Source organism: Canis lupus, chromosome 9, assembly GCF_048164855.1.
Source record: "Canis lupus baileyi chromosome 9, mCanLup2.hap1, whole genome shotgun sequence".
Classification (NCBI taxonomy): domain Eukaryota; kingdom Metazoa; phylum Chordata; class Mammalia; order Carnivora; family Canidae; genus Canis; species Canis lupus.
The window spans coordinates 7,187,596-7,331,774 of NC_132846.1; the positions used below are offsets into that span (position 1 = coordinate 7,187,596).

At 37.0% G+C, this 144,179-nt stretch overlaps 1 long non-coding RNA gene and 3 pseudogenes across 1 annotated transcript; 2 read left to right on the forward strand and 2 right to left on the reverse strand.

The window, feature by feature from the left end:
* The first annotated feature begins 21,525 nt into the window (after nucleotides 1–21,525).
* LOC140640647 (small ribosomal subunit protein eS21 pseudogene) lies at nucleotides 21,526–21,782 on the forward strand (annotated as a pseudogene).
* A 25,897-nt stretch (nucleotides 21,783–47,679) lies between these two features.
* LOC140639742 (uncharacterized) lies at nucleotides 47,680–99,473 on the forward strand. The gene is made up of 3 exons (XR_012036354.1): nucleotides 47,680–47,803; nucleotides 97,532–97,566; nucleotides 99,302–99,473. It is a non-coding gene; the product is annotated as an uncharacterized lncRNA (long non-coding RNA).
* Nucleotides 50,739–52,300, reverse strand: LOC140639349 (methylsterol monooxygenase 1 pseudogene; annotated as a pseudogene).
* Nucleotides 99,474–121,189: 21,716 nt separating the features above from the next.
* LOC140640704 (U6 spliceosomal RNA) lies at nucleotides 121,190–121,289 on the reverse strand (annotated as a pseudogene).
* Nucleotides 121,290–144,179: the final 22,890 nt, after the last annotated feature.

The window sequence follows — 144,179 nt, forward strand, 5'->3', positions numbered from 1 at the left end:
TTTCTTGTTTCTTAAGATCAGTCTTCGATAATTCTTTCTGTGAAATCTCACAGTCTTCAATACTTTTATTTCACCTTTTATTATGTACTTTATTCCTATGTGTGTAACCCCATTATTTTTTGTTAGCACTTTGAAGACAAAATTTCCATCATTTTTTTTACCCTCTATTGTACAAGAGACTCTTGTCAGTTTCATTCTGGTCCCTTTGTAAGAGATCTGCCTTTTCTCTCTAGTTGCTTTAAATGTTTTCCTCTCTGGCTTTAGTGTTCTGCAATTTCACCACCGTGGCCTGGGTATCGATTTATCTTTATTAATTCTGCCTATTTTTTTAAATACCAATTCTGGGAAATGTATAGCATTGTTCTCATGGAATATCACCTTTAAATGCTTCTGTATATTCTCTTATGATGAAATTCCTCTAAATATATGTTTAGATTCATTTTATCCTCCATGTTTGCTTAGTTTCTCTTCTGACTTTCTTCCTCTTTTGCTGGGTAATTTAATCAATCATCAAGTTTACATATTCAGTTTTTACTTGTGACTGTCTAATATATTAATTTGGTTTTTAATCTCATTATTAAAATTTTCATTTTCTAAATCTGCTCTTTGTTTCATTATTCTCATTGGATTTTAATTCTTAACCTAATTTCTTAATCATCATTAATATAACAATTTTATTTTTAAAAAATATTTCTTTTTGAGAGAGAGAGTGCATGAGCAGGAGAGGCAGAAGGAGAGTGAGAAAGAAACCCAAGCAGACTCCACGCTGAGCAGAGCCTAACTTGGGGCTGAATCTCACAACCCTGAGATCATGACCTGAGCCTAAGCTGAGTGTCATATGCTTAACCAACTGTACCACCCAGGTGCCCCCCAAATTTTATTCTTATTATGATTTATGTCAATTCCTCTGGGCTATAATCATTGTACTACCTATTCACTAGCATAAAATTTGTCACTGAAAAAATATTTTGTAGTTTGTATTATTATATTATCTTTTCACAATTTCAATTTTTTATTGGAAATCCATGTAGCCTGGGTTGGTGGGGGTGTCCATTGAGAATAGTTATATTTGCTTCTACCAAGTATCTCAGTAGTATTACCAGCCAGGGACCAGGTTTTATATTAATATTTTTGTTTCTTATTCGTGGTCTATGTGGGTAAAATAAATTCAGGCCTCAAACTCATGTTTGATTTCTGAACTCTTAGTGGAATTTGCAAAACCCCTGTGACCCGTGTCGGTCTTTTCCCTGTCCCACTGGCTAGATGTTATCTAATCTAAGGATGAAGCCATTCATGGCACTCAACTTTATGAAGGTATCTTTCACTATCCAATATCTAGTTAAAAAAAAAAAACAAAAAAAAACTAATGCTTTACCTCGATCCCTCAAGTGAGGTCAAGCTGAAGCTACTTTTTCTTTGATGACAATCCATTCAAAGGCCCCAATTCCATGCAGGGATTTCACTTCCAAACACCTAGCTTGAAAGGGGCTAAGGCTTTAGCTCTGTCCCTCTAGTGAAATGAAAGCTTAACTGACTAGCCTGCAGCTGACAACTCCCACTTGACCTCTTGCTCCAGCACAGCCAAAGATTCAACATGTGCATACAATTCTGCTTTTCAGTTTCACCTATGTTCTTAAGCACCTGGAGATTTCTCTTTCTTTTTGAAAGTTCAGCTATGCATTCAAGAAATGTTGTTTTTACATTTTATCCAACAATTCTAGTTGCCAGGTTATCTTGGCATGCCATTTTAGCAGAATCCTAAAGGCTCTTTGAAACCCTTCCCTACCTCAGTGTTCATGAGGCTGAAACACACTCCTATCCATAATAGTTACAGATTTTGCATTGAATTGTGTTAATATAGGGAACATATATTTGCAAAGACTCCTAGGATAGTACTTCTCAATCTTTAATTGGCTCATACTTCATCTATGGAGTCTCATTAAAATGCAAACTCTTATTCAGTAGGTAAATCATGTGATGCCCACGCTGCTGAAGGCTCTACTTCGGGGAGCAAGGCCCAAGGAGATTCTGATATACTCTCTCTAAAGAGGTATCTTCCCACCAACTGCCTGCCTCTTCCAAGTCATTATTTACGGCAAACTACTTGTGGGTACATTTACTGTGGACGACCTGATCAGACCACCACAATATTATATGTCTCTTTAATAACATAGTTTGAGTCTTCAAGTTTTTGATGTTGTTTTCTCATTATTTTATATTTTAAAATTCTCACTTCTAACTTAGCAACATTAGCTACTTTACTTATCTGCTGTGTGCCTCAGTTTCTCAAAATTTGGAGGTTTGAATAAATTATTTAATTTTAGAGATAATATCTACAATTTCTATATCCCCAATATTGCCTACATAGAGGCACTCAATACATGATTGTCAATTACCAAAAATGAGATAATGTACATTATCCCAGTACAGTAATGTACATTACCCAGATATAGACTCACTGCCCCTGGCTTTATTCTACAGTTTTATGAAACGAGGATTGCTTACCAGCAGAAGACTGTTGCCTGTCCATTACCTATGCTGAGCACTTTAAAAATGAGGCACAGTCTGGAAAGGAGAGACTGTGGGGAGTGAGTCTACTGTCCTCAAGGATTGTCTGTCTTAAATTCCTCAAGGTGAGCATCATTGCCTAGAGGGGAACATAATAAATTGCTTTCCCAGCTGTGATGTTGCTTAAGGACACCGTTTCTGATTCTACTGGCTTCATTACTCTCTAACCTGGGGTGAAAAGAGACCTCAAAAGGGATTTGAATGGAACTTTTTGCCCTCTTCTATACCCCCGTGTATATTACTGCCTATCCCTACCAGAAGATAAAAAGAAAGAAATAGGCTTGGTACACACAGCTGAATGTGAGTACCCAAGAATCATGTTGGTGTTTATCCCCAAGATAGTATTTGAATAGTTTCTCGTTTCTCTTACCCTTTTGTCATTTCATCACTGAACTCATCTTATAGTGATGGGATATTTTTTAAAGTATGTGTGTGTGTACTCTTTATATAGAAAGAAACACACACATGCATATACAGAGGGCTTTAAAGAGATTAAGATGCTTGGCCCTCATCCCCTTCCCTCATTCATTTTAATTCTAGCTGAATTTTTACATATGCTAAAGTGCCTTAGATCACACACACTCACACACACACACACACACACACACACACACACACTAAATCCCCATAAGACTCCCTAGAAAAGCCCAATCCATTTAGTGCCACATGCTACAGAAAGAACCTGGGGTACAGTATAACTAACCAAGTAAGCAGCTGTCAGAAAAGCTGAAACTGGAGTCTTAGATTCTCAGTGGGTCATAGTCGGAGCTCAGTCATCCAGGAGTACTCTAAGCAGCATACTTTACACCAGTGTTTCCCAATATTGTGCTTCTCCAGTTCATGTGTAACTCAACGATATCTTAAAGCAACTGCAACAAGAATAGGCCAGTTTACCTTTACAGGCCTTACTTTCCAGGGAAGCAGTCTAAGAGGATTTCACTCACCACAGAGGTGCTCTGATCTATACCAAATATGCATTTCAGAATACTCTCAGAGATGTCCACTCTAACCCACCCAGGAGTGTGCAGTAATATATAGTTATTGTCTTTTACTCCAGGCAGCATTGCAACTCTTTTTCTTCCCAGTTCCCCACCACTGATGATCTCTAACTGACTTCTCAAAAAAAGAGACAGAAAAGCAAGAGAACTTTCAATCAGTACATCATTTTTTTCAAATAGAAGAGCCCTGGCTAAAATTAACCAAAAATACTGGTTGTTTTAACCTAAGAATTAATTTGTTGACCTTTATGGCTTTATTTTTACAGACAGCCAATTCCATGTACCTGGAGACAAGATGAAAATGTAGTATTGGCATAGAGACAATTCCCAAATCTGACCTTAGTCAAAAATTCCTACCAAAACCTTTAACAGAAGAAAGCCAAAGCAACTGGGGGAATGTAATGTCTTCTCTTGTCCAACCATATGGTGGAAAATCTTAGGAGAGTGGAACATCCAAGAGGTAGGCAAACCCAAAACTAAGAGATCTGGATCCACAGAAACAATAAATGACTGCCATATTTATTCAGAACAGAATGAACTTTGTGTGCTGTAAAGTTTGAAGTCCTTGGAGGATTCAGCCTATAAAAGATCACACTTAGCAGAAAACACCATAGGGAAAATCCCTTGGGACCATGCATGCAGAGGGCAGGGATGTGCCTGTTTTTATTTTACCCTGGCTTCTTACCACATTGTCTGACATATGACAGGTACTCAAAATACACTCAACATAGTTTTACAGAAGAAAGGGGAGGAAGAGAGAAAAAGAAATGAGACATATTTATCTGGTTTTATATTAGACTTTGTTGCTTCTTATTGATGGAGCAGCATGGTGACCTCTATTTTTAATTTCACAAAGCTGCTGGCATTTATTGAGCATTACTGTGCACTCTTGACTGATCCTTTATCACCATATGCCCCAGTCACCCATTGAGGTCTGAATTGGCAGTTTCTTAGTGTGCCCCACGTATAACTTTGTGACCACAGGAGCCAGTGTTTTCTGTAATTATGCTCCTGGGCTGTGAAATCTGTTCCCTGTTGAGATTAAGAGAGGAACGTCTATTGTAGAAATTAGGTTAAAGTAAAGGAGGTACATGTATTTGATGATCTCTTTAATCTTTACTATTGTTTTAATTTGATTTTCATTTGATTTTCTGTATTCTCTGCATCACCACTTGATATAGTGATAGTAATCATAATGACAACCAACACTCATAATTTTACCAAGTATCAGATGTTATTTAATCCTCAAATAAGCTTTATTGGAAGTACCAAAACTGGCTTTATTTTACAGATAAGAAAAAAACCCCTGAAGGACAGAGAGGTTAAACAGTGTAAGCAGCAGAGCCAGAGTTTAATCCAGTTTGTCTCCAACAGTATGATAAATATATTTTAACTATGCATACATATGTGTTGTACATATATATACGTGCATGTGAATGTATAATGCATGTATTTCAGAATAGAAAGCACTGTAAGTTTGAACAACGGATAGTCTTGGAAATTGAATATTTTAGCAATATATATTATACACTATCTCCATGTTCTGCCACTATGCTATCTGCTTTATACATTGTATCTTACTACACACAAGTGAGATCCTAGTTAGCAGGGTAGATTATTGCTTTGTATGATACCCTCCTTTCAAGGTATTTTTCAGTAAACAGCATTATTATATACTAAACCCAGGCTGAATCCAAAACAATACTCTTATAAACAATGATGTATAACAGACTTTGGTCATATAATAGGTAAAACTTAAGACCAATTCATTAGGCATATGAATTGAATGTCTACAATTGGGATATATTTTGGCAAGCATATTATAAACTTGGGGTCCAGTTTCAGATCACTTTGCCTCCTTCTCCATCTTTATAACCAGAGTCTATGATTATCCCCATATATGTAGTTAAACTATTGCACATATTACACACATACATACCCACAAACACACACAGAATCAAGAAAAATGAACCTGAGAACCTTATAGGATTAAAGCTCCTAAAAGGAACGGGTGATGAGAGGCTTCAGAGAGCATTAGGAGGGTCATCTCAACCGCGGAAGCCTATTGGCTACCACCATTTATCTTTTCTTTTTTCAAAAATATATCTTGTCTAAAGAAGGAGTCCTTGATGGTATGAAGAAAGGGGTTCCAGAGTGCCATACACCTGGCTAGGTATTGTTCGGGAGCCCCAAGGCTTTGTTGATATTGAATTTGGTTCCACAAGGAAAGCCCATCACTTATAAATATTCTTTTAAATATAGATCCAGGCGTTGTTAATTCAAGTTCTCCTACAATGATGATATAGAACTATATACAAAGTATAGTGGTCAGAGATAACTGAACTCTGAATATCAGGCCTGAAAGAGAGTACACTGGTTTTACTAGCAATGGGGTGTCCTCGGTAAAAGCTCTAGAAAGCAAAATAAGGTATGATGAGATATATAGCACCTATATCTGCTCCAGGTCCCTTTCACTGCCAACTTCATATCCTTAAATTAAATTCTGGAATTACTAATTCTGTAATAAGAATTACTAGAATTCTGGAATAAGTCAAAATTCCAGAGGAAGTGTGTGTGTGTGTGTGTGTGTGTGTGTGTGTGTGTGTGTATTTCCATCAAACTAACAAAACAAAAAGTTTAAGGACTCTGAGAAGTAGAAATATTTGGTTAGTTTGAGAAATATGAAGTTTTATGACTTGGATAGGGGAAGCAACTAAGAGGATGAGATTGATGAGATTAGACAGGTTAAAACGAAACAAGAAGGCCCCAAAGACATGCCAGCACTACTTGCTTGTAGAGGCTAATCTAACTTTTCTACCTTTCTGAGAGAATGGAAATTAGCTTCATGATGCCCGTTTCCCAAAAAGAGAAATCCCAGGTAGCCAGCCCTCACCATGAATGAGGAGCTGTATAAAGGAATACTGGTCTTATTAATGTATTTCCTCCCTGCTTCTAGTAGGAAAAACATCAAAAAAGAACACTAGTTGGCTTTTTCACCTGTGCTCTCAGAAAGACCAGGAAACATGTTAGTGGAGATGAGGAAACAGCAGTTGAAAGGAATCCTGAAGGAAAACCAGGATAAGTCTAAGGTGGTTCTTGCTTTCCAGGAGATCCCAGTACAGAAGAGAGACTGCCAGAGGCCCAGAGGCCCTATATATATATATATATATAATCTCACATCTTCTTTATCCATTCATTTGTCGATGGACATCAAGGATCCTTCCACAGTTTGGCTATTGTGAACATTGCTGCTATAAACATTGGGATGCAGATGTCCCGGTGTTTCACTGCAACTGTATCTTTGGGGTAAATCTCTAGTAGTGCAATTGCTGGGTCGTAGGGTAGTTCTATTTTTAACTCTTTGAGGACCCTCCACACAGTTTTCCAGAGTGGCTGTACCAGTTCACATTCCCACCAACAGTACAAGAGGGTTCCCCTTTCTCCACATCCTCTCCAACACTTGTTGTTTCCTATCTTGTTAATTTTCCCCATTCTCACTGGTGTGAGGTGGTATCTCATTGTGGTTTTGATTTGTATTTCCCTGATGGCAAGTGATGCGGAGCATTTTCTCATGTGCTTGTTGGCCATGAGTATGTCTTTTTTGGTGAAATTTTTGTTCATGTCTTTTGCCCATTTCATGATTAGATTCTTTGTTTCTTGGGTGTTGAGTTTGATAAGTTCTTTATAGATCTTGGATATTAGCCTTTTATCTGATATGTCACTTGCAAATATCTTCTCCCATTCTGTAGGTTGCTTTTTAGTTTTGTTGACTGTTTCTTTTGCTGTGCAGCTTTTTATCTTGATTAAGTCCCAATAGTTCATTTTTGCTTTTGTTTCCCTTGCCTTTGTAGTTGTATCTTGAAGAAGTTGCTGTGGCCAAGTTCAAAACAGGTGTTGTGTGTGTTCTCCTCTAGGAAGAAACAAGGGCCTTAAATGATACAATGGACCAAATAGATTTCACAGATATATACAGAACTTTCCATCCAAACACAACCAAATACACATTCTTCTCAAGTGCACATGAAACTTTCTCCAGGATAGACCACCTACTGGGTCACAAATCAGGTCTCAACCAGTACCAAAAGATTGGGATTGTCTCCTGCATATTTTCAGACCACAATGTTTTGAAACTAGAACTCAATCACAAGAAGAAATTTGGAAGAAACTCAAACACATGGAGGTTAAAGAGCATCCTAATAAAAGATGGATGGGTCAACCAGGAAATTAGAGAAAAATTAGAAAGACTCATGGAAACTAATGAAAATGAAGATGGAACCATTCAAAATCTTTGGGATACAGCAAAAGTAGTCCTAAGAGAGAAACACATCGCAATGCAAGCCCCCCTCAAAAAACTGAGAAAAAACTCAAATACACAAGCTAACCTCACACCTAAAGGAACTGGAGAAAGAACAGCAAGTAAAACCTACACCAAGCAGAAGAAGAGAGATAATAAAGATTCGAGCAGAACTCAATGAAATAGAGACCAGAAGAACTGTAGAACATATCAACAAAATCAGGAGTTGGTTCTTTGAAAAAATTAATAAGATAGATAAACCATTAGCCAGCCTTATTAAAAAGAAAAAAACCTCAAATTAATAAAATCATGAATTAAAGAGGAGAGATCACAACCAATACCAAGGAAATACAACTATTTTAAAAACGTATTATGAGAGGTTATACGCCAATAAATTAGGCAATATAGAAGAAATGGATGCATTTCTGGAGAACCACAAATTACCAAAACTGGAACAGGAAGAAATAGAAAACCTGAACAGGCCAATAACCAGGGAGGAAATCGAAGCAGTCATCAAAAACTTCCCAAGACACAAAAGTCCAGGGCCACATGGCTTCCCAGGGGAATTCTATCAAACGTTTAAAGAAGAAACAATATCTATTCTACTAAAGCTGTTCCGAAGGATAGAAAGGGATGGAGTACTTCCAAACTCGTTTTATGAGGCCAGCATCACCTTAATTCCAAAACCAAAGACCCCACCAAAAAGGAGAATTATAGACCAAAATCCCTGATGAACAACAGATGCAAAAATTCTCAACAAGATACTAGCCAATAGGATCCAACAGTACATTAAGAAGATTATTCACCATGACAAGTGGGATTTATCCCCAGGATGCAAGGCTGGTTCAACACCCACAAAGCAATCAATGTGATCACATCAACAAGAGAAAAAACAAGAACCATATGATCCTCTCAAAAGATGCAGAGAAAGCATTTGACAAAATACAACATCCATTCCTGATTAAAACTCTTCAGACTGTAGGGATAGAGGGAATATTCCTCAGCATTTTAAACGCCATCTATGAAAAGCCCACAGCAAATATCATTCTCAATGGGGAATTAGGAGCCTTTCTCCTAAGATCAGGAACACGACAAGGGGGAATTAGGAGCCTTTCTCCTAAGATCAGGAACACGACAAGGATGTCCACTCTCACCACAGCTATTCAACATAGTACTAGAAGTCCTAGCCTCAGCAATCAAGCAACAAAAAGAAATAAAAGGCATTCAAATTGGCAAAGAAGAAGCCAAACTCTCCCTCTTTGCAGATGGCATGATGCTGCACATAGAAAACCCAAAAGACTCCACCCCAAAATTGCTAGAACTCATACAGCAATTCGACAGTGTAGCAGGATACAAAATAAATGCCCAGAAATCACTGGCTTTGTGTGTGTGTGTGTGTGTGTGTGTGTATGTTTTAATCTGTGTAACATCTGCTATAATCAGAGCATGGTGACTTGGATCAGAAAGGAATGGTCTAGACCTAAAGCTTATAAAATTTAGAGGGATTGGGTTTGTATTGTTTAATTTCTTTATTGAGGTTTAAGTGACATAGGATAAACAGACCTTGTTTAAAGTATATGCTTCAATATATTTGACATGTGTACACTGATAAAACATCAACACAAATGAGATGACAGACATATTTGATCGCCTACAGAAATCTCATGTGCTCTTTGGTAATCCCTCTCTCTCTTCCTCTCTCTCACCTTCCCCTCCTCCCATCCCTTTCACTAGTAAACTGCTAATCAGTTTTTTTTATCACTACAGATTAGCCTGTATTTTCTATAAATATTGCACGTAAGGTAAACTCCAGTGATGTAACATGCCATGGAAATAATCTGGTTCCCATCTCCATCCATAATGTCATTTCCATTGAGTCTCCCAACTGCCCCTAAATTCCATACACATTTTAAATCACTGAGTTCTCTGTTCCTTACAATTCTTGAGATATTTTCTGCATGCTGAACCCTTTACCAGAAGAAGTCCTCCCTCCAATCATCAATTTTGTGAGGTCTTAATGACTCTTCAAGACCCAGCTCAAATGTATGAAACCCTCAAGCAGTTTAGATGACTCTGTGCATTGTGTTACAGATTTATCTGGTATACATGTTTATTAGTGACTTATATTCTTCATATTCATTTGTCTACTTCCTATATTCAACCATGAGTTCTGTGAAGGCAGCTCTGACAGCTTATTAATCAGTGGTTCCCCCTAGCACATGGCATTTATTTGGTACTCATGAATGTTTGTTGAATAAATGAATGAATCAGTGAGTGAACCAGTGAGCCAATGTGACTTTCTTCCTCTGCCTTTACCTAAATGTACTCTATGTACCGTGAAATCTTTATGTAGATAGAAGAAGTTTCATAAGGAGTCAAATACAGTGTCCTTCCAAATATCTTTCTACAGGTTTGCTCCTATCCAATGATAACTTAACCTTTTCTACTTCTTCATTTGTTTTTCCTTCCAGCTCTTACTGGCCTTTACAATACAGATATAAGTTAATAGACCAAAGAAATAGTTAACAGGCAAATTAGTAAGAATGAGGTCAGGAAGAGAAAAACTCTTCTTACTAATGCCAGCTACAACACTGCAAATCTTAAATACCACCACACTTGTAAAATCAGTAAAGCAGACAAAAATGCATTTTCCAAATGCATTTCATCATCCAAGGATAACCACAATTTTCCCCTTCATACAGTTTCTTCTGGTCTATACATGTATGCACATTGATTTATTTTTACAAACTGTGGATCATACTATGAATAAAGTTCTATATCCTGCAATTTTATTTACCATTTTATTGTGACCATTTCCTCCCATCTTTCCAAACATGAATTTTAATGAATACATAATTTTCCTTTGTGGAGTTGATATAATCAACTTTTGATTTTTCTAAGCTAATGGAGGCAAATTATACTGGAAATGAGATGGCTATCTAATACCTACTAGGATAACCAGAGTTTGTCAAATTCTTCCTGCAGTACAGAGAAGTTAAAGGGAAAGAGAAATGCTGAGTCTAAACAGATAGTTGTTGAGCTTTTTTCCCTCCATAGAAAAAAATTTATTGGTTAGCATTTCTTTGATATTAAATAGTGAAGAAGATTTTAGCAAGTTACCCAAAGGTCTTAAATTAAGGATTGATTGATTAATATTCTATATAACTTTTCCCATTTCATTTCATCAATATGGCACTTTAGGCCTTTTCTCTCTTGCATCATTATGCACTGACCTTTCCATTGTTAATGCTTCTATTCTATGCCTGAGTAGAGAGAATTTTTTCCCTCTTTTCAGAGATTAGCTGCAAAGAAAATTTATGTGACATTCAAAAGAATTATTTCCAACCTACCCTTTCAAATGCCTTTCTGACATCTAATGATGTAATTGAGCTACATTAATTTTAGGGAGCATCTATATTTGCATAATAAAAAATTTGATTTTAATGTACTTCAAAATATGCATTGCTTCAAAATTAATGTAGTATTTTTTGCAAAAGATACAAGCCACATTTAGTTTTGTTACTCTATTAAGGCATACTTTGCATTTCATGGTTGTTATAAAATGAGTCAATTTCAATATTGTAAGGTTTATTCACTCTATCCTGTTACCAATATGCAAATTTTCTCACTAAGAACCATTTGTTGATGTCCAGGGCACCCCACAATATCAGCAATATTTTTGATGCAGATTATATACACAATAACGCTGTCTAAATCCAACCCTCTCTGCATCTGTTCTATGTAACTCTACTTTTCTAGGATAATAAAGGGACTCACGCAAAACAGTGCTATTTGACTATATAACTTAAGATAAAGCTAGATTCAACAAATTACGTGTCTCTTTACTAAGAGTACTTCTTAGAGCCATTAAAGAATAGTAGAATAAGAATAAAGAAGAATAAAATAGGACTTACACTAAATCTCAAAAGGACACAATATTCCCTCTTCTGCAGCCAATTATCAGGGAACTCTTATCCTTGCATCAAAGGACTGATCATTCTGGAGTATACTGATCTAAGTACGCCTTCACTATTTCAAGGGACATTTCCATTTTCCAGTCTTCTGTTTGAGTTTGGGGCTTCCAACAGATATGGTAAGAATATCATGAGTCAGAGGAGACAGAAATGGACTGAGGACCACTCAGAGGGGTAGTCCAGATGTATACCAGGGAGGAGCTCTTGGACAAGAGTACACAATGACCCTATCTCCATGCTTCTGTCCCACAGCTCATTCGTCAGGTTTTAACTAGTTTCAGACATTTCCCAGTCTAAAACATCTTAAGACTTGTTTTTCTCTTCTTTAAAGGGTTTACCTTCAAAATATATCCTGAATCTGATCATTTCTTGCTACCTTCATCACTGTAGTTCTAAGTCAAGCTACCACCATTTCTCTAAGCACTGTAACGATGGTCTTGTCATAGGTTTACGGATTTCCATTCTTGCTCCCTATCATCTATTCTTGACGCAGTAGCCAGAGTTATTCCTTTAAGGTGTGAGTCATGATAATGACTCTGAGTTGAAACCAAGATAGCTTTGTACCTTGGCCAAAACATCTATGATGGCCTATAAATATATATAGGACCCAGCATTTGCCCTCACTGCCCCCCCACCCCGCCCCAACTGGTCTCTATAAATGTGTCTCAGGCTTGCCCCTTACATTTCTGCAGATACACCAAGCATGCTTCCATTTCTGTCTTTGCGCTTGCAGACCTCTGCCAGTGATGCTCCCTCCCCAGACATCTATACCGTTTGTTAGCTTACTTCTTCCTGAGAGTAAATGAATGAATGAAGAAGTAGCACCAGCTTTCTTAGCCTTAATTCTGTATGATTGTATACATTTAAAAGTTTTTTTTAAAGATGTTAATGTGAATATGAAAATATTTAGGGAAACAAAATTAGAAAAAAAAATCTGAATTTCCTGTTCTATGTCTTCTATATAACCCATTTAGGATATATAGTTCACAATAGACTGAGAAACAAATGCAGATGTCCTTCTGTTTTTTCTTTCTAGAATCAACTGTGACAGACCTGGAAATGATTCTGGAGTTCTTCTATAATAACTTCCCCATTTTCAAAGTAAAATGAGACAGACAATGAAGTGAGTTCCCTCAAATCCCATAGCTACTTCTGGAAGAATAGTGAGTAGGAAATACATTTTCTACCTCCCAAGCCACTGTGCTTCTGCTGCCCCAGATGGTTTACACTCTGTGCTGTATAGTAAGTTATCCAGAGGCACATGCATTGGCCATGGGGCCATAATTATGTCTTCAGGGTAGAAATGAAAGAAGAATTTGGCTGCATTTCTTTGTTTAGGGCTGAGAAGAAAAATCTGCTAAGCTGGGTATTTTCCCTTTTTACAACTTAAGGAACATCTTCCAAAATGGCTTCCAGCTTTGCCTCACTTTCTGCAAAAAATATTAAGCTCAAGTAGAAATGCATATGAAACTGCTGAAGAGGCTTATGGTTGTACCCTTTCCCATATCAATATTCTTCATGAAAGTTAAACAGTTTTAGTGAAAAGTCTATACATCCCTCTGGCAGAGAATACCCAAACCTTGAAGCCACCTTTTATGAATTACTTCTGAACATAAAGCAGAATATTTTCATGTGTGACATACTCCTTAAAAAAAAAAACAGACCGTTTTAAAGATCAGAAAGAAAAACAGTTTGTTTCCAAGCAAATACGTGATAATTTTTGTGCTCCTCCTCCCTACTTCCATCAACTTTTGGTGATTCGATGCTGTAGCTTTTAAGAACACATTCTGACACATATTTATAAATGCTCTTGATTTTTTAGAGAAGGCAGACTGTACCCAATCATACAGTATATAAACCAACTGTGAGTTCCCTTTCCTCTCTCCAAATGCTTTTAAGTACCATTGTCAAGTACACGGGTCACCTCACACTCTCCCACCAATGAAGGACAGAACTATATCAGAAATGTGGACTTGAATAACTCTTGTAGAGGGATTTATAAATAAAAATGAACTGAGGGCATAATATATTCTTATGAAAGAAATGTTGATGAATTTTAAGAATAGCCTAAGAATAATTCTGTTTCATTCGTGGGGGAATATTATTGGGTTTCCTTTCCATGGTGTCACTCACTTTCCACTCTCTCTCTTTCGATCTACTTTGCAGGATTACAATAAGAAGGAATACATTTTAAAGTAATTTCATAAGAGGTGATATGGCATATACATACCTCTCTGTACTGATCAACTTGCACATAAGCAAGCTAATTTCAAATTTCAGAGACCTTTATTAATATTGGTTTTTCTATAAAACTTTTACGAGTGTGGGAAGTCATTTGGCATTATCAGCATTTCTATCCACACACCAAGTAAGCTAAAGTAGCTGCTTATATGGAAAATCAGTTGCAGTTTGAACATGGGTATATACCCATGTCCCTCACTGCCAGGTTGAGCTATTTCCTCCCTTACTATTTCTATACTTCTGATACCTGCTGGTCATCTTGCAATTTCTTTTGCTCCCTTAGGCAGATCTGTTATACTACTATTCTTTGCTGTCATGATTGTAAAACCCACTTAGCTCCATGATATCACTATTGCTTTTTAAAATATTTGTAGTAAATGTAAATGGAATAACTGCTTTGCACCTAATAAACACCCAAAATGATTACCAGGGGAGCTAAATAAATCGGGATGATTTATTTAGCTAGTTCTACTTAATCCTACCACACACACACACATGCACTCCCCTCCCCCCACAAATGTGTGTATGTATTATGACCTGGTCAAACCCATGGGAAGTTTCAAAGATAGTAGGGGTGATAACATCCTTCCTAGAAGCCAGAAACCTGGAACGAGGCACGTATCACCCACTTGGAGTGATTTTGTTTGTGGTTAACTGCAAATTCTATAGATTTCAATATTCACAATGTCGGCAGAGAAGCTAGCACTAAAATGGGAGACTGAGACAGAGGCCAAATCCTTTAATTTTCTTTCCCAATAATAATTTTGACAAAAGATAACACTAGGTATTAAAAATTTAAAGAAAAGAAAGGAATCAGCATCTGGGAAAGAGTCCTAGAAGGCAGAGTGAAATCTTTGGGGGTGTTCCAGAAAGTGCACAAAATAAAAATTTGAGTATAAAGTGGTCTTTGGGATACCTGTTCCCATTTTTTTTTTTTTTTTGTCTCTGTTCTTTCCCTCTTCTCCATTTTCCTGGTCTGCTAATGAGAGTTTTCTACTTCTCTTGAATAAGAAAAAGTGTTCTTGTGTCTTATTTTTCATTTCCAATTTAACGAGAAAGGTCACAGAGATATTTTAAAATAATATTTCTTGGCAATATTTTAAGGCTGTTAAAATCTCTTAATTCTCAGAGGTTCCACCAGAATCACCACACTTTTTACTTGATTACTATCCCCAAGAAGAAACACCAAATACCATTTTCTTCTTTTCCTCCACTATGCATGCAAGGCCAAAAAAAAAAAAAAAATCAGAGAGAAGAAATGGGTTCTAAATGGTCTAGGTCTCTGCTAGGCCAAGACTACACACACAGTGACACATGATAACACGTAATAATCCATTTCCATCCAGATCAAATTCAGAAAAGGGTCACACAGTTCAAAATAGCCCTTGAAATTAAATAGGAAGGTTGTCTCCATTTCAACCCTTTCTGAGAAGAATTACATTGTATCCCAGACACACTTTGATCTGTCCTGTTAAAGCTGCTTACTTTTCTCTCTGGAGGCTCCTTCCTTCTGGGGAAATGGCCACAGAGGCCACGTGTTTCTCTCTCACCTTTGAAATCTATTCTGATCTGTGGATGGGCACACTTAATAGGATAAGGTTAATTGGAATGAGGCTTTCAACATCTTCCCTAAAGATCTTTAAGTCCTCAAACTGTAGTACAAATAGGTGATTAATTTTTGTTTTTTGCAAGCTCACCACCTGGATGGCTTACAACTTTGCACTCCACTGTGAGTGTAAAAAAGAAAGTATCCAGGTGTCATCTTTGTTTTTCTTTGGCTTTGGTTTTGCCTGTTTCCTCATTAAGAATTTGTAATTGCCTTCACTTCATGAAGGCAATTGTCCTCCACCCTATCTCTCTTTAGGGACAAAAATGCTAAAAAGTCTTGACAGTATGATGTAAGCAGGATCACCGCGGCACCACTTCCTGCATCTCTAGACTGACACTAGAGAAGGTCATCATACATAGTCAGCTATGTACAGCCACTCTGGGGGCAGAGGGAATGGAGGCAAAGGGAAAGGGGAGGTACTGCCTGTTAAGTTACTGCTGTGCTCATCATTTGGATCCTTGTTTTGTATCTGGTATAATACTGGGTCATTTTACAACAATGTTTTAAATTGGATTCTCCTCATATTATAGGTGATGGAATTAAAGATCAGACAGGTCTGTGTGATACCTATAGCATGAACCAATTATTTCGGGCTTAGAAAGAGGATTTTATGGACTGGATATTTGTGTTTCCCACTCCCCAAACTTATTGGTTGAAGACTTAACGCCCAGAGTGATGGTATTTAAAGATGATGAGTAGGGTAAGGGTTAAGGTATAGGCAGGGAGAGATAGGAGGCTTCTGAGTAGGCTCTGGAACTATTCCCCATGGGTGGAAATGCTGAGGTAGAGCAGAACAAGAGATAAAGGGAAAAGCCATACCACCCTGCCCTAGTCTGGGTTTTTTTTTTTTTTTTTCTTTTTTTTTATGGCAGTTACATTGTAGCTGCAGACAATTACCAGACCTCAAAGAAGTATGCCATGAAGGATATTATCAATGGTCCTTGTTGGAACCAAGATGGCACAAGAACCTCAAGGCCACAAGCTTCTTAGTCAGTTCTCAATAAGACTGCCAATGAAAACCCACAGTGGAAACCCATTTGGGACCCCTCTCACTTCAGAGTACTTTTATTCTTCTTTCTGCTCTCACCTTCACTTAATAAACCATCATCTCCCTACTCCGTGTCCTTGAAATTCATTCTTTGACTCTGTGAGACCAGAACCCTGTAACAATGGGGCCTTTGGGAGGCAATTAGGGTTAGATGAAACCATGAGGCTGGGGCCTTCATGATGGAATTAGTGCCCTTATAGAAGAGACACCAGAAGTTTGTGTGCTCTTCACTCTCTTTCTCTCACACACACTCCTCTCCACTGCTTGCCTCTCATATTTCCACAAAGACATCATGTGAGCACATAGTGAGAAGGCACCATATGCAAATCAAGGGAAGAGATCTCTTCAAAAGCCAACCATGTTGGTATTTGATCTCAGACTTCCAGCCTCCAGATCTGTGAAAAAATCATTTTCTGTTATTTAACCATCCAGCCTATGGTATTTTGTTATGGCAGCCTGAATGGACTGAAACAGAAGATTTCCTTGGCATTACATTTAGAAAGAATTGGAAATAATCTTTGAGACTGGAATTCTATCCCCAAAAATACGGAAGATGGTAGAGTAGCTAAAAAATGTGGAAGAAAAAATTTCTTTATATATAAAATGTTTTGAAATGCATTGATTTGATGCCAGAAAGTTAAGAGAAATGCTTAGATACCAGAACTCTAGGAGGGAGAGTCCACAGAGGAGTGAAAACACTGAATCAGGCTTTTGCCCTCAGGCATCTGCCGATTCTTGATAGCCTAGAGAATTTTAACTGACTAAAAAAAAAGTGAGGTGTAGACCAAGGTCCATCCAGAAGGAAGGTCAGATCTGAGACTAAAACTAAAGCCAAGGCCCTAGAAAGGAAATATCTACAGAAGCTAAACTTAATACACACACATACACATGCATACACACACACAAATGGAGACTTTCCCTTGGCTCTAGGCAAAATGGGAGAAAAAAACAAACCAAAATTTGTCTTCTCTGAGATTTTCTAACCACTGTTGTACAGGTGGAAGCCAGACATCACATGACTTGTGTATTCTTCACCTCCTTCCACTCAGCAAAACACATAATAGAAATTGGCCTTATAGGGAGTCTGACTCAAGCTTTAGTTAACTTGTTTAGCTACCAATGGTGCAGCATTTCAGCCCTTGGCAAGCTGACATAAGGGCAAAGAAACATGCTGGGCACCTGAGAGAACGAAAGGGAAGAAAAGGTGGAATGGAAGTAAAAATTAATGGTCTCAATCATGTGCCAGATGCTCTATGCTCACTATTCAACTCTCTCAGCCTTGAGATAGGCATTGCTTTCCATTTAAAGATTAGGTCATGGGCATTCAGAGAGGAAGGATAACTTGTTAAGGTATACACAGCAAGGGCATGGTGAAACCACAGTAGTAAGCCGATTCTGTGGTCACCAAAGTCCTTTGTTTATTTACAGTAAAAGCCATGCCCCATGATAACAGCTTTAACTACAAACTAATGCTTGATGAATGAAGAGTGTATAGTTCACATGGAGAGCATTAAGATCTAAGTGGGCTGACGTTTGTTTGTTTTACTGCCATATTGTCCTCAGGCCATACTGGAAAAATGTTTTAAAATTCCAGGTCCTCAGGAGGTCATTTTAGTGGTCCTGGAATTGTAAAACAAATTTGTTGTGAACAGGCTTTTTAAATCGTTTCTTGGCAAGAATAGAATAATCAAGTGCAATGATTTTAATTGATTACAGAAGAATGTTCCTTTGAGCTGATGCAGCAATTCTTTTTGGTCTGTGGCTTAAAATGTGAATTGATGCAATGACTACCCATGTTAGATTTTGCTATTAGAAAAGTCTCTAGTGGGAAAATTAGAAATGCTTCAAGTAATGCGACTTTTTTCTTGAAGGATACCTTCCAAGCATCCTTTAAGAAGCAAAAGTGATTGCTTCTCTGTAGCCTCCCCACTTTAATCTTACTTTGATTCTTTTTTCTCAATCTCAGAATTTGAGTCTCTGAGTAGACATGGTGAAGACCATACAGGTGTATAATTCTCAGTTTTGCCACTAATGAGCCAAGTGGGATTGGCCAAATCATCAAACGCTCTGGTCTCTGTGTTCTCCTTTCCAAAATGAAGCAAATGATGATAGTTACTACTTCATGCTTGTGATGTTATAATGGTTAAAGAAGCTAATATCTTAATATGTTACCTGAAACAAGACAGGCAATCAATGAATGCTAGCCAAGAGTGGTAGTAGTAAAGTACTAGTAGAAACAATAACTTTCACCATCTCTGGATATGATAATAACATCTTATATTACTGAAAGTTTGTGGGTATGATCATTGGACTGGCACTTGGTAATTCTTTGATATTCATGGAGAAGAGAGAAATTATAAAAACTGACGATAACAGAAAAGAGGGACACAGAAAACTATATTCTAGCAAGCTGGATGTGTATATGTAGAAAATGTCTATAGCAGTGACTAGGTCTTATTGGCCCTTTGTCTGTTCCATGATCCAGTCCAGCCATGTTGAGACCTGGCTGCCTATATTAATTTGTATGTGACTGTAATAATGTACCACAAATTGTGTGGCTTAAACAACAGAAATTTCTTGCCTCATAGTTCCAAAGGCTTCAAGTGCAAGATCAAGGTGTTTGGTAGGGTTGGTTCCTTCTGAGCCCTATGATGGAAGGATCCATTCTAGGCCTCTCTCCTTTGCTTGTAGATAGCTGTTCCTCATGTTCATTTCCTGTTCTCTCTGTGCCTTCACATTGTCTGCCCCCGGACATGTCTCTGTGCCCAAATTTTCCCTTTATATAAGGACGTTGCCATATTGGAGTAAGGCTAACCCTAACGACTTTATTTTAGTTTGATTACTTCTGTAAAGACTCTATCTCCAAATAAGATCATATTCAGAAGTCCAGGAAGTTAGGGCTTTAAGACATTGATTTGAGGTGGACACAGTCAACTCCTAACACTCTGCCCTTGGCTCTCCATGTCCTTCTTACATGCAAACTATTAATCACCCCACCGCAACATCCCTTAAAATCTTAATCTATTCCAGCATTAACTCTAAGGCCCAAATCTCACTCTCATCTAAATCAGGTACAGGTGAGATCTGAGATATTCATTCAGAGGCAAAATTCCTCTCCAGCTGTGAACCAAGTTCTATGGCCAGGGGTCAGAGAGTAATGTACAGAGGTTCATAGGTGCTAGCATTAGCACATAAAGAAGTCATGTGGTCTGATTTCTAGCTTGAGTTTGGCGGAAGAACATGAATATCTTACTTTTGGTCCTTTAAGACATTTATTAGAAAAATTGAAGATAGGAGGAAAGCAGAGAGCTAAGGGGGACTATATACACACTGAAAAGCCTGATGTATATATCTAGAAAAATCTTCCTGCTGTGAAATATGGAAACTTAAAGAGAAGTGACTTTCCAATCAAAGGCTGGGTGACAAAATTATGCAGGGTTGCAGAAGCAGGGTATACTTTTGCCTTGAATAGAGGTAGTGATCATGTAATTGTAAAGTACCTAAAGCCTCAAAACCTAACTCACAGCCCTTCTTTCTAAACAACACAATTTCTTATAAAAAGCACCAAAACTACCTAATATACAATTTTGCCCACATAATCACCCTGAAAGCATTTATATAATCAAAAGCAACCTCTGGGAATGGAAACTGGAATCTGGAAGTGAAACTCAAGAAAGATTTCATCATTGCACAAACAATTTCAAATTAAGCACTAATCAGAGGGGAAAATTAGGTTTATTCACAGGGGCCACTCAAAATAACCCTCTTAATAATGTAGAAATTGGCTGTAGCTAAAGTCCCACAAGTCTAGACACAAATACATTTAAAATACAGCAAAGCCAGTCAATATAAAACGTAGCAAATACAAGAAGTCAATGTAAAATAGATTTCCCAGATATGAGGAACATGGTTCCAGGATTGTAAGCAAACTGCTAAAGAAAAAAATGTGTGATTTAGCAGAATTTTAGACTTACAAGAAATGTCTTTGCTTTTATTAGTGTCTTGGTCTTGAAATGTCATTTCCTATTTCCCTTTTGCTAATCAGGACAGATACCAACCCAGACCAGAAGGGTCACTAGGCACTGAGGTCATATTTGTTAAGCTAAAAAAGAAAAAAAGAAGTGATCTGAAATAAAGGGGAAAAGAGAAGAAAAAGAGGGACAGATGATAGTAGCCAGTCTATATCGGGTACTATTTTAAACCCGTTTGGAGTTGAATTTAGGGAGACTCTGAGAGTGTACAGAGAACTAACTGACTACCCTCCTAGCCTTCCCAGCTGTCCCCAAGCATCTGTGGCCAATTAAGCACAGGTTTTCTGGTATGAGGGCCTGGCTTCCTGGGAGGGGATGACCAAAGGCAGATTTGGAACTAAGATCACTGTGAGTTAACAGTCCCACTACTCTTTACACATGTCCTTTCCCTTGCTGTCTTCCTTCCTCTTCCATGCTACCTCTTTTTTTTTTTTTTTTTCTAACTCCTTCACCTTCTCTTATGCCTTCCTGGCTCACGACCCTTGTACCAACATTGTTAATTCCTGCAAGTGGCCAAAGACGTTGCCGACCTCTGCCTTCACTTGTGAGATTTTCAAACACACCTGCTCCCAAGCCTTGCAAATGAGCCCCATCTGAACTTGCAATCACATACGGGTCCCCCCCCCCCCCCTGGAGAATATTTGGTCTCCAGGCAATCAGGGAGGAGCATTCTGTCTTCCAAGGAGATACTAAGTGGGGGGGGACACAGTGCTTCCTGTCTGCGCTCATGCCTGAGGCAGTGGCGGCAGGCATGACCTTGACATGCAGAATGACACTGGCAAGTTCTGGTTGTGGACCTGTATGTGCCCCAGAAATGTTCTGTCAGCAACCACATCACTGGTGCCGAGGATCACGTGTCCATACAGATGAATGTGGCCGAGGTTGACAAGGTGACAGGCAGTTTCAATAGCCATTTAAAACCTTATGCTATCTGTGGGGCCGTTTGCGGAATGGGTGAGCCCGATGACTCCATCCTCTTCCTAGACAAGGCCAATGGCATAGTTTCAAAGAACTCCTGACTGGAGAGGACCATGGAGATGGGATACTTGTCATAAATAAATAGTAAACTCACCACTGCTCCTGCTATCCACCCCAAAAGATACCAAGGGCTCTCTTGCCCTGAAAGCCCTCTGAAGTTGAGGGGAAGAGTTTAGAAGAGATTGGAACCAAATCTTACAAGCTAGACCAACTTTCCCACTGATGAGTGATTTTACAAAAAGAGAATAGCCAAAGAGGTTTTCAACTCTTGTTATCAACATATGAATGATATAGATAATGTCAGAGGTAAACAGTTGGTCTAAAGTTGCACTACCCAATTTGATGACCATTAACCACAAATGGCTATTCAAACTTAAATTAGTTTAAAGTTTCATTCCTCAGTTACAATAGGTAAATTCCAATTTCTCAGTAGCCACAGACAGCAGGTGGCTACTGAGCTAGACCATGTAAGTATGGAATATTTCTAACACCACAGAAAGCTCTTTTGGACAGCACTGGAAAGGTCTGAAGTGGCAGAGAAAGCAAGACAGAGAAAGAGAGAGAAAGAGGGGAAAAAAGAAAAGAAACAAGGGACAAAAAAAGACAAAGAGGAAAGAAAACAAATAATGACAAGAGAGCAAAACTGCAGATCTGAGATTGAGACTTTTCCTACAGGCTCCTCACAGAATGTCATGTGAGTAATATGTTAAGAGGAGCACACTTTCCTCAGCACTTGATTTGAAGAGGCTGTCTTGAGTCTAAGCAACATGAGCATAGAGACTCACCCATATGAGAGGTTCAAGTTCTTGAAGCCAATTAGTTGCTCTGACCTGAATCTACTCATTTTCATTTAGATTTTTTTTTCAGCCTGCCAGTGAGCATCCTGCATCACTCCCCCACCTGCTCCTTCCTCTAAGTCTGGGAATGACTATGGCAATGAGACTGGAACAGCACATGTATTAGAAGTGAAGAGCATCACTGAGAATTTAAAGACTGTGTCTAGTTTGGAAGAACCCAAGGGAACTTCAAGAAAAGTAATCAGAGTGAGTAGGAAAGGATACATAATGTGAAGTGTTCCCTCCAGGAACTTGACTTCAACTAGAACAAGAACATTTCCCTGAAGGACATGAGTAATGTCAAATGTAACTGTTCACCGTGCTTCTCAAGGCACCAAATGGGCTTTTAAGCTCCACATTCCTGCAGGTTTAACAATGGATTCAAAATAGGAACTGTAAATTCGTTCTCTGCCTTTCTAAATTTGCACCTAGCAGCAGACTGTATTGGGGTTGCTGTGTGATCTGCTTGGGATATCTGCTAGAAAAAATGGACCGGGGTCACCTCAGATGTTCCGTGTTTTTTCCTTTCTGTTTTATGTGGTAAACCACAGGACTGACCTAGAGCAAAGCTGTGGCAGCCTCTGAAAGAATTTGCAAAAGATATTTGCAGAATGTAGGCTTAACTTATGAATAAGCAACAACACAGATAAAATTTTTACTTATAACCTCATAGAATTAATGAGCCAATCTTAGCCATTTCCTTGGAGGGGAGAACAGGCCAAAGAATGAACACTCTATGAAGACAGAGAAAACAACCCCTATCATCCCCAGACACTGCTGTAAGGAGACTAACGTGAAAACTCTTCGACCCTTCACCTCTGTACCTACACTTCCAAAACACCATTTTTGCATCAATCTGTCCCTTCCTTGTGACTTTCTAAGGAGGAGTCCTATGACCCCCAATTGCCAGCAGAAACATCTTGCTACAGACATTCCTATTATTTCTAATTAAAAGGATTTGTCCTCTTCACCACTCTTTCCAATCCTAATCACTTAACATCTTAAGGGAAGATTGCCCCAATGCTGAATGTCCAGGCCAGGAGGGTGAGATTCGTTAAAAGTAGGGACTTGGCAGCCACACTTTCGGTGAGAATTCTTTGCTCTGCCTTTTCAAGTGTAAATTACTTAATCTCTCTGAACTTCAGTTTCCTTCTCACATATGTACATATATATATATATACATAGAGATAGACAGGTAGATAATTGGGGAATGTAATCAAAGTCTGGCATTTATCCTTCATTCATCTATCATCTACATGAAAGGCTCTAAGGATATGGAGATTGCTAAAACTTAATCCATGCACTTAGGCAACTCAAATGTTCAATGGGAGATGGGCACTTATAACACATTGTAATGGCTGTGATAGAGTCAGATACTAATTGCTTTAGGAAGACACAGGAAAAAGTAATTAATTCCCCCTGAGGGCTTAGGGAGAGATTCATGGGCGAACCTGAATTGCTGCCCTGCAATTTCAATACATATCCAGAAACCACTGAGAGTGAAGTCAAGGGCAAATGAATGAGGATCAGTTCCTACAAGCCTGTGGATGATCCTTCTCCTAGTATAGCCCGCCTCCCCTATGGATAAGGTTATCTATACACACATCTTCTCAGCTGCGCCAACCCTTTGTCCTGATGTTGCTTGCCATCATCACTTGAAGAGTTACAGCTCCTCTCCAGGACTATTCTTTCAAAGCAGCCTCCATTTCTCTGTTGAGCACTGAGCAGTCAGTCATTAGAGCCACAAGGAGCCAACCACTGAGGTATAGACACACATATGCATAAATGTATATGCATGTATGTATGCATACATAGATATGTATTAAGTAAATAATATACATACATATATTAAGTAATTATACATCTGTATATATTAAGCAAGTGAATTGGTAGCTCTTTGATAGGGCTCAAGAAATAAAAATAAGTCTGAGATCCTTGTTCATAAAGAGTTTTTAATATAGTAGAAGATATGGCATGCCATACCATAGGCATTGCTATCATAGAGGGGAAAAGTATAAGTATTTGGAATACTGCCTTTAAATCACACTATAACCAAGAAAGCTGGGAAATATACTATAAGGTACCTCAGTATTCTCTACTTGCAAGCATTGTTTCCACCAAGCAGCAAATAAAAAGGCAAGTAGAAAAAGGAACAACTATTAGATATTGTATATGCATTATGTACATCCTATGTATGGATGGAGATATAATATGGAAGCCATATTCTCTCAGCAATGTCTCACCAAAGATCATCCTGTCTCCCCCAGCTACATCATATTCTAAGAGAGAATAGTTTCCCCTTTAGGGTCCATCAAAGTGGAAGGGGAGTACTGGAGTACTAGTTTAGAGATGAACACTCTATGAGGATCTCTCACTTTAGAGATCAGAAAATCCACATACTAAATCAGATACAGCTTTATAAAACTAGTTAAGCTAGTAAACTAGTAAAACCAGTTAATGGCCTTTGACCATTTCATATTTTATTTATTTCCCCATCTAAAAAATGAAGACATTGTCCTAAATGATCAGTAAAATGATTTCCAATTCTGACATTAGCCTAAAGACAGAAGCAACCATTCCTGAGAATGGCACCTAAATTACACTCTGTTTCTTTCCTACTTTTTGCTCATCTTTTTTCCCCAGCCAAAGTACCCTCATTTTATGGCGTAGCCAAATAATTCAAACCACAGATCCCTTTGGGAATGCAGGGTATCATCTTGGGCTTCCAAATGTTGGCCAGTTCAAAATCTCTTCATTTCTTTATTTTCAAATGTATTTTCCTGTGAGAAGGACATGAATTTGGGGGGTTCCAGAGTACTGAGCATTATGGACTGAATGATGTCCCTCCCAAATTTATACGTTGAAGTCCCATACCCAGTACTTCAGAAAGTAACCGTATTTAAAGATAAGGCCTTTAAAGGGGTGATTAAGTCAAAATGAAGGACACTAATCCAATATGACTGGTTGTCTCCATAAGAGGGAAAGATGCCATAAAAGGCACAAGCACAGAGAAAAGGCCATGTGTGGAAACAGTGAGAAAGTGCCCACCTGCAAGCGAAAGGGAGGTGTCTCAGGAAAAACCAAAACTGCAGACACTTTGATCTTGGACTTCTACCCTCTGGAATGTCAAAAAAAAAAAAAAAAAATCTATCTTTTAAGCCACCTACTCTGTGGTACTCTGTAATAGCAGCACTAGCAAACTGAAATAGTAAGTACTCAAAGAATAAAAATGAATTAATACCTTTTGAATCACAGATTCTTTAAACATCATGCTTCTGTATATCTACAAATTTCACAAATTACCAAGAAGCCCAAGAGACAGGAAACCGCAAATAAAGGATTTCAGAATATAGAGTGGTCCATCCACCTACCATTTGTAATTGAAATTAGTTTCTTGTCTCTATGGAAGCAGATAACACACCATAAATTCTAACAATCACTTTTGGGGGCGGGGGGCAAAATATCTGAATAAGTAGGCCTACATAGACATCTCCCAGATGTATGAATTCTTCTAGAGGTATGAACTAGTGACTTTGTAAGCTACTCTGAACTAAAGAAAAATACTGTATCAGAAGATGATCTGATTCAAAGTAGTCTGAAATATCCCAAGAAAAGCTGTCCTTCACAAGTACAGTTTTCTTCCCCTCTTCTGGCAAACTTTGTCTTACCAAGTTTTACTCAGACCATCTGAGTTAAAGCACAGTTATGACTTGATTGATACTTACTTCTATGTGGAAAACACTGCAAAGTTTCTTTTGCATTGATTAGTGTCTTGCAGCTGCCTAAAAACCCACAATGAATTCACAATGCATTAGAGATCACATCAGGGGGTTATTTATGGGTGAGAAGCATGCTTATCTCCACCTCTATTGTGCTATCCTTTGCCAAAAAGATCAGAGACTTATTACAGGGAACTTCTTGGACATTATTCCCTCCTAGAGTGATTGGCAGTTTCTGATTAGTCTTAAATTAGCCCAATTGCAATTTATTTTTTTACATAGGAAGCAATCATTTGCTTTCTCATAACTAAGAGTCTATACTTCTCCATCACCATGTCTTGCCATAAATCTGAACAGAACTGCCTGTGGGCCTGAGCTATAGTTTCATCACCAGCATTAATGGGTCACCCAATATGCTTATCACTGAGGTGTGAACTCAATCAGACTCTTATCTGGTTCCACCACTAAAATAAGTAAAAAAGAAAATTGCTAAAAATAAATGGAGCCATATCTTATTCAAAACGTTATCTGTATCTGCTGAAAAAGAATCCAAGGGAATCAGGTCTTAGATAGTTGTTCTGTGGTGTTAAAAATTGTAGAGCACAACCCCTGAGGACACAATGCAGCACAGAACCAAGACCCCCAGTATCTGATTAGAATTTCCACAACGTGAAGTAAATGGTGAGCTTCTGATTCTTAGCTAGGCAACAGCATAGGTTTTATCATAAGCATGGTGATTTTTAATGAAGGGAAATGGATAGCAAATCGAAAGACAGGGAAAAACATGAAGCCGAGTTAAACTATCTCTTCTCTGAAAGAAGCTATTCTGTTTCCCCCAATCCAAGAAATGCAGCTTGGTCTAGGAGTGCTACTGAGTAATCAATAATCAAAGGCAGAAACTCTTTCAATGCCCAAAACTTCTGAAATAACTGTGAGAAAAGAGGATGATAGGAGAAAATAAATGGATAAACAGAGAGGCTGATTCCGTTTTGAAATGGTTCTTAAATGCAGCCTTACCTAATGGGGCCTGACTGCTACGCCAAAAGAAAAATAAATGGAAGAAAAGTAACAAGAGCAACAAAACATACCCCCAATATTTGCTTTTGATTACATTTTCTAAAACATACAGTTTTACTGGCTACCCTCTCGTTGAAATAGCTTTGGTAGAGTGTGTTTGAGTGTACACGGACAATGTAGTTATTCTGTGTCTTTTATTTCTGTTGGACTTGGGGCTGCACAGATATCCCTCTAGGTTAATATCTCATTGTCAAGGATTGTGCCCCATAGGGAAGTTCGGTCGCCTTCAGAAGTTCTTTCAGATCCTACCCCTCACTGTCAAAAATTCTGGCATCTTCTATAGGTTTTTCATTCCCTTTTATGTATCTTCTTTTTATTATTTTTCCCCCTTGCTCTCTATGTTTTCCCTCTATCTCCTCCTGCTGTTCTTATTATCTCTAGTCCCACAGGTTCTCAGCTGCGGGCTTTCTTTGTTTTCTGTGTTTGACTGGTAGCTTCTTTGACTCCATCTCACTAACTCTAGGATTCTCTTTCAGCATTTGCTTTCCCTCTAATCAATGCCTTTCTTGTTTAAAACCACCGTGGTCTTTGGTTTGTCCCGTGGGCTATTTGCCTTATTGTGACAAGAAGGATGAATTGTCTTCTCTTTTCCAGCGGACCTAAAGTGCTGTCATCCATCAACCTAGAGATGATTTCATATATTGAGGAAGTCAGGGGCCAGAATGATACTAAATGAACAGTACTTGATTGAAAATTATTCTCTGTGGAGCCCCAGTCCCTAGCTAGCAGGATCTGCCAGCAGAGAAATCAGGTATTGATCAGTTGTATCATCATAAATGTAAACTCTTAAGTAGTCATGGAGAATGTGGATCTGTCAATGTGTTTCAAAGTATCAACAGGAAAAAAATGCATGTATTTCTGTTTTTCTAAACTAGTTGAACTAGAATTTATGTATGTTTGTAATTGGTGGGAATTCTCTACACAGACACAAATGACATGAACTAACTTATTCTCAAAACTATACAATGACAGTTATGACCCTTAACATCCAAATTGCTAACATGAGATATTTTATTCATTTGGTCAATTCCCAAGTAAATATTCATCTAGGTTGTTACAAAACAAGTTCTGAATAAAAACTGAATAAATTTGAAGGCCTAATTGCCTTTATTTAATGATTTGTGAATTGGGCAGCATCCCATGCAGCAAGTGAAAAAGGAGCTCCAAGGAGCTATACAAAGTAGGCAAAAACAGGGCAGGACAAGGGCATTATTAGCAAAAGAAAGGATTGTTTCAGGAAAGGTCACCTTCTTTTAGGGGAAAGGTGAGGAGGCCTATCATGCAGATTACCTTACTGGTGATGATCAGGAAATTCCAGACCCACTGGTTTAAAATTCTACTCCTGGAATTAGGTTATATAGTCAGGCCTGGTTTTCTGTCATGAGGCTTAGCACAGGTCACTACATTTTGGGCCTCTTGGGTTTTTTTTGAATAACGTTAAACTTCTGTTTTTCTTCCATTAGTCTGTCTTTTGTTATGGGGGTTTCAGTCAAGAACTGAGAAAGGTAGGGATGCCTGGGTGGGTCAGTGGTTGAACATCTGCCTTTGGCTCAGGGCATGATCCCGGGGTCCTGGGACCGAGCCCCACATCAGGCTTCCTGCAGGAGGCCTACTTCTCCCTCTGCCTGTGTTTCTGCCTCTCTCTGTGTGTCTCTCATGAATAAGTAGATAAAATCTTAAAAAAAGAAAAAAAAAAAAGAGAGAGAGAGAGAACTGAGAATGGTAGGGGGAAACATTTTTTCTCTCCTGTAGTTGCCATCCACTATTGATATCTAAGGATAATAAACTCTTGTCCTTTTTGGCTCGGCCAAGGTCTAATGACCCTGCCATGCTGATTTAGCCTTTCCTGTTGTCTTGTGGCCTCCACAAACCCCTTGGAGTCTCCTTTGTGTCATCTATCTGGCACAAGGCCTAGCCTGTCTACCTCACAGATTCTGCCACAGAATCACTTCCCTTTAGGCCACTCACTCATCATGTTGGCCCAAAATATGTCTCTTGGTTCTTGTCTTAAAGTCCATACCACCTGGAAGCCATGTCACACATGTAAACATGTATGTACAAGTTTACAAGTATGTAAAATAGTACCCCACTCTTCTTACTATACTGGGACATGTGGGGTTGCCATACACAGCAGTCATGTGTCCAAGTCCCAAACAAGGAGTAGAGCAAGAGGCTCTCTTTCTTCTTCCCAGACCTGGAAAAGGAAAAATCAGCATATACATATGACTGTGTCCTTTCTTCTATATCTATTTTTGTCCCCTAATATTTGGACTAGAAAAGGTGGTCTGCCTCTTTTCTTTTTCCTTTTGCTATATGATTGGGATATTCCCCTGATCTCTTACTACTTACTGAGATGGCATCTGCTTCTCCCTCACCCCCGAGACTACAATGGTAGCCAGGGAGTGTGGAGAGAATCTGGCTTACCAAATAACAACAAACCACCAGGCATTTCAAATATATTTAGGATAAAGACTGTGCAGGTTTAAAATCAAATTTCATTTATTGGCATCATCCAAGTTCAAAGAAAATCAGTCCATGATTTGAGATTCTCAGATGAACTTCAAGTTCAAGTTCAGGAGAGGATGAACTAGTTTTTACTGAGGAGATATAATAAAAGTGCTAGAAGACAGTAGGTGCGATGCTGTTCTTAGAGCAACTATTGGTAAAGCTCTTAGTGGGGTCCTGGCAGGATGGGTATAATCAGGGTGCTCCCTGTACGGTCACACAAAGCCCAACACTCAGAGAAGGTTTGGTTTAATACTCTGTGGTAGCTGCCCTAAAGTTCTTAATAATTTTTTTTTTAAATAAGATGCCCTGCATTTGCATTTCACACTGACCTTCTAGGTACTAGCTGTATATTCTTGGAGTCTGAAGACTCACTCATATATTTCAAGGAGTGGAACATGAGGAAGCTCTGAAGTTCTGTGCCTTCCAAAAAAGAATGGAGAGAAATGCCTACTCCAGTTACCTCTTGGCTCTCAGAATTTATAAAAGAGGTCAGTAAAGAACAAAAGTCACATGTCTAACTTACTGGAGTTTTCAATTAAGATATACACACAATGGGGCACCTAGGTTGCTCAGTCGGTTAGACATATGATTCTTGATAGGCTCAGGTCAGGATCTCAGGGTCATGAGATTAAGCCCTGAGTCAGCCTTCATGCAGGGGGGAGTTTGCTTCTCTCCCTCTGCCCCTCCCCCCATTCGTGCTCTCTCTCTCTCTCTCTCTCTCTCTTTCTCTCAAATACATACATAAATCTTTAAAAAATAAAGGAAAGATGTACACACAATGATGGGAATAAGCCATGTTCACCCTTGAGAGGTAATAGTCATGAAATGAAACTAGACCAAAACTGAGATGCCTCCCTACCACCAATTAGCTGCTAGGCATGCAAGTAGACTATCTCCTCCCTCTTTCCCTTTCTTCTGAGAGGGAGGTGGGGGAATAGGATCAAGTAAGATCACTTGAGGGTTTTAGTGTCAGATAGCAACAAGAGAAGAAATTTAGAAAGAGATAGTGCCATAGACTGTTATCATTGACTGATAAGTTATTATAATTTAATTTGACTGAATACTCAATTGAGAAAAACAGATATTCAGAACTAAACTGTATTACAGAAATCATTGACCATATTAAAAAAAGAAAGAACAGGCCCCAAATGAAGTCACTTGTGCTAAGCCCCATGAAAGCAAACCAGTACTTAATAATACCTAACCTAATTATAGTTTCAGGCTTTCCCAGGAGTGGAATTTTAAATCAATCAATCTGTAATTTCTTGCTCAACATTAGTGAGATAATCTGCATGATAGATCCCTGTCTTTCCCTCAAAGGAAGGTGATCTTGCCTGAAACAATCCTTCCTTTTCCTTTGGTGATAACTTTCTTGTCTCACCCTGTTTTTGCCTATAAAAGTCTTCCATTTTGTACAGCTCCTTGGATCTCCTTTCTACTTCCCTTCCCCACTCACTAAATGGGATACTGTCTACTTGCTAAATGGGATACTGTCTGATACTGTCTGATTCATGAAGTATTGAATAAAAAGCTAATTAGATTTTCAAATTTACGGAGTTGAATTTTGTTTTTTAGCAACCTGTATACCTCATACGTACATGAAAGAAACCAAGGAAAAAGCAAACAACTTCCTGAGGTGGCTTCAACCACTAGTTTAAATATCATCTTCACCTAAAGACAGAAAGCTAAAACAAAGAAAGTATAGGGAGGGCAGTTGTGGGGAAGTGCCCAGGACAGGTACCATAAAGAAGAGTAAGGTTTGCTATGCATTTTTAAGTCTGTTCTTTCTCCATTGATAAAATTCTCTTGTGATTCACTCATCTTTTTCTTCCTGGTATTGAAAGGGACATACCCTTACAGATGGAGTTTTCCATTTAAATGTAAGAATCCTTTACAGGGGGCAGCTTGTATTCTCAGAGCTTCTTCAGTGTCTGCTATTTCTAAAAATAACCAGCTCAAAATAATCTCTCTGCCAAAGAGTCATATTTTGGGGTGGCATATTCTGCTATCCATCACAACAGTGCCCATATACTAGATAAGGTCACTCTCTTCAGTGGGCTCAGACAACACTATATCTGAGGACTAGTATCAGGTCAGAGGATCAACTTCTGCTACTTCTATAAAGCCATTTAGTCTTCTTCCTCATGAACTCAGATGCTGTTTTTGCAAACAGAAGGAAGTCAATATTTGAGCCCCTCACTGTGCATTTTGCCTAATGAAACTGAGTTATACATAAGACATATGCTGGAGTAGCTCTGATTGGCAGTTAAGCTTTAAATAGGTTAAATACTAAAGTGAACAGACACTTATTTAGGAGATGCTGCTAATTAGCCTCAGTGACAAGGTACATTTTGAGCAGAGAACTAAGCAAGTTGAGGGAATGACATGAGAATATATATGGGAGGGTTATTCCAAGGAGAGAAAGGAGCACAAATAAGGACCTGAGGTAGGGGAAGTGACTGCCATAGTCAAGAAAGAGCAAGGATGAGGTCAGGGTGAGTGAAGTGGGCTGACGGGCGGGACGTGAATAATAAGAGATAAGGTCATAGAAATAATGGAGGAATCAGACGTCGAAAAAAATCTCTGGGGCCATAATAAGGCCATTGGCTTTTATTCTCAGTGCAAACAAAGAATATTAAATGGTTGGTCCACAGGAGTGATATGATCTAACTTCTATCTTAAGAGGATCACTTTAGACTTTGAGTTAAGTATGAGAAGACACGAAGAAATTTCTTAAGAAGATACTATGACAATCCAAATGAGAGATAGTGGTAGCTTAAACCAGGATAGTTATGATGGAAGGATGAGAACTTTAATTTGGGGCATTTTGAGCTGAGGCACTGATCATGAATTCATGTAGTGATAGAAATCTGGGGAAATCTGTATCAAGGAATCAGATTTGGAAACCTTCAGCTTCTAGATGGTGTTTGAAGTGTTACAATTAGATGAGATTATCAAGGGATGGGATGAAAAGAGAGAATTTAAGATTAATCAAAATATTAAGCTCTAAAGCAATTCTCTATTTAGAGTTCAGGCAAATGAAGAGGAATACAGCAAAGTGGAAGAAAGCCAGGTAAGTTTTAGGATCTTGGAAGCCAAGTAAAGAAACACTTTTGAGGAGGAGAAAGATAATCTGAAGTCGTATGATACTGATAGGTCTAACAAAGATGAGGAATTGACTAGACTTGGCTAAATAGAAGCCTTTTGCGAGCTTACCAAGATCAATTTTTGAAATGGTGTTGGGGTGCCTAATCGGAAGGAATTCAAGAGGAAATGGAGTAGAAGAATCGGAAGTGGCAAGTATATATCACTCAAAGTATGTTTTTTACGTAAAGCGTAGAGAAATAAAGCAATAGCTAGTTAGATATGTGGTATCAAGAAGTGATTTTATCTTCAAGATCATATTGTATGTTGATGAGAATGATCTAGTAGAGAGGAGAGATTTTATGATGCAGAAGAGAGGGAGAAGGATTGCTGGACAGCCTAAGAAGACATGGAATGTGTTGTACAGGCAGAGGACTTAGCCATACAAAAATGCCCAGTTTGTCTGTGTAACAGAGAGAAGGCAAGTCCTGACATGCTCATGATTTCCATTATCTCATGAGGTATAACACAGATTACAAATACTGTCATTTTAGTTATAAAGGTGAAGGAACTTACACATAGTGATTTTCAAAGGCCAAGAAAGCAATGTAGCATAGGAGCTTAGGGCACAGACTCAGTCAAAGGGATGAGTCCAGCTCTGCCATTCTAAACTCAACTTTCTAACTCTTCAAAAACTGATTGTAAGAATTAAGTGAGGTATTGAGGGAGCTAATCACAGTGCAGTAGAGCTGAGCTGCAGCTGCTCAATGCTGTCCATGTCCTCTTGTCCTTGCCATAGTGCTTTCCCATACTTCCCAGCTGTGGTTACACATAAGTGGGTCTCTGTGACTCAGTTCTGTCCATATAAATGTGAACAGGGTGGCGACCATCAGTTTCAGGCCCAGCCCACTCTTAACTTCTACCACATTCTTCCTCTCTTCTCTTTACCTCACCATTCTGCCAGCAAGGGATGGACTGGAGAATAATGAGGCCATAGTAGGTAGCAGAGGCACTACTTGGAATGTGATAGGCCCCTTCTGATTTGTCTTGGCCAAGAAATAAACCTTTATTACATCAAACCACCAAGATTCTTGGCCTGTTTATTAGAGATGCAGGAATTAATGAATACAGTGAGTCGTTAATAAATGTTAAATACTGATATCACCATGGTCAGCCTTAGATCACAACATTAATTGATGATGGAGGTCTAGCAAACATGCGGGTTTCTTCATTCTTTGTCTAATGCCCTTCTACACTACATACTAGGTGATCTATTTTTTGTTCACTGTGCAGAGGAAGCTGTTATCCCTTTCAGAGCACCAACCCTACTTGCTAGAAAAGAAGAGCAGAGTTAGATTTTGTCAGAAAGTCAATCTATAAACCATCTTATAATTCCTTAAGCAGCAAAATTCTGTTGCTTTGGATCTCTCTTTTTAAGTTGAGATGTAACCAAAAATAAATAATTGAGGTTATGTATAACTGTATAAATCAGATTGTGAGCATCTGATCTACTAATGCAGAATATTCAGTACTCTAAGGTTTATATCACAATTGAGTCACAAGAGAAAATATTTCCAGCTAATATCTCTAAACTTTATGTGGACAGACAGAGGTTGACATTTTTCAATTAGCTAGATGATAATTGCTATCCTAGAATTTGCTTAATTTCTCCAATTCAGAAAGAATCCAGTTTTCTTTCTTATACCTTCTCGTTTGTTTAATTGGAACATAACATTAGGAAAAACTATTTAATATTCAAGAAGTATATCTCAAATAGCATCATGTCATGAATATTCCCCACTGTAAAGTCATACTTCTGCTTTGACCTTGTTGTCATTGTTTTGTTACATAATTTATTCAGCCTGGTATGTCTTACAGATTAAATACTCTAGAAACAAATTAAAAAGCATCCCAGTGGCTTAGAAATGTCAAGTAAGTCTTCTTTTCTCCGAATACCTCTTGTAAAATGGGATAGTGAAAAATAACCCCACAAAACTGGCCAGATGATTTGTTTAGAGATCACATTTCCAAGTGAAATACTCATCTCTTAAAAAAAAAAAAAAAAAGAATCTTGTAACTCACTTCTCATTGTTGACTTCAGACAAGCACATACAACTTGCCTATTGACATGTGAAGGAGAGAAAGCAATCCTCGTTCTCCTGCCTGATACCACAGGCTTTTTATAACCAAAACATACAGGTTTTAAAGAAGATCCATTTTCCCCAGAAGGCAGCCTGCTCACCCTTCCTTTGCCCATTGAAGAGAGTTGCCAGGAAGACAAAAGAGTTTTTGAGCAGAGCTTTCTGGTAATAGAATGGCCTTCTATGCTATGAACCCTGGCCCCTAGAAGGTTGCACCCAGAAACTAGATGACCAATCAGGGCAGAAAGTGTAAAAGGGTTCCTTAGTTGAATGGGAAACTCAATTTTCACTAAAAAAACAAAACAACCCCTCTATTGAGAATAGGTACTGAGAGTAAAAGTTATGAAAATCCCTTGAGAAGCTATTAATGTTCCCTCTGTGCCAGGAGCCATTCTAAGCAAGTCTTAACCTACAAGTACGAATCCATCTAATTCCCACAACAGCCCTATGGAGTTGGTCTTATTACCATACTTATATTATAGAAAACAAACTGAAGCTCAGGAAGGTCAAGAAACTTGTCCAAGTCATGTAGACAGCAAATGAGAAAGGATTCGAACCTCCGTCTTCCTGACTTCAGAGTTCATGCTCCATCTCTGCCTCCCTTCCTTTGGCTATGAGGCCTAGGAGTCTATGGGGTGATCAACTGAGAAATAACAATTATACTTTGATAAGGACAAGAGTGAAGGCACGTATGAAGTACAGAGATATACCATATATGTCAAGCAGGAATTTCCAGGTTAGTTTTAAATCTTGATGTCTATATTTAAGGTCAAACCAACTACAATAGGGAGAGCACAAATAGAGTGGATTTTTGACTTAGGCAATTTGTCCCAAACTTACAAGACAATATTAGAGTAGGGCCTTACACATATTAAAAAGGGTATCTAGCCTTCCTGCGTCAAAACATCACTCCCATTCTTTGCAAAAGCACAAAAGCATGCTATGTTGCCAACATCTGCTATGAACAGTGTTTCTATGTAAAGCCAGGTCTCTTTTCCCCCAAGATCAGGGGAAACAGATTCTTTAGGCCATAGCCTTAGGATCAAGAAAAAAAAAAAAAGTAAAAAATAGTTAATTTAAGTTCTGAGAGTCATTTCTGCATAAAAATGAATTGACCTGAAGACCATTATGATCAGCCATATAGAAAATGACCTATTCGATGCTCTAAGAAACTGATTCCCCTAAAATACAATTGGTTATGGATTATTTATAACTTTGGTTCTACATCAAAGGCAGAAATTATAAACCCATCCAATAAATGCATCTTCCATAAATATTCCTAATATATTCACGTTCCACCTTTGTCTTTTGCAAGCTCATTACAGGCCCTAATAAAGACTGACCTGCATTACTCAATTCTTCCAAAAGTTCACTCCTCCTTAAAGATGGCTATGTGTAGTACTGATCTAGAGACACAGGCAACAAGTTTGTTGGTCTTTTTGCTTCACAAATAAACCTCTCCATTTAAGAATAATAATTACCATGGTAACCCTAACAGCTTAGGAATCGTTCAAGCATGCAGTTTCCAGGGAGGAAAAAAATCTCAGCATTTCTGAAGCTTGTTTAACCCTTCAAGATTCAGTGTCCATTTTTCTATGGCAGACTCAATTTGGTTTAACCTTTTTGTCAAAATAGATAAGAAACCTTTTCACTGGAGGCATCAAGAAGCGATGGGAACAAACAGAATGAGAAATAATATATTTAATAGCAATCTAATCTCATTTAAAGAAGTACAAGCCAAATACGGCATTTGAAATAGCATTTGACTCAGAGGCAGGCCACACTCTGGCACATCTCAGCTCTGAGATGATGGTGTACTTAGTGAATAGTGCGGTTAGTACCCAGTCAATGGGGAGGTGGTACCTTGAGCCATTCTTTCTCCGCTCCTCTTCCGGGTATGGCATGAAATTTGGACCACATAGGAAACGAACGGTCTCGACATCATAATTGGGCCCTAACTGCACCTCATCAACAGAAGTTGGAGGTTGGACCAGGTCTCATGGCTTCTGCCTGTCTTTTCCTCTTACCTCACTCCGCCTGACGGCGTTTTCCTGTAGCACCAAAATGTGAGAGCCAAATCAAAGCTGGAAACGTCTGCTGCATGTACAGTTTGATAGGAGCAAATACAGGCCTCCTAGAAAAGTACAACTTCTACTGTACAAACACTGAATTGGGTTGGCACATCCATATTAGAATAATGAACTCTAAGTTAATCTAACACACTATGCACTGAATCTTTAAAAATACTGTATATTCTTGCTAGCAGTTCTTATTAATGGTTAAAAGAAGGAATTCTCGCTTTGTATCCCTTGCCAGTAAAAAACTGCATTCTGCCGGTGCATTCAGGAAACCAGTTAGAGGGATAGCAAAGGAAGAAACAGAAAATTATACCATCCACATACAAGTGCGTTCATCCTGTCTTTACATAGACCTAAGCTTGATTCATGAGCCTCCCTGGTTAATATCTCCAAATATATTTTTCTCATTTATTTTACTCCATTGTTTTCAATTTCATTTAAACGTATTGTCTGTGAACTGTATAGCTCATCTAGTGAATTTGTTCTTTCAGTAAGATTACTTCTTTTTGCACGTCTATTAAAATTTTAATAGAAGTTTCACTGGTTGGCAAGCCAGCAATACTTTCAGAGAATTATTTAGTACAATGTTCCTGTTGATGAAGATGATGGGGAAAGGGGAGGTGTAAAGGATGGAGGGATCCAATTTGAATACAGTATTCTAATGAACATATAATGATGATGAATAATGTTATTAGTGCTATTACTATTATTATTTTGTGAGCAGTTCCTTCTTCCAGGTATTCTCTCTGGAAGAAAAAGGAAACCTAGGAAGAGGAACAGCCAGGCAATTTTCCCAACACAACCCCTTTATCTTCCCATCAAATCTTGATGCACACACAGGGCAATGAGCCTCTGAAAATAATGGTTTGTGGCCTTGGTAACTGAAGGCAAGAAGCAATATAACCATGAGACCGTTGCCCGATCTCATGATGAGAATGAAATAAACTTCTGTTACTACTTTTTATCTTTTTTCCCAATCCTTTCACATCTTCAAATCATTCTTCATTTCCCAGCCTTTAGCATTACTCTTTATTATTTCTTTTTTTCCAAAAAGTTTGCGCCTAGGTCTACAGCCAGAGGAAAAGCTTATAGTGGACAAAACAGCATTCTTCTGCATGACTGCTTTAGGTGAACTTTTTGCATTCCACTCGTTTAAAACTGGGAAGCTGAAATGGCACTGAATTTGTGACATCAACATAGTTTTAATCGTTACATTGAGATAAAAATAGTCTGATAGTGGTACCTTCCTCAGAGGACCTGAAAGTCCCTTTGGCTGGGATTCAATCATTCTTCTTGCCACCTCTTAGCTGTCTCCTGTTAGGCTTCAGAGCATCCTTCCTTTATTCATGAATATTATTACCTCAGCTATCTGGAATGTAGTGAGTTGAAGAAGTTTTAAAGGAGCAGGAGAACTTGAACACTTTTCTGTAGTGCCTTCAGCAGCCTCAACTGGCGAAGTACCAGGAAAGGTTATACTTTCACAACCCCATTCCTTCTCCCTGCCACAGTGCCTAAATTCCCGACGTTAGAGGTCCATTTTTGGTGATGATAGCATTTTTACTGTAAAGCTTCCTCTCTTAAAATGTAACTACCCCAGGGAGGAAAAAGGCATTAAGTTGGTTATCTACAAGGGCCCCTGTGAATTCCTACATCTGAACTTATTTTCTTCCCCTGACATGTAGCTTAAACAGAGTATCAAGGGAATAGTATTTGTTATTGGGAGAGAAAAGAAAAAAAACAGGAAGGCTATTGTGGCTATTTTAGAGCATGGGACATTTTCAGTAAGGTGAAAAGCCTCCATGAGAACCATAGAGAGATTATGGAAATAATGTTTGTAAGCAAAAAGAAAAGAGACACAAAAAGAAGATGAGATGGGAGATGAACTAAAGAAGCTCACTTCGTTCTCTTACCGAAGGCCTTGGGGTATATTGGGATGCTACACAAAGCTCCCTGGGGATATAAATTTAAACTACAACTAATATCCTGTGCCTTTTAAAAAAAAAAAAAAAACAACAGAAAAAGAGAGTGCATGCATGCACACAAGGTGAAGGAGGGGCAGAGGGAGAGAGAGAGAGAATCTTAAGCAGGTTCCACACCCAGCATAAACAAGATATATGGGGTTGGATCCCGGGACTCTGGCCAAAATCAAGATTCGCCACTTAACCTACTAAACCACCCAGGCGCCCCTCCTGTGCCTTTTAAGCTCTATTGCTTGATTATTACACCTTTGTGATTTTCAAAATTTTGTAATCACCAGATCTATTGTTACATGTTAGGGTCCATATATAAATACACATAAAATACACTTATAAATACATATACAAATATATATAACAGTTGGCATAGGAGTTTTATCAACTTTTTCTGTTGTCTCCACCTGACTAGCTTCACCCAAGTTAAAGACTAGATCATTCCAAAATTTTCTGCAGCCCTAAAGAAAGTCAATAATTATACTCAGTCCCAGATAATTTAATAGTATTCTGCTCTAGTGTAATCATTTGACTCTCAGCAATTGTATATTGAAAGGATAAAGAAGGTACAATTAAAGTGAATGTTGCAACATTATACCAGAATACAATTTATTCCTTTTCAAGACAGCTGGGAACATGAATTCTAGCAAAACAACTGGAGAAAAATGCATTTTAAAAAGGAAAGATGGGGCACTAGGTGAAGGGCATACAGGAACTGCAACTTTTCTGTACATCTAAGATTAGATCCAAATAAAAATTTCTTAAAGTAACAGAAAAGAAAAGATGGAGAAGGAGAAAAAGAGGCCACAACATTGAGTCTGAGTGGCAAGTAAGGAAAGATGAAGAACTTTTAATGAGTTCCCACACCAAGCCAGCCACTGAGCAAGGCGCCTTACATTTTTTTGTTCATCAATTCTGACATCATTCTAATGACGTCGATATTATAATTCTCACCTTAAGATGAAGCACAGTAAGATTCTAGAGGATAAAAATGTATCAAGATCTAAAAAAAAAAAAAAAGTATCATAATCATACAGACAGGGAAGGACCCTATTAGAATTTGACTCAATGTGTCCTAGTTTTAGAATTTTCTTCTAGTATAATGCTGTATTATCAATTATACTTCAATTTAAAAATAATAATAAAGAATTCTCTGAGTTTTCCTCATGTTCACTTTGGCCCCTTGCTGCTTGCCATGGTCTGTCTTTCCACACAACTATTTGATAGACAGGTATCCAATCAAAATTTCATCCTATTCAGTTGATGTGAGTTTTTGCTTTGGGATAAAATATCCCGTCCTTGTGAAACACCCAGGTCTGTGTTTAACTTTGTAAGGCAGTAAGTTCAAGGAAAACCCAGCTGAGGTACCCAACCCTCAGTGCTGTGATAGTTGCATTTTATATCAAATAGTCCTCTAATATTCTCTTTGACAAGTAGAATCCACACTCCCTTATGTTAAATTGTTAATGGCTTCCCTTGTGGTTGGCTTCTGGTTCTGATTTCATCATAATTTAGACTCCTCATTTTATGTCAGTAAAACTGTCTAGAATAACATCACGGCCCTTGGCTAGGAGCCCTTGATGTGCCTAAGAAACAAGGTGTATGCTCACATAAGGTTATTGCTTTTCACTCTTGCTCTTTCCTTTTTTTCCTACCTGGCTATTTCTTTCTCTCTTTCTTTCTCTTTCTGTTCTGCTTATAATGCTTCTATTGTTTCTTAAAACATACTCCAAGTGAATCTATAACATATCTATGTTATTTGTTGGCAGATATTTGAAAAGGATGTATCTGATCTGAGAATCTTCAGTAGCAATTGAGTGATGTATTGAATTACAGATACTTGCATTGTTGTTCTGTAAACGTTAGCTCTCAGCCTTTGGGAAGGAAGGAGAATATTCAACACAGTATCTTTTTCCTTCTAGAGCTTTAGGCTTTTCTCTTGCTTGCTTGCTTTTAATGCTTAAAGGATACTGTTTATACAATGACCTTATTGCAATTTGAGTACACAAATTCCTCCAGTTTTCCTAACAGGCATCCATACTTTGGAGTGACCTTCTACAAAATGCAGCACGGGAGTTAGTCATTCCTCTCAACATTCTCTCAAAGGCCTAAGTTACTTAAAAGGAAAGATTTTATTATTCAGATGTCCTGGTAACTACTAGAGTCAATGCAGGATACTCTAAAAATCTGTTCTTCTAAAACACAGATAAACAGCACTCTTCTCATACCCATGATGTATAAACCCATCATGCCATACAAAACAAAACAAAACAAAAAACATAATATGAAAGTAAAGTTTGCCCTCACTTCTTCAACCATTCTATTTGTGATGGTGATGCATTGCTGTCCCAAGACCCTTCATATCCATTTCCCCAGAGAAATTAATGTACTGGAGGGATGTAGAACATAGCCACGATTAATTATTCCATACGTAGGGTGACCATGTAGCTGATCCTTCAAACCAGGACATATTGACAGCAAAACTGCAAGCTATTAGTGATCTATGCTAGAAAACCCTATATAAACAAGTATTGTCCTAAGTAAATTAGGATACATGGTCAATTTTTTCATAATTATTGATAGCATCTGCTTTCACTCTCAAAGTGCTCCCACTTGGGGCAATAGGTTACATTAGTGGTTCTCAGGTTTTTCGGTTTCAAGACTGCTTTACCCTATTAAAAATGAATTAGGACCCAAGGTAGCATTTGTTTATATGGATTATATTGCTCAGCCTTTACATGCAATAAATTAAAACTGAGACATTTTAAATATATTATTAATTCATTGAGGAATAAAAATACATACATGTTTACTTAAATAACATTAGTTTTTGGAAAAAACTGTATTTTTCAAAACCAATCAGTGAGGTAACATTGTTTTACATTTTTGGAAATTTCTTTAATGTCTGACCTAACAGAAGACAGCCAGAGTCTCATGTTTGTTTCAAGATGCAATCTGTTGTGACATCACATGTTATACAGTACCCTGGGAAAATGAGAATGAAAAATGCAAATAACATCTTAGTATTATTAAGAAAGTCATTTTGAGTTTGTGTAGACTCCCTGATTACACTTTGAGAACTGCTGGGCTATCCTGTCTCCTTATTTAAGCGCAAGAGGAGGCTTCTTAATGGAGCTTCCTAGAACTAGCAAAACCACACAAGCCTGTTTTGTTGTTTTCTCTGCCTAGAACACTCTTGCCCTCGTCTCCAGTTGGCCACTTTCTTTATATCATTCATGTTTTAACGTTAAGGCAGCTTCCTACAGAAAATCTCCCCTCACCTCCAGGAGACAAGGCCAGAGCCTTTTGTTGTGTGTTCTGAAGGAGCACTGTTCCTTCCTCATCACAGTACTTAGTACAATTTCACATCATTGCTGATGGAAATGTCTGTCTGTTTCACAGCCTGTAGTCTCAAGTGGGTGAGGACTGGGACTCTATCCCAAATGTAGCACCTTAGACCACTTGGCCATCCTGACTTCCCTATCTATTCTTAATATTGTGTTCCTACCACCAGAATAGTGCCTGGCACAGCATAAAAGCTTAATAAATATTTCATGTTCAAATTACTTGTTGAATGACCCAATTAAGGGAATGCCTAACCTTCAAATCCTGAAAGCTGGGGCATCTATTTGTGACTGGACACAGAAGAGGCTACTGTATGTGACAGAATAAAACCAAATGCTTGACATAAATCTCATAATTTTAGCGTGCGTTGTACTAAACACTGAGATAGAGACCTAATTATAATAAGGACAAAGTAACGGCAGACCAAAGATGGGAAAAATCATAAGACTTTGGGCTATTCCAGAAGCTTTTTATGAATATGAAGCAGCTTGGCTGCAGCATGAACATACTATCTGTCTTACTTGTATTACATGGTTCTTTGGTATCTTGTCCTCAATGAACTATCTCTCTTCTGCATTTCTGTACTACTGTGGGCTTTATATCCCCAAGACCCTTTTCACATATGACCCCTATACTGTCATTATTTTTCATAAGCTTTGTCACATTCTTTTACTAGATGACAAATTTGAGATCTCATACCCTATACCTTATAGTTTTTTTCTCTCCCCATAATAACTATATAGGCTAACATCTTGCACATAGTAGGCACTGACAGATAGCTCTGCATGATGTGGAGATATACATTAGCAGAGCACCAGATTGCATCAATTTACCTTATTGTAAAAAGAATGAAAACAAAAAAAAATTGTTCTGTGTACTGCACAGAAGTTTGAAGACAAAAAAAAAAAATTATCTTTGGAATCCTGCCATGTATCCTGACTGGGACCCTTTGTGATGAATGCCTAACCTTTAGCAACTTTGATGCCCATGAGTATTCATGAGGGAACAGAGCTCCAGCTCCACAGAACATTCTCAGCCTCGGGGTGTAGCCCATCTCATCCTCTTTGAGTTATGGGTCCCTGTTCTTTTACTCAGATTTATGAATTCAGACAGCATCATAGGAGGCAGGTACAGAACATAAATCAAATGACATAGGCACATGGGACAGGCTGCAAAATTATCATTGTCCCTTTGCACACTTCACAATGTCAGAGTGAGGATATGTCTAACAGTCCAGAAGCTTGAAACAGTTAACATCACTCATTAAATGCCTAACTTTTTATGTGGGTTTCACTTGGGCACAAGAAAGGACTAGTTTCATATATTTCTGTGCTCAGTAATAAATGTATAACCTAACTGCATTATATACATGTAATTCTTTGTTAGAAAATGCTATTGGACTATACATTGTCCAAGTTTTCCTCCAGTTCTAAAACTCTACAATTCAATGAGATAATATTTTAAATGTTCGGTAACAGTGGTCCTGAGAGCATTAAGAATTATTCCATCAAAAATAATAACATTTAGTGTTTCCCAACAGATCTCCACTGTTCAGAGAATAAATAGTGATGTGTCAGCAAAGAAAAGCATTATCTTTACACTAAGATATTTTCAATGGTCTATATCAAAATAACTTCATGTACATATGATGTAGAAAATTGGTTTTCCATCAAAGACTCATGCTCCCATCTATGATTTTAGAGCTGTTACTGGAAACTAATTGCTCAAACAGTGTTTACAAGTCCAAATTCCCTTTGTACCTGTGGTCAGTGGAGCATAACCATACAACTATGCCATTGGAATTTGGCACAAGGATATATACCACTTCCAGGACCAATCCATACAAAATTACCATAAATTCTTTCATGCCCTCTTTCTTAATGCTCAGCGCAATCTCAGAAACCACACAATGTAGATAATAGAGCCTCTATCCATCTGGGGCCCTGAATGACTGCATGGAGCAGATCTTCCTTCCCACTCCCTGAATAATGTACGCTACCCTGAATCACTATATCAAAATTTATATGAGTGAGAAATAATTTCTATTTTGCAGGCCACTGATTTTTTGGAGCTTATTAGTTATACAGCAACTACTACTACTGTATCAGTACAATTGAACTTACACTATTTCTTCCAAAACAAAGCACAACAAAAAATATTATTTTCTTTAGAATTTTAAAGAATATGTTAGGGGCAGCCCAGGTGGCTCAGTGGTTTAGCGCCGCTTTCAGCCCGGGGCCTGATTCTGGAGACCTGGGATCCAGTCCCACGTCGGGCTCCCTGCATGGAGCCTGCTTCTCTCTCTGCCTGTGTCTCTGTCTCTCTCTCTGTGTCTCTCATGAATAAATTTAAAAAAATGTAAAAAAAAAAAGAATATGTTATTTTCCCTTCTAGGCATCTTGACATCTGTGCACAGTTGTAAAACAAAGGATGTGTTTTGGTTAAAGTGTTAAACTTTGTTTATTGTAAGTGCCTAGGATACTTAAATATTAAATATTCTGAAAAGAATTTAATATTGACAGGGAATGAGGTCGTGCAGAATAAGATTTCTACTACATTCATGATAATTAAAAAAAAAAAAAATCCCTAGAAGTGTTAGACGCAGAGTAAGTCTTATGCACTTTGGAGCAACTACATTCTCCCCAGGGATCTGTCATTTTGATTAAACTAACTGATTTTTCCTAGTTGGTAAAAATGAAATTTGGGGTAACAGTGTCCCCTGTCATTTCTATTCTTCCGAAAGGTAGAAAATAACTTTTTGAATGCCTTACTTCTAATTAAAAAACATTTCCCAGGTATCTTGAGACAAGGCCTCCACTCTACGACAGCCCAAATGCCTGCCCCAGTGCTCCACATCCTCTCTTGCTCTCTGCACCAGCTGTCTTCAACGCACTTACACACAGTCATACCAGTGCCTTCATTTCTTGTCCTCTCATTCTCCCTCAGAATTTTCCCAGACATAGTACTGCTTCAAATTTATACAGCTCCCCATAGGAAAGTCTCTAAGCACACACTCAACATCAACTTTGAGATTCTTTTATTTTATCTTAGATTCTGTCTTTATTACTAATGATCATACACTTCTCTGAAACCTATTTACTACCCAATTGATACTACTGAATTTATGTGCCTGAGTTTAAATTTTCACTTTTTAAAGATTTGGATATTTGTCCATTTCCACTCTTGTTATACCAATCCCATTTTTCATCTCCATCCGTGATTAATTCTAGTGGCTGTGAAGTACAATGCAACTTCCTGGCACCAATTAATATGAGTTTTGTGCTTTCTTCCTATTTCCTGACATAGTCTGGTCAAAACTTTGAAGGTCTTTTTTCTTAGATGAAAGGAGTTGAGTGAGTTCTGTGTCTCCCTTTGTTATGGTTTATCATCTTTCCCAAAAAGAAACCTGTTCTTTCTTTAATTGACCTGCTTGGTTGAATGATAACTTTAAAAACACTCTCTTTGGTTGATGTGGATATGTGTAGATATTAAACCAATCATTTGGGATTTTGGCCAAGTGGACATTATTTGGATAGTTACAAGTTACTCATTTTGTTTGTGCCTTGGTCATGTGTATGTTTTTCTATCAATTCATTATCTTTTAAAGTTTCAGTTCATGCAAAAGCATGTTACTATCATGATATTGATTTAATGAAGGAAATTTTGGAAGCCTAGAAGCTAAATGACAAAGGAATGAAACAAGAAAAGATACATGTTTGTAATGTCAAGAGGAAAAATCTCATGACCCTTGCCTGGGTTTTACTTGCATGTTTTTCCATGGCAACCCCATTCCATGTTATGTGTTCACATAATAAGAGCACTCTATGTGGTTATGCCCATAGCTGTGCATCCCAGGGAACTTCAGAAGGAAAGGTCAGCAAGCTTCAATTACATTTATGCTCGATTAGCAGCTACCTGCATTTCATTTTGCCTGCCTTTTTGTTCCAATGACATTTCTGTCTCAAGAGGTTTACCTGATTTCAGATCAAAACTTTGAAAAAAGTTGATGTTGTAAGGCTCTGAGGAAAGCTTAGGGTCTTTAAATTTGATACCTTTCAAAGATTTTTCTGGGATCTAGAAGGGAAACTTCCAACACGAAAGATAAATTCCATAAACAGAGAAGTTTTCAAATTTCTGACTTGCAGTTCCTTTAGAACTATATTACATTCGAAAGCACGTTTTGATTCTGGTTTTGGTTTTACATTGCAACCAGGATCACTGCACCCTATTAGGCCACACACTCTGTACAAGCTGCTTCAAAGTATCCATGGAAAAGGAGAAAGTCTTTTAATACTTCTTAAAAATTTGTAATTCGTAAGGGAAAATGAATACTGAAGCCCGTAGATACAATGACTATGAGAAAGGTTTTTCAGTTATTACTCCAGGACATCAAAAAATACTACTGGCCTTTGTAATCCTAGCAATCTTGTTTTTCATTACTTCCTACTGCTCTTTACACACCTGTTCTCACTTGTTCTGTCATCCTGTTCAGAACAACAAAAACACATACTGCTTTTCTCATTTTGCCCAATACGTTAAATGGAGGCTCTGTTTCAACAATTCATATAAAAATAAGGATGACTTTTTACATTCCTTTCTGAACAGGATCCTAAAGAAGCTCTAAGCATTGTACTAATTTACTCAGTGATTACATATTAACTGTGAAAGCAATATTAAAAATTTCTTTTCATTTCTGAAAAGCAGACTGCTTCTAGGCTTGTAATTTATTTTAATTGAATGCTGAGAGAATTGCTGGCTGTAAAACAGAGGAAAACAGTTCATTTGGGTCTAAAACATGGATGCAAACCCAAATGTTCCCAGGGGTCAGGCAGGGAATACAAATGAGTGAAGTGGACAAGATGGATCCAGCAATAAGCTGGAGGGGCTTAGGCCTTACTAAGGGGGTGCTCCTGCTGCCAACAGCTGGCTAGCCCACAGGTCCACAGGTGCGTTAAGGGATTTAGGTTTCTCTTTCCAGATCTTATAATTTTTAATGAGATGCCAGGAACGTGGATTTTTATTGTGAAACATTCTGCTTTTCAAATGTTGGCAACCAACTCAAAATATTTTAAAACCTTATGCTCACCAGGAAGGAAGGAAGGAAGGAAGGAAGGAAGGAAGGAAGGAAGGAAGGAAGGAAGAAAGAAAGAAAGAAAGAAAGAAAGAAAGAAAGAAAGAAAGAAAGAAAGAAAGAAAGAAAGAAAGAAAGAAAGAAAGAAAGAAAGAAAGAAAGAAAGAAAGAAAGAAAGAAAGATACTGAAGGACAGACTGAGCCCGGACGTCACATTTTTCAACCTGCTTTAGGTAGAAATGATCTTTGGCTTTTTATTATGACTTCATTCTTTTACTGCATCCTTTTTCCATTTTGTTCCCTGATGTGTCACTAGGAAAAGAATTTAAGAAACCATGAAATTAAAAAAAAAAAAAAAAGAAATCATGAAATTGGGAGATTATCTATACACATAATTATTAATAATACATAAGTATATGTGTATATACATGTATACTTTTAGAGGCAGAGAAGAGAGGACAGCAAATGCTTACCTTTTTAGAAATCCTGAAGTAGGAAAATTGGCTGAGCCTCTAAAAGGTAGTGACATTCAAGAAACACGTGAGTATAAAGTTCAGCACACTGCATCATCTTGAAGGAAGGTCATCAAATCTGAGTATATGTTGATCTGTGTGTTTATTTATAGTTGTAACCTTACAGCATTGGATATGCTCTGATTAGTTTGCACTGTGCCATGGCAATTTATTCCATTGTGGAATTCAGAATAGCTTTATGTATTTTTTTCCCTCTACCTTTTAAATCTCTATTTCAGATTTCCTAATCATGTGATATGGCATTATTTTGTGTGTATGTGAAAATTTTCACTACGCCCAAACAGGATGACTCTAAATATTTACAACTGTAATTGATTTTCATTCCTTCTCCACCATAATATATCATATATACTACATGCCTCTTGCATTATAGAAAAATGAGTTAAATTAACATATTAAAATTTTTGTGTTCCTAAGTTAACTTTTTTTCTTTTCTCAAGACATAAGGAGACTAAAACAAGAATAATAACATCAGTTCATTTGATGCCTATATTCCCGAGACCCTTTAATTGATTTTAGTTTAATTCATATGGCAAAGCAACTGGTTAATTTGGTCAGCTGATTCCATAAAGAAATCTTTGGGGAAAAATAACTAGCCAAGTCAGTTTTATTTAGTATCTATCAATTTATTATATTCTTCTCCATCTAAATATTTTGGATAGTATTAGCACAGCTTTATGTATCACATGACCAGCTAATAAATAAAACAGCGCAAATGGTTTCTTTGTATAAATTAGATTAAGAAACTTTTAAAAGATAAATTATTAAAGAAATTATCTCCTTTTCATGATATAGCCTTAATATTGTTATCCCTAATTTTAATACTTTTTTAAAGATTTATTTATTTGAGAGAGAGAGAGCATGAGTGGGAGGGGCAGAGGGAGAGAGAATCAGAAGCAGACAGTGTGCTAAGCACAGAGCCTGACAAAGGGCTTGATCCCACAACCCTGAGATCATGACCTGGGCTGAAACCAGGAATTGGACACTTAACCTACTGCATCACCCAGGCACCCCACTCCTAATTTTAAATATTAAATTTGGCCCAACTTACTGAGGTACTTTTTCTAATATAGATTTCTATGTTTTAATTTTACATGACTAAAAAGTCTTAGGTCTTTCTTTGACTCCTCTTTTTTCTTCTTAAGGTAATTACTTATGAGTCTTATAATTACTTTCTACTTAGTTACTGTAAAGAAACCATCTATCCCCTCTTCTTCAACAAATAACAGTTTGACCCAAATTGTTATTAATTCATTTCTCAACATTCCTAATAAAACAGACATGAATCTTCATTAGGTTAAGTTAGGTGATGGTTTGTTAGATATGACAGCAAAAGTGATAATAGAAAAAAAAACAGATAAATTAGACTTCATATGAGCTAAAACCTTTTGTGCTGCATACAATGCTATTAAGAAAGTGAAAGAACTCACAGATTGGGAGGAAAGATTTGCAAATCATGTACCTGAGAAGGGATTTGAATCTAGAATATGTGAAAATATACAGCAATATATAAAAGACTCTTACAACTCTATAAATAGATAAGTATTCTGATTAAAAAAATAGATAATCTATAGAGAAATTTCTCCAAAAAATACACACTTGGCCAGTAAGTACATAAAAAGATGCTCAACATCATTAGCTATTAGGGAAATACAAATCAAAACTGTGAGATTCCATCTCACATTCACTAGAATGAAGTGAGAATATGGAGAAATGGGGACCCTCATACATTATTGGTTGGGATATAAAAAGTTGTATACCACTTTGGAAAATAGTTTGTTAGATTCCCAAAGTATTAAACATAAAGTTACCATATGACCCAACAATTACGCTGGTAGCTACAAACCCAAGAGAAATTTAAAAAGTTTTGCCCCAAACCTTAGACAAATGAAAATAATAGCCATAGGGTAGAAACACCTCAAATTTCCATCCATAGATGAACGGATAAATAAAATGTAGTATATCTATACAATTGACATACAAAGTTGAATAGAAGTGGTGAGATCAGACATAGCTGTCATTTCCTGATCCTTGGGGAAAAAAAAACATTCATTTGTTCACCATTAATTGTGTTGTTAGCTGTGGGGTTTTCATACCAACTCTTTATCTGGTTGAAGTTCCCTCTATTCACAGTTTGTTGAACATTTTTTAATTGTGCAACAGTGTTGGATGTTGTCAAGTCTCTTATTCTACATGTATTAAAATGATTATATGTTTCAGTCTTCTTCCAGTAACATGCTATATTATATTGATGGGCTACTAGATGTTAAGTCAATCTTATATTCCTGGGATAAATCCCACTTATTCATTTTGTTGAGAATTTTTGCTTCTATACTTATAAGAAATGTTGGACTACAATTTTCTTTCATTGAAACACTGTGGTCTGGTTTTATATTAAGGATCTCAGGTAGTAGCACTTAGAACTCAGCATAGCACTAAGAGAACTATGTGGGTAATGTTCCTTCCTCTTTCTTTTTTTGTTATCAGACCAAAAAAAAAAAAAAATCACATTTATTTCAATAGTTCAAAGTGCAAATACAGCAAGTCAGTTCACAATGTTTCAAGATACAGTTTTAAGTATAATGAAAAGTTGATATACAAAAATGAAAGGGTAGATAGCAGAAATAAAGCTCATTTTTTTTAAAATTCAAGTAACCCAAAAACCTTTAGACTAAAATATTCCATTTACGACAATTTGGAAATGCCTTAATTTATAGATACTAGTAGTACACTGCCATCTGAAAGGGCTTCTCAAAGAAGGAAAACCGCCCCAAACCAGTCAGCTCAGGACCAGAGTGGAAATTCTTGGGGTGGGCTATTCCTGATTTGGCAGCCTCACTCTGTCAATTGATATGGTTTGACCCATGATACTTGGATGTTTAGGCAAATTCTAGAAAGTGTTTAAAGTTCAATATAAGGCCGACACCCTGATAAGAGATACTGAAATGGCCACTATATATTTACAAGATTTTAAAGACCAATCTTAGCTTCAGGCCTCTGGTGTTACTGGGGGAAAGACAGACTAATACTTCTTCCATTACTTAGAACCTTTCTGTAAAGTTAGCAACGTGACCTTTACAACCTCCTCATGAAAATCATATTATGTATTTACTTATTTCTACACATACTGAATTTTATGTAAAGTAGAAGTTCCCACTAGGATGATAATTAAAGGTTGTTAATGTTCTTTGTATCACTTAGCAGCCAAGACACATGTTTATTTCTGCTCCACAGAAGCAATGTTAGCTATTCGCTTCAATTCAGGAAAGGTGTGTGCTTTCAGGATGGTTGAGAGGAGATATTTATTGCATCTTTTTCTCAATCTTCTTCATCTTTTCATTATAAGCAGTAAACTGAGAGTCTGTTCTGAAAATTCTATCCCACCATGTAAATGTAGTTTAGTTTCCGATGAAGTTCATGTGGTGGAAATCATGATGCCGAGAACCAGCATAGAAAAGGATCAGATTTAAAGGGTTCAGGGGAATATCATAGCCACCATGGACTGGACATCAATAGTTTCTATCAAATGAATAGTCACACATGCCCAAAGGAGAATGACATGATCACATAAAAGCATGATTCCAATGAAAAATCCATTTCCAAGAATCAGAGTTTCCAAAGGATGTGCATATTCAGCTTCCATTCCAAATGGAGCCTGAAACTCATGATGAACTTTATGAATATATTTATATATTCTTTTGTGATGTAAGAGCCTATGCAGGAAATAGTGCCAGGTATCCTCAATCACCGCACAGCCAAAGCATCTTGCCAAAAGCATATACCATCTTGGCATTCTTTCCCAATCATAAGGTATATTAAAATACTCTGTAAAATAATAAGTTCCACAGATCAAAGGAAGCTGGATACAAAAGTGATTAAAGAGAAGTACTTTAAAACATTTCCATTGGTTTTCCCATGTTTCTGGTCTATCCTTTTGAATTTTGTACTTTTTCATGAAAGGTATAAATTGAAACAAAGATCCAGGTAAAAAGAACAAGAAATAAAGAACTTCGTGAACTATCAAGGATCCCCATGTTGCAATCTGGAACTTTGTATAATTATTCAACATATAGTTCCAAGCATTTTAAAATGGTTCTTGTAGAGGGTTTTCAGGTAAAAGTGAATCTACATACTCCACAGCCAAGGATGCTGAACTAAAGATGCTGTTGTTGTCATTTTTCAAATCTCTGCAGAAAGCCTTAGAATTCTGGCCGAGGAGCGGGAATGCGAGCCTCTGGCGCCGGCTGCCGCCTGGTACCTCTCAGCGCCGGGTCTTTTTTTTTTTTTTTTTTTTTTTTAAGATTTTATTTATTTATTCATGAGAGACAGAGAGAGAGGCAGAGACACAGGCAGAGGGAGAAGCAGGCTCCATGCAGGGAGCCCGATGTGGGACTCGATCCCGGGTCTCCAGGATCACACCCTGAGCTGTAGGTGGCGCTAAACCGCTGAGCCACCAGGGCTGCCTCCTCCCCCCGCCCCCACCACCCCCCCCTTCTTTTGTTTTGTTTTTTTTTTTATTTATTTTTTATTGGTTTTCAATTTACTAACACAGAATAACCCCCAGTGCCCGTCACCCATTCACTCCCACCGCCCGCCCTCCTCCCCTTCTACCACCCCTAGTTCGTTTCCCAGAGTTAGCAGTCTTTACTTTCTGTCTCCCTTTCTGATATTTCCCACACATTTCTTCTCTCTTCCCTTATATTCCCTTTCACTATTATTTATATTCCCCAAATGAATGAGAACATACAATGTTTGTCCTTCTCCGACTGACTTACTTCACTCAGCATAATACCCTCCAGTTCCATCCACGTTGAAGCAAATGGTGGGTATTTGTCATTTCTAGTAGCTGAGTAATATTCCATTGTATACATAAACCACATCTTCTTTATCCATTCATCTTTCCATGGACACCGAGGCTCCTTCCACAGTTTGGCTATTGTGGCCATTGCTGCTATAAACATCGGGGTGCAGGTGTCCCGGCGTTTCATTGCATTTGTATCTTTGGGGTAAATCCCCAACAGTGCAATTGCTGGGTTGTAGGGCAGGTATATTTTTAACTGTTTGAGGAACCTCCACACAGTTTTCCAGAGTGGCTGCACCAGTTCACATTCCCACCAACAGTGTATGAGGGTTCCCTTTTCTACGCATCCTCTCCAACATTTGTTGTTTCCTGCCTTGTTAATTTTCCCCATTCTCACTGGTGTAAGGTGGTATCTCATTGTGGTTTTGATTTGTATTTCCCTGATGGCAAGTGATGCGGAGCATTTTCTCATATGCATGTTGGCCATGTCTATGTCTTCCTCTGTGAGATTTCTGTTCATGTCTTTTGCCCATTTCATGATTGGATTGTTTGTTTCTTTGGTGTTGAGTTTAATAAGTTCTTTATAGATCTTGGAAACTAGCCCTTTATCTGATATGTCATTTGCAAATATCTTCTCCCATTCTGCAGTATGTCTTTGAGTTTTGTTGACTGTATCCTGTGCTGTGCAAAAGCTTCTTATCTTAATGAAGTCCCAATAGTTCATTTTTGCTTTTGTTTCTTTTGCCTTCGTGGATGTATCTTGCAAGAAGTTACTATGGCCGAGTTCAAAAAGGGTGTTGCCTGTGTTCTTCTCTAGGATTTTGATGGAATCTTGTCTCACATTTAGATCTTTCATCCATTTTGAGTTTATCTTTGTGTACGGTGAAAGAGAGTGGTCTAGTTTCATTCTTCTGCATGTGGATGTCCAATTTTCCCAGCACCATTTATTGAGGGACTGTCTTTCTTCCAATGGATAGTCTTTCCTCCTTTATCGAATATTAGTTGCCCATAAAGTTCAGGGTCCACTTCTGGATTCTCTATTCTGTTCCACTGATCTATGTGTCTGTTTTTGTGCCAGTACCACACTGTCTTGATGACCACAGCTTTGTAGTACAACCTGAAATCTGGCATTGTGATGCCCCCAGATATGGTTTTCTTTTTAAAAATTCCCCTGGCTATTCAGGGTCTTTTCTGATTCCACACAAATCTTAAAATAATTTGTTCTAACTCTCTGAAGAAAGTCCATGGTATTTTGATAGGGATTGCATTAAACGTGTATATTGCCCTGGGTAACATTGACATTTTCACGATATTAATTCTGCCAATCCATGAGCATGGAATATTTTTCCATCTCTTTGTGTCTTCCTCAATTTCTTTCAGAAGTGTTCTATAGTTTTGAGGGTATAGATCCTTTACCTCTTTGGTTAGGTTTATTCCTAGGTATCTTATGCTTTTGGGTGCAATTGTAAATGGGATTGACTCCTTAATTTCTCTTTCTTCAGTCTCATTGTTAGTGTATAGAAATGCCACTGACTTCTGGGCATTGATTTTGTATCCTGCCACGCTACCGAATTGCTGTATGAGTTCTAGCAATCTTGGGGTGGAGACTTTTGGGTTTTCTATGTAGAGTATCATGTCATCGGCGAAGAGGGAGAGTTTGACTTCTTTTTTGCCAATTTGAATGCCTTTAATGTCTTTTTGTTGTCTGATTGCTGAGGCTAGGACTTCCAGTACTATGTTGAACAGCAGTGGTGAGAGTGGACATCCCTGTCTTGTTCCTGATCTTAGGGGAAAGGCTCCCAGTGCTTCCCCATTGAGAATGATATTTGCTGTGGGCTTTTCATAGATGGCTTTTAAGATGTCGAGGAATGTTCCCTCTATCCCTACACTCTGAAGAGTTTTGATCAGGAATGGATGCTGTATTTTGTCAAATGCTTTCTCTGCATCTAATGAGAGGATCATATGGTTCTTGGTTTTTCTCTTGCTGATATGATGAATCACATTGATTGTTTTACGGGTGTTGAACCAGCCTTGTGTCCCAGGGATAAATCCTACTTGGTCATGGTGAATAATTTTCTTAATGTACTGTTGGATCCTATTGGCCAGTATCTTGTTGAGAATTTTTGCATCCATGTTCATCAGGGATATTGGTCTGTAATTCTCCTTTTTGGTGGGGTCTTTGTCTGGTTTTGGAATTAAGGTGATGCTGGCTTCATAGAACGAATTTGGAAGTACTCCATCTCTTTCTATCTTTCCAAACAGCTTTAGGAGAATAGGTATGGTTTCTTCTTTAAACGTTTGATAGAATTCCCCTGGGAAGCCATCTGGCCCTGGACTCTTGTGTCTTGGGAGGTTTTTGATGACTGCTTCAATTTCCTCCCTGGTTATTGGCCTGTTCAGGTTTTCTATTTCTTCCTGTTCCAGTTTTGGTAGTTTGTGGCTTTCCAGGAATGCATCTATTTCTTCTAGATTGCCTAATTTATTGGCGTATAGCTGTTCATAATATGTTTTTAAAATCGTTTGTATTTCCTTGGTGTTGGTAGTGATCTCTCCTTTCTCATTCATGATTTTATTAATTTGAGTCTTCTCTCTCTTCTTTTTAATAAGGCTGGCTAATGGTTTATCTATCTTATTAATTCTTTCAAAGAACCAACTCCTGGTTCTGTTGATCTGTTCCACAGTTCTTCTGGTCTCGATTTCGTTGAGTTCTGCTCGAATCTTTATTAACTCCCTTCTTCTCTTGGGTGTAGGATCTATTTGCTGTTTTTCCTCTAGCTCCTTTATGTGTAAGGTTAGCTTTTGTATTTGAGTTCTTTCCTGTTTTTGAATGGATGCTTGTATTGCGATGTATTTCCCCCTTAGGACTGCTTTTGCTGCATCCCAAAGATTTTGAACGGTTGTATCTTCATTCTCATTAGTTTCCATGAATCTTTTTAATTCTTCCTTAATTTCCTGGTTGACCCTTTTATCTTTTAGCAGGATGGTCCTTAACCTCCACGTGTTTGAGGTCTTTCCAAACTTCTTGTTGTGATTTAGTTCTAATTTCAAGGCATTATGGTCTGAGAATATGCAGGGGACAATCTTTTGGTATCAGTTCAGACCCGATTTGTGACCCAATATGTGGTCTATTCTGGAGAAAGTTCCATGTGCACTTGAGAAGAATGTGTATTCAGTTGAGTTTGGATGTAAAGTTCTGTAGATATCTGTGAAATCCATCTGGTCCAGTGTATCATTTAAAGCTCTCGTTTCTTTGGAGATGTTGTGCTTAGAAGACCTATCGAGTATAGAAAGAGCTAGATTGAAGTCACCAAGTATAAGTGTATTATTATCTAAGTATTTCTTCACTTTGGTTAATAATTGATTTATATATTTGGCAGCTCCCACATTCGGGGCATATATATTGAGGATTGTTAAGTCCTCTTGTTGAATAGATCCTTTAAGTATGATATAGTGTCCCTCTTCATCTCTCACTACAGTCTTTGGGGTAAATTTTAGTTTATCTGATATAAGGATGGCTACCCCTGCTTTCTTTTGAGGACCATTCGAATGGTAAATGGTTCTCCAACCTTTTATTTTCAGGCTGTAGGTGTCCTTCTGTCTAAAATGAGTCTCTTGTAGACAGCAAATAGATGGGTCCTGCTTTTTTATCCAGTCTGAAACCCTGCGCCTTTTGATGGGGTCATTAAGCCCGTTCACATTCAGAGTTACTATTGAGAGATATGAGTTTAGTGTCATCATGATATCTATTCAGTCCTTGTTTTTGTGGACTGTTCCACTGAACTTCTTCTTAAAGGGGAATTTTAAGAGGCCCCCTTAAAATTTCTTGCAGAGCTGGTTTGGAGGTCACATATTCTTTCAGTTGCTGCCTGTCTTGGAAGCTCTTTCTCTCTCCTTCCATTTTGAATGAGAGCCTTGCTGGATAAAGGATTCTTGGTTGCATGTTCTTCTCATTTAGGACCCTGAATATATCCTGCCAGCCCTTTCTGGCCTGCCAGGTCTCTGTGGAGAGGTCTGCTGTTACCCTAATACTCCTCCCCATAAAAGTCAGGGATTTCTTGTCTCTTGCTGCTTTAAGGATCTTCTCTTTATCTTTGGAATTTGCAAGCTTCACTATTAAATGTCGAGGTGTTGAACGGTTTTTATTGATTTTAGGGGGGGATCTCTCTATTTCCTGGATCTGAATGCCTGTTTCCCTTCCCAGATTAGGAAAGTTTTCAGGTAGAATTTGTTCAAATACATATTCTGGCCCTCTGTCCCTTTCGGCGCCCTCGGGAACCTCAATTAAACGTAGGTTTTTCTTTCTCAGGCTGTCGTTTATTTCCCTTAATCTAGCCTCATGGTCTTTTAATTGTTTGTCTCTTTTTTACTCAGTTTCCCTCTTTGCCATCAACTTGTCTTCTATGTCACTCACTCATTCTTCCACCTCGTTAACCCTCGTCGTTAGGACTTCTAGTTTGGATTGCATCTCATTCAATTGATTTTTAATTTCTGCCTGATTAGCTCTAAATTCTGCAGTCATGAAGTCTCTTGAGTCCTTTATGCTTTTTTCTAGAGCCACAGGTAGCTGTATAATAGTGCTTCTGAATTGGCTTTCTGACATTGACTTGTAATCCAGATTTTGTAACTCTGTGGGAGAGAGGACTGTTTCTGATTCTTTCTTTTGAGGTGAGGTTTTCCTTCTAGTCATTTTGCTCAGTGCAGAGTGGCCAAAAGCAAGTTGTATTGGGAAAAAGAGAAAAAGAGAGGAGAGAAAGAAGGAAAGAAAAGAGAAAGAGAAAAAAAAAGGGAAGAAAAAAAACAAAAAAAAAAAAAAAAGAAAAAGAGAAAGAAAAAGAAAGGAGAAAAAAAAAGGGGGGGTGGGGGAAGGAAACAAATCAAAAGGCAAAACAAAACAAAACAAAACAAAACAAAAAAACAAAAAAAAGAACCACGGGGGAGTATCTTCTGATTCTGTGTACTTTAAGTCCCTTGGCTTCTCCTGGAAGTTGTCAGTCCGTCTAGCTGGTGTTCTGGGGGAGGGGCCTGTTGTGCTGATTCTCAGGTGTTAGCACTTGGGGGAGCTGCTGTGCCCCTGCCTGGTGCAGGGCTCCGGGGGGGTTGTTTACCCCGTGAGGCCGCAGGAGGAACAGCCCCAGTGGCGGGGCAGCTCTGGAAACCTGGATTCAGCTCCGGCAGGAACTCCGTCTGCAGGGCCTGGAGGCTCCGGGCGGGGCCGCTGATCTGCTCAGCTGGGGCAGGAGCGTCCTCGCTGTCCTGGGCCCTCCTGGCCTCTGCCTGTCCCGGGGGAGGCCGGATCCTGGGCTGTGTCCCCGCGCCCAGTGCTCCGACGCCTGCGCTGGTGGATTCGCGCTCCCGCCCCGCAGCCCCCTCCGCGGAGCCGCCCCCGAGCCCCCCCAGCTGCTCCCGCCCCGCAGCCCCCTCTGCACGGAGCACTTCCTCCGCCTGAGCCCCCCCCCGAGCTGCTCCCGCCCCGCAGCCCCCTCCGTGGAGCCGCCCCCGAGCCCCACCGAGCCCCCCCGAGCTGCTCCGGGTCCCGCCGTGCGCGCTGCAGCCCTTAGGGAGCTCGGCGCACTCTCCCGGGGCGCAGGTGTCTGTTAGTGTCCCCGGGAGCCCGAGGGCATCCCCGCCCTCCTGGGTCCTGCTCCAACTCCCCGCGAGCCCCTTTCCGCCCGGGAAGGTCGGTGCAGCTCCTGCGTCTCCGGGACGGGGCTCTCCTGTCCTGGGGACACTCGCCCCGGCCTCAGCCCGGCTCCTCGCGGGGCCCCTCCCCCTTGGAGGCCTTTGTTCCTTTATTTCTTTTTCCCCGTCTTCCTACCTTGATAGAAGCGCGAACTCTTCTCACTGTAGCATTCCAGCTGGTCTCTCTTTAAATCTCAGGCCGAATTGATAGATTTTCAGGATAATTTGAAGGTTTTCTAGGTCATTTGGTGGAGACAGGTGATTTGGGGACCCTCCTCTTCCGCCATCTTGCTCCTCCCCCCCCCCCCTTTCTTTTGAATGACTGAATTCTTCAAATGTTTGGTAGAATTAACTAAAAAAGCCATTTGGGCCTGGGCTTTTCTTTTGGGAAGTTTTTAAATGACTAATTCAATTGGTCTATTCAGATTTTCTATTTATTTTGAGCCAGTTTCAGCAATTTATGTTTTTCCCGGATTTTGTCTATTTCATCCAGGTTTTCTAATTTGTTGGCATACACTTGTTTTAGTATTCACTTAAAATTATTTGTATTTCTGAAAAGTTGGTCATGATGTCTCTTCTTTTATCCCTGATTTTATTGACTTGAATCTTATTTTCTTAGTCTATCCAGCTAAAGGTTTGTCATCAAAAAATCAACTTTGACTTCATTAATTTTTCTATAATTTTACACAAACTCACCCAGAAAATCAAAGAGGAAGGGATACTTCTCCACTTATTCCATGAGACTGGCATTATTCTGATATCAAATATACAAAAATATTTTAAGACAAGAAAATTTCCCTCATAAACACATATGTAAAAGTTATTTTTTTAATTTAGCAAACCAATACAATAATGTACAAAAATATAATACACCATAACCAATCGTGATTTAGCCAAGAAATGAAAGGCTTATTTCATATTAGAAAATCAATCAATACAATTCACGGTATTAACAGACTAAAATAATAAAACCATATGATCATCTCAATAGATGCAAAATAAGCTTTTGATAACATTTCAAATCTGTTCCTAATAAAAACTCCCAGCAAAACTAGGACAAGAGAACCTGTTCAATATGATAAAATGTATCTATCAAAAACCTAGAGCTAATATACTTAAAGGTGAAAAACTGAATGCTTTCATTCCGAGATCAGGAATAAGGCAAGGATGTCTGCTCTCATCATTTCTATTAAACATTTTACTGGATGTTCTAGTCAGTGTAATAAGGTAAGTCAAATAAATAGAAATCAAGATTGGAGAGAAACTAGTTTACTTGTTTACATGTTACTAGTTTACTTGTTGGAGAGAAACAAGTAAACTATATTTTTCCTCAGGTGTTATGACCATCTGCACAGGAAATCCAGTTGAATTTACAAAAGAGCCACTGGAACTAGTAAGACAGTTTAACAAGACTTTACAATATAAGATCATACAAACAAAAATAAATGAGAAAGTGGAAATGACAATTTTAAAATGCCATTTACAATACTTTTAAGGTATTAAATATTTAGGTAAAAATGTAGTGAGATACCTATAGAACTCGTATGTGCTGAAAATGACAAAACCTTGCTGAGAAAAATTAAAGTAGATCTAAATAAATGGAGAATATACCATGTTCATTCATTAGAAAACTCAATATTGTCAATATGTTAATTCTCTCCTACTTGACCTACAGACTCAACCCTATCACAATAAAATTACAGCAGCGTTTTTCTTAGGTACAGACAAGCTTTTCTGAAATTCATACAGAAAGGCAAAGGAACCAAAATAGCCAAAACAGTTTTGAGAAAGAAAAACAAAGTGGGAGAAGTTACACTACTTGACTCCATAAATTGTTATAATGTTACTGTATCAGGACAGTATGGTATTGACATCAATGCAAATAGATGAAGGAAACTGAATAAAAAATCTGAGGGGGGATCCCTGGGTGGTGCAGCAGTTTAGCGCCTGCCTTTGGCCCAGGGCGCGATCCTGGGGACCAGGGATCGAATCCCACATCGGGCTCCCAGTGCATGGAGCCTGCTTCTCCCTCTGCCTGTGTCTCTGCCTCTCTCTCTCTCTCTCTGTGACTATCATAAATAAATTTTAAAAATTTAAAAAATATATATTTTAAAAAAATTCTGAGGGCAGATCCACATATATTGTCAACTGACTTTTGAAAAAGCTGCAAAAGCATTTCAGTGAAAAAAGGATAGTCTTTTCATCAAATGGTGTTAAAATAACTGGGTATCCAAATACAAAACTGAACTTGGATTACCATTTTGCTTCATATACAAAAATTAATCCAAAAGACATTATGTGGGCGCCTGGATGGCACAGTCAGTTAAGCATTGGAATCTTGATTTTAGCTGGGGTTATGATCTCAGGGTCATGAGATGGAGCCTCGAGTCCAGCTTCACGTTCAGCTTGAGATTCTCTTTCTCCCTCTCTTCTCTGCCCCTCCCTCATGTGCTCACACACATGCTTTCTCTAAAATAAGTAAGTAAGTAAGTAAGTAAGTAAATAAATAAATAAATAAATAAATAAATAAATAAATTTCTTAAAGAAGGGATTGCACACATACATAAAAGACCTAAAATTATAAAATTTCTAGAATAAAATATAGGAGAAAATCTTTGTGACTTTGGGTTAGGAAATGATTTCTTAAATATAACACAAAAGCATAATCCACACAAAAAAATTAGAAAATGAACTTTCTCAAAATTAATGACTTCTGCTTTCAAGAGACATTAAGAGAGTGAAAAGGCAAGTTTTAGATTGCAGAAATATATTTGAAAACCACACTTCTGATAAAGGACATATAGGTAATATGTAAAGCACTTCCAAAGCTTAGTATAAGAAACAAACAACTCAATTAAAAAAAAATAGGCAAATAATATGAACAGACCAAAGAAAGTAAATTAATTGCAAATAAGTACATGGAAAATATTCATCATCATTACTCGTTAGGGAAATCCAAATTAAAAACCATAATGAGATATTTCTACACATCTATGAGTATATATAAAGTTAAAAGACCTGATCATACCAGTATTGGCAAGGATATGGAGCAACTAGAACTCATGCATAATATTCATAGGCTCCCTGAGCATAGTACCTGAGTCTAATTAAGCCCACTATCCCTATTAGTAACAAGTTTAATAAATATTTATGAAAACAGTAAAAAGTTGATAATTTATTAATAACTAACCAATTCTCACAAAGTAGAACGAATTTCTAGCTCCAAGATAAAATTTTTCAGATTCAAATGACATATCTAAAAATCACTCTGCCATCAAAAATAAGAAATTATTAAAAGATGCTTCTCTGGTCTACTTCCCCTCCTCCAAATTTGATAATTTTATAACAAAATTCTATTCCTTACATCATTTTCTTATTTAGAGATGTTTAATTAAAATATGTAATTTAAAAAAATTCTTATATAAAGAAAAAGACAGGGGCACCTGGGTGGCACAGTCAGTTGAGCTTCCAACTCTTGGTTTCGGGTCAGATCATGATCTCATGGGTCCTAGGATGAGTGGGATGAGTCTGCACTGGGCTCCGTGCTCAGGGTGGAATCTCCCTGAGTTTTTCTCTACCTCTGCTCCTTCCCCCACCCTACCCCATGCTTGCTCTCTCTCTCTCTCAACTAAATAAATCTTTAAAAAGAAAGAAAAAAGAGAGAGGGAGAAAGGAGACAAGCATCAACATAAGAGAAAGAAAGAGAAGCAGAGACGAATGGGGGGGGGAATTCAAATAACAAGGGAAAACCAGAATCTTCCTTTGTCATTTAAATTATAAAAACAAAGTCCTCTGACCATTTGTCCCCTCACAGTCCACGGTCCCTCTTGCCAGTTTTAATACTTCAGGTGTTTTTCATTATATCCATTTAGAATGTTTCTGCCATAGGGAACTGGCTAACATGCCCACAGTTAACGGTTTAGTAATTCAGAGCATATTCTAGTTTTTACAAGTGAGGACAAGAGTATCCTTTACTTAAATGTGGCTCATTAGGGATCCCTGGGTGGTGCAGCTAGATCCCTGGGTGGCGCAGCAGTTTACCGCCTGCCTTTGGCCCAGGGCACTATCCTGGAGACGCAGGATCGAATCCCACGTCGGGCTCCCGGTGCATGGAGCCTGCTTCTCCCTCTGCTTATGTCTCTGCCTCTCTCTCTCTCTCTCTCTCTGTGTGACCATCATAAATAAATAAAAATTTAAAAAAAATAAAAAAAAATTTAAAAACCTACTTTAAATAAAATGTGGCTCATTAGCTAAGACTTGAAAAACTTCTAATAGCCTGTTTGAGCCTACTTTCCAAGTTATGAAATTCAATATTCCTATGCTAGAGCAGAAAATGTTTCTTGTGAACAGGACTTCAAATTTTATTATCATAATGGTGCATATACCAAGGTGATGCCCACCTGATTATTTTTTATCATCTGCGCAGACATGGAGGCTCTCTTTGCCTCAGGACCAAGGCAACTACACATGCATCTTCTATTAGTTTCTTCTCTCTCTGAGTTTAAGATGGGATAAAATTGATAATTTTTCACTTTACTGGGTATTTTGCTGCAAAAACTATTTATCATTCTGCAAATATATGTGTTTGGTGAATCTCTGAACTTGTTGCTATCTGAGAGCTGCATATAGAAAATTAAACAGCTCTGCTTCCTACCCACTAAGAGATTATAATCAGTTACTGATATGAGTGTAGGCATTAAATTTACTCTGCAGAATTGGAATGTCAAGTATGAGGTATGGATTACAGAACTTCACCTAGCTGTCTGGCAGAAATAAAGCTCTTAAAATAATGAAAAATATTGGTGAAAAATCACCAAGCAAATAATTGGAAAATGGGTTACTGATTTTTATTCCAAGTTAGTTAAGATACATTTTAATGTTTAAAAATAAACCTTGGAAGATGATGTAAAGTGAATGCCAATAAATATGAGATGCATACGGATGGACCTTCTTATAAAGAGGTGAAACATGTATTCTTAGTAATATGTTGCTTCTAAGAGGCAGACAAAAAGATTTGTTGAATCCTGAAGTTCTGCATAGGGGTAATTAATATAGCAATGAAAGTTTTTGCTACCATTCACATATAAATTCCCTGCTAAGCTTTGTCATTTTAAAACGGTAGTAATCATACTTTCAAATGAGCTGCACCTAAAGGGATAGAAACAATTAAATCATGTTAACTGATTATGAGTGAAAAACGTGCGTAACTCCAGTTACCACTTGGTGGTAACGATTGAAACCACTTGGTGCCAACGATTTCCATGATAGGGTAAATAAGTTGCTAACATTTTGTGTGTCTGCTCTACTCTGTGTGTGTTACAGAAAATAATTGTCAAAATGTGTAAGCTGTTAAGACAGATTTGTGTTGACTTCAAGGAGCCAGATTTGAGAATATAATGATAGGGATTGGGTTGCCATAGACTCCTCTCTGGTGGGCAAACCCCTCAAGTTCAAAAACCTTCAGGTGTTTGGTCTCATGATGATAAAATAAAATGTTCCACTGAGCAGCTAAACGTCATCTACTTGGCTCCAAATCTGAGAGACAAAAGACCTCCTTGCTGAACTCTAAAAAATGGAAATTTCATTTTGAGGAGAGGCAGACTTGAATGAGCTTAAGTCACTGAGTGAGAAAGAGGAAGAGAAAAAAAGACTTACAATTATCGGGAGACTTACCAAATTGAGGTGCCCTTGGCTGAGCTTTTGGAACTCCTGACTCCCAACTTAGCACCAGGAAGGGTTAGAATTCAAGTGCAATTAACAGAGGTGGGGAAGGGGATAACAGGTTCTCATATTAAGTCGGGAATTAGATTAAATCCCCAAGTTCATCAGGGAAAAGTGACAAAGATGTATTTAAAATTTGCTAAACTCTTGGGAAGGTAAATCTCTTCAAAAAGGATAAAAGAAATATGAAGGATGTATTTCTTCTTCCCTTTCCTCTAAGAAAAGGATGAGTGTGGTTTATTACCCTTAATTATTATAGTCAAACTCCCTTGATTCAGCTGGCAACAAATTGGCTCATCAGCCAGGGACTATTGGTTGTTCATTAACATCAAGTTAGACACTGTATCAGTCTTCAATAAACTTAATTAATAATAACTTTACATTTGTACAGAGCTTTATAATTTGAAAACTATTTTTCACAATATTCTTTCTCTTTCCTTTGAGACTCTAGGGTAGGGGCTGTCAAATTATAGCCACGACTCAAATTTGGCCAGCCACCTTTTTTTTATAAATATTTACTGGGACACAGCCATGCTCATTTTTTTCATGTAATGTCTATGGCTGCTTTTGTGCTATAAAAGTGAGTTGAGTAGGTACAGCAAAGACTATATATACAGCCTTCAAAGACTAAAATGTTTACTATCTGGCCTTTTAAAGTATAAGTTTGCTGAGCCATGCCCTACAGCTCTGTGTTGGTACCACTGTTAAGTGACTTTTCTCATTGGCTTTTGTTTTAAAGATTTATTTATTTGTGAGAGACACAGAGCAAGGCAGAGGGAGAAGCCGGCTCCACATAGGAAGCCCGACATGGGACTCGATCTCCGGTCTCCAGGACCACATCCTGGGCCCAAGGTGGTGCTAAACCGCTGAGCCACCCGGGCTGCCCACTGGCTTTTGTTTTAGAATGATATTTGTAACTGTACTATCATTTTCTAAAGTACATTCTAGTCAAAGGCAAAAGCTCTGTTTGACTCATTTTGTATACACTTAAATACTTAAAACTGTAGATGCTGAAAAAATATTAATAAATTTTTATTTTATTCTCATAAATTCTATAAGGTTATGATCCTCTTATTTCAGACCTGGAAATGAAATAAAATAGAGTGGTTGTTTTATCTTATTCTAACATGTAGCTGATTTCCAAATGTCGTTCAAATACACTTAAGAATATATATTTTTACTTTGTTTTCAAGCATCATTGAACACAACATCTCTTTATGTTTTAAGACAGTTCGTTGATGGTGGTATATCAGAGCAAGCAGAGCTTACCAAGTCAATGTGTAATCAGTATTTCATTACCCACTATGTACATGAACATTGTTTCTTTGGTTTATAGATCCAATATAGCTGCTGTAAATCAAGACCTTTCTCTGTCTCTATTCATAAACTAGTTAGACTTTTTAGATTAAGCATGTTGCCTGTTGAGCCATTACTAGTAATGCTATCAATAGGCTATAATGACACTAACATAGAAACTATGTAGTAAAGCTAATCTTCCCATCTGAGGATCACCTCTGCCTACAAGTCTTCTTCCCCTCATTAGTGCTTTTGTGCTCAGGGAAAAGTATGCCCAGCAGGAAAATGAAAAAAGATGGAGACAAAGTCTCTAAAATCTCTTCCAGGAAATGAAAGCAGAGGGAATACCTTCTAAGTCATTCTATGAGGTCAGTATTACCCTAATTTAAAAAAATCAGAAAAGGCATTTCTAAGAAGGAAAATTATAGACTAATATGTCTCCTGAACATAGATGTAAAATTCCTCAGCAAAATAGTAACAAATCAATTTAACAATGTGTAAAAAGAATTATACACAATGTATAAAAAGAATTATACACCAATTGGGATTCATTTGAGGTATGTAAGGCTGGTTCGACATCTTATTAATATAATCTACCACATCCACAGGTTAAAGAAGAAAAATCAAAAAAAAAAAAAAAAAAAAAAAAAAGAAGAAAAATCATATCATCATATCAAAAGATGCAGCAAAAGGATTTGACAAAACTCAACACCCATTCATGATAAAAATTGTCAGAAAATTAGGAACATTAGGAATAAAGGAGAATTTTCTCAACTTGGTAAATGACATCTACAAAATGTCTAAAACTAACTTTATACTTAATGGTGAGAAAAGAGATGCTTTCTCCCAAAGATGAGGAACAAGATAAGGATGTCTTCTCTCTCACCACTGCCATTTACCATCATACTAGAAGTCCTAGAAATTAAAATAAGACAAGAAAATGACATAAAAGGTATATATATTAGGAAGAAAGAAATAAAACTATCTTATTTGGAGATATGATTGTCTATGTAGAAAAAGTAAAAGAATATTAAAAAGCAGGAACTAATAGGCAATTATAGCAAGGTTATGGGATATAAAGTCAATATAGAGAAGTCAGTTCCTTTCCTATAGTACTAACAATGAAAAATATATTATGAAATTTAAAACAAAATACCATTTAATTAGGACCAAATACAAAAATAAATATTTAGGCATAAATCTAACAAAATATCTAAGGGGAAACTATAAAATTTTGATTAAAGAAATCAAAGGTCTAAATAAGGAGATAGCCCCTGTTCATGAATAGGATGACAATATTAAAACAAACATTTTCCAAAATTGATCTATAGACTCAGTGCCATCCCAAGCAAAATCTCAGCAGATTATTTTATGGATATCAACATTGACTCAAAAGTTTACATGAAAGACAAAAACCCAGGATAATCAAAACAATGCTAAAGAAGAGTAAAGTCAGGAGACTGACAATATCTGACTTTAAGAGGTACTAGGAAGCTACAGTGATCAAGATAGTGTGTTCTTAGCAAAAGAGTTGACAAATTTATCAAAGGAATAGAACAGAAAGTCCAGAAATAGACCTATATAGTGTTTGATCTTCGACAAGGAGCAAAGGCAATTCAATAGAAAAAGGATAGTCTTTTCAACAGATGGATCCAGAACTATTATAGTCCCTTCACAAAAATTAGCTCAAGGTGGATCAAAAACCTAAATGTCAAATATAAAATTTCTAGAAGATAAAATAGAAAATCCAAATTATTTGAGTTGGTGATGGCTTTTTACATATAACACAAAAATTATAATTCATGAAAGATAAAATTGATAAGTTGGACTTCATTAAAATTTAAAATTCTACTCTGTGAAAGACAATCTCAAGAGAATGAAAAGACAAGACACTGTCTGAAACAAAATATTTCCCAAATATATAAATAACTGATGAAGAACTTATGTTCAAAATATACAAAGAACCCTTAAAAATTCAACAATAAGAAAACAAGAAACCTAATTGGAAAGTGAACCAAAGATCTAAATAGAACCCCACCAAAGAAAATATATAGATGACAAATAAGCATATGAAAAGGTGTTTGACATCATATATACTCAGGTGATTAAAAATTAAAACAAGATACTACTACATCTATTAGAATGTTCAAAATCCAAAGTACTGACACCAAACACTGACAAAGATGTGGTACAACAGGGACTCTTAGTCATCTTTGCTGGTAGGAATGCAAAAGTAGTAACAGCCACTTTGGAAGACAGTTTGGCAGTTTTTTACAAACTCAAACATAGATTTATCATATAATCCTGTAATTACACTCCTTAGTATTCACTCAGATGAACTGAAAACTTTATGTCTAAATGAAACCTGTACTCAAATGTTTACAGCAGCTTTATTCATAATTGCCAAAAATTGGAGATAACCAAGATGTCCTTCAAAAGGAAATGGATAAACTCATATACCCATATGAAAAGTATTATTCAGGAATTTTAAAAAAGCTATCAAGCTCTTGAAAGACATGGAGAAAACTTGCTAAGTAAAAGAAATCAGTCTGAAAAAACTGTATGATTTCAATTATATAAGACATTGTACAAAAGGCAAAACTGTAGAAACAGTAAAAAGATCAGTGTTGCCAGGAGTTAAGGAGGCCATGGCAAGGGGTGAATAGGTTGGTTATGGGGCATTTTAGTGCTGTGAAACTCTACAACACTGAAATGGTAGATACATGAGATTATGCCTTTGACCAAAACCCAGAGAACTGTATAAGACAAAGAGTGAATCCACATATAAACTTTGGTCATTAGTTAATAATATCAATATCAGTTTACCAAGTGTACAAATATACCACATTAGTGCAACATGTTGACAATAGGAGAAACTGGGAGCAATGAGTTTTTGGGAGCTCTATCTTTTCTGCACAATATCCTATACACCTAAAACTGCTCCAAAAATGAAAATTTATTTTAAAAATAGAAAAGTTTCTTCCCTAAGATCAGACATCCACTTACACTAAAAATTAGCCTCTAGTTCTGTCTTCCAAAATTCTGTCCTTGACAACCACAATCCTTGTTTTTCTGTACTGACTCCTCCAGACTGCCCTTTCCAGCCCTTTCCCATCTGACCAAGCATCAGTCTTGGATTTGGGCTCTCCTGTCCAAACTTGTCTGGATGATAAATTGTCATGACCATCTTGGTATGCCTCAAAATGATGGCAACTAAGTATGATCCATGGTTCATTTTGACACTCACATTATGGGGTACCCAGAGATGTCACTGAACATGAGGAAAGAGCAATTATTTTTCAGGTCCCTGACCCCAAAATAATGAAGCCTGATGCTTTCTGTTCTATCTACGGCTACAAACAGGTGATCCTTGACAAACAGGTGATCCTTGCAAATCTTGAACTTCTCTCTAGCTGTCTTGGCCTAGCCCTTCAGGGAACATTGCCTATGAAGTCACAAGATGTTCCAAGGTCAGGGATGCCTGAATGATTCAGTCAGTTAAGCATTGGACTCTTGGTTTCAGCTCAGGTCATGATCTCAGTGTCCTGAAATCAAGCCCAAAGTCAGGCTCCATGCTCAGCATGGAGTCAGCTTGGGACTCTCTCTCTCTCTCACTCTGCCCCTCTTGCTCATGTGCTTGTTCTCTCTCTCTCTCTCTCTAATAAATAAATGAATCTTTAAAAAGTGTTCAAAAGTCATCCAAGAATAAGTCATAGAAAACTATGTTGGTATTCAAAAGACCTTTTCCACTCACAGCACTGTACTAGCTGCCTGGCCCTCTTGAGCAAGCCATATTTTCTTATATAAATTTTAATCTTCAAGATCTCTTTCAGCTATTTCCTTCATCCAGCAGACAACTCCCTTCTAGCTTGCTTAGGTGAACTTTCTTAAATAGCTTATCATCCAATTCTTTCACAGGCCTATCCAGTGTAGTTCAGGCAAGGTAAATGTCACTCTGTTGCTTACATAGTTATGAGTGCAGCCTTCACAGAATATTGGCTGCCCATTTAGTGCTAAGTGTGACTTCAGTTAAAATATATTTGTATACCACATCCTTTCAAAAAGGACGTGAAAATGAAAAATATAAAAGTAGAAAAGCACAAATTAAAGAATAAACATAGCTCAAAAGAGAAAACACATGTACCAATAACAAAGCTCAGTATGGTTTTTAGGATTGAACATAAAAACCATGTAAGCTTCCTAGTATCACAGTCAAGGAAAGAATTTGCACAAAAGTAGAAAGTGTATAATTTCTGGCTTTTATAATTTTCTAGGTAAAAAATTTCTTTTTAGCCTCAACTTTGAATGATGTGTCTGATTTTAGGGTACTGTTCTGCAGACATTGAATGACATGATCTACGACATCCTCCATAGAAGTTTCATGGGAAATGCAAAAGTTATTATCCTTCCAAAAATTAGAGACATAATTCATTATATGTTACTTTGGGCGAGAAAGGCTTACTGATGTAGCTCTCTTATTTTCTCAATTAGCTCAAGAATAAGTTGCAGAAAGACTAGGAGTAGTAAAAGATGGTACAAGACTTGAATTATATTCCAGACTTTTGGGCTGCCAATTCTAAACAGCTGTGAGATAATCTAAGATTACAACCTCCAGAAAAAGTTTAGCGTAGTGCTAACTTGTGATAACTTAGAATAGATCCAAAATATCGTGAATCACAGTAGAGAAAGTGAAAGACTTAATATTCCATTATTCACATTAGGCATTTTAAATGAGTTTTCTTATTCATCTAGAAATCTATTTTACTTCTATGTGTGATTATGTGTCACAAGGGGATTTATCAGGTTAAACCACGTTTTTCCTCAAGAACAAGCTTTGCAAAAATTTTAGCACTCAGAGTCAGTGTTTACTTAGACTATTATCTGCAATGGCAACTGAAAACCGTATTGACTATTTTGCCTGGAGCAATGAGTTGTGCATTGAGAATAGCAAAATGGGGAGTCTGTTTTTTCAGTGGGGTTTACAATCTAGTTAAGGAAAAAGAATATACACCCATTAGATAAAAAGCCAATGCAAAATATAAGTTAAATGTCAAATGAGTGCCTGTTTCAATTTTATACTACTTGAAATCACAATTAGGCTACTCATCTGTGACTAACATTTGTCTTCAATGCAACAAAGTATTATTCATTGCATAAGGGTGCAGACACAGTAGTAGGCAACTGAGTTCCCCTGGCTGGTGCCTGGGGCAACTTATTGTGGCCTCTTTGCCCCCCACCATCGCTTCTCATGGGGCATCAGGTAGTAAATCATTTGCTAGAGGTGGAAGAGTGCTACATCCCTCTAGAACGCTGCCCACTTTTACTTATTCCTTCTAGGACTTTATATTATATCCAATGTTTTATAAATTAATATCAATAATTCTTATATCCTATATAACAAGAAATCACTACAAGCAGAGATTTACATGCAATCAGCTCTCTAACTTGGTACCTTGTTACAAATCAATTATAAGGTATCTTCTAATTATCCTATCAGCGCTCCTTTCACCAAACCATGATAGGTCATAATTTTCATCCCCTTCTTTGCCCCATGTGGAGTCCTGATTGTAATAGGGGCATGAGTGAACTGCAGGAATAAAGTTTTTGTCAAAATTATCCATCTTCCACATGCCAATAGCTCATAAGTTTCATTGCCACAGTCTCTCCCTCCTGCAGTAGATGAAAAATTTTTGCATGAAGAGCAGTCAAAATCCGCCCTATAAAAATTAAGAGTGACTTTTCTCTTAACTCATCAGGATGGATGGGCTGCTCAGCCTGGCATAGGAACTTCAAATTTCATCTTCCATAGTACTCTTCAGGCAGCTGCTGACTAATAATTTGCATGTCTTCTAGTTATTTCCTTTAAGGTAAGTCATCAGTACACGCTGGAAGTGAACTCAAGAAATTTTGAGGAAGCCATTGAGTTTGGTAGAAATTTTCAGAATTCCAAACCCCGAAACTAGTAATAATCATGTTGCACTCAAAGTAAGAATTGAAATTTAGTCTGTTTTAATACACAACATAACTATCCATCTGTTTTATTTTCTTAGCTATGTTAGAGAAATCCAACACATCTCACATGGGAGTGGGGTACAGGAGTGGTTGAGCAGGGATGACTAGAAAGGAGAAAAATTCTTGGGTGATACACTTACCAGGCAAGGTTACAGAGGATTAGTTAGTCACAGGAAAGTTATCCAAGAAAGGCATAGAAGGTAAGATAGAGCCAGATGATGGTAGCCTTTGGAGACCAGGCTTGGAATCCTACCGTTCTCTGATCTGGCACATTTGTGACTATTATTATACACTCAGATAGCAAATAATCTTAGGATCTTGGGGTATTTGTCATGATTTCTAAACTTTCTTAGATGACTGTGCCTGCCTATTCTAGATATAATTGCAAAAATGGCCCATTGTTGTCTCACAAATTCAGGTACCTTGTTTTTCATAAATCATAACTGGAAAGGTTTTGTTGTAACAATTCTAATGGGGTGTTGGTTTTTATCTTCCAACAAAAAGCTTTAAAGTTTGTAGAATTTCAGACATTGGTAAACAGGTTAAGGATAGAGGAGGTCTGACTGTGATCTTTAAAATCATACCATGGTATTATTGTTATGTAAACAAGAATTCTAATGGTTTAGAGATAAATACTAAAGTATTTACAGATGAAATGAGATGATGTCTCTAATTTGCTTTAAAATAATCTTTGAGTTAGAAAGAGAGAGTGGGTGGGCATGCAGATGAAATAGGCCAAGTAACAATGGTTACTGAAGTTTTTGATGGGCACATGAGGACACGTTTTTAATAGTCTATCTAGGTTTACATATAGTTTAAAATACCCATAATAAAAAGATCTTCACAATTGCCCCTTAGGGCAGATATTACAGAAACCTACGATGAAGCTTATCCAATAGATTCAGTTCTATATCCCTTCCTGTCTTTCCTACACCTTATACATACTGACAGATTTAACTAATTAGAAGTAAATCAGACTTCAGGACCTAAAATTTGTTGTAACAGGTCCATGACAGCTTTTTGTCCAAAGTGTTAGAATTGAGACTCAACCAACCATGTTCATTTTTCATGTGGACCACAATAGCCAGCAGCAATAGGAGTCATGTCCACCCAGAAAATGAAGTTATTAAGTTGGATGCTGGGCAATAAAAATCACTATTAAAACAACATATAAACTCATCAAGTTTAGTAGTAACAGTAGTAACAGCAGCCACATAATCATTGTTTTTGTACTCTCATATTGGCATGAACTACTGAGGGACAGCTGAGTTCCTCATTCAACTACCCAGATTCCCTTGGTTTCACATACATCTTGTAATGTTTAAAATCCTAGGGATGATTACAGTTATAAGCAAGTATCAGTCTGAACCCAACTTACCAATTTTCCTGGAAGTCACAATTAGTCAAAACTCTCCTTCAGTGCCTTGGGGACTAAGCTGTTTACAGAGGATGACAGTGGGAACACTTTGTACATGAGCTCCTTATCAAAGCAAAGTTCTTTTACTGTGAGATTGTCCCTATCCAAATAGGGAGAATGCTGCTATCTTTCTCTACCCCCTGAGGGGAGCTCAAGTTCTGCCTTTTCCATTGAGCATCCATTGACAAATTCAGCCTATAATGAACTCTCCTTGAATTTGTTTTGCATGTTTATTCACTTAAAAAGCTCTGAGAGGGCAGCCTGAGTGGCTCAGTGGTTTAGCACTGCCTTCAGCCCAGGGTGTGATCCTGGAGACCCGGGGATGGAGTCCCATGCCTGCTTCTACCTCTGCCTGTGTCTCTGCCTCTCTCTCTTTCCCTCTCTCTCTCTCTCTCTCTCTGTGTGTCTCTCATGAATAAATTTTAAAAAATAATTTAAAAATTTTAAAAAAGCTCTGATAATTCATACACACACACACACACACACACAGAGACACATATACACACATTAAGTATAGAGACTACATGGTCAATGTTCAATAAATATGATTTTGACTAACTGAAATATACAGGTTTTTTAGTGGATTAAAAAATGCTGTGGCCAAAATTTACCATATAAAATCAAAATGCTATTTTTATCAAATAAATGAATGGTGGCTATGTGTGAAGCATGTTACTAGTCCCTGTGTGGAAACAGATAAATAAATGACTCCTTCTCTCTAAGAGCTTAACATCTAGAGATCTAAGCAGATATGTATGCTGATAACCAAGTGAAGCCAGTTAATAACTGAGTGGAGTTTGAATAACAAATGAAGTAAATCCCGGATTCCTTCCAAGATGTTGCTATCCTGATTTCAGGTTCGCCCCATCATTTCCAAGAAAACCTCAGGACAAATTCTTGGCCCCTTATTGTCAATCTACTGTGCCATAATGATGTCATAAAGTCAAATACCAGTCTCATCTTTCATTAGAAGGCTGGGGAGTAGCTATTCTAGAATCTGAATCAGTAGCTGTTTTGATTCCCAATCATTGTTTTCTCCAATAAGCCATAGATTTAAATCTGTTAATCAGGAAGCACAGCAGGGATCCTGGAAGTGCTATATCATCACTTTATACAAGTTTACAGTGTTCTTGCCAAGTTTGCAATAAGAAACGGCTTCATGTTGTAAAATTTGAATTTGTTTGCCATGACATTTAGTTGAGTCTCAATTAATTGGTTAAGAAAACCTTTCTTATCTTCCAGAAGAGGTGAATGCTTGAAAGATAAATTCCTTTGCACAGGATTTACTTAGAGCTGATCTCTATCTCCTTCTATTACTTTTAATGGACTTGTAGCTTACTTAGACTTGCTTAAACTTTTTTTCTAAGAATAAAATCTGAATAAACTTTTCACCCATTCTATAATAGAGGAAGACTAGAGAACTAAAATTACAGAAAAAATAAATTTCACACGTGTGACATCTGTGTCCACTCCTATGTATAGAATCATAATGGGAAGTCATTGATATGTAAGCAAAATTTATTTAAAAAAATTCAGTAAACTGTGTTAAAGCAGACCTTGGGGACTTTAATTTTGAGCTAGGAATTCTTAAATAAGATTATTTTAGTTTTACAACATCGAAGTTTAAATTGCAATTATACATTTGTATTTTGAGCAAAGAATCAATTAAACGCAAGGTGATCACAAGAAAATATTTTTGAAAAAATATTCCAAGATAACATCAGTTTTCTCAGAATCTTTATAAATCCTTTGATAATCAAACTATTTTTTGACTCATTTAAGTGATAAGACAACTGGTTAATGTTGGAGGACAAAAGCTCAGGAAACTTACTTTAATTTAGAGCAATTCTGAAGAGCCAGTCCTAATTTTAATTTTCCTCATGAGATTGGTCACAGGTCTGAAAAGAGAAAAATTGGAATATTAGATACAAGGATGTAAAGACTTCACTAATCATTACTCCTAGGGATATCCCTGCAATTCTAAGCTGAGAAGGACCAGAGAGCCTAAGGGCAGGGAGGTGGAGGGCGGGTGCAGGGGGTGGAGGTACTTCTACCAGGGAATGTTGCCAAAGCCCTATTAAGCTTAAAGCTACTCTGCCAACAATTCCTTTAGGTTCATTGTACCAAGAGGCCAGCAGGCAGGAAAGAAACCATGTTCCTAGCAGAGAAGAGAAAACTATTTATACCTGGGTGATTGATACTCTTCTGCACAATTTTAATTTTAAATGGACAAGTACAGTAGCCACAGTCTGAAAAGTATGATGACCAATCCTCAGAACCTGAGGGTTGAGAGCCAGGATTATACCACCATATTAAGTATAAGTAATATACTCTTGTGATCTAATGTATGTAGATCTAATATATTTATATCACAAGAGTTGCTAGCCAAGGGTATCAGGAATCTAGAATAGAATAGGAAGGCTGATGAATATCACTCATAGCGCCAAGACCAATTGTTATGACAGGAACTGTACTACTTTTTTTTTTTTTAAGTTTTCCCTCAACCAGAATCCTAGAAGGGTTGCTCCTAGATTTTTGAATTTATATAAAGCAACAGGATCTGAGCAACATAGACAGTGAACTGTAGTCAAAGCTGCAGTGTGTGCGCCCCAGAACTTCCTCTCCCCTACAGTTGCTAAGGTCGAGGAGAGCTGTCATGCCCAGGATGATGCCCCTCCCCAGGAGCAGCCTGCAGCCACTCACTGACTAATGGGAAATGAGAAAAAGTCCCCCAGTCCCCTGCCTCAATATGAGGCAGTCTGAGATATTTTTCAAGGGCCTTTGCAATTTCAGAGAGCAATCTGAGATGGCTGAGTTCTCGGTTGCAACCACATTACTGTTCAACATCTCCCTCTGCCAAATTATGGTTCCTAAGTCATTACAGGTGTTGTTTTAGGAAGCAGTTTCCAAGAAATCTCTACAAACAAATCTCTACCTCAACATTAAGGCATTGCCAATCCCACTACTCTACCCAGAACTCCCACTCCTCCCCCTCTACTACTACTACTATTACTAAGTGCTTACCAATCATGAAAACCTGATATTTATTTGTGGAGTTAAAAATTCTCAAAGCCATATGTGCTATTCTTTTTTATTATATATTTGCAATTACTTAATAATATCTAACATTTATTGAATGCTAAAGATGTGCCAGTCAGAAGTCTACAGACATAAATCATGTAATCCTCACAATTCCATGAAGGGGCTATATTTATATATATGCACATTGCATATGTATAATATATAGACACAGAAAAGGAGGATGAGACATCACAAAGTTAAATAAATTACCCAAAATTGCACAAGATGTAAGCGATGGCTTGTATTTGAACATGGACAGTATTTGGTTTCAAAGACCAAGCTCTTAGACCACTACCACTCTACTCCTGCCCATAAATAAATGAAGAAACTTTATAGTTTGATATATTTTTTCCAAACTCATTGTGATATTCCACTTGTATTTTGCTGCTTTTGTTTGATGGGAGAAAAGCCAAATGCAAAAATGTCATTATGAACTATGTTCATTTTTTTCTAGATACATTTCTTTCCTTGTGGGAGCTCCATCCTTTCCTGAGACATCTTTTTGTTTGCCTAAACAGCACAATCATGGTGGCTACATAGTGGTTATATGTGTATTCTGTATATTGGTTGAGGTTTGAAACTATCCGGTTATACTTTCACCTTTTAAGAAACACTATATATATTTATTTGAGGCTAAATCTACCTTAGCAAAATGGCAGTGCTGTTTCTAGCCTGTAAATTCTATGCAGGACCACAGTAATAGCTTTTCAAATTAACATCTTTTCAAATTTAGTACCTTTGCCAATGAAATGTAAAATGGAAAAGGTAGATGCGTATTATCAGAGGAATATTTTCATTTTTAACATATTTTTTACTATATTTTCTACTTTGTAACTAATGGAAATTTCAACTGCCAGCTAGTGGCATAAACATAGGATATTGCTCGCATATATAAATTTGCCACATATATTTCCTCACAAACATTTTTATGCCGTATTGCTAATGCTACCATAACCAGCATCCTTGCAGAGCAATACTGAAGAGAGAAGGAAAGGCTTAATTTGCATCAGCTATACTACCTGTGGACTATGCTGAAATCAAAAGCAACCAGAGCAGGAGATTGTCTCTATTCTGACCAATTTTCAGTTGATCTTTTCTTCCATACTGGCTGACTCCTGAACAATAGATTGGATCCTTGCCTTGGATTCTAAATCTTTGCAGTGTTGTTTGTGAAGAGGCTTTCTACCATCATAGGATCTGAAAGGTACCCTCCCTCCTGGAATGCATCACAGTCTGGTAGCACTCAGAGCTTTTAGCTTGTTAGTGCAAATCAACTTTTATTGCCTGCATTTGAGAGAAAAGGACAGTGAAATCGCACATCCATACATTATTTTGGCTATTTGTAAAAGGTTAAAAAAGACGAATGGAGGCAAAAACCGCAGCATTTTCTAAGGGCTTAAGAAATTACTTTGAAACACACATGTCTGCACACACACAGGCATACACACGACAGCTGCTAGTGGTTCTGGATAGCACACCAAAGACAAACTAAATGTTATCTAAGTGATTTACTGTCAACATGGGATGACATTTTGACATGCATGGTTTTTATGTTTTCCCATTTTCTGTATGAAATTTGTGGAACTTTTAAAGCTGTTTGAGTCCAGCAGCCTGCTTAGCTGCTCTGACCATTCAAGCCCTGCAGACAGTAAGTGGCAAGGGGTGGTAAAGAATTATCAATAAATTGGGAGCTGAGAAGCAAGAGTGATGAGTAAGGCAAGTGTTGATATTAGAAGCTTTGATTTGGGGGTTTATAAAGGTAACCGAATGTGACATTCAGTCATCTGGATTCTGAAATGGGCGAGTGCTAGGATTACAGATGATAGCTTTTAGTGAAGGGCAAAATCTTTTAAATCTTTTATGGCTGAAGTTTCAAGGCCAAGTCAAAACTAGATTAGAAGATAATCAATACTCTGAGGCTTACCAGGAGGTTTAGAACATTTTTACTCAGTGTTAGGAAATGGTTTTGGAGAACAGTCTCAAGTAGAACCAGTAAATGGAGTTTTTTGATGATGATAACAGAAAAATATATTTTAAAAATAGAGGATGATAAGTGTTATAAACATCTCATTTGTCCATATATAATAGGGTCAGAAATGGTTAACTGCATGTAATTTTGGCATTGCTGATGTGCTAATATCCAAAACTTCCTGTGGGTTGTTTGTTGTTTTTTTTAACTTCACCAGCTTTTTTTTTTTTTTTTTCACACAAATTAGAGGGTTTGTGTGATGAGAAGATACGTAATTTTCTTGTACACTAGGGTCTTGAAAATATATTCTCTAGACCATGGCTGGGGCAACTTGGCAAGTGTAGTTCTTCTGGTTGAACCCTTAAGAGGTTTTTACAAAATGTGGTTTTGAATCTTTTTTTTAAAGACTTTATTTATTTATTTATTCATTAGAGACACACACACACAGAGGCAGAGACACAGGCAGAGGGAGAAGCACGCTCCATGCAGGGAGCCTGACGTGGGACTCGATCCCAGGTCTTCAGGATCACGCCCTGGGCTGAAGGTGGCACTAAACCACTGAGCTACCGGGGCTCAAGGATCATTGGAAAAGTGCATGAAGGAACTTTCTAGGGTGATGGGAACATTCTGTATCATGCCTGGAAGTACTGGTTAATGGGTGTCTAATAATCTTATGTATGCCCACTCACTCCTTTTACTCACAAAAAAAGAAAAAAAGTGGATGTGGGACTAGATTCTGGGACTCCAGAATCATGCTCTGAGATGAAGGGCACATGCTTAACTGCTGAGCCGCCCAGGCATCCCCAAAATGTGGTTTTGAACTAAATCTTCTATATGCACAATTTTGTCTAAGTTTTCTGTCTGAGAATTGTGAGCCTGTTCTTGTAACTAAAATGTCATGCTTTCATCTATCTGTTCAACAACATGTATTGAGCCTCTACCAAATGCTAGAAATACTTATGTATAAATGCTTCTTCCTAAAGCTTCCTACAGTCACTAGATGTTTCTCTTCTCTCAGATTTCCTGCCCTACAGTTGGCCTACCTCTGCCATGATTATGCATCATATTTCAATGATAGAATCTAAATGTTCTCATTTTCCATTTCCCTGCATCTATGTCTATCTCTACCTCATTCCCTATTATTAAAGAAATGTCCTCCATCTGTTGAGGCTCAAGCTTCCTACCTGCTCTAGCCTTCCAAAGGCTTTGCATCCCTTTCTTAGCTACATCATCAAATTCTTCCTCTGCCTTGCCTTTCCCATCAGCAATGAACATGCATATCTTTACTATTCAAGAAGAATCTTCCTAACACCTCATATTCCCCTCAGATATCCCCTTTTGCTATTCCTTTCTACAGAATGACTTTTCAAAAATTGTTTATACCTGCTGTCTCCACTGCCTCGCTTCACACTCACCCCTTCCACTCCAGTTTGGGCTATGTCCCCCCCTTCCCCACTCCACTGAAATGCTATTTATTCCAAGGTTACCAATGATGTCTATGCTGCTAAGAAGGCTTCTTCTCTGTTCTAACTTCATCTGTTTCTCATCAATATTCAGTGTAGTTGCCCCTACTCTCCTTCCTGAAATACTGTCTTCTTGAAGATTCTAAGACAGTACTCTCTCTCCTGGTTTATCTCTGTTTTGACCTCACCCTCTCAGTTTTTTGTTTGTTTTCCCAATGACTCCAGTATTTGGTCCCAGACTCTCTATACCTCTCACAATAGGTTTTTGTGTTTTTTTCAGCATGATCTCATCTATTTCTATGGCTTTCAATATCATGTTTTATCTTCAGCCCAAAACTGCTTCTGGGCTCCATATTCAAATATGCAACTACACCTTGACATCTCCAGATTGGAAAGCTCATGATCATTTCTGCTAAGCAGGTTGAAATGGATTTCTTGATTGCTACCTACTATCCCACCAATTTCTTCCCCAGACTTATATTTTTACTACATGGCACCACTATCCTGTTGTTTAAGGCAAAAGACTAAGAATCACTCTGCATCATTCTGTACATTCAACTATCAACAAATATGGACATGTCTTCCTCCTAAATGTATTTAAAATCCAATCCATTTGCCTGCCTTGATCTCTACGCTTACTCTTTCTAGTCCAATGCCCCATCATGTCTTGTCTGGATGGGTACAATTCCCCTTTTAAAATCCATTCTTCCTAAAACAGCCAGGCCAACAGTTTTAAACATAAATTACCTCCTCTCACTTCCTTGCCTATAAACTCATCCATGACTTTCCATTGCACTTGAATAAAATCCAAATCCTTTACATGGCTGGAGCTATTTTCTCCACCTATAGCTCTCTGTTTCCAATTCTCATTCTTTAGATTTAGGCAACAGACAGGTCTTCCTTCCTCCAAGAAGACATTCCTTGCTACCTACATAGATTTCTAGATATCGGGGCTTTATTTCTCTCATGGTACCCACTACAACAATGTGTTTATTTTGTCTCCATTAGTTGTTCCAAGCTACTGAGAGCAGGGACCATGATTGTCTTATTCATTAACACATTATCTAGTGCCTACTTTTGTGCTTGAAACATTTAACGGTTCAATGATTATATTTAAATCAATGAGGGAAGGAAGAAAGGAATATGATTTTCTGCAAGTTTACCAGCACTTGATCCAAATCAGTTTCAAAATTAGAAATACCTGGGCTCAGCAAGTTATATGCTCTGACGGTACATTTCACTGAAGGAAGAGCTGACTGTAATTCATGTCCTTGTCTTGGAGTTCACTGTTACTTTATTTACAATCCAGGGTCCCCCTACATACTATTACTTCTTAAATCTATTTAATTTGCCTAATTTATCAAAATAGTCTTTCTGTTTCCTCTCCTAGAACAAATGAGAATTTCACTGTAATTTTAGTTTCAAGCAAAGCACTATATTATACTTATTTTTAAAAATAGCTTTCATTAAGCTATGAATCTTTGTACTTTGTATTCAGTTTTAAGAGCTCATCAAATGTTAAACAAGATAATGAAAGTTTTGCAAATTCCACCATTTTCACAGATTCTATCTTTCGTTAGCAGTTGAATTATTTATATGATATACTTACTGACAATATAAATTCTAAGGATGACTAAACTGAATCACAAGTTTTCTGACAAGTTAACAATCAGCCCCTTTGGGCAACTGAATATTATCAAATATTATTAGATGTTAGAGGCATTTCATATTAAATGAAATTGCATGAGAATTCTCAAATGAGGTTTAGACTTGAGTGTATGGTATGCACCCATCTGGAATTGGAGGGACTTCTACAAAGGCCTAAGCCCAAAGCAAACCAGGTCTGGACTAATGAGGATCTGGGAGAGATCTCATGAGAATTTTAATATGCTTCTACTTCTTTGCCCTTTTTCACTTGGTTTTTTAAGGACATATATCATTATTGGATGACCAAGAGGCCTAATTGATATGTGACTATTAAATTAGTAATTTTTCCATTAGATCAGAGCTTTTTCATCCTGTGATCCTGATGGCCAATATCTGCACAATCAGTTGGATTGTATACTAAGTCAATATGGCCTGGAAATGGATAATCACTAGTCGTCTGTTCCACATTTCTAAATGCTATGTTTTTGCCATGAAACCTGGCTTCAACTGGCTTTATTTTAGCAAATGTCTGTCTTAACTCAGTATGAGAAAAACAGAAACATTTACCAAAAAAGCACTTATTTGAAATGCTTAATAGGGAGAAAGACGAAGAACCTAGATGCTAATATGGCACTCTGCTTGTTGCATGCCCTGCAGCACTTTTGTATCATAACTTTCCATCTAGACAGTAAGCTCCCTAGGGTAGTGTTGTAAATTGTCTTATTGTCAAAAATATTCCCTGGCCCTCACTTCCAGAACCTCTTAACAGAAGGATTATTCTTTCCACCTCACTGACAATTGGCTTGTAGATGTGACTTAATTTGGCCAATGAAATGTTGATCAATGTAACATATGCACTTCCAAGCAGAAATTTTAAAAGCTCTCCCCATGATTCTGCCCATGCAATTTTTTGACTAGAATGAGTCCGGCATGAGTAGATGGGGGCTGCTCCTTCAGTTTAAATTACAAAATGTAGATTGACATGGAGCAGAATCTAAGCAAGTTTTCAAAACATATGCAAGCAACATATAAGCCTTGGTCATTAAAGGCATCAAAGATTTTTGGCAGTTCTTTGTTATTGGAGTGAAGCCTACCTTAAGCTAATAAAAGCTATATAACCTCCAGTTCTGGCAGAATGTATGGTGCGAAGAATCTGATAGTTTCTTGAATGAGAAAATGAACCAGAAAGAGAAACAGTGTTAATTACAATATTTTAATCCTTCATGAAGCACTACTGGTGCAGAGATATAATGTATTCTAGTCACTAGGATAAAGAATTCAGTTCCAAAGTGGAGATCGATTTAAGAGTAAGTTGTTACTACCACTAGTACCTTTAGAAAACTAGCAGCAATTTTTATATTTGGAGATTTCAAGGTTTTAAGTACAGCAAAATATTCAAGTACATAAATTATAAGTACTGCTGAATAAAGATCCTGGTTCTTACAGATTAAATGGTAATCTCTATCAATTTCTCCTGCCTGGGGAGCTTTGATAAAAATAAATGATGTTGTGCTGCCTATGCTTATCAGACATGACCACACATTTCCTAAGGAGAACATTCATCAGGCAGCCCTACTGCCTGTGGGAGGTTATATTCAGTGTAAGAGGAAATAATAGCAGTCAAGTTGGCCTTAATTAGTCCTGCACTTAATTTTGATAAGCTCTTTGAGTATCTTTATTTCTTCTCCCTAATTTCAATATTAAATTATTAGTATTTCACATCTCATCACAAGCAATATCCTGAGGAACTTCTGTGCTCCATGATCTCCGCAAGTTTGTTGTCTCCATAGGACTGAATGTTGGTCTCAAAGTCTTGCCTATTTTACCTAGGAGTCCTATGTAAAGCAGTTGTATATTCCTAAATGTAATATAGAAGTTTAAGTCTGGATTTAAATAGCACAAGATAAGGAAGAAATCTGACAATCATGTAGCAAAGTTCATCTGTACATACAAATGTATTTGGATCAAAGTTGAGGTATCTACATGATTGGTCATGGCAATCAAAGTTATAGATTGGCCATCTTGAAGACCCCTTCATGATCACAGACAGCCATGAACAGAGAATGATTTTTGCCCACTGTAAGAGAAATCTGGAATCATAACCAAGCATGATACTAGGGAATATAAATCTCTCTTTTGGTTCTCTCTGACAAGTCAGGAGCAGAGTTAACTATAGAGAACACTTTCTCCCTACTCATACTTTTCATCTTCAATAACACTTGGTTGTAACAAAGGCAGGACTTAGCCAAAATACAAATGAAAATACTTCTCCAATCCTATCCTAACATGAGTTACTGCTTTAGATAGGAGAATATGCCTCCGGCTCTTATTAGTTTTTAAAATATAAGAAAGAAACCAGTCTGGTTTCAGATAATACCAAGGATCCAGTTACCAACTAATCATTTGAATTCAAAACATCTCATTCGGGGAAGTTTGACAATAATATGAATGCTCAATGCTCCTATTTTGTCTCCTAACAAAGCACAGTGAAGACCTTCTTTGGTACTTTCCTTTTCATTGTATTCCTCTCATGATTGAAAGCAAGTAATTTATAATGAATGATGCCTTCAAGGAAGAGTGAGATTGCTACCCGCTTTTATAGCTGGTAATGGAAAAATTGCAGACAGGGTAGGTAATAACTTACCTCATTAATTTTCTCAGACATGTTTTAGGCAATAAACACCTGATTTGAAACTTTTGAGTGTACAGAAACACCTTGGCCTTCCATGGAATATATCTGCTCCCAGAATACCCTAACTTCTCATCTAGTGAATCAGGACATTCTGAGTATCATTTTACCTTCTGTGGAATAATATATATGTCCCCCTTTGCCTTGCTCTCATCATGGAATTGCATTTAATGTGAAAAAATGCATCTGTGTAACACAAAGGTAATTTCAGAACATTGTCTATAATTGGAGGGCCTGTCTATGAAGCTCCAAAGACTGGATGACCCTGCAGACACTTGTTTTGAAAAAGTAACTAAAGTGCTTATACTCAGGCACTGTCAATATGTGAAAGTTTGCTCTGATGGGTGATTCAGAGAATAGCAATAATGATGGTAATGGCAATGATGATCATAATATAAGTGGGAGTATTTTTGGAAAACAATGTTCTGCTTCATTCAAAGCCCACAAAGAGGACACCGGGGGAACCTGTGGGGCATAGGAACTATCAACAAAGAGTTACAGTTCTTGCTGTCCTTTTCAGCTACTGTGACCTAGCTACTGTGACGGAGCTCCCTCAAACACCTTTTCAATATCTCTGGTGCCCAAAATACTTATCCAAAACAAAACAAAATAAAGCAACCAGAACCTTCCTACTATTAGCACCATCCTAACTAAAGAAAACTTCTATTTTCAAGGCTGTTGTCACCCAGTCATCTTCTAAGTTGCTCTACCCAGAGAGCAGTAGCTTCAGAAGGTTCTTTGCCTGCTTCCTGAGGGTGCTGCAATCTCGCCTATATTCTCAGGACTATAACCCTGGAGGGCCTACTTATTGCTGAGAAGGCAATTCTATATTCACAGCAGGTAATAGGGGGTGTTCAAAAACAATAAGGGAGCTCAAATCGACAATGAATATCAAACTAGGGAAGCAGGAAATCATTTGTACATTCTCAAAATTAGGTAGGAAAGTGGCTATATGCCTTAACCAAAGAGCCCAAAATAAATCGTCAAGTTAATCTCTTGTGGTCTTTTCCATCCTTCAATTCTCCTTCCTCTTTGAAAAATTATCCCCTAACTTTACAGTGGAAAAACCTGACAAAAACTATCTCAGTCAGGTGATCAACGTTATCAACAGTGATGTTATGTTAATAACATGTACGCTTGATATGACATGATAAAAATTACATTAATCTCTGTGGTCTTCCTCCCAAAGCACGTAACACCAATCTAATCAGAACAACAGGTAAGTCCCAGTTGAGGGACAGCCTACAAAATACATGACCAGTTCCTTAAAATTATCATGAATCAAAAATAAGGAAAGTCTGTGAAACAATCACAGCCAATAAGGACCTAAGGGAGCATGACTACTAAATGTTATATGGTATCCTGGAATAGAAAAGAAGGCATTAGTTAATAAAAATATATCTACATTTGTTCATTAGTTGAAATAAATGTACCACACTAATATAAGAGGTTAATAAGAAGCAAAACTTGGGTGTATAGCATATAGGAACTCCCTATACTATCTTTGCACCTTTTTTGTAAATCTAGATCTTCTGTTATAAAATATTTATTTTTAAAAAATAGAGAAATAAAAGTTATACTATTTACCTAGCCTATTCTGCTACTATTCTGGAAGGACTATGTTCTTATTCAGCTTTCAGCATAAGAAAATAAAACCCAGGATGGTGGTATGATTAAAACAGCCAGTGACAAGGATTAATCTTCAAGACTGTAGAATATCTCCAGCAAAGGCCTAGAACATTCTCATGATGTTAGAGGCAATAGTCCTCTGCTTTTTCTTCCTTTTTATTTGTTCCATTTAAAGAAAGAACTACAATATCAAAAACAAATAAATCTTAACAACTTTGATTAGCCCCCACACAACCTGGAAAATTTATTGCTATTCTATCAGTCATCTACTACTACAACAGCTACTCCCCATGAGTTACCAATTATTACTAGGTGCTATAAAAGTGGAATGCCCACATTTTTGTCCTCTTAGGATTCAGAATATAGCTGGGGAGGCAGGAAATTAAGGTATGGGTAGTTGCATAACAAAGCAAGCCTTCAGCAAAGCACATGTGCATGACTCTGAATACGTGTAAAATGGGATGGATGACATGATTTCAGATCAAAGAAGGCATCTATGAGACTGGAGTGTGACAGATGGGACCAAGGTAGACTGGGTAGTTCTGGAAAGAGCAAACAGAAAGTTGGGTACTGCTATGGGAGAAATAATATAGGCAAGGTGGAGAAGCAGGAAGACTGTCTTGTTATGAGACAGCACACTCCAATTAAAGTAGAAGTTTTATATAGAAAAGTTAACTAGCATTAAGCTGGACTAGGTGGCTTACAGACTCAAAAGTCATGAGTCATCCGAAATTCACACTTCCAGTGCAATTGACTGGAAGGAAAAAAGGAAGAAAAGAAGGAGGAAAAGAAAAATATATATCAATTAATGTCAACAGATATATACAGATACATACACATGTACTTATATATGTATGTGCCTCTGCCCTTTAATTAAAAGACTATTATGTTATAAGTACAAACGGTAGAGTCTATACTCCAATTTGTAAAATGATTCCCCTGATCTTATACTATTTATACAAGTTTATTTAAATTTAACTGAATATGACATATAAAATTGCATACATTTCTGAACTTTTATTTACTTAAATGCTTTAATGTCTAAGAAGCATAAACATAAATGGAACCTTTGTAAGACTACTGAGAAAACATGAAGCAAAGTGTTGGAATATGATCATATAGATTATAAAACCAAATGGAAACTTTGTTGTAAAATCAATAGAAAATACTGAAAAAAGAAAAACTGAAAAAAAGAACATGAGTGAAACAACACTATAAAAATAATTGAATGGATCTAGTGACTTCAAATGATTACTAAGCTGCAATATATAGAGAAGAATAAACTGGGAATATGTTTTACTTGTAAGCACTGCCAAATGAGTGTTATGGAGGGTTGGATCATAGAATCATTTGTCTTATCTGCAAAGAAAATATTTATTTTCATAATTAAAATGCGAATATATAAATGAATTAATATTTTATTGATAATGATTAAGATCTGCTATAATGGTATATGTTACACGAGCTATAATGTTTTAAATTTTTAGGAAGCTATAGTATAGATTGTTGTCAATAAACTTTTTAGGGCAGCCTGGGTGGCTCAGCGGTTTAGCGCCACCTTCAGCCCAGGGCCTGATCCTGGAGACCCGGGATCGAGTCCCACGTCAGGCTTCCTACATAGATCCTGCTTCTCCCTCTGCCTCTCCCTGTCTCTCTCTCTCTCTCTGTCTCTCATGAATAAATAAATAAAATCTTTAAAATAAAAATAAATAAGTAAATAAACTTTTTATATGATGAGATTTAAATTTGGTCATTAATTTTTTAATGTGTCCAATAAATTGGTGGAGCTACCTGTGACACTAGAGTCTATAAAGTCATGAGAAAGCACAGGGAATTTTAAGCAAAAAGTGATGTGGAGAAAATCAGACTTTAGGAAGAGTAGCCTGACAACAGTGTTGTATAAATTGGGAAAGAGAGTGATTAGATTCTCTCTGGATTAAAACCATCCTCATTAGCCAACCCTTAGAATTTTCTTATCATTCCCATCAGCATTCCAGTGACATTCCAATTATTTTGTTTTGTTCTACTTAAATTTATATTTGCCCTCATCCTACTGGGGAGCAGCAATTTGTATAGCTAGTTTTAAAGAACTTCAGGAAGATACTATGCTTTTTTTTTTTTTTTTTTTTTCACTCCTGCCCTGACTTTTCCAGAAGATATATGAATGTGAAGTTTAAAGCTGCTCTCCAGCTCTCCCCGGTAGTAACTGCATTACCTATTACTGACACTATCTCAGCATCAGTGGAGAATATACGAGGCTGCCAGCTCTTTCTTCTCTTCTGTCTTTGATCACTGCTCCTCTAAATAATATAAGAGATTTTCAGGATTGGGCTTTAGTGTCAATTTATCACAAAGAAAGCACTGTTGCTTGTTATTGGTTCAAGCTGCATTCCTACGGAGACTTATTTTTGTATCAAAATTATTACCAACCTGGTAAATGATGAGGCTTCAGTGTATTCAAATGATGTCGCATCATCGGGAAAAATCAACCCAAAGAATACATTTAGGTATCAAGCCTTTGAAAATTCTCCAGTCGAAGCAATCTCCAATTTCCCACCTCCAAATTGAATGAGAGAAGATTCTTTTAATTTAAGCTTTAAAGTTTCTATTCAGTTCCCTAAGCAGAAGGTAGGCAGGAAAGAAAAATAGAAGGTTTCAGGGAGATCTGTATTTCTTTTGCATAAGATGAACCAACCAGTGGTATTAGTTTAAATTATAGCAGCTTTACAAACTAGTGCTTTTAGGACATTTCAACCTAACCTCAGATGACACCAAACTCTGAGTTCCCTGAAACTTTTAAATAACAGCCATTAACATGAAAATGAAACTGACTAAATAATGGTGACCTCCATATGTTAATGACACAAAGTAACAATTATTTTCTATTTAGGAGAGGGAAAGAAGCAAACTATCAGTGTTTTTGTTACCTTTTAATGATTTCCTCCCATTGTATCTACCTTCCTTCCTTCTTTCTGTTAGAAGCTGAAGCATATTAAAAATTTTTGAGAGTTTTTTTTTTTTTTCAGCAAAAGTCAATTTGAATTGGGCAGCACCAAACCAGAAGTGGTTAGGAATTCTCTATCTACAGGAGGAATTTTTACGTCAAAAAGGTAGAAGCAAAGTAAGGAAATTATTGATTAGCTATACCTTGAAGCCTAGTTGGCGGTTGTGATTGGTTGTCCATATTGTTTTGATTTTACAGCCCTGAGACATTTACAAGCTTAGATTTTGGTTTGTTTACTCAGGTAGGCTGCCAGCGCATTAGAGCCACATCAGTCTAATGGCCTCCTTGTATAATTGATTTAGCTCTCTCTTTCTTTCCCTCTCTCCTTCTCCCTCACTTCTCACCTCAACATAAAGAATTTCTTTCTTAATAAGTATTGACGATTTCCTAAGAAGGACTCTCATGCCAGGAGTGGAGAAACAAGTCATGACAAAGATTTGGAGATGTATCTTCACATGTACAAAAATTAACTGCTCTGTTTATCATGCCACCTAAGAAAACTGACTCCTCATTCATACTAAGCTCCATCTGGTCTAAATAGCATCTCAGCTGGTGTTGTTTATTGTCTAATGAGAAAGAAGCTCAAGGTATATATGGTTATGGATTTTCCCATATTTTTGCCAGTTAATTAAATTTTTCTTCAGTTCAATGAAAAGAAGAACTAAAGAGGTTAACTCACCACTCTTTTGTATTCTTTGTATTTTAAATGCTTTAAAACTGCTTAAAATGCTTTAAAATGTTTTAAAACCTTCTAATTCCTAATAATTCAACTACCATTTAGTAATAATCACATTGTCCATAAAATGCGTTTTAGATCTTAGGAGTCAGCAAGTGCATTATTTAAACCAACTAATGGTATACTATTTGCGAAAGGGTCAAGGTTTATTAAAGCATTATTTTTCATTTACCACAAAGTTTGAAAGCTGTGAATTTGAAATATTCTTCTCAGCACGCAAGAAAAAAACAAGTGGCTTTGTTTAAAAGGGGGGCTTTGGTGCTGTGTGGAATTTAAAACATGATGTTGGGTTTGAATTTGATTGTTGACCTCAAAAAATAGGGGGAAAAAAAAAACTAGTGTTGGCTTCTAATCAGTAAGTAATTCACACTTCAGACACCTTCTTAGCTGATCCCTGGTGGACTGGACATCTTTGAACAAAGGATTCCTAAGGGTTCATTAGAGCTTTATCTTCCTGAAAGTAAAATTGTTTCCCAGATAGGGATCCCTGGGTGGCGCAGTGGTTTAGCGCCTGCCTTTGGCCCAGGGCGCGATCCTGGGGACCTGGGATCAAATCCCACATCGGGCTCCGGTGCATGGAGCCTGCTTCTCCCTCTGCCTATGTCTCTGCCTCTCTCTCTCTCTCTCTCTCTCTCTCTGTGTGTGTGTGACTATCATAAATTAAAAAAAAAAAATAAAAAATAAATAAAATTGTTTCCCAGATATAAGAGAAAGCATAGAAGGAGCACTAGGGTTGGCAAGTAAGTTGCTCAATTGATCAAAACTTTAAAGGGAGATGATTAGTATACAGGAAAGAACAATGCATTACATTCATAAATAAATCTGAAACATTAGCTACAATGGATGACAAAATGTGATTGACTCTATTAGCATAGTAGAGGTTTTTTTCACAGATTCTCAGGTAACAATATCAGAAAATATAATAGAAAAATCGATTTCTGATTTTCTTTGAATATATGCCATTCTATAGGTAACAAAGTTAACTTGAAATTTTGAACAAGGAAATGTATTTTATCTTACACCCTCTGAAACTTGATGACATGAAATTTGTTTGTAATGAGACAATGGAAATATATCACCTCTTCCAAAGATACAGATTTGGTAGAGGAATGTTATTTAGCAGAATCCAATACCTCTGTAGCCATGGCCACATGAGAAAAAGGCCATTTGGCCAACAGAACCTAAGAAGATTTTTTTTGGCCTACTGATATTTTCTATGCCCATGGATTAGATAATGTCCTGTACCAAAGGTAACAGAGAGATTTCACAAAAAAATTTATTACTACCTAAATGAAAATACATTTCTGAGTCTTCTCTAAATATTATCTCCTACCTATACTACCTTTTCATTATATATTTTTTAAGAGTGAAAGGAAAACCTCAGTGTTTTCCTTAAGAATCACCTTAATATTCTAAGTTGTCCATAGCAAGGGTCCTTTATTCTCTATGCCAACTCTTAGAAATCCTGAGTTGGTACTTTGTAGTAGTATTCTTGTTTATTGAGTATGTATGAGGAAGAGGAAGTGGGGGCAATGTTGGGAAGGAGATTTGCCTAATCACATTTCTTTGAAAGAAGCACTCTAATTCAATTAAATGGAAAGGAAGAGAACAGCTAGTAGAAAATAATATCATATGTTTCCTAAAAAATGAAGGAGCTAATGAATATTAAGTAATTAGTATAGTGTTTGCCATAGTTAACCTCAACAACTGATAGTTTCCTACTCCCAATTTTCCTTTTCAAATAGTTTGCAAACTTGAACAGAGACAAGAGGTTTCAATTCTACTGGAAAAATAAACAAAAATAAGTGAAATTCATAACTTTTTGAGAGTTACAATCTCACAGAAGACAAAAGAAATAATGCAAAAAGCCTCCTGGATATGGGTATTATTTTAACAAAACAAAACAGGCTTAATTCAAGGATACAGGAACTTGGGTAGGAGTGACATAGTTAATGAGGAATTCATGACAACAAATGAAGATAACACTAGATGTGGCAGAATGTATAAGTAGTGTGTAACAGAGTGAAAGTACATGATTTGGGAATTAAGAAGACCTGGAAAATTTGCTTAATCTCTCTGAGTTTTTGTTTCCTCATCAAAAATAAGAATACCAACTTTTAAGGTCACTATAAGGATTGAATGAGATACTATTGGTAAAAGCTAGGAACTATCTAGTGAATACTAACAACTCAATTCTCTCTTCATGTTAGGAACATACATTTCAAAAATTTAAAGAAAAGATTAGCATGGCACCATGATAAGAGACTGGGAAAGAATGTGATTTATGCAAGAAATTCAAGAAAATGGCATTGAAATTATACAACTGTAAATGATCAGTGAGAAAAAAGTACTTCAAGAAATCCTGCAGTTACTCAGAAGGCTATCTGATTAATTTAAATTTTAAACTGACGTGCATAATTTGAAAGAGGGACACAAAACCAAGAATACACACAAAAGATTGGCATTAACTTATGAATTATTTTTAAAATTTTTTTAAATAATTTTTTAAAAATGAACGCAACATGATCTAAGATTCAGTGGGGGAAGCATTCAAAAAAAAAAAGGAAAACAAGATTTCAAAATCCACATTCTCAACAGTAGAACTAATAAAAAAAGAGAGGGATGTGTCTGATGCTCAGGGAAAAGGACATCAGGATATCAGTGTTTGAGAGCATACAAACCAATAATCATCTACAGGAACGTGAGTGGCCTTCAAACTGGGGTCAGAAAATAGGATAAAGAGGAATTATACCTTAGGATAGGAGAGAAGAAAATTTGAGTATCATCTCATTTTAACTCATTCTTATTTATTTCCTACCAGGAATGTGGAAATGTGCTATTAATAAAATAAAAACAAAGCAGATATAGTTGCTGTTTTCCCAGAGCTTATAATCTAGTAGTGAGATAATAAATAAATAATTGCATAGAAAATAAATATATGTAACTCTACATCTGAAAACTAACAGGCCAGACATATTTCAAAATTCAATTTTTTTTAGATTTTATAAAGGTGAGATGTATATATACACAAAAGCTAACCTTATCAGCCCAGAGAGGATACTAAAGGAATCTAGCTGATAAACTTTACTAATTTGCCCTTATTGTCCATCGGTTCCCTCATCTATCTACCTTCCCACAATTTGCCACTTTAAAAACTCAAGTCCTTTTTCTTTGTCATGTCACTTTGCTAAACATTTATTGTTCTCTTGCTAAGATGCTATATAAGCCCGAGTTCTAACTACCCCTTTGAGTTATTCATCTCTGAGTGCTCCCCTGCGCATGTGTGATCCACATGTAACTTGTCTTTGTTTTTCTCTAGGTACTCTACCTTTTGGCAGTCTAATCTATAGGACTCCAGCTAACAAATCTAAGATAGTAAAGGGAAAACATTATTTCCCCTCCTATCATTCGTATCAGTTGGGAGTGGGACAGAGGAAGATTGTGTAGGCACAAGTCTGTGTGCCTCATTGAGAGAGATTAAAGGCCAAAAAATTTCTTTTTATAAGAGGCTCAAGAGAGATATTTGCATTCAGAAACAATAAAATTTTATGGATTTTTTTCCATTCTATCTTTCCTGTAATGTGCTTGTGCTGCTAGAAAATATTTCTTGTCCATATGATAATATATAGGTAAATTGCACATTTGTTTTAGATATCTCATGGTAACTTTTGCAATCCTTGACATCTTCAGGTGGTGTGTGTCCACAGAAATGACTTCTAGAAAACCGATCTTTTATTATTCTTATTCTGTTGGTATTCTCTCATGGGCTATGTTTAAAGTTTTTGTAGGAAAACAGCACTAGCACATCAGCGTGATAAACTTCCTCAGTGTGTAGGGTTTATTTTTTTATATTATCCTGTCAAACCCATCAATGTGATTTTCAGCTGCATCATTTCCTATATAAGCCCATTTCCAATAGATTTTCTAAAACCTTATACCATGATGCTCCTTAAATTTTGTGGAAACAACTTTCTTAATATTTCATTTATCTTTAACTTTCTGCTTTTCTTGGTGTATTCTAGCTTGTTCATGACCAACATCTCAGTCAATACTTATATTCTCTTCCTAATTGAAACCCACTTGATCAATGCATGGTTAAGATATTCAAGTATTGCCCTATGCAATTTTTCTCTATTTTTTCATTGCTTTTATTCATCATGATCACTAGAAACTTTCAACAATTTGTCTTCTCTCCTCACACACACATTTTATCTGGTGGTGATTCTAACATTCTACCCTTAAGTAACATGCTTCATAGATGTACCACATTGAAGTATCTACCATAATCCCATTCTCGATTATTGACAGATGCTTCCCTTTCTTCTTCTTCCCACTCTTAACCACAGGTGATATTTTACTCTTCTGACATTTCTTTATGTAATTACACTCAAGTCACAAAATAATAATAAAGCCACAAAATATTCATTCTCAGTAGAGACATAGGGGATGTGGTAGTAGCAGTGAGATATAACTAATGGCTTATCTCAGGTTCATGTTAAAAGAGAAAGTTAGCACTAACTTTAAGAAAAAAACTGTAGTAGTTCAGCACCTTTTATGTTTGAGGGATTCTAGGATGCAGTGGGATCTTTTAACCAAATTATTTAAATGTCTAGGTCCAAAATATGTTATACATCATGGACTGAATTTGAAAATGCTATCTATGTCACTATTTAGAATATTTGAAAAGTTTTGGATATTTAAAGATGATAATTAGGATCAGAAATGTATAAATATCCTAATCTACAAAAGGAGGAAAAGTATATTGCAGACAAAACATCACAGAACAAATGAATTGTGTCTGCCATTAGACACACTCTCAGTCTTCTGAGGGTCAATAAGTCCATATCTATGTGAATGCTGGAGCAGAAGCTGATTTGATCATGAATTTTGTTTTGAACACATCTCCCAAACAGAACCCTCCCTTTACATTGTCCACTCCAGAGCTGACCAAGAGCTTCTACCACCCTATGCCCACTCTTACTTCTGTCATTTTCTAGATGTGGAAGTTCTATCATCTTATATCTTCAACCCCCTCCAAACCACTGCTTCATTTTGCAATCCTAGCTATCCTCCCTTCATTATTTGCACATCTCAGACTAAACAGTCACAGCTTAATCCCAGAGGATTCTTCTGAAAAGATCTGTCCCCCTTTAGCCAACCCAAGACTTGGAAGTCCATTGTGCCCTGACCCTATCCCTCAACCTCTGCCACATCTTCCAATGGGTCCTATGTCAGAGATTAACACACATATATCGACATGTGAAATTAACAAATGCTTGACTATCCTACCCTGAGAGAACTATGGCTAATCTGACTGATTTACAAGCCTGTTTTGCCAAAATAGACCAACCACTGATAAGACCAGCTAAGACTGGAGCAAACTGAAAAGTCTTTTTCAACTGAGAAGAGACTAGGAGTGAACAAAAGTAACTTCTGTGATGGCACATCCCAAAATCTCCCCCTGTTCATCAGGCTTATGCTGCCATTTTTTTTTTTAACATGAATGCCATAAGGAGGCAATTCCTTAATGCACATGTCCAAAAAGGAGAACACCTCCCTTTGTCCCTATATCCAATCAGCATATTCCATTCAACCTACAAGCCCAGGACATTTTGACACTTTTATCCTCAATCTATGCCCACCCTAACTCTTAGGGGAGGTGGATTTGGGAAATTTTCTCCTATCTCCTTGCTTGACACCCTGCAATAAAACTCTTTTTCTCTGAAGCTGGTTAACCAGTGTCAATGTTTGGCTTACTGCACATTGGGCAACAGTCCCTTGTCTGGTAACACCAGTCAGCACAAGTGGGCAGATAGGGTCATACCAAACCACCTTCCTCTAGCCTTCTTGCTTCGTCCTTGGATTACTATATCATTATAAGATGGTAGATCAAAGACTGTGATTGAAAAACAATGAGCAAAGTCTTCCATATCTTTAGAATAAAATGGTAAAATGTGTCCTTAACAATTGTTTCCTTTATAGGTTTTCACATGCTATGAAGTGTTGAATAAGTGATGCCGAAATATATTACTACCACTTGTATATCAATAATTTAAATAAAAACATAAAAACAACATTGACACCAAATTACAAGATATGACAAAATAATTATTGGGCCAAAGTAATAAAATAACATTTAATGAGGAAAAATGTTAATGTTATTTGTTTCCAAAAAATATTTGTAAACTCATTAATATGAAAAACTAATTTAGTCCAGGGCCATACCAGACAGGTTAATGCCTTTAACAGTATCTTCAGTCAGTAACTTTCTACTCTTTAAATTATTTGGGACAGGTAGCTAATGCCCCAAATAGCCTATACCACTTTTGAATATATATATATATATATATTCAAAAAATATATATATATTCAAAAATATATTTTATATATATATAAAATAATATACATATAATAAGAAATAAGAATAAGAAAAGTCTTCTTGATATTGGGTTCAGTTTTGCCTTATTTTAACATGTATCAGTAAGTTTCACTTTTACCATCCCGGATGGCAGTTGTCCAGATATTTGCAGAGAACTTTCAAAAGAAATAGCTAGACATCATTTCTTCTTCATGCTGCCTCCACAATTCCTTTGACAGTTCTTCACAGGACATTGCTTAAATCCCCTAACTACTTTTTGTTTTTCACCCAAGAAACACCATAGTATACCAATATGCTTCAAAGTGTAGGATGCAGAAATTGACACACATTCAGGTGAGATCTTATTTCCCTTGTAATTTAAAGGTGTCGCACAAAAGGCCAGCTTACTCCAGTTTCGGAGCTTTTCCTATGTCTGCAGTTACTTAAAAACAATCAGCTCAAGATAAACTTTATGCCAGAGACACATTTTTGGGTGGTAGATTTTGTTACCCTTCATGAGCTTATTACATTATAAGCTTGGGCCATTTCAGGAAGTTACTCAGTTTTCCTGTGTCTCTCCCATGTATATAGGAGATATACATGTCATTAAATATGTTTGTTTTCCTCCATTATGGGAGATGGAAGGGGTTTCAGCCAAAAACTGGGAAGGGTAGAGGAAACATTATTCTTCCTCCCCTATGTTTTCTTTGAGTCAATTCTGTAATACGGCTCATCACCATTTAAGCAAATTCAAATGTCATTGGTAGGAGTGTGATATCTAAACCTTAGCAATTGATATCCTTATTATACACTATATGAGTTATACCATATCTGGAAGATTATCTCCATTCATAGAAAACATCTGTTGTAGGGCACACAGTGGCTCAGTGGGTTAAGTGTCTGCTTTCAGCTCAAGTCATGCTCCCATGCTAAAGAGGGAGCCTGCTTCTCCCTCTCCCTCTGCCGTTTTCCCTGCTTCTGTGTATATGCTCTCTCTCTTACTCTCTCTCTCTCTCAAATGTTTTGAAAACTTTTTTAAAATTTTAAAAATAAAGAAAATATCTTTATGTTGTTATCTTGTTGAATCAGTGTGCATTCAGGAAACAGTACCCAGGAAGATAAGGATGGTTTCAGGACCATGTGACCTGAAGAACTGGTAACAACATGGCATCTCAGGTCAGAAAGGAGGAACTCACCAGGGATGGCTCCCTCAAAACTCTGAAGCATGACACCTGAAATGACCTTTGCTGTAGTTATTGCATAAGGCAGAATTAGACAGATGAAGAAAGGGAGGCAGAATTCGTAACATTACATTTAAATTCAGTAAATTTGCTCTCACTGCAAGTATTCAGGTAGAGGTAGGTTTCTAAATAGCAAGAAAAATATGTTAAGGATTTGGGTATTAGATGCCAGTTTGAATAAATCTCTAATTTCCCTTCAAAAGCTAAGCTTTTGGGACCAAAATTCCTCATCAGTTCCAGAGAAAACCAGGCATGTTGGTAATAAAGCAACATAAAGGCAGAAAAAGAAAACTATACAGGCACTATGCAGCAGAACAATAGAACAAGCTATCCTGGACTCATCTGCAGCATCAGTCCATCCTCTCCCTTGGTCCACCTAGATGCTTCCCTCTGGCAGGTCATTTCCTCCCAACCTCTCCTGAGACCTCCAGACTCTCTGCCCTATACCTCCTGGTGTGTGGTGCTCCCAGAACCTTCAACTGAAGCAATAGGGAGGAGCCATTTAATTCCCTCAATGACTTACCTTGCCACTTTAACCTTTGGAGGCCCTTCTGATATTTTTTTTCTATTAAGTTTTAATTTTTTAATGAAATAGTATGTTATATACGTCACTAAGAAAAAATGATGTATGTCAATATACATCCATACATGCATTTAATCCAGCATATACAAACATTTGTTTCAGATGTCACTGAAGTCATTTCTCAAAGCAGACAAAAGGTAAGATTTTTCATTTCTCTGTTCTTATTTAGTAAGTTAGAAACTAAATTAGTAAAAATGAAAGTTAGGGATGAAATAATAAAAATGTAAAACTCTAATGGATGACAACTTGGGTTGGCCAGTTCTGAGACACACACATGCACCTGACAGACACTGTGATTTATAAGTTTTAAATATCATTTGTTAAAGAAGTAACACAATTAATACTTGATGTATCTGTCCCTTTTTTAAAAAAGTTATAGCTTGCCTGGTGGTAAACAAGTATTATAGGTTTTTCTTCCTTCTTGCCAGAAAAAAAAACAAAAACAAACAAAAAACTATAATACCAAATGGTCATTTGATTTAATATTAGATAATGATTTAAGAGCTTCCATAAAGTGAGAAAGTCTGAAGTCATTATTATAAATGTCCTTTCTCTCTATAACGATCCTAACCATGCCTTGGTATTTAATCGCTAAGGAGACTATAAAGATATAACTCCATAAATAACCCATATAGAAAGAAGTGCTTATGGACACAGGTCTCTGGTTTCTTGACTATCAAGCTCCCTGAAGTATATATTGTTGAGAAATACTGGAGTGATGAGGTGTGTAAAGAAGTAGAGAACTCCAGGTATGATTTTCACACTGATAGCTTTGCTTCCCTTATTTAAAATAACAACAAAGGAAAAGCATCCAAGCATCTCAAGTAACAGGTATTCTCTAGGTGAATAATAATTATGCCTCTAGACTTAAAAAATGGCGATCTCATGGATGGCAAATAAGACAATAAGACATGTGACTGGGGATAGCTAGGACTTGGCTATTGTGCAATCTATACACTAGTATTTTGCTTCAAAGATTGTGCATCAATAGTTCACTCTCAGCTGAATTTAGTAAATTTGAATGAACTGCACTGGAATGCTAACTCACCAAACTACTTTTGTGCAATGGCATGAGATTTCATGCTTTTGATATATTTGATAAAACAGTGGAGCTAACGGATCATGGGGTTCCACTAAACAGAAATATTTCTAGAACAAACACGGCAAAGAGAAAAAAGTATGTCTGTCTGATAAAGGACCTATAACAAACCTGAAGAATGAGATGCATCAAAGTGAAACTCATCATATTGGTGACAGGTATGGCTGTGCAGGCACTAATTAACCATCTGAAATTACTGGAGATTTGTTATGCATGGACTGCTTTTGTAAGTTCAGAACTGAGTCATCCTGGATACCCGTGGCAAAAATTTAGATTTTTTTTTCAATATGAGTGATAGATAATTATAAATATTTATAAGTGAACATGATTCATATTATTATGAATAATAAGAAAACAAAGAAAGAAAGGAATATCTCCTAATATTTGCTACGGTTAATAAGGTAGAAGCCTGCAGCTTCTCTATACAGCATGACAAACAAGGTAAGTTTCTAGAGCTCAATTAATACTGTGTAATAGTATATAGCTCACCCAGAACATTATGTTGTAAGCACATTGCATAATATATCTATAGACTGTCCAGAACATCAGCCTCCTCTTCTGTACTTGTCACTTTACCTCTGCTCCTTCTCTCGTCTGCTCCAAGTCCTGAATGCTTGTGATGTGTTGCAGAATCAGTTCCTAATGTATTTCAAAGCCAGAAGCTACCTATCTATTCGTTGAAGCATGTTACAATGTCCTTAGAGCCCTTTACTGCCTCTCCGTTCCCTTCTGAAACCATCACCAAATATTCCTTCTATCTCTTGACTCTTCAGCTCCAATTTGCTTCTGCTAATTTCATCCCAAGACAAAGACAAACCACAATCTAGTCGTTAGAGCCCGTGTGGCAGGAGCTAATTTGGCGTCTCTGTGTCCCGCATAGGGACTGATTCACCGCGTGGCCCTGGGTGAGTTACTTAGCCTCCATTGCCCCATGTGAACCTGAATCTTAATAACACCTACCTCACCAGGGGTTATGAGAATTCATTAATAAACTATCATTATCGGTCTTCATTATGCACCTGTGTGTAGCCCAAAACAATCCCTCTTGTTCTAATTGAGCAGTACAGTGTGTGTTTTTTCCTGTGGTTTTATTTTTTATGTGTGGGGAGGGACCATTGTGTGTTCTCTCCACTCCTGCTCAAGACAGCTATTAGACCAGACTGCTTTATCTGGGTAATTTGGCTTAGTGGAATTTTTTAAGTCATACTGCAACCTAGATGTTGACACTGAGAAATTAAAATGATGATTATTAGGCTGGGCTTCCATCCATTGCAAATTGACGGGCTCATTTTTCTCTTTCAAAACTGCCAGCTAGCTGGCCCCTTTGCTTCTCAAAGCAGCAAAGTTTTAAAGAACCGAGGAACATTACCCAAGCCACAGTGCAATAACTCTAATAAACTGCACCTGTGGATGACTCTCTGGTTTATTTATATACTGTATCACAGGTCATTAACAGAAAATAACCCACTGAGATACAACATTCTTGTTTACAGTGAGGTTCTGGTGGTGACAGCAGGAATATAAAACACAAAATCAACAGGGAACACTGAACTAATAAAAAGACAAGGGTCTATAAAGCATAGAAAAAAACAAAGCCAACTGTGCAGGCAAAAATAAAATAAAATAAACTTCCATCATAAAACAATCAAAAGCTACGGTATATTTATAGAGACAGGGGAACCCAAAGACCCACTGAGCTGGAATATTTATGGGTGTCAGACTGAAAGTCAGGAAATCTGTGTGCAGTTGGGAGTGAAAGCTTGATCAGTTGTATATATCCCTAGAAAAACACATTTGTTTCACCTTCTTTTGGTCGTCCTTAGCAAACTTTCCAACCAATAAGCTTTAAGATATCTTGGTCATTAGGCTCTGGAATTAACTTTCCAGAAAGTTAACATATGAGGAGTTTAGAAAATGTTTGCTAAGGGGGTGCCTGGGTGGCTCAGTCAATTAAGCATCTGATTCCTGACTTCAGCTCAGGTTATGACCTCACTCACGGTCCTGAGATCAAGTCTCCACACCCAGCACAGAGCCCACTTAAGTTTCTCTCTTTCCCTCTCCTTCTGCCCCCTCCCCTTCTCTCTCTAAAAAAAAGAAGAAAATGCTTGCTAAGAAATCCTTATGCTAAAAAGTAAAATTTTGACATTACCACTATTACACCATTTCTCTACTTTTATATTGTTAACAGTGGAGTCTTTCTTTACAAGCAATTGATCACTTGTAGGTAGTATAATTTTAAGTTTTATTGAGCCCATTTGCCTCAATAAAACTTCCCTACTTCTGAATCACAGTATTTGGAATTCTGTTCTTTTCTATACAATGTTACCTCCCTCTACCACTCATCTGTTAAGTGATAATACTTTTAAGATGAATAATGCAAAGTTCACAAGAAATGTTATTATAGTAAGTATGTAGGTGATTCTGGAAGAAAAGGAAAAAATAAGGAAAGGACAAAGGGAAAGAGGGAAGGAGGGGAGGAAGGAAGGAAGGAAAGTTAAACTCTAAAAAGCACATGTTTTATTTCTCAGTTATCCCTGAGATGAGTTTAACCATAGCCCTTGCAATGTGGCTATAGAGGCAGTGATGCAAATAGCACTTAGTTTTAATCGAATTATCTACAGTTGCTGTATGACAATTCTTTTTTTTTATAAAGATTTTTATTTATTTATTCATGAGAGACAGAGAGAGAGAGAGGCAGAGACACAGGCAGAGGGAGAAGCAGACTCCATGCAGGGAGCCCGATGTGGGACTCGATCCTGGGTCTCCAGGATCATGCCCTGGGCTGAAGGCGGCACCAAACCGCTGAGCCACCGGGGCTGCCCTGCATGACAATTCTTAATCACCTTCGAACATACCTGAAGTGAGTCTTATTGCTTCCGGGTTTCTATATTTTTGCATCTTCAATACAAGAATCTAGTTTTTAAACAAATATTTATTTTCTACTGCATGCAAAACAGAAACAAATGAAAAGAATAAAATGGGCCGTTTTCTAGAAACTTTTCATCTATTTAGAAGCTAAGCTCCATGAAGAGAGAGACTGTTTTCTCACTACTGTATCTCCAGCACTTAGAATAATGCCAGACACATGGGAAAAGGTTTAAAAAATATGCATGGAATGAATGAAGAATGAATAGATGAGAAATGACATTAGGGAGGGCTATAGAAATCTAAGGAGTCTAGTTAAGAGTCACATATGCTACTTTTTAAAATGGAAGTTAGTATTACTGGACAAATATTTATGTAGGAAGTAACAAACTTTCTGGTTTAACAAAAGAAGGCTAGCTTAGGATGTAGAAAGATTAGCAAAGGACAGCAATCTAACTAGAGAAAAAAATCATTATCTGGGGAACCAAGAGGTCAAAAATGCATAATATGGAGCAGCCCTGGGGGCTCAGCAGTTTAGCAAGCCTGGAGCCTGAAGCCGGGTCCTGGAGACCCAGGATCGAGTCCTACGTCGGGCTCCCTGCATCCTGCATGGAGCCTGCTTCTCCCTCTGCCTGTGTCTGTCTCTGTCTGTCTGTCTCTCTCATGAATAAATAAATAAAATCTTTAAAAAATGCATAATACTTTGTGTGGGTAAGTGTTGTTACTATCTATAAAATGATCACTGATCAGCCCATCTCCAATACTGGAAGCCTTTATAAAAGGCCATTTTTAAAGGTGATATAGAATCTTTAGCTAATGAAAGCCACAGATACTGAAAATGGGCCAAGCCTTATAAATTCATTAATTATTCACATGTGACTTTGGATCCTAATTAAGCAAGCATGACCCCAGCTTTGTAAGATTAGATGGGGTAGTTCTTACTGACTTGTGGTAATCTTTTCTTCACAGTCAGTTTTGAAAGTAATAAACCAAGATGGTGTCAATTAAAACAAAAAAAGTGGGCACCTGGGTGGCTCAGTGGTTGAGTGCCTGCCTTCAGCTCAGGTCATGATCCCAGGGTCCTGGGATCAAGTCCCACATCGGGCTCCCCACAGGCAGCCTGCTTCTCCCTCTGCCTATGTCTTTACCTCTCTCTGTCTCTCATGAACAAATAAAATCTTTAAAAATATATAAAAATACAAATAAAACAAAAAAGTCCCAGAAAACCGACTTCAGTGAACCAGGATGGAGATTAGATGAGGGGGCTCACCGGAGGGAACCTGGTAGCTACTACAGTATAACCTGGAAATTGCAAGAGCTCAATATACTTGAATAAATGAAGGAGCAACCAGTACAAATTGTTTTCCTTTACACAGGCAGAAATGGAAACCCAGAGAACTTATGCGACTTGCTCAGAGTCACAGTTTTTTTGTGGTAATGTTAGGTCACCTTTTCTCTCGGCCCAGTATTTGATCTGTTTTCTTCTGTTTAAGTTTATAGTGATTCCATTAAAAGGACTGGACCCACTAGCAGCTGCTCTCAACATATTTTCTTATTTGAGTCTTTAGCCATGAGACATACATCTCTATTCTTGTTTCTAGTGAGAGATTGAACTGGCATCCCTGTGCTTGTTTCTGAGGAGGAAATCATTTCGAGTTGAAACACAGCCAGACTGAGGAAGTCCTGCTGAGTCTGAAGGAAGTTCACTCATCCTTTGCAAATGCTCTGGAAGGAAGAAAAATAATTCGTGTCTTTGCAGTTTTAGCTAGCAAATATTGGGCAACAATCCATTGGATTATTTCCTATGCACCTGTATGTAAATAATCCGAATGGAACTGATTAACATTAAAATGCTAAGTTACTGAAGTATCCAAGGGGAAATTGATTAGATTAACTTGATTTGGTGCCAATATGGTAAATGCCTTAATGTTTTAAACAAATTGAGGCAGCAATCTGTGATTATTTAGAAACATTACATTTTTTAAGGTCTTTATTTTGAAATATAGAAGAAAGTACCGGATTGAAAACAGTTTGTTTTCATTTTCCCTAGTTTCAAGTAAATTTTTAGACTTATTTTTAGTTATGGTGATACTAGCAATGGGTCACCATTGTGTTCCTCTAGTGGATTATTTCTAACCCAAATGGCTTTTTTCTTTGTCATTTGAAGAAACCAAATGCCTTTGGGGCTCAATGCGTTTAGAAAATATGTAAATGATGGCTTTTTCCCTGTCAATCTGGGAGTGACAATTCAGTAAGCCCTTCATCCACATCATCTGTAGCATAATAGCATTTTAATTTAGAGTGAACCTTTTTGCTTAGCTCATATGTGTCTTGTGCATTTTAAGAGAAACTATTTACAGAGAAGTACAAAAGTCCCTAGAGATGCAACATCTCATTTTCAATTCCGTTGGCAGGAATACTAATTACATTATCACATATTCAGCAGCATTCAGCAAAGTTATTTATTCATTCATCCTTAAGACCTGGGTGCCTACCAGGTCAGTTTCAATAGCAGAACCTTCAGATTCTCTGTGGATGGTACACACAGATAATTAGGTGTACAGTTGTGAGAAAAATCACACCCCAAAAAACTCAGCCTTGGAGAATCACCTGCTTCCTCATTCTTTGAGCGAAAGAGAAAATCCAATAGTTGCTAGAGATGGAGAAACGTATCACTGAAACTCCTCATCCCCCCAGGTTCTCGTTTCTTAATTAAAGTTTGATTTTAGTTCTTAGATTAGCAAGGGAAACTGCTGACAATTAATACTGAAAACAGGGTGAATGATATTCTAAGAAGGTTGTCCTCAACATGGTAAAAATATTCAGAATTTACATGTGGAGCAATTTTGCTCCTTACATGACTTTGAAAGTGAGTATTTCCTGTTCAGCACCACAGGCCTTTGGAAACTTCAACAGTCATTGCTTAATGATTTACACTCCACACCATCTTCAGTAAGCTTGCTTCATTGAGATGTTCGAGGAACTAGAGGACTGTAAATATGCATATTTTATCAAAGGTGTCAGATCTTTCCTGGGAATGTTAACTCCAAGATGTAGAGAAAGTGAGTACCTGACCTGATGACTAGACTTTGGAAGAAGATAGTTCTGTAACATACAAACAGCATGATCCCCTAAATTGTCCAATTTCACAAACTAATGGTAGCTTTGCTATCATGCCAGATCTGCAGCAGCAAAAACTGGCCTCTGGTCCACTTCACTCAAAAGGTGAAGAAGAAAGCAAATCCCTGGTGGGATCATTAGAGCTTGCTTTAGGATCAGGTTTGGAAGTTCTACCTTTTTGTCTCAATGGATTTTGTGAATGACTTTGGACTAGATGCAACATTGGGGCAAGATCCCATCCTGTCTTGTGTCAAAGCATCCCTTCCCTTCATTACAGAAGATGCTGCAGTCCCTATCACAAGGCCTGCTGGAAATTTAGATGTAGGAGAGGAGTTTCATTTTCACGGCACTGCTGCACATTCAATGTCAAAAAGCAACTGGAAGTCCAGTTAGAAATCCAACTTTTTGCACATCTTTAATGTCACTTTCCCCTAGAAATAGAAGATAAAAACGGTTAGGTAGAACAAACCCACTGGGAAATCTCTCTAAAACCTAAAAGCTACAGAAAATTGTAACATTACAAATCTGTTCCTTAGAGATTTAAGGTTCTTAATAAAGGTTCCAGAATGCCAAAGATTTCTTGGTAGCCGCAGATAATCATGGAAAATCTTTCCTGTTTTCTGAGTTCCTTAATGGTTAATTTCTTTACTACAGATAATAGTGATTCTGAGGTCAAAATTTCAGTCTTCTTATTAATATTAAAAGCAAAAAGGCCAAAGAGAATTTGGCATGGGCAAAGAATATATTCAACTACTCCTTATAAATATTTTTAACTTTATAACAGTTTTCTTTTCTGGCTTCTTTTGGTGCATTCCTCTGTTGTGAATGTAGCAACAACTCACACAATGCTATGAGATGGGTAACCTATTTTCTCTCAAGTTGCTTGAGACAGGATACTTACGTAGTTATACAGAAGTTTCTCTTTTGGTCAATAGGATAGAATATAATCTCGCCCCCATCCTGAAATGGGGCCAAAAACATAGTATTGGAAAATGAAAGGGCATAAAACTTGTGTTTGAGAAAGGCACAGGACGAAGCAAGCAGGGTAGTAGGGACTGACAAGATTCTAGAATTTCTTTAGAAGAAACAAAACTTCCTTTTAACAAAATAATCAGTAAATACTGGATATTTGAAGCAAACTTTCAGTGGCTGCAAATGGATGTTAAAAATGTGCCAATAGCCATAATGGTCCTAGTAGACAAAAGTGATGCCCAAGCACAGATATGTGTGATGCAAGAAGTGGTATAGAGATGGACAGAGAAAGATGAGCAGAATTTAGGTATTGCAAAGACAGGAGGCATCCAGACTGAACTCACATTGAGCTCACTCACTTGAACAGAATTATCTAATGGTTTTCTCCAATTTTTAAATAAAGAATGATAGAAAAATAAATATATGTTTTCTAATCTGCTACCTGTGACTCTGCTTGAGTGAACAATGAAACATTTATATTATTCTATAGTATGGATTAAGCCGTTCCAATGGATCATTTCACTGTTTGCATTGAAATACTACAGCTACCTGGACTGGCAGGGACTCCTGATTATTGAAGTGAAGGTTCTGGTGCTAGAATTATGCAAACAAGGAGAGTTCATCTTCCAGAGAGTCCTGTGTTACCTGTTTCTACTTATGCTACTTCTACTTATTTTATGAAACCAGCCAAAGAAACTCATGTGAGCCACTCAAAATTGATCTCTGGCTCACAACTCTCCTTATAGAATAATTCCATAGGAAAGAATTCCAGCAATAATTCTTTTGAGTACATGCTTATTTTTCGAATTACTTAATTATTTTAAACATTTTCTAAGTTAATTTGAGACACAACTATTTAGTTAAGGTATGGTGTGTATGTTTATGTGTTTTAGTGTGTAAGGATTTAAGAGACAGAAATACCCTATTAGAGCGGCCCGGGGGGCTCAGCAGTTTAGCGCCGCCTTCAGCCCAGGGCGTGATCCTGGAAACTCAGGATCGAGTCCCATGTCGGGCTCCCTGAAATAAATCTTAAAAAAAAAAAAAAAAAAAAAGAAATACCCTATTAATATCAGGCAAATGAACTCTATAGGTATCAGTCCAGGAGAATTTGAAGTAAATAGTACCCATATTTTGCATTTTACTTTTTTTTACTATTTTGCCTTGGCAGTGTAATAGTATATATCTAATGTGACCTATGGATTAAGTATTTTTCAGTGGCGTTCTTGTATTTGCTTTAATAAGCAATTCCTGAACATCATAGTTAAGTATGTGGAGTGAGCATCATCAGAGTAATGTCTTAGATGGAATTAGGGTTCCAATGTGATATTTACCTTTGAGAATCTCTTCACTCACCTACAAAGTGCTAGCATTATACCCTCTCTCAGAAGTCCAGCACAGCCAATGTTTCTTTCACTATAACAATAGATCTCTGTTTCCTTGTCTGGGCATCAGATGTAATAATTCACATGCATTTTTAAGTTAAGGCCCTGTTAATAGGAATATGCTTTTCATTCACAAGAAGCACACTCATAACATGAGATACTTGCATGAGGAGAAGGCTATGGGGACTATGTTCTCGTGGCACACTCCCATAGGGGCATTCCTACATCAAGTAGAATTCCTATATCAAGTGCATGAATGCACTCCCATTGCCTTTAACTGAGCATGTAGAGTTATTATGCTGTGTGAATGCAACCCCACCATGATGGATTCGCTTTGGTCACTTTAGTGGTCAGACTTTCGTATAGACTGTTTTTCAATCTGGTATTTGTTTCTGAAGCACATAGACAGTGCCTAATGTTTATTCAAACTTATCAAGCCTAAGAATATTTTCTAAACTTCTTCTTATGGTGGCCCCCACTGTTCCACCTGCTGAGACTCAAACAAACACCAGTGTGTCCTAGGAATGGTTTTGTTGCTGCTGCAGTTAGATGCTTCCTTGGGGACCCTAGGAATAGCAACAACCTAGGAAACTCCATCAACGTTATAGCTACCTGCCTGAGCTTTGGTTAATCTTCTAGAACTTGGAGCTGAGGTAGGGCGAGTGGGTGGTAACACACCTGAAAATTTAATTTGGAAGAGACCAGAACATTCTCAATCTTACAAATAAAGCGCCTGGCTTGCTTCATCCTTTCAAATTTGCCCAATCCTATTCAAAATACAATATGACACAGTGCTATCTTCATAGAATACTTTCTGTATCAGAGATTTCTCACTTAAAAAAAAAAAAAAAAAAAGATGCCGCCAGGCTTGAATTCACTTGAATTGTCTAAAAACAATTACAGGAGCTTTTATCTAAGCAAATTTTTTTTAAGTGTCCATTAAATCTTATCATTAGTGGCCTTGATGGTAATGTAGTCTAAGCTAGAGCTTCTAAATAGGAAAGGGTTCATTTTCTAAACAGGCCCTTGTGGGGAAATTGTCCCTTCATAACTGATGACTGATAGAATTCAGTGAACTAGAGCTTAATATGAGCGTTCTGGCCTCTTTGTGGTGTAATCTGATAGTGTGTACTACAGGGCTCCTGACAGTTATGGTAAGCGATGTCACTCATTTATAATAAAAAATAAAAATGGTAATTTTTCATTTTTACTTTTTCTGGATGGCTGCAAAAATAACAACCACATTTGCATTTGACCTGAACAATGATTATTAAAGAACAGTCTGTAAGACTCAATAACCTTTAGAAGTTAATAGACATTAAATGATGTGCGAATAAAGAACGAAGACTATATATACATTCCAAAAGGAATGATGCAGGAAGTAAGCACAAAATGGACAAGTTAATCTGTAGGAAGTATTGTTTTCCCTTTCCCTTATAAAAAGATGGAAGAGGAGGTGGAAGAGTGGAGGGAGGAGGAGGAGTGAGGAGTCACTGGGGAGGGAGGAAGAGAAGAACTTGGTGAAGACTGTGTTGCTTTTTTTTCAAATATTTTATTTATTTATTTGAGAGAAAAAGTGAGAGAGAGAGAGCATGAGCAGGAGGAGGGGCAGAAGGAGAGGAAACAGCAGACTTCTTACTGAGCAGGGAGCCCGATGTGAGGCTGGATCCCAGGACCCCAGCTGGAATCATGACCCAAGCCTAGTCCTGACACTTAACCAACTGATCCACCCAGGCGCCTTAAACCTGTATTTATTTATTTTTCTTTTTTTTTTTAAATTATTCATTTATTTATTCATGAGAGACACAGAGAGAGAGAGGCAGAGACACAGGCAGAGGGAGAAGCAGGCTCCATGCAGGGAGCCCCGATGTGGGATTCAATCCTGGGACTCCAGGATCACGCCCTGGGCTGAAGGCAGCACTAAACCGCTGAGCCACCTGGGCTGACCTAAACCTGTATTTAAACTTAAGTTGCATCACACCAGGATTTTTGTGGAAAAAAATTGGAAACATTAATATTTTTTAAATTTGGAAAAGAGATGAATAAGGGAACTGTATTAATCAAAGGGAAACTTTTATCAGCAAACTATCTTGGTTTTAATACAAGCAGTATATGATATGGTGAGGAGAGCACAAAGCCTGGAATCCCTGGAACCAGGTAACAATTACAACTCTTCCTGATGTTAGGCAAGTAAGTCACTTTGCTGCTGGGTCCTTATTTCCTCACTTTGCTCACAGTTTGATTACACCCAAAGTAGAGTGTGTATATCAAAGTATTTCACAAATTGTTTTTGTTTTTTAGTAAATCACATTGATGGAAGAGAAATGAATTCTGCTTTCTACTCTGCCACTGGTGAGAAGTTTGATCTGAGGCAATTTCTTACCTCTCTAAGCAGGTGGAGAGAAGGGGGAGTCAGACAAGACAGTCCATGTGGTTTCTTCCAGCCCAGGGTCCTGATTATATAATACAGGCCAATAGCTATTTCAACTAATTCTCACAGTAATTGATTAATTTCTAAAAAAAAAAAAAAATTCTAAAGAAGCTGTTAAAAAACAGCTTGAAAGAGTTAACGTAGATTCTTAAACAGCCTAGTGACAGCCTGAGAATAGTGATATTTGGTTGACTATGACAAAGAATCTGATCTCCCCTTATTTGGAGTGCCAAAGTGGCATTGCATAAGCTGTCAAGCCCCAAGCACCAGAAGCTTATCAGCAAATATTAATTTACCTGTTGTGTGCATCTAATAACTGACAGCTCTGAATCCCACATCATTTTTGGTGGCCTTCCCACTGACATGTTCTTTGATTAAGAAAATAGTCAGCCAGAAAGCCAGTGTGTCCCTAATGTGGCCACCTCAGTTTAGCCTCCTTATTATGCCAGAATATTTTCTTCTAAATTAGATTTCCTGTCTTCATGGTGGCAGTTTACATGAATTTAATACATTACAAAATGTGCAGTCCCCTTGAGATTCTGTGATAGATTGTGGTATTTGGAACCCATATTTCCATGGGAAATAAAAGCCTAGGCTATGGCCAAATATTTTATCAGTTTAGCATTATCTCGAGATAATGGCACTATTAATGCTTGTTACCCCCATCTGCTTCCCAGAGCTTCTGTGGGCTCTTTTCTCACTTCCGAACAAGGTGCTGAAAGTTTTAGAGCTATGAGCTCTAGCGACAATAACCAAGCCAGAGAGGTACCCTTTGTTCTATGTTGTCTGGCATATAATAATGCACAATGAGCCCCTCTATTATTTTCCCTTCACTGATACTGAATCTGATTACCAATTATGCTACATGGAATGGGGTTGCTATGTATTACAGTTTGGCTGTGATGGCTGGTGTTGCAGTATCAGGGGATGGCAGTGCAGCTGTGAGCTCCTGTAGGATGGCTGGAAGAAGGGAAATTGCAAGAGAAAAGACTATGTAACCCCAAGACTTGGCAAAATGAAACCTAAGGTCCTGGGATCATCAAGTTACCAGTTAGATATCAGAAGCTCCCAGATTAAATAGAAATGGGCAATGGGAGGGAAATTTTTCATCAGCTTCTTCAGCTACACTTAACTACATGGAGAATATAGTAAACAGAATCAATAACTATAGAAACACATACACTTATGTTAACTTTTTGCTGCCTTCTCTATCCATCTTCACTGTATTCCTGTTATTTGTCCAGTTGAGTTGAGTTGCTATAGGTGGAAGGTTGTTTCTCACTCCCCAGTTACATCAGTCTTTTTTCTTGCCCCACATTTTCCCGAGAGAGAGGCTGTGTCTGGGCAGAGTACACTGCTCCCTAAGAATCGAGAAAGTAATATCTCAGTACACATTTCTGCTTTCCCTTGTGTTTAAATTTTGGTGCCTTAATAGTCACCAGCTAACTTCTATCAGTAAGCTGTGCTTTACATAGTGACTAAAAACCAAAAATGACTTGCCTGCTTTTAGTAATATTCCAATCATAGTCCAAACAGTGGCCACATATGCACAGCAGTATTCAGGTACAATGAGAGTGTTCTATTACTCTGATATAACAAAAGCATGAAAGAGCTGAAATCAAAGGGTTGTTAGATTCACAAGGAATGACTTAGAGATTGCTTTTATAATTTGCCACATGAAAGGTACATTTAGGACCAGTGTAAGTATATTTTATAACTGCAGTAAGTCAAAATAGTTTCTCTCATGTGTTCTGGGCAGTCTCAAATTATTTGAAGTAGAATCAAACTTCCATTTTCTGAAAAAAAAATGCTCATGGATATTGTCAACCTTAACAGTTGTACAATTTGCATGAGTTTAAGAGAGTTGCTTTATAGGAGGATAACAAAATCTATGCTTCCTTGTTCATGGTAAAAACTTTTTGGCTTGGAATTAGAAGCAAGGAGGGAGGAAGACACAGTAGTAGTAATAACTTACTGCAAACTTTGTCACTTATAGTCTATATTGGAAGTCTTCTGTGAAAGAATTTTTGGTTTGCTTCATGAGTAACAGATGAGAACAGGTCACACTCTTCTGATAACCATGTAGCTTGTGATATGAAACAGGTTGCCATGTCAGTTACTTGGGGAGCAGAGATTTGCATGGCATAATTTTATTAAAGGGGAGGTCTTGAGATAAACATAAGGGATGGCATAGTAAAGAAAGTAGGATTGGGAGAGGAAGAAGTTGAACTATAATGTAGTCCTGCCTTAGCCATTCCTTTTGAGAGCTCTTGAATTGTAATGCTGCTCAGAGTAGTCCCAACAGGGACCCGTAACTGGATACAGACTGCTCCTGGAAATGAGGCATCCTCTTAGGTGGGGCTGCTTTCTTCAGCTGGGGACAAGTCTCACAGAAGAGTACAGCTAACACTCTGCTCTCAGCCACCAATACTCCCAGCTCCTGGAAGAACAAGTGCCTCAGTCCTGGATGAGGAATCAGCACACTGTATCACAGCATCCACTACAGGAACTGTGTGTAATAAGGAGATAGTACAGTGGATTAGGGATTACATGGGCTTTAAATTCAGACAGACCTAAATTCAAAGATTGTATCAGACAATGACAAATTATTGTAATCTTGGCCAAATTATTTTACCTCTAGAAGTCTCTGCTTCTTATTATAAAAACTGGAAAATAAGAATATCTTCCTTACAGCAATTTTATGATAATTATATTATACTACATACACATATATAGTATAACTATACTATATACATATATTATATGCATACAGTATAATTATACTATATATAGTATATATACATATATATATAAATATAGTGTGTTTGTGCTAGCACTGTGCCTACAACATTAGATATGTAGTAAGTGTTTGCCCTATGCTTCTCCCAACTTCTTCCAAACAGAAGAAAATTAGCTAATAAGAGTTTGTTGGGCATCTGCTACCTTCTAACCATTATGCTAGCAATGTCAGAAAATAAATACAAGACATGATCCCTTCCCTAAAGAGTATTTGACCACCTAGTTTGAATAGGACTAACATACATAAAACAGTTGCAAATAGTAACAAAGTTATTGAATAATATTAAATGTATGATTATAGGAGAAGATCAATGACAGCTAGACTAATCAAGAAATAAATAACAGATGAAAATGCTTCACTAAAGAAAACATTCTTGAGCTGAAGCATAAAGGATAATTTAAATTTACATGCTTGGCAGAAGTAAAGGATTCCAAATGAGGGAATCCTTACTGAAAACAGATGAGGCAGAGCAGCACTTTCTCTGACTTGAGTATCATTGCAGATATGGAGCTACACAATTTTGAATAGCCATCCATAAACTGTCACCCCTGAAGTTCAGCTTAATCTCTCTAGAGCTATTGCAAAGCTGCTCTCTTTAACCCATTAAAACAACATGGGGCTAGTGAAGACTGAGATTTTGAATGAGAAAGAGAGAAACCTATGTTTATTTTTTATGGTCACACATTGATTCTTGGCTTCTATTGACCTTCATATTATACCCTACTCCCTCATCAAGTAAGTCATTTGTCCACTAAAACTGACTAATACAACTAATACTTAGTCATGGGCTGAATTATATTAGCATGAGTTGTGTGCAGATAAGTTCTCCACCTACTTCCTGAATTTGTGGTACTGATCTCCATATATGAAGGGCAGGGACATGCCTTGTATTTTTTGTTTGTTTGTTTTTGTATTCCAAGAATCCAGCACAAACTGATTACCTAAGTGAGACAGGATAAAATGAATTTGATGACCATGAATATATTTGCCTAATCAGAACATGTTGGAAAGTAAAGGATAAATGATCAAACAGTTGACAAAACTATGAAAGTCCTTAGGAAGCAGGTAGGGTAGCTTATATTTAAAGTAAGAGTGATGGTGATTTTGGATCAGAAGAGCTATATAATCAAAATTTTTAATATGGAATGGTTCTAACAGCATGTTACGAGATAGAGGAGACAGCCAGAAGCTATAGGGACAAACTGAGATAATTTCATTAGTAATTGAAGAAGTGTAATAAAGCAAAGACACCTCCTAGCTGAACTATCACATCATAAGGAAATTCAGAAGCCCTAGACACAAACCTGTGCAATGAAATGAGTATAATAAATGTGATCTCCAAGAATGAGAATTAGAAGAAGGAAATCCAAGACAAAGAACTAAGCCTTGGGGAATGCTCACAACCAGTGAAACAGGAAGAAAGATCTGATATTGTGTAGAAGTCAAAAGAAAGGAGAGGTTCCATGAGGGTAGAGGTGACCATGCACAACAAATGTTACCAAAAGGTCAAAAGCAGTCAAAAAGCCACTAGACTTACTAATGAGAAAATCCTGTATGCCCTTTGAGAAAGCTGTGCTTCAGGTTAGTAATGGATTAGAATGTGGGTTGCTAAAGGCTGAGCCAGGGAACAGGGGGAGAAGATATGGAGGTCATGTACATTGATTGTGATGGCTACCACACATGGTAATCACATAATGATTGGCCATCACACAAGGTGATGGTACTCAGCTATTGGTCAGACACATGTCTACATGCTGCTGTGAGGGTATTTTTTTAGTTATAGTTAATGTTTAAATCAGTAGGCTTTCAGTGAATCAGGTTATCTCTCTTAATATAAGTAAGCCTTATCTAATCAGCCAAAGGCCTTAAAAGAAAAGACTGAAGTCTCTTAAGGAAGAAAAATTCTGTTTCTGGTCTGCCTTTAGTCTCTAGATTGAAACAGTAATTCTTCCCTAGGACTCCAGGCTGTTGGGTCTGCCCTCTGGATTTTAGATGTACTAATCCCCCTCCCCTTGGCCCAATATATGAGCAAATTTCTTAAAATAAGAATCTATATCTACGTCTTATTGGTTCTATTTCTCAAAATACACACACACACACACACACACACACCTAATATGAGCATTACCCATTTCAGAAATCTTTAGATGAAAAAGAAAAACAATGAGAAATAGGAAATCATTTCCCCCATTCTCACTGGTGTGAGGTGGTATCTCATTGTGGTTTTGATTTGTATTTCCCTGATGGCAAGTGATGCAGAGCATTTTCTCATGTGCGTGTTGGCCATGTCTATGTCTTCCTCTGTGAGATTTCTCTTCATGTCTTTTGCCCATTTCATGATTGGATTGTTTGTTTCTTTGGTGTTGAGTTTAAGAAGTTCTTTATAGATCTTGGAAACTAGCCCTTTATCTGATACGTCATTTGCAAATATCTTCTCCCATTCTGTAGGTTGTCTTTGAGTTTTGTTGAGTGTATCCTTTGCTGTGCAAAAGCTTCTTATCTTGATGAAGTCCCAATAGTTCATTTTTGCTTTTGTTTCTTTTGCCTTCGTGGATGTATCTTGCAAGAAGTTACTGTGGCTGAGTTCAAAAAGGGTGTTGCCTGTGTTCTCCTCTAGGATTTTGATGGAATCTTGTCTCACATTTAGATCTTTCATCCATTTTGAGTTTATCTTTGTGTATGGTGCAAGAGAGTGGTCTAGTTTCATTCTTCTGCATGTGGATGTCCACTTTTCCCAGCACCATTTATTGAAGAGACTGTCTTTCTTCCAGTGGATAGTCTTTCCTTCTTTATCGAATATTAGTTGACCATAAAGTTCAGGGTCCACTTCTGGGTTCTCTATTCTGTTCCATTGATCTATGTGTCTGTTTTTGTGCCAGTACCACACTGTCTTGATGACCACAGCTTTGTAGTACAACCTGAAATCTGGCATTGTGATGCCCCCAGATATGTTTTTTTTTTTTTTTAAATTTCCCTGGCTATTCGGGGTCTTTTCTGATTCCACACAAATCTTAAAATAATTTGTTCTAACTCTCTGAAGAAAGTCCATGGTATTTTGATAGGGATTGCATTAAACGTGTATATTGCCCTGGGTAACATTGACATTTTCACAATATTAATTCTGCCAATCCATGAGTATGGAATATTTTTCCGTCTCTTTGTGTCTTCCTCAATTTCTTTCAGAAGTGTTCTATAGTTTTTAGGGTATAGATCCTTTACCTCTTTGGTTAGGTTTATTCCTAGGTATCTTATGCTTTTGGGTGCAATTGTAAATGGGATTGACTCCTTAATTTCTCTTTCTTCAGTCTCATTGTTAGTGTATAGAAATGCCATTGATTTCTGGGCATTGATTTTGTATCCTGCCACGCTACCAAATTGCTGTATGAGTTCTAGCAATCTTGGGGTGGAGGCTTTTGGGTTTTCTAAGTAGAGTATCATGTCATCGGCGAAGAGGGAGAGTTTGACTTCTTTTTTGCCAATTTGAATGCCTTTAATGTCTTTTTGTTGTCTGATTGCTGAGGCTAGGACTTCCAGTACTATGTTGAACAGCAGTGGTGAGAGTGGACATCCCTGTCTTGTTCCTGATCTTAGGGGAAAGGATCCCAGTGCTTCCCCATTGAGAATGATATTTGCTGTGGGCTTTTCATAGATGGCTTTTAAGATGTTGAGGAATGTTCCCTCTATCCCTACACTCTGAAGAGTTTTGATCAGGAATGGATGCTGTATTTTGTCAAATGCTTTCTCTGCATCTAATAAGAGGATCATACGGTTCTTGGTTTTTCTCTTGCTGATATGATGAATCACATTGATTGTTTCACGAGTGTTGAACCAGCCTTGTGTCTGGGGGAAATCAAAATATTATTTCTGAGGTATAGAAGACAAATTTGAGAGCAAGATGACTTCCAGTTGCATATTGCAAATACACACTGTTACCTAAACTTCCATCAACAATTGAGAACCAAAAATTACTACAGTAAATGAGGTCAGATTATCCACAAATCCTTCCATGACAAGGACCATATCCAGATAAGTTCCAAGGTTATGGACCATTCTCATCATAATTCTTTAAACAAATTGTGTGTATCTAGTGTCATTATGTTTCACTCTGTCAGGCATTATATCTCTAAGATCAGGAACAAGAGATGCCCACTCTTGCCACTTTTATTCAATATAGTATTGGAAGTCCAACCCAGAACACTTAGGCAAGAGAAATAAGAATCATTCAAATTGGAAGGAAGAACGAAGGAAGAATTAAAACTATCACTTTTTGCACATGGCATGATGTTATATGTAGACCACCACTAAAAAACTGTTAAAACTAATAAATTCAGTAAAGTTTTTCAGGATACAAAATCAATATACAGAAATCTGTTTCATTTCTATACACTAGTAATGAACAATCAGTAAGAGAAATTAAGAAAACAATCCCATTTACAATTGCATCAAAAATAATAAAATACCTAGGAATAAATACCAAGGAGGGGAAAGACCTGTACACTGAAAACTATAAGAGACTGATGAAAGACATTGAAGATGATGCAAAAAATTAAAGATATTCTATGCTCATAGATTGGAATGATTCATAGTTAAAATGTCCATACTACCCAAAGCAATCATCAGATTCAATGTTATCCCTGTCAAAAATCCAATGGAATTTTTCACAGAGATAGAACAACCTTAAAATTTGTATGGAACAATAAAAGACCTTGAATAGTCAAAGCAGTCTTAGGAAGAAGAACAAAACTGGAGGTCTCACAATCCCATATTTCAAAATATACCACAAATCCGTAGTAATGAAAGCAGTATGGTACTGGCACAAAAATAGACACACAGATCTGTAAAACAGAATAGAAAGCCCAGAAATAAACCTACACTCAAATGGCTGCTTAATCTCTATGACAATGGAGACAAGAATATACAACAGGAAAAAGATAGTCTTTTTAATAAATGGTGTTGGGAAACTTGGACAGCTACACGCAAAAAAAAAAAAAAAAAAAAAAGGAAGAAAGAAAAGAAAAAGAAAAAGAAAAAGAAAAAGAAAAAAGAAAAAAAAACTGGACCACTACTTTACACCATACACAAATATTCGCTCAAAATTTAGTCTAAATGGATTATAGTCTTGAACATAAGGCCTGAAACTGTAAAACTCTTAGAAAACATAGGTGGTAAGCTCCTTGACATTAGTCTTGATAATGATTTTTTAAACTTGACACCAAGGCAAAGGCAACAAAAGCAAAAACAGACAAGTGGGACTACATCAAACTAAAAAGCTTCTTCACAGCAAAAGAAATTATCAGCAAAATGAAAAGGCAACCTGATGAATGTGAAAAATATTTGCAAATCATATATCTGATAAGAAATTAATATGCAAACTATATAAGGAACTCATGCATCTCAGTAACAATCTGATTTTAAAATGGGCAGAGGATCTCAACAGATATTTTTCCAAAGAAGACATACACAGAGCCAACAGGTGCATGAAAAGACAATCAACATCACTAATCACCCAGTAAATTAAAATCAAAATCACAATGAGATATCATCTCATACCTGTTTGAATGGCTATTGTTGAAAAACTAAGAAATGTGTTGGCAAAGATGTGGAAAAAAGAATCCTTGTGCACTGTTGAATGTAAATCAATATAGCCACTATGGAAAACAGTACAGTATTTTCTCAAAAAACTAAAAATCAAATTCCGATATGATCCAACAATTCCACATTTGGGTATCTATCTGAAGAAAATGAAAACACCAACTTGAAAAGATACAGGTATCCCCATACTCATAGCTGTGTTATTTACAATAGCTAAGACATGGGACAACTTAAGTGTCCATTAATGGGACACCTTAAGTATCCATTAATGAATGGATAAAGAAGAGGTGATACACACGCACACACACACACACACACACACACACTGGAATATTTATTCAGCCATAAAAAAGGAATAGAATCTTGTCATTTGCAACAACATGGATAGAACTTAAGGCATTATGCTAAGTGGAATAAGTCAGAGAAAGACACATACTATATGATCTCATTATATGTGGGATCTAAAAAAAAAAAGCTTATAGGATTCATGGTTGCCAGAGGTGGGGATTATGGTGTGCAAAGTGGGTCAAGGAAGTCAAAGGTATAAAGTTTCAGTTATAAAATCAGTAAGTCATGGAGATGTAATGTGCTGCATGACAACTATAGGTAAGAATACTATATTGCATATTTGAAAGTTGCTAAGAGAATAAATTTTAAACGTTTATAAGAAAAAAATTCTGTAATGCAGTATGATGGATGTTAACCAGAATTATTGTGGTGATCATTTCACAATATATACAAGTTTTAAATCATTATGTCATATACCTGAAGCTAATATAATTTTGTATGTCAATTTTACCTCAATTTTTTTTATAAAGGACCAAAATTGATGTCATCTAATGAGGTCAGATTATCCCTAAATCTTCCTAACACAAGACCACATCCAGATCAGTCCAGGCCAAGGCTATGGACCATTCTCACCATAGTGCTTCTGTGACTAATTCTTTAGACAAACTATATACAGCTAGATCTACAATGTTTTGCCCCATCATCCATTTTCATTCCCAGAATGTAGTACCATCTTGTTATGTACTAAATTTCTGTATTCTTATCTTCCACTGTGCCAATCTCACATTGCATACTATTACTCAAACCCTGTTCAGGTCAGGTATCATTGCAATGTAGTCCAAAGCACCGTAAACTTTCTTCATTTTAACACCTATTATGCTATTCTGTTATTGCTCTTTATTTGTATATATCTCACACCTGACTTTAAGCTCATGAGACCAGACATAGCATTCAGCAGCAGTACCCTTATAAGCATTCAACTAATGTCTATGATACAATAAATGAATTAATGAGTAAAGTCTTAATACAGAAACCAATACTCATCAGTAAAGTTCTAACAGGAAACAGATTATACTTAAATCAGGAAAACTCTAGGATAGTTTTCATTTGTTTTTCTTTTAAAAAAGATTTTATTTATTTATTCATGAGAGACACAGAGAGGCAGAAACATAGGCAGAGGGAGAAGCAGGCTCCCTGCAGGGAACTAGATATGGGACTCAATCCCAGGACTCTGGGATCACAACCTGAGCCAAAGGCAGATGCTTAACCACTGACCCACCCAAGTGCCCCATTTGTTTGTTGTCCTAAAACAATGAATCACAATGCTATAGACAGGATATGGAAAATTACAAAGGGAAAATGCAAGAATCCAGAAGTCTCAAAGGAAGATTCATTGCCCTCCTTAGGCATAAAGCAACAAAGTAAAGGAGAGGTTCCTAGAACCTAGAAAGAAAGAGACTTAGAACTGGTCAACTTATATGTGGTAGTGATTATCAATCAGTGGACACAGTCAGTTGGAGACTACCCCCCAGAGAAAGAACCAGAGTGATAGATATCTTGATCTCTGTCTATACTTCCCTCTGGTATTTTCTACTAGCAGGAAAAGCCAGAATACATGAGAACCTCTATTTACAGTCCTTACAGGTCAACTCTGAGGTAGCCAGAAAGACAGGAAAAAGTAAAGAATGAAGCCAGAGGGAAATGAGATATCCGTGCAGCTTAACATTTACAGCTGAGATCTGGATCTTTCCAACCACATCTTCTAGCATTCAGTTTAGTGAATGAAATCTCCCAAGTATGTTTCCTCATGTTTTTGCTAGAAATACTTCTGCCGTTCTCCCCACAAATAAATGGATTAATCCTTCAACCCTTATCTTCAAATGCAGTCACATTGGGCATTAGAGCTTCCACATATAAATTGGGGAGGGATCCAATTTAGTCAATAATATACATAACCTCATCTAATTTTCACAACAACCCATGAGATATATCCACATTTTAAAGATAAGGGAACTGAAGATTAGAATTCATTTTACTTTTCTTTGTCCTTATAGATAAGAAATGATAGAATCAGAATTTAAATTTCATCCCATCTTATTCCAAAACCTATACTTTTTTAGCCACTCCCTGCTATCACCATGAGTTGTACGGCTATCTCACCAGACTCCTATATGGTAAGGAACCATGTCCTATTATTTTTAAACTGCATCACCTTACATACTGTCTGCTCTATAAGAGTCAATCCATAAATGTCCCTAGAATTAAATATGAATGATATGGAGAAAACAAACAAAAAGAGCTTATAGTTTCAAAGCACATTTGTCAGTCACAAATAATAGAAAAATACAAAATCTGTTTATGAAAAGAAAGCCAAAGCTAAATACAAGAAACAGTCATTTCTCTTCCTAGGTATGCAGTAGGTTTACTTTGATCCACTTCTCTCAGCTGGATTCAAGTTAATATTTCTTTTCTACTCACTATTTTGTTAAGAGCCATGAGATCAGCTGCTACTGTTTTGTTTTTGTTTTTTTTTTTTTTGTTTTTTTTTTTTTTTGAGTTTGAAACAGCCAGTCTCTTTTTCCTGGAACAGTCTTCTCCTGAAGCAAAAGCCTCCTTTTTGGAGCGAAGCTTCCCTCCTAGGGTTCTTTGTTCTGCCAGTGCTGAGTACCTTTGAGCTTCTCTCTGGAGCAGGTCTGGAACCAGTACCTTTCCCTTCTTTTGAACAGCTGAGCAAGTTGTCTCTCAACTTGGTTGCCCTCACTGTGCTAGAGGCCTGTGCAGTCATGTGCCTCTGTCTCAGCTCATTTCAAAAAAAGCCCTCTGGCAAAAGCTGATTGAGTATCTAGGCAGGTTGATATTTTTTTTTAATATACAATTATTTTCAATTTTATACAGAACTAAGATCTTATTAAAAAGTGAATCACTTTACAATAAGTAAGTTGACTTCTTCACAAGCAATGCAGACACAAGTATGAGCTTTGATGAAAAGTAGAGAATGAATCCAATGATCATCAATTATTAAGATTTGGAAAGATTTTAGACATCTTCAGACCCAACTGCCTATCTAATGAAGAAATTCCACTATAACAAATTGGGAGTTAGGTGATCATAATGAAAACTTGGCATACTTTGAAAGAAAAGTCTGGTCCCGTTTCTTGTTGGACAGTCCTGTTAACAGAGCTGCCTTCAATTAAACCAGTCCACTTCTCTTGAAAGTGTATTATTTGTTACTGTAGACACCATCCTTGCACAGGGGCCATGCTAATTTCCTTTGTGCCATTCCAATTTTAGTGTATGTGCTGCGAAAGCAAGCGCTATTAATTTAATTAACATTGACTGACCCTGTGTTCAATTCACAGGCCCCCGTTGTAGGTGCTAGAATTTCTACTCACTCATCTACCAAAACAATATGCAATAACTCCACCTACTTGTCTGTATTGTCAATAGAGAGCTTCAAAAAATGAAGTTAGAGCAGAATAAGGGGGAGAGCCCATTGGTGAGAAAGTGGAATCGTTTCCACATGATAGAAATAGAAAGCCATAGAAGAGTACATCAGAAAAGAATAGGAAGAGAGAAGACATTTGGGTGTAGGTGGCCATGGCTTGGATTGGGTGTGAACTGCAGGATGAGCGGGAGGTGAGAGGCAGACACAATAAACAAAATACATTTTCCCCAAAATTACAGATAAACTACAAAAGTAGAATATATGTTGGAATGGAAAGCAAAATAAATCTCTACAGAACTGTAGATCTTGAAATAGAAATATTTCATAACTTTTCTCCATCTCTCTTTTTCACACAATAACTGTATTCCATTTGTTTTGTAGGGCTAGACCAAAATGTCCTGTCACTTGCTCCTCCCTTCAACTCTCCCAAGCAGCACATACTAATAATGGTGGAATCTGAAAGTAGCAAGACCAGCAAGGTGGAGATAGTATACTATGCTGCCTGCCAGCCCCAGCAGGACTGCCTTTTCCCATGATCATGTGACTCTGTTCCATCTACTCAATTATCCTCTCTGCCTCCTTTTATCACAGAAATAGAGATAAAATGTACCTATTGCCACCAAGGAAGGGGGCCTTAATAGCAAGTCCTGGGATATAGTTCCTATCAGAAAAAAAAAAAAAAAATCTAATGTTTTAAAATGAAAGTCATTACTTTGGGTAAAATTTACATCCTAGATACTGGATCATCCCCCTCACTACCATGCAAATATATTGAAGTATTGTCAATCTTTTCCATTATCTATATTTATCTTATGGTCTATCTATATCTATTACCTATAACTCTATTGCCCTCATCTATAACTACAAACACAAGTGAACTTATTGAAAATATGTCTATGTGTTTATTGTCCTTTCTACAATTTCTCAACCCTCATTTTCCTCTCAACTTACTCCGTTCAAACCATTCCAAAGAGCCATTTTCACTGAGGTCACAAATGACCCAGATGAATACTTCTTGTTTTTCTTTAATTTACATTTTTAATTCATTTTTGAATGAATACTAATGCTACAACATTTAAAAATGAGTAAAGAAGATCTAAAATGAATTCCCCCCCACCTCTCAGATCTCCCCTTTAAAATGCTATGAAATTTTTAGGTAAATAGATAGAGATATTTAATAAACATATAAGCATTTTTTTTACATTTTTTAAAAATGGTAGTATGCACCCTTCTCATTTTTTTTTCACTTATTATACCTTGGATATCACTCCATATCAGCACATAAAATTTCCTATCCTTCTTTACCTCTCTACTGTGTACTTTTAAATTTTTATTTCATTGGTCCCCTACTGATGGACATTTTGGTGTTTTAATTTTTTTTTAAGATTTTATTTATTCATTAATGAGACACACACAGAGAGGCAGAGGCACAGGCAGAGGGAGAAGCAGGCTCCATGCAGGGAACCCGACGTGGGACTCGATCCCCATACTCCAGGATCAAGCCCTGAGCCAAAGGCAGATACACCCAATTGCTGAGCCACCCAGGCATCCCATTTTGGTGTTTTTAATCTTTCACTTACAAATGATGATAACTGTATATACATCATTTCACCCATGTTGGAGTTTACAGGATACATTTTTGAATGGAATTTTAAATCAAGGAATATGTGTATTTTTAAATCTTTGCTATATATCACTGTTTTGCCCCTTATATAAATTATAATTTATACCATTTCCCAACAGTTATCAATGCAGTGGTTTATTAAAATTATCTGCTTATTTATTTATATAGCTCCTTTCAAAATGTTATGTGAGCAGTAATTAAGTTAGTATATAGAATGATTTTCTGCTATCCCATTTCCTCTCTTCCTTTACCATCAATTTTTGCAGATTAAAAAATCCTTAACATTTAGCTTTTATCTGTTAAATGGCTTTATACTCCTGTTACTAGATTTATCAGTTCTAAGTATATATTTTGATCCATTGTTGTAAAATATAAAGAAACAACCGCACTTACTCCTTTTCATGTACACACTTACCCTTTCTTCCCAACTTTTCCTAATTACATGAATTATTCATTATCAAGATTTATGACAGTTGTATTGTGTTCTGAAACCATAATTCTCACATTGGTCTGACTACTAATCCTGAAATCTTAATACTTAGTCTTTCGATGGCAGCCCTTCCATCATAATCTTAAATTCTGGTGTCTTAGCCCTACTCTCCTAATGTTCTATACCAACCTCTCTCCATAGCTTTTCTGTTCATCTCTAAATTGCCTGAATATCAGCCTCCAGTAGTGTCTTCAAGAAGGTCTCATGGTAACTACATTATCTGAGTTCTTGCATGTTCAAAAATGTTTACTGTCTTTATCATAGAAAATAGATGCCGCTCTAAGTTTTAGTGTTAACTATTACCATGAAATACTATTACTATTATCTGATTATAATCTCAACCATCATAAAATACAGAATAACTTTGACCAGATTGTTTGCTTATATGCATGCATAAATAAATAAATGAATGAGCAAATGAATGAATGAATAAACAAATAAATAATGAAGCTATTGACATCCACATGTATTTAGGAATACAAACTCTCTGTGGGACTGTTTTGTTGCTTCTGCTGCTGTTATTGGTGTCGAAATATATACTCTCAGATCATGCTTCCATGAAAATGGGCATCCATTAAATACATCATTCAAGGCCAAATAGCAAATACTAAGCAATGTGTACTCAAGCATTATACATTTAACATTCTAAAAACAAAAACAAAAACAAAAAACAAACCAATAAATTCCATTCCCTCCAGAATTCTGGCTGTTAAATGAATTGATGCATAATTTGAGATTCCTGTCACAAAGATTTCATAAGCAGTCTGTCCTATGTAATGAGTCTGCTCTGAGCCAAGTTGTTTCTGCCTTAGATAAGGTAATATTTTTCTTCCACTGAAAATCAGAGATTGTTAAACAATCCTAACGCCTATCAATTTTATCTCCTTCTGTAAATCATATGCTGTTTTCCTTTTTTTGCTTTAGTGTGCCAATAGAGATCTTTTCTTCAATCACGAAGAGGGTTGTTTTGTATCCTATCACCTTTAAAACATCTTCAATGTGTCTTCAAAATGAATGGACTCACTCTTCTTCTAGACATAATTATTCGATACCCAACTAATATTCTCTGATGACAATGTCAGTCAACTGTAGAATCTTCAGTGAGACGTTACATACCAAAGGTTAGCTAATTTTACCAAGTACCAAGTGTCTGGCATTGTACTGAGATCTTTAACACATTTTATAGTTGTTGAATGATTTAGTACATATAATCCCAATAGCAAAACTAGGGTAGAATACGCACATTTTACAGAGGAGGAAATTGAGTCCCAAAAGGTTAAGTAACTCACATAGGATTACAGCTGGAGAGGAGCAGAGCCATAACGTGAAGCACAGCATTCTGATTGTAGAACCCAAGCACTTTGCCACTATTGTTAACACAGCCATCCAGCTGATATCTGGAATAAGTGTTACAAATATACTTTTCATAGTGTCTGCACTTGATATTAATGAGAAAGGGATGTTCGGGCTTATCATTAGGCCCATAGATTTCCTTATTCTGGCTCTTTCTAGCAACATTAAAACAATGATGAATCCAGTAAAATTGGTACACTGGAGTCAAAACAGTTATTCAGTGTTTGCAGCTGTTTGAATGTTTTACTTTCCAATCCATTGTTTAGGCACAATATTAACATCCCTAGAGAGATTGCTAAGGAATGAAAGGTGGGCACGTGTGCACACACACACACACACACATCCCTACACACAGATGAGAATGGTATTATAAATTCTGGATCTGGGCAAAGCTCCTTTTATGCTTCAGATTATGTAGAAGGTGAGACTGGGAGTGTGACCTGATTGTCTACTTGCTTTGCCTCTCACCTGTGCTCCTTGGGAAACAATGGTAACAGCATCATTATCACATTCTCATGCTTTTCAACTTAGGGTGTGATAAAGTTGCAGTGAGTGCAATTTCTTTTGGGAGAATAAAACTTGACTCTTCCCTAATAATTTGCAAAAACAAATAAAAGCAAAACAAAACAGAAGAAACTTGAGTGAGTTGCTCTGAAAAATATGCTCCAATAGAGAAAACTTAAAAAAAAAAAAAAGCATTGTTATCAGGCAAAAAGATAACACATTTGAATAAATATTTATGTATGTTTTCATAGTTTTCTGGCTTATGCTTCTTCATGTACCTTGCAGGCAGTTAAAGAAACAACTATAAATCATAAATAAGGAATAAAATGAACTCTATGAAAGTCTCTGATTACTCCATTACTGAAATCCAGCTTAGCAATCATCCTTTCCTTCCCAGTATATTTCTATAAACAATCCAAAACAAACCTGCAGGATTTATAGAATGCATTTAATATAAATGAAAGTGGAATGATGCACAGAACTGGTAAGAAATTAATTCATATTTTTCTCTAGCAAAAAAAAATGTATTGGGAAAACAACATATTACTAAGGAAAAACATCATGGAAGAATTTTAAATAACTTGATTTAAAGGACATAGAGTACTTCTGCATGCTATGACCCAAACTGAAAGCTAGCAGACTAAGGATCTTAGTATTGTTTTTCTACCACTGACTCGCATGAACTGAGAGATATCATTTTGCTCTATTTTTTTAAGATTTTATTTATTTATTTGGGGGGGGGGGTGCAAGCAGGAAGGGGTATAGTGGAGGGAGACAGAATCTGAAGCAGACTCTGCATAGAGCAAGGAGTCCAATGTGGGGCTTCATCCCATGACTGAAAGATCATGAAACCAAGAGTTGGATGCTTAACCAACTGAGCCACTGCTCTGTTTTCTTTAATGATGAAAGTGAATAAATGAGTGTGAGCCAGTCTAACTGAAAGAAAATGAATGAATCTACCAGAAACCAAAATACTTAGTTTTGGCTGAGAAATGCATTTCTAAAATAATCTATGAGAGCTACAGAGCTTTCATATTGTAATTAGAACCCCTGAAGATCATATAATAGAACTCAGTTCTTTCCTTCAAACTATGATTTTATTATTCCCGTTTTCTCCTAGGAACTCTGGATCCCCATATTCCCTTATGTTGGAGAATCTTCTAGACATCTTTACATCTATGCAAATCTTCTGTGATTAACCCTACACACATCTCATCCATTACAGATATTCATTCTCCAAGTTTAATATCAAAAGAGTGATTTGTAAATCATAACTCTGGATTACAACTTTATAAAGATCTGATCTAGTATTAATTAAATATTACATATAAGTTTAAGTATGTTCAAAATGCATAAGAACCCCTGATAATGCAAGATGATCCTCACAGTTGCTGTAGAAATAGAATTTCAATAAATTCCAGTCATTGCAAAAAATATATTTTTGAAATAACTGGTTATTGGCTCTATTTTTGAAAAAGAAGTTGAGGCTTCCCAAGTGAGTTCACAGCAAGGTGGAAAGTAATATCTATTTTTCTCAAATGTGTTAGACAAGGCCACCAGAAACCATGTTAGGGGCTAAAATTAGCCACCGTAATAAAGCATAAGGCAATACTGTTATGCGCTGTCACTATGTTTCAATATATAATGTGTTTTGATGGAATTCAGTAGTTTTTATAAGTTAGAGTCAAACAACTTTTTTTTTTTTTTTTTTTTTTTTACTTTGTCTATATGTGTGATGCTAAACAGTTTCACAGCCTTAGCACTTTTTAATTGAGTTTTTGGGTATAATGCAGGCAGTCTTCATGTAATTACTGTGGACAGTCAAACATAAGGTATAAAGCATACGTTATTGAATACTTAATATGTCATAGGCTTTTCAACCGAAGTTTTTTAAAGACTTTATTTATTTATTCAGGAGAGACACAAAGAGAGAGGCACAGACATAGGCAGAGGGAGAAGCAGGCTCCATTCCATGCACGGACCCTGACGTGGGACTCCATCCCAGGTCTCCAGGACCACACCCTGGGCTGAAGGCGGCGCTAAACTGCTGGGCCACCCAGGCTGCCCATCTCATCTGAATTTGAGTGAGTTGTATATACAAGAATTAATGAATATCCTTTTAATAAAAAAAAAAACACTTAAAGCATGATCAATTAGTCAAGACAACTATTATCAACATGGCAATTTCAAATCGAAATGGTAAGCTTAATTTATTGCACAATAGAGGCAAAGAAGAATACACAGTAAAGAATAATTCCAAAATCCCATATCAAAATAACTGAAATTAAGCTTATCACAGGAGTGGTTATGGGAGAAAATGTCACCATTAATGTTCTCTCTGGAGAATTTTAAAAACAATAAATACATTCATCTGTTGAATTCAGGGCTGCTCTTATCTAGAAATTATATTGTCATAAGATCCATGCTTCTAATCATCTGCTTTTTAAAAATCACAGTATTGTCCTGATTAATGATAAACACTAGACCATCTTGTCCACAAAATCCTGGTGCACACCTTACAGTTATCGCAAGAGGTTTATGAATTCCTATGTCCACCAGTTTTGTGGACTAAATAAGTCATGCACACATAAGTCTCATGCACACTATTTTTTTTAAATACAGTTAGTGTTGAGAGTAGAGCTAAACTAATCCATGATATTGCTGCCTCGACATGCATTCTGTTTGGCCAAGCAGTCTGCGGGGACTTGAAACTGACATTAGCCTCTCCTTCGAGCTCCTGTCCTGGATAGCAGCGTCAGTCACAAGCAAACGTAAGGTTCTGATGTGATTTCAACAGTCTTCCCTACCTCCCAGCACCCATGTGCCTTATAATAATACCACCATGAAGCTTACCAAAACCCAACTCTTCAGTTTGAACTGGTCAATCCAGACCCAGCTGGGGAAACCCCAAAGGACACACTCACCCTAATGAAGACATGAGCCCCAGGTCCTGCTTTCCCTCTGCGCTCTTCCATGATGTTCCAGGGGCTGTTCTAGGCAGCCCCTCACAGTTGTCCTTCCTCCAGGACCTCCTGTGGTCTGAACTGCAACTTACCAGCCAGCATCTGGTGCTCCACTTAATAAACATTAGCAAAATCTCAATAGTCACTATTGTGACAAGTTCATTAAACATTTCTCATGAGTCAGTGCCTCCCAGATTCCATGGGTTCCTCTATATTTCCCAACTTGCACTCCAGATGGATTAGTGCTATGTAACTAAGGTAAGCCACTGGACTATAAGAAGGTATGCCAGGGGTTGCTTCAGGGCCAGCCAGAGCACTTAGGAGTCTTGATGCCTACTCCATTCTTCATTTCCACCACCCCACTCCCCAACCTCCCGCCCAATCACTTTAAAGTCCATGTCTTCTAAAGGGCATAACCATAAGACATAGGAGGATCCTCTGACTCATACTGGTCTCTCTAAATGAGTGAGAAAGTAACTGTCTTATGTCAGGCAGTGAAGGTTTCTGGTTTGTCTGCTGCAATGGTTAGTGTTAATTATGCTGACTGATGCGAAGTGAAATATGCCAGTTACAGAAGTACAAATATTTTATGATCCCACTTATGCAAGATATCCAGAAGTAGTCAAATTTATGGAGATGGAAAGGAAGATGATGGTTCACAGGGGCTGGGGGCAGAAGGGAATGGGGAACTGTTTAATGGGTATAGAGTTTCATTTTTGCAAGATAAAAAGAATTCTGGAGATTGGCTGTACAGCAATGTAAATGTACTTCTACTGAACTATGCACATAAAAGTGGTTAAGATGGTAAATTTTATGTTATGTATGGTTTTACTACAATTAAACATAAAAATAAAGAAGGAAGGGATATCTGGGTGGCTCAGTTGGTCAAGCGTCTGCCGTGGGCTCAGGTCATGATCCCAGGGTCCTGGGATCAAGACCTGCATTGAGCTCCCTTCTCAGCAGGAAATCTGCTTCTCCCTCTCATTCTCTCACCCTCTGTGTATGCTCGCTCTCTTTCTTTCTCTCTCTCTCAAATAAATAAATAATTTTTGTTTTTAAAAAAGGAAGCAAGTTTACAGGGTAAAAATTTATTCTGGTTTTTGTTTTTTAAAAAAGAAAAATGTTACTAAAACTACGTGCCAGTTCCACGGAACTGCAAGGTGATTCCCTCAAGAGCCTTCCAAAAGACTCTGGAACTGTGGCCATGTAATTGGTATAAGAATAGAACAGCTTTACCTAAAATGACTGTCTAGGTCCATTAGATGTCTGAAGAAAAAAAGTGCTTCCTGGCAAAATATTCCATTTTTGGAAATCACAATGTCCTTTAGCAATTAAGAACTCTTAAGAAATCTTGTAGAGAAAGAAAAAAAAAAAAAACCAACCTTTTAATTTGTGTAAGTCAGCCTTTCTTAATCATTTAGCTAATGAATTTTTTTGTATAATACCTATTACTATCTGAAATGCCTATATTCCTCCACAACACTTTTCAAAATGCTGAAATAGCATCTCCAAACTGATATGTTAGGCTCATATGTTTGCTTACAAAGTGTCTCATTTTTTTACACATATTTATGACTATGCTTTGAGAACAAACTGTTATCTGTCACCATTGGGACTAATCCAGCATCACAGGAGGAGAACAAAAAATTGTTCCTGGGTCATAAACACGTTTGTAAACACACATATAAGCACACACACAGAACCACATTTAACTGAGTACTTGCTAAGAGCCTAACACTATGCAAATAATGCATTACATATACCTTATCTTAATTAATCATCACAACAGTGCTATGATAAAAGTGTTTTTATGCCCCAAATTTTGAGGACAAGGAAATGGAGGCTCTTAAGAGATTAACATACTTGCCCAAGGTCACATGCTTAGCAAAGAAGTGTGTAGCTCAAATGAAACCAGAGCTAAGAGACTCCAATACCAACCGCTGAACCATTATTTTATATTACAGAGCATTTTTCTCTAAGTATCAATCTGAGTCTATCAAGTGCTTCATTCTATTAAAAACAAAAAACCTCATTATGAGGGAAAATGAAACAAGAACAAAAACAAAAACAAAATCCACACCACTAAGAGAAATATGTGGACTTCCAAGTTTCCTAAAACTACAGCTTTTATTTTAAGATTCTTTAAAAAATACTTAATAGCTTGCAAAGATCTAAAAGCTGGAGAGAAATTGGTTTTTTTTGTTTTGTTTTGTTTTGTTTTGGTTTGGTTTGTTTTTAAATCCTGTTTATAGCCCGGGGCATGAAATAGCTTCATGGGTTAATAGCACTGGGTTAAGAGCTAAGCTAAGAAGTAGGAGACCTAGATTCGAGTCCAGAGCTGTCATTTTGGCAAAATTCATCAAACTTTTCATGCCTCAGTTTCTTCCCAGGAAAAGTGTGGATAGAGGCCAACCTAGCTAATCTCTAAGGGACAAAAACCCAAACTTATGCAAATTTACTGTAATTCTATGAATGTGCTTGGTGGAAGAGGAGGGGAAGGGACTCTCTAGGACTTAGAAAAGGAATTTGCCCTAAATTCAATCTACATCAACTTTCTAAACCGAAGGACAAGCTACCTACCCCCTTACTGCACTTGTGGTTACCTTGGTTATTCATTTTCTTTCGCAGAAGTTCATGAACACAGATGACCAAAGAGAGCTCACTAAGGAGAAGGCAGTAGAGGTCTGAGGAAGTCCATTCTTCTTTTATCTCTGCTTTGTTATGCTATAGATGCCCATGTTTCAGCTGCAGAGTCCTTTCTCCATCCAGACTCATCTCCTATAAGGCTTACATCTAGGATGTTGATACATTTTCCCACCCGTGAAGTCAGAAGAAGGGGATATGGAAGCCAGAATATAGGACTCAGAAAGCAAAATAAGTAACTAGTGTCTTTTTCCTGTTTCATCTAGATTCATTAATATCAGAAAAGCAAGAAAAAAGACCTCTTTTCCACTACCACCTCTTTACTTGTCCTGCTGATGTTAAAAGCAGAGAGAGAGAGAGAGAGAGAGAGAGAGAGAGAAAAGAGCCATTGAGATAAGGTCACACTCCTACGCCATCATCAGAAGGGTCTCTACTGAGACAATAGGTTCAAGGATACACATACATACAAAAAAAAAAAAAAAAAAAGAGAGAGAGAGAAGAGAAAAAAAAGAAAAGAGAAGAGGATCTATGTGAAATATTACATGCCACACAAAGTAACTGGCATTGGATAAAAGTGTAAGCACCCAGTTTAAGCTCCTCGTCCCAAATTACCTTTGTATATTTAAAAAAAAAAAAAAAAATTCCCTTAAAAAAAAAAAAAGTACCAATCTAAGTTGCGTTTGTATGGGGAAAAAAATGTCATTACTGCATATAAGCACCTGTCATGAGGTAGATGAATATTCTCCTTTACTCTCAAAATGTCGCTACAAATTCTAGTCCTGTTTATTGTTTGTTTTCCCCATCTATCTCACTTTTTTCTATAGCTCTGCATTAGACACTCAGCTGGTAAACTATCCTGCCCCAAGTTTCTACTGTCTGACATTTGGTGCTCTCATGCCTCTAAAAGGAAGTACAGCATTAATACTACATGGGGGCTTGTAGGGATTCCTTGCTTGAGTTGCTAGCCTGTGTCTGTCTCCCCTTCTCTATCTTTCTCTCTCTCCCCTCTCTCTTTTTCTCTCTCTCTTTCCCTCTCCCTCTCCAACCCCCTTTACTTCCCTTTCTCTCACCTCCCCCCCCGCCCCCCCAACCCTTTCAACCTGGACTCTTCCCAGTCCTAGGTTTGTTGCTAAGCTTTTGTCACTACCTAAGAAGGAATACCCAAGCCATCATGTTCTCATAATTATAAATCTTAGTCATATCAGATGATCTTTGTTTTCCTAGCAGTTGCTCACCAACGGCTTTCCACTTATCTAAATGAGGTTGTCTTTGCTCACTGTTCAACTCTCTGACAATCACATCATCACTTTAGTCAGTTGGAAGATAACCACTTACCAGTTAAGAAGCCAGTAGAGTCAGCTAAGGATACTTGTTTTTGTTTTTTCATTTTCCCCTTGACTTCCTCACATCAGATATGAGAATTTTACACTAGGAAGAGACAAATTTGAATGGAGAGAAAGCACACTTTTTTCTTTTAAGATTTTATTTTATTATTTATTCATGAGAGACAGAGACAGAGAGAGAGAGAGGCAGAGACACAGGCAGAGGGAGAAGCAGGCTCCATGCAGGGAGCCTGATGTGGGACTCGATCCCGAGACTCCAGGATCATGCCCTGGGCCGAAGGCAGACGCTAAACCGCTAAGCCACCCAGGGATCCCCGAGAGCAAGAATTCTTAATTAGTAGCTCCAAGTCATCCTTCTTGCCAACCTTCATAGTACATTCTTTCCTTTTCTTCTTCTGCTTGAGAGAGTCTTTTAATAATTTCATACTGTTTTCTGATAAACCAGCCATGGAAAATAAACTCAGAGCTTAATGTACCCCTCACATAGCAGGAAATGTATATGTTCTGGTTTATAGGAAAGTTTCAGGAACCCAGTAGACACCACTAAGTTATTTCTAAAATACAAGTCTTTATACACAACATTCACATTCTTTCTTCAAACCTAGTTTTGTTTCTTTCAGGAAGCTCTTCTCAAGAATTGGCTTCTCAAGCCTTAGACAAGAACATCTTGAGGGTAAAACATCAAACTCTCCAAAAAGGAGCCAATACTTAATACTCTCTTACTTGAGATCAAGTAAGGAAGATTTGAATGAGGTTGAAGTAATAGAGGCAATTACTGTTGCTCTTCTCTCTTGGGTGTTGTAAGCATGAGTCACTTGGTGATCTGTTCTGGCTTCCGTGTTTTCAGCTGTGTTACAAAGTTTATAGTTCCAAAGTGTCATATCCTAGGGAGAGTTTAGACTCCCAGTGAGGAAAACAGGATCATCACCAACATTATGGACTAGGTATACTCTATCAAGTGCTTTTAATGTATGATAATACTTCACTGCATATGTCTGTGTCTTGCCATGTACAGTTACTATAATTGGAATTGTACTCTATATCTAAATAGGTCAATTGAAGCACAGCTATTGACAAAAGAAAATGAATTTCCTCACCCATTTGCCTTCAAGGACACCATTCTTTGGTGGCACAGTGAAGGACTCTGAGGACATAAGGACAAAAGCAAAAATGAGACTCATCCATTTAATACTGCTTAGAATAGATATAAAACCTCTTCCAGATAATGAAATAACAAAGAAATACTTAGCAATATATTATCCCCTCCAAAAAAGAGAGCAAAATTAATAAATAAAATGGAAGAAAATACAAAGGGAAAAATTAAAAAATCAAGAGAATATGGAAGATAAGGAAAAAATTAAGGATAAAAAAAAAGGAGGAGGGAAAGAAGAAGGAGAGAAAAGACAAAGTATTTCTAGAAGTCTTTCCATTTATTCACATGCTAATAATATTATGATTTAAAAATGTGGCATCATACTTTATGAAAGCAAACATAGCTATAAAAACAAGAACCAGCTTTGTTTTTTTCAACTTGAATGGGTCTTATGCCTTGGAGCCAGAAGTTTTCTTTCACTTGTCATTTTGGCCCATAAAACTAACAATTTCAATCCCATAAAAAGGTCGTTGGAGCTAAAAAGTAGTAGTGCTAGGACTTATTCAGAATATAGGTTCCAGGTACTTTCATTGTAAGCATCTTTCCCATCAACATCGTTGCCACAAGAATTTTGCTGCATAAAAGATAAGACCACAAAAAGTAAAAGAGCAACATTAATAGCCTACTATTGACCAGAAGCCATGATAACATAAAGAGCCAATTAACACATATTTTGTATATTTATATGTATTATATCTACATTCTTAAAATAAAGCTAGAAAAAGAATGATATTAAGAAAATCATAAGACAAAATATATTTACAGTACTATATTGTATTAATAAAAAAATTGACACATAAGTAGACCTGTGCAGTTCAAACTTGCATTGTTAACTGTCCAACTGTACTAGGATGCGTATTTGTAACTAACCTTTGTATTGCATGGCAAAAACTTTCTATACTGCTGTTATTCTTGGCATATTGCCATATGTCAGTGATAGACAATTCAAAGTTCTATGGAAAATGTGGTTTTAAAATTCTGCACCAATGTACAGACCATTATGAGGGCTAAGATTTATATAAAAACAGGAGTACTGGGTCATGGAAAAATGAAACTAAACTGTCAATCAGTTGATGAAACCAAGCTGTCAACCAGCTATTTTATTTTATTTTTTTTCTGGTAAAATTGCCTTATGACCAATTACTTATCCTGCAAAAATGTTTGTGGCACAAATACCTGTGGGTAAAGATGTCTATAGCAAAGATGCTTATGGCAAAAATGTTGTACACAGAAAGCTAAATAATTTATTTGGAGGACTCTAATCCCTCTGTAGTCATATTCACTATACACACATTATTTGTAGAATTAGTGGTAAGTCTGGGAAGGAAAATATATTATTGGAGAGATTTAGATGGCATTTAGGAATAGCATAATGAATCAAATTCTTCTAGAGACAGAATGGATGACTCTAATCTTGTTCATTTTAAGATGTCCTAAGGTTATCTAACCATTAAATGCTCAGTTCACTCATAAAATGCCTAATCATAAAATGTTGAAAAGTTAAAAATTTAGTTCTTTTAGTTGAAAATTTCATAATTTCTAGCATTTCAGATTTACTACTAATTCTACAAATAACGTGTGTATACCAAATGTGATTGCAGAGGGTTAAGAGCTTGGAGCTGCTATTTACCTATGCTGTACCTTGCCTGGCATGTAATAAATTCTCAGTAAATGCTACTTATTATTATATCATACTAGGTTCACCAGCAAAAACTACATCAGAAGAATTTTTTAAATCCACATATTTAACAATTGACACAAAGAACTAGAAAATAAAAATATACAAGAACTAATTTAATATCTTGATCACAATTATGGTTCATGAATTCTTATAATAGGTTCTTTCTACCTTTGTGCAACGATTAAGAATACAATATTGATCATAGCCTGATGTGAAAATAGTCCTGGTACTAGTCATTCACCATTAAGTAGGTTAAATAATTTCTTCAATCTTCCAGACTTTTCTGTTTATGTGTATACTGAGAATAATGAAATAACAAAACATTACTTAATTTTGTAAATGTTAAATTAGATTATGTAAGATCCTCAGTTTAATATCTTCTATATGGTAGGAGCCCAATAAACATTATGTAATATTATTTTATTATTTCTTTTTTCCTCTTCCCTTGTCTTTAGCCTCGTAATGATATATCTTTATAATAAAAAAAAACAGAAAATTTCTAATAAACTCTAGGACACATATTTTTGACATCCCTCATATTAATCTTGAGTTTATCGGGCAAATCTGACAGAGGCTTCCTATTTCTCCAAGTCATGCCATTGGAACCACAGGAAGCTGTGAAATTTCAACAATATAAAAGACAATCATACTGGAAAGTCTTAACTTTGGGGAAAAGTATTAACAGATCTTAGAGTTTCCATGTAAGAGACAGTAGAGTAAAAAGAATAGAACTTAGGATTTACAGGGGTTGATTTTCAAATCTCAATTTCATCACCAGATATGTGGCCTTGAAATATTAGTGAAAACTATTTTCCCACTAGTAAAATGTGAAAGATAATTATATCTCATGAATTTATATCCAGACTAAATGAGATGATCAATGCAGTAAATATAAGTTCTTATAAACTGTCTGGCACTTAGTAGATGTTCAATAAAGGATACTATAACAGTATTAGACCCAAGAAAGAGAATGTTAAGTTATAGTAAAAAATGTGCCCTAGAGACTAGAAAGCACATTTCAAACTACTTGGAGCAAAAATAGGTATGGTCCCATGATCATGCCTAAAAGAATAAAAGCTAACAGCATTAAAAAGATAAAACCATTCCCAATTTTTTAAAAAAATCAAAACAACTAAAGAAAATATGGTGAAACCGGAAAAGTATGGTGGAATTTCATTTTTCTAATGTGTCAATGCTACATTTCCTAGCATATAACTAAATATAAATAGAAAGTTATAGTCATGTACCAAAAAATAGTAATCTTGAAAAGTTAGAAGAAAAAGCTGGCAAAAACAACAAAACTAGCAGCACACAATAAATTTTGTGAGTATAAACACATGTGAGAATCTGTATACGAGTTTGTTTCAAACATAAAAGTGAACAACTACAAGATAGTGAACTGCCTGGATAAAATAATGTAAAACGTTTAATGGCAGAGAATTGATCTCTATCTTCTTAGTAAAGGCAAGTGACATTTTAACTCAGGAGATTGTAACATACAATATAGAAATTATTTAAACTTCCCACAAAGTAGGAAAGTATTAAAAAGAGCCTCAGAGAAATGTGGGACACCAGTTGACTAAAATAAATGTAACAGAAATCCCAGTTCACTAATTCTGCCTCTTGGTAAAGTTTTCAGCCATAATTTTTTTAAGCTTTATTAATTTATTTGAGAAAGAGAGAGTGCACATGTGCAGTGGAAAGGGCCAAAGGGAGAATGACTGAGAAACTTAAGCAGACTCTGCACTGAGCACAGACCCCGAAGGGGGCTCCATCTCACAACTGTGAGATCATGACCTGAGCTGAAATCAAGAGTCCAGTGATGAATCAACTGTGCCACTCAGGCACCCTAGCCATTATTTTTAAAATATTTTTTTTCTGTTCCTCTCTCCCTACTCTCCCTCTGCTACTCCCACTATGCATATGCTGGTATACTTAAGAGTATGCCACATTTTTCTAGGTTCTCTAGGTTCTTTCATTTTCCCCTCATTCTTTTTCCTCTGTTTTCCAGACCGTATCATCTCTACACATCTATCTTCAGGTTTGATTGTTTCTTTTGCCAATTCAAATCTACTGTTGAGCTCCTTCAGTGAAATTTTCATTTTTATTATTGTATTTTTGAATTTCTGAATTTCCATTTGGTTATTTTTATAATATCTCTATTGGTGTCTATTTGATGAAATGTTATCATACTTCCTCTAATTTTTTGAAACATGGTTTCCTTTAGATCTGTGATCATGTTTATAATAACTGCTTTAGAGTATTTTTCTGCCAAACCCAACATCTGGGCCTCCCTCTGGAGGTACTTTCTGTTGTTCTGTTGTCTGCCATTTTTCTTGTGTATAGATCACACCTTTTTATTCCTTTGCATGTTCTTTTTCTAAAATTGGACAGTTTAGATAATACAGCAATTATGAATGATGCTCCTTCTTCTGAGGTTTGTTGTTTGCTGGTCTGTTGGCTTGTTTTTAGTACCATGACTGGATTAGATTAGTGAAGTCAATTTCCCACAAAGTGTGCCCTTAGTATCACTCCTCAGAGGCACAGACTTCAGCATATAGCACCAGAGATGTTTATAATTTTAGCCAGGATCTCTTTTACTATCTTTTTCCCTGACCTTTTCATTAAGGTCCTGAATGGTCAGCCTTTATTGATATCACATACAGCTCTTAGCCTACACTAATTGTCAGCTGATTGCTTAATTGTTTTTGATAATATGCCAGGGTATAAATTGCTCCATGGTCTGGTCCTGCTGAATTTGGGCCACTTCACAAGAGCAGGGTATTGCCAGTTTGAGTCTTACTTTGACCGTCTCCTGGAAAGAACCTCTGTGCTAGGAAACACAGGCTGGGACAGATGAAGAACTCTTTATTGGCTGTCCCACCTAGATTCTCCCTATGGAGTAAGAGCTATGTGTATGCATTGCTAGGGGAAACTAGTATCACCATTGGCTGCTGCCACCATGAGGTATGGATCTTCCACAGCCCAGAGCCAGGAAGGATAGGATAGGGTTGGCTAGTGTTCACAGTTGCCAAAATTACCCAGAATAGGTCTTCTGTCCTACAAAGCTGGGAAAAATGGGAGCTACCACCAACCTGCTGAGCATACGAAGGCAGCCTTCTCCAAAACAGATCAGCGGGGAAGTGGAATACGTTCCTTATCAACTTCTCTGCTCATACCATCCTGACTACTAAGAGTTCCAGCAAAGGATCAGGATGGCCTGGCTGCCTTTACAGATCTGTCATGGGACAGAGCTGTGGAAAATGGGATCTGCCAAAGTTCACTGGCTGCCAAAACCACCCGGAATGGTCATTCACCCTAGGGAACTGCAGGAGACGGGAGTTTCTACTTGGCCACTGAGCCAGCTGAAACAGTTCAGTAAGGCAGAGCTGCTGGAGAGAGGTGCACCTATGGCTTTTATGCCGTGGCTCCTCATTGTTCTGAGTTTCTGTACATTTTGTTGAATAAATGCTTCCAAATCTGCTGTGAGCCATTTGACCAACCTCCAGGAGACTTCAAATGATTGCTGTTGCTAATTTTGACCAGCTTAAAAAATGTTTGTCTGGGAGGGAGCTTTCCCTGGGCATCTCATACCACTATTCTGTCCTTGTTTTATTACACATTATGATGTTATATTGATAAGTACATACAAGTTAATGGTAGCTATGTTTTCTTGTCAGTTTTTTCCTTTAAATATTATATGCAATACCACTTCATTCTTCTACTCATTTATGAATACGCTTCATTTAAGGTCTACCTTGTTAAAATATAAATATTGCCATACCACTTTATTTTGTTTAATATATGAATAATTCCTTTGATAATATATGAATGATAATTCCTTTGATAAAGTGAATGATAATCACCTTATTTTAGCTTTTTTTAACATTTGTTTTTAATTTCCTTTCTTTTCTGCTTTTTTGATCTTTTGATTATATGAATTTTTATTAAACTATTTTCTTCCTGTTTTAGAAGTTATATAATCTAATTATATTCTTTTAAGTGACCTTTTAAAAAGAAGCATACAGTTAACCATGAATTAATCTAATATGTGTCTATCTTCCTTCTGAATGCAGTAAGAAATCCTAACAGTATAACCATTTATTGAACAAGCTCACTCCTGATCTTACTGTTGCTAGATATTAGGGTTCTATTTAATGTAACGTTTTGATTAGCATTCTTATTTTACACAATATGGTTAATTAAGTTTACTGCTGTTGTTTTTTTTTTTTAATCAAGTATCTTGGTTTCCTATTTGCCTTATGAATTCTTGCATTTAATAGTGTTTTCTTTGCCATAGTTGATAAAATGTTTTGTATATGTTAGGATATTTTTCCAACCACTTTACATTGTATTTACATATGCATAAGTTCTGAAATTAAATGTATACTTTTTCAAAGTTGAATTTATTGGGACTGATCTAAAATGTCCTAAAAAGTAGTCTCTGTGTAAATGTCACAATTATAATACATGGCATGGAAATCTCAAAATGGCCACAGAAATTTTTTTACCTGATGCACCACTTATAGCTCATGATTCTTCTGACCTGAACTCTACCTTGTCAAATATTATTAAAATGTATAGTTGTAGCAGCTTTTTGGTATCCACTCACCAAAAGAGGATTCCCTGATGTTTTAAATAAATCTAAAGGGTATATATGCAAGTTTGAATGCAATATGTTTTCTGCATTGAATATCTGAAAGGCAAGTTTCTTGTTTCACCTACAAAGTAGAGTGGTTGTTTAACTGGGTATAAAAAATTGTTAAAAGTAATTTCCCCTCAGCACTTTAAAGATTGGTCTTTTATTGCCTCTGTCATCTATTGAGGCTATTGAGAAGTCTATTGTTGGCCTAATTGACCTGTTTTTTTTCTGTAGAACTGTGCAATTCAAAATAGTAATCACTAGTCACATGTGCCCAGTTAAATTTAATTATTATTAATTCACATTTTTTAAGGCTTTATTTATTTATTCATGAGAGACACACAGAGAGAGACGCAGAGACACAGGCAGAGGGAGAAGCAGGAAGCCCGGTGTGGGACTCGATCCTGGGACTCCAGGATCACGTCCTGAGCCAAAGGCAGATGCTCAACCACTGAGCCACTCAGGCATCCCCAATTCACATTTTTTAAATAAAAAAACTTAGTTCCTCAATAGTTTCACTAGTCACATATCAAGTACTCAATAATCACGTGCACTAATTGATATCGTACTAGACAACAAAGATATAATATTTCTGTTACTGCAGAAAGTTCTATTAGTCAGCAGTACCCTACAAGCAATTGAAATTATTGTCTTTATCTTTGATAATCTTTAATTTCACTATAGTGTGTCTAGTGTGGATTCATCTTTATCTTAGGTTATCATACAAAATTTATCATACTAAATTTTCTGAGAATCTTTAAATTCTGAAAATTGTAAAATTTTTCTTTAAACAATGTGTATAAAAAATTTCTCCATTATCCTTTGAAACTCCTGTAGCATGTGTATATATATACATGTACATATACATATGTATGGGAGCTTCTCAATCTACAATTCTTATTGATAGCTTTTTTCCTCTTTTTTGCTCTGTGCTAAAGTAGGCTGAAACAATCAGTTACTCTTCAACTGTACTTAGAGTTTATCCTTTATATTGATTTTTAAAGTTTTAAATACTGTGCTTTTTATTTCCAACAGTCACAGTAGTCTTTTCTTTCCAACTTTGTCATTTCATTTCTTCCTGGTTTTGTTTGAAAATTTATTTTTAATAGACATTATTAAATTATGTATCTATTTTCATATCCTAAAACAATGATTTCAAAGACTGTTGTCGAGCTACTCTAATTTCATCAAACATGATTTTCTAATTTTTTTTCTTTCTCTCATGTGCTTATCAGGATTACATGAGTTTATAGATTCTACATACATTTTAGATTTTTGGGTTGCAAGCTTTTTAAGTAGGATTTTTGTTTTGTGTATCTAGCACCACAGTAATATTTAGTACACTAAACTACCCCAATATCAGTGGTTTAAAACAACAATCACTTACTCTTCCACATGGATACAGGTCAACAGTAGGAGACCTGGATCTAAGAAGTGTTTAGCTGGGCTTGGCTCCATGTCTGCTTTACATTTCTTTGATCCTCATCTTTTCATAGCCATGATGGAAACTCAAGAATAGTCCAACCTTACAAGCACAATTCATGCTTCTGCTGACATCCCACTGGCCTAAAAATACCACATAGCCAAGCCCAACATATGGGAGGTGACGAAATATACTTCTTACGTGGTGGAAGAGACAAATATTTTTGAAGGATAATCTAATCTGCCAGTTCATTTTGTTCTTGTTTTTGTTTCTCTTTTCCTCTGGATCTAGAGTTTTGTGACTGCTTCTGCCTGTATGCTGAGTCCCTATTCTACATTTAAGTTTTAAAATGGCATTTGGGGACTCCTGCACCAGTTAATGTTTATTGGTAATTTAAGCAGATCCAGTCAGTTAGTCAGTGAATTATTTGAAGTTGTTTCTCATTCTGAGGCTCTGTCTTTCTCTTCCTGCCTCCCTAAGCCCAAAGCTTCCTATAAAGCCATAACCACAACCAGTAAGTCAGCAATTTTTCAGCCTCCTTCAGTAAGCAAGAGCACTTCCCAGACTCCAGACTCTATTCACTGGCACATTTTCTCCCTACTAAACTTTCAGATACTGCTGTCTATATCTGTCCTGAATCAGAAGGCCCAAATTTTATCCTAACTCATCACTTAGATAGCTGTTCTATTTCACATAGAGTGGATTGTGCAGAACATTTGAGACAAGTTATGCCTTTCCAGTTATGTCTTTACTATTTCATCTAGCATTAGATTGTGTGTCTAAAGAACAGAGGAAGAGAATTGTATTCATTCTCATTGAAACTCTCCAACTTTTTACAAACCCTAACCTTATCTGATTTACTACTAATAAGATCTCCCTAAGAAAGAGATGCTCAGTCTAAAAGAGCATGCTCACTTAACAGTGAGACAAGTGTTGCTATAAGAGAGCCAAGTGTTAGTACATGTCTGAGAAGTTTATAATGTCCCCATTTGGCTTGGCATCACCCCCAATACAATGACAACCCTCCTAGCAGGCTTACTCTTGTATTTTTGGTTGAAAAATATATTCTAGAGCCTAAAACAATATTTCTTAATAATAATCTTTAATAATATTTAGAATTCTGTGGCTTAATTTTAATAAGAAATACAAAATTAATTTACACATACTCTAAATTATCCAAATCCTGATTTTGTACATAACTACTGCCATGTAATGTAATTTCATTACTTACAGTTGCATGCATGTATACGGTTGTATATATGTTCCAAAGGAAGGCCAAGTGAAGTTGAAGGATGGTGCATAAACTAGATTTTCAAAGTAATTTGCATAGAAGTTAAAGAAGAATTGAGGCATCACAAGTCATGATTTTGTCAACATACCAACGTCAAAAGGACCGATGCACAGAATCAGACCTGTTCTTATAATTATAGTTCACCAGCAATCATAAGAGAGATACTCAATGAATTTCTTTGCTATTTCTGTCTCTGATCCTAGCAAAAAGCAAATTATAAGTTTATCTAATTTCATTTTTAATAATATCAAAAAGATAACCAAACCATATCTTAACATGAACAAGAAAGAATGCTTTACAATGTTATCAGGTGACACATCATTAAAATTACCATTCACAATCTCTCAAAGGTAGATTCATAGGTAAGGAAGAGCTCTAAATTACTCTAAATTTTTAAACAGAAGTTTAATATTATTAATGTCACCTTGTTCAACATATTTATTCAAATAGTAATTCTCTGAATTAGAGTCATTGTAACCAAGATAAAAAAAAAATTTTAAAAAGCCATACAGATTAAGAGTTTTCAGTCCAGATGCCAGACTGAGAAAATACAAAAAGCCTCCTTTGCTTCACATCACACACATTCCACTTAAAATATCTGAAGAGTTATGAAAAATGTATAGCCAAGTTCAAAAGTAAAAAGGGAAATCTTCAGTTAATAGAAATGAAGAAAATCTGCAGTCATAGTGGACCTGGATTTGATGATGTACCACACTGCACAGAATGATGTAGAACATGTATGTCCTTTAACAACTGGAATCTTAATGCCTATGAAGTGAGGTATTTCTAGGCCACAGACTCTGAGAATTTTGGGGAGGTGGAATTGGGCTCATTGCACTGTTCTAAGAGGTAGAAAAATGTTGCTACTGGCTGAAAAGTGATTAAAAAATCTCCACCTGAAAGACCAAAGTCATAACCTCAAGGAAAATGCTGTGCTAGCACAAAGGGAGAAATAGAATCACCTATAAAACTCTGAAATTATTCTGCCCAATAGTTCAAGTACTGAACATATACGAGCAACACAAGAAAACATATTCTTTTCAATGGCATATGGGGCATGTTTCAACATTAACAATATGCTAGACCATAAGTCTCAATAAACATAAAAGGATTTAAAATATATAAAGTATATTTTCTGACCACAGTGAATGAAATAAAAATCAATAACAGAAATATACATTGATAATTCCCAAATATTTGGAAACTAAATAACTTATTTTTAAATAATAAATAGGACCAGAAGGAATCAAAGTGAAAAATAAGTATTATGAACTAAACAAAAATGAAAAGGCATATCAAAATTGTGGAATTCTGAAGTAAATATAACTGAAGAAATGATAGTTCTCAAACTAAGTACCATAGCTTCTATCTTAAGAATTAGGGGTAAAAAAAAAAAAATGGAACCCAAAGTAAACCAAAGAAATGGAATAATAAAGATCAACAAATGAAAGAAGAAACAGAAAAACAATAGAGAACATCGATGAAATCAGAAGCTGGTTCTTTGAGAAGATCAATAGAACTGATCACCCTTTAACCACACTTAGCAGGAAAAAAAAAGATACAAATTGCCAATATTCAGATAAATGGCATCACTACAGAGTCTATAGATACTAAAATGATAATAAATACATATTATACATAACTTC